This window comes from Chionomys nivalis, chromosome 4, assembly GCF_950005125.1.
Source record: "Chionomys nivalis chromosome 4, mChiNiv1.1, whole genome shotgun sequence".
Lineage (NCBI taxonomy): Eukaryota > Metazoa > Chordata > Mammalia > Rodentia > Cricetidae > Chionomys > Chionomys nivalis.
In genome coordinates, this window is record NC_080089.1 from 56,577,379 (window position 1) to 56,715,425 (window position 138,047).

Here is a 138,047-nt window from a genome sequence, read left to right on the forward strand (position 1 = left end):
AAGGTGTGAGCCTCCACCTGGCACAACTTGTTTCTATCAGGTATTTTGTCATGTCAATGAAAAAGTAACTAAGGGAAGCTGTGGTAGCTCTTTTAATTCCAGCACTCAGGAGGCAGAGGCTGATGGATCACTGTGAGTTCAAGGCCAGGCATGGCCACATTGAAACCTTGTGTCTTGGTCAGTGTTCTGTTGCTGAGAAGAGACACCAGGACCACAACTGTTATAAGAAAAAACATTTAATTTGGGCTTGCTAAGGGTTTCAGAGGCTTAGTCCATTATCATTAGGGCAGGAAGCATGGTGGCACTCAAGCTGGCCTGGTACTGAAGAAGTAGCTGAGAGTTCTACACTTGAAGGCAGCAGGAAGAGAGATACACTGAGACTGGCTTGGGCTTTTGAAACCCCCAAACCCATGTCCAGTGTCACACTTCCTCCCACAAGGTCACACTCACTCCAACAAGGCCACACCTCCTAATCCCTCTCAATTAGTACCACTCCACGATGACCAATCATTCTCATTAAACCACCACACCCCATATCAAAAAATAAAATTATAAACCGGGTGGCAGCTGTGCACACCTTTAATCCCAGCAGTCAGGAGGCAGAGGTTGGCGGATCTCTGTGAGTGCAAGGCCTCTTGGCACGGAGAAGTCAAGGAGAATTTGGACAGGCCTAGCATGGACTCGCCCCCCTTCAATCAAGTCACAGTTTTCTTTCTTCTTTCATTTTCTTTTTTTAATATATATTTATTTTTAAAATTATTTATGTTTCATCTGCACTCGTGTTTTGCTTGAATTTATATCTGTGTGAAGATGTCAGATCACCTGAAACTGGAGGTACAGACAGTTGTGAGCTGCCATGTGGGTGCTGAGAATTGAGTCCGGGTCCTCTGGAAGAACAGCCAGGGCTTTTAACCTCTGAGCCATTTCTCCAGTCCCTTTTCATGTATGTATGTACGTATGTATTTATTTATTTATTTCACCCAAAATGTCATTTCAGTTTTTGAAGATTTAGTTTAAGTTTATTTATGTGTCTGTGGGTGAGTGTGGGCACTCAGGAGGGTCAGAAAGAGGATGTCAAATCCCCTTGGAACTGAAGTTACAGGCAGTTGTGAGCCACCTGATGTGAAATAAACTTGAGTCCTCCGACAGAGTTGAAAGCATTCTAACTATTGAGCCATCTTTTTCCTGTTCAGTATTTATTGTTTTGTTGTTGTTGTTGTTCTTGTTTTACTTTCTGAAACAGAGTTTCTCTGTGTAGTTTTGGCTGATAGTGAAACCCTGTCTCAAAAAACTAACGAGCAAATGAATAACAACCAAGGCAATGTTCAGAGAGCTTCAGGGTAGCTTAACCAGTGGGGACTTTAAGAAAGGAACAATGATTATAATGTTCATTGAGTCTTATAAGTTTTTCTACCAAATTAATAGGAACCAAGGAAGGAGTTATAGGAATGTTTATTGAAGGCTGACTGAACAGGAGTTCCAGGGGTCTGGCCTTGAGATTCATGTCTGAAGTGGAGGACAGTTTTTGGATTGAGTCTATACCTGGATAGATAATGTCAGAATGTAATTGAATTAGCAGAAGGTGAATTAGTTTTTTTCAGAGTTAATCAAAAGTTTACTCAAAGTGGGCCTGAACTAATCAGGTGAAGACTATGTGTATATGAGTTTTTGATACAGGGTCTTGCTATGATATATAAAACTCATACCCAGTCTGGATGTGTCACTATGTAGACCAGGCTGGCTCAGAACCTGTAGCGACCCTCCTTCTGCTTCCCAAGTGCTGGTATTACAGGCTCATGCACAACCTGCTCAGAGGGGTTTTGTTTAGTTTCTTTGGTTGTTGCTGGCCTGAACTCACAGAGATCCGCCTGTCTCTGCCTCCTGAGTGCTGGGGTTAAAGGTGTGTGCCACCATTGCCCGGCAGAGGGGTCTTTAACAGAGGGTGAATCTATCGGAGAGCCTCTGCTGCTGGCTTAAGGAATAAACAAGGCACTGTGACAGAGTCTATGGAGGTAGGTTATGGGATGAGGACGCGAGGATGGCCTCTAGCTGCTAAGAATATTTTTGGCTGGTAGCAAGAAACAAACTCTGAATTGTGCCAACAACCTGAATGACCTTGGAAGAGGACTCCAAGTTTCAGATGAGACACAGACACAGCTAACACACTGATCAGCCGTGTGAGACCCTGAGGAAGGAACCTAGTTTTCCTCTGCCTACACTTTTGAGCCAGAAAACTGGAAGGTAATGATGGGATTGTTTCAAACCGCTAGTTTCAATAAGTTTGATCCCAGCCTTATTGAAAGGAGTGAGGCAGGTATTTGACCATAAACATCCGGGTGAGTCCCATGTTCGTGTGTGTGTGTGTGTGTGTGTGTGTGTGTGTGTGTGTGTGTGTATACATGCATATGCATGTACAAGCAAATACCAGAGGTGAGTCCCCAGTGTGTGTGTGTGTGTGTGTGCATGTACATGCATATTCACGTACAAGCAGATCAGATACTAGAGGTTGACATCAGTTATCTTCCTCCATTACTTTCCACCTTATTTCCCAAGAGGAATCTCACTAAACTTGGAGCTTGGTGTTTGGACTAGAGCTGAGTTTTTGTGGGATCTGAAATCCGGTCCTCATGTTTACACAGAAAGCACCTTATCCACTGAACCATCTCCCTAGATCCCCCCCAAAAAATCTAATTTTTAAGTCTGTTTCCTTATCTGTAAAAATGATTGAGCTTTTTTTTTTTTAAAAAAAAAAAAGGGGGGGGGGAGACAGGGGATCATGTGACTCAAGCTGTCCTTGAATCACCCCTCCTCTTCCCACCCCTCTGCCTCAACCTCCAAAGAGATTATTGGCCTGAAAACCACGCCCAGTAAGAAAAAAATATTTTTTAAGATTGAGACACAGGCTACAAAGGAGGTACTGGAACTCTAATTCTTTGCCTGTAGAAAGCTAGGATCATAGCCTGCACCACCGTGCGGAGCAAAGCGGTTATTTTTAATATAGTTTGACGTTATTATCGGCACAATTCCAATTTTTGATAGCTCCTCCGTAGTCGGATTCCAAAACCCACAGGGTCCATTGCGTGCTCTGCCTTTCCTCCCACTCCAGGATGTTCACTACGGGACTCCGGTCACAGGACCAGCAGCATCCGCAAAGCGCTGGCTTAGTTTGTCCTCAACGTGCCGCCGTACCCCACGGTACCCCCCCACCCGCTTCCGTAGGCGCGAGCTCCGCAGTGGGCGGGCCAGGCCCGCCCAGCGTGCGTCGGTGCGTGAGTCCGGCCCCCACGAGCTGCTGAGCCGCCCGCGAGCTCACACCGGCTTCTCTTCAGCCTCAGCCAGTGCGCTGCGGTCGCCGTCATGCTTGCCGCTGCCCTTCGTCGCTGTACCGCAGCCGCGGCCGTCCGAGGCTTTCTGCACCCCGTCTCGGCCCCCAGCCCCGCCGCCGGTAAGGCCCGCGCCCGCCACAACCCGCACCCGCGTGTCCTTGCTGTGACCTGGGCTCCCGCCGCCACTCGAGGGTAGGCTCCCCGGCGGCCTAGCCTTTGCCCTGCGAGCCGGCCGCCGAGCCCGGTGACCGCAGACCGTCCGCTGCAGTCTGGAGTTGTGTGGGACACTCAAGGAAGCGCCCCCCCAGGCCTCCCTCCTGCCACTTCCTGGTGCTGGATCCCCGACCCGTCAGGTGTGGACCTGCCGGGGTCGCTGAGGACAAGGGCTCAGCGCTCCCTTTCAGTCTCTGGGCTGTGACCGTTCCCGGCGCTGACCCCGCAGCCACCTGACCGGGAGTGGCCCCGCCGGCCTACGGCGTCTTGACGAAGGTGACATTGAGCCTCCGGGCGCGCCGCCCGCCCTGCGTTTCCTAGAACTTTTCGATTTCCCAGTGGGACACAATACACTTTTAGTCTTAATCGGGCAATTCTCTACTGGCGCTTTGTGTGTCACCTTCATAACTCGGTGCGGTCACGTTTAAGGACTGTTGAGCCGCGCTCTATATCCGTGTTTAAAATAGATGACCGTATGTGGTGGTTTCTTACGGCTTGCAGCAGAGCCTGAATGTTGATCGGTATTAACCGTAAGAATATTAACGTTTCCAAAGTTGGATACCAAATAACCCAGGAATCCTGGATATACAAACATGGGAAAACTTCATGAATTTCCACTCCGCCCATTTAAAATTAGAAGCCTGAATGCTAGCTATGAAACGCTAAGTTTTGTTGCCTGTTTCCCGCTCTCTGTGAGCTGGAGATTTTGTGTCCATCACTGCCCGTCCACCCCCAGTGCTGGGGCAGGACCCAAGGCCTCCTACATACTAGATAATTGCTCTGCCGCTTAGTGCATTTTCCGCCTCCTCCACTAGCACTGTATATTTTATTTTTGTTTTGTTTGGTTTTGGTATGTCTCACTATGTAGCCCTAGCTGTCCTGGAACTCTATGTAAACCAGTCCAGCCTTGAACTCAAAGAAATAGTCGTATTTTTGTGATAGGGCCTCTATGTAGGCCCAGACTGGCCTAGAACTCACAAAGGCCAGCCAGTAACTTAGTGCATTTTCGGTGGGAGCCACCACACCCAGCTTAAGTAAAGCTTTGCACTTTTAGTTACAGTAGTTGTGCGTGGATCCTGGTCTGTGGTGGTAGCGAATACTACATTATGAAATTTTGTTCTTGTGTGTTAATATAAAAATAATTCAGCCAGGTATGATGTCCCAGCACTCATAGGAAGGCAGCAGCAGGTGGATCTTTTTTGTATTCCAGTCCAATGGTGGCTACATGTGAGAGACCCTGTCTCACACAAAAAAAAAAGTATCTCAAACACTGGGTGGTGGTGGCGCATGCACGCCCTTAATCCCAGCACTTGGGAGGCAGAGGCAGGCGGATCTCTGTGAGTTCGAGGCCAGCCTTACAGAGCCAGTTCCAGGACAGCCAGGACTGTCACAAAGAGAAACCATGTATCAAAAAAAAAAAACAACAACAAAAAAAAGTAATTCAGACACTCCAAAATTATTTTTCCTTGATAATTCGAACCTAAAGAATATTTTTGCTTCATTTAATTTGTCTTTTATATTTGTTATATTAACAACATAACAATCAAGTAAGTATAGGGTTAGGGTTAAAAGACCCATGGAGTGCGGGGCTCACTTGCTCTTGCAGAGGACCCAGGTTCTATTCCCAGAACCCACATCCAGAGGATCTGACGCCCTCTTGCGACTTCCTCAGGCACCCCATGAAGTGCAGGCAAAACATACATTTTAAAAAGCCGAGGAGGGCTGGAGAGATGGCTCAGAGGTTAAGAGCACTGACTGCTCTTCTAAAGGTCCTGAGTTCAATTCCCAGCAACCACATGGGGACCCCCAACCATTTGTAGTGAGATCTGGGGCCCTCTTCTGGTGCTGCAAGCAGAATACTGTACACATAAAAAGCCGAGGAGATGATGGTGTTTACAGAAAAATATGACACCTACTTAGAGAAACTGACTTTGTTAGTGGTGGAACTGTTCCTCTTTCTTAGTTAAGTTTGGGCTATCCTGGTATTAAAATGCTGTCTAATTTTTTTCATATAGAGAAATAGTGTGGAAATTTTCTTTTTTTGCTTTTGTTTTTGAGTTGGGGTCACCCCATAGAGACCTGGCCTGCCTGGAGTTTACTGTGTGGATCTGACTGATATCAAACTTGTAGCAGCCCTTCTACCACCCTTTCCTGGATCCTGGGATTAGAGGCACAGCACCACACTTATCTAGGAAGTTCTCTTTTTTTTAAAGGAAAATATCTGCTTTTTCTTCTTTTTTGGAGGGGAGGGCATTGAACTTCAGGAGTTTGTTATGTTAGGGAAATTTTCTGCTTTTTTAAAGAAGGTTTGGAAAATGTTAAAGGTTTATTGTTGTTTTTTAAGAAAACCATAGACTGGCCAGGCGGTGGTGGTGCACACCTTTAATCCCAGCAGAGGGAGGCAGAGGCAGATGGATCTCTGTGAGTTTGAGGCCAGCCTGGTTTACAAGAGCTAGTTCCAGGATAGGCTACAAAGCTACAGAGAAATCCTGTCTCAAAAAATTAAAACAAAAGAAAACAAAACAAAAAAAAATCCCAAAAACCATAGACTAAAGTTCTCCTCTAGGTTTATCTCTGAGGCTTTCTATTGGTGTATTATTCAGAAGCCAAAGGTTTCATTTTAGATGATTGTACCATATATGTGGTATACCCAAATACTGCCACAAGGGGGCAGTATTGGTTGCAAATTCCTTTTTTAGTTGTGTGACCTTGTACATACTAATTGACCTTAAACTTTAGTTGTCTTTTGGCAGTTGAGATAATGTTTTGGGTGCTGCACAGCTTTAATCCCAGGACTGGGGAGCCAGAGGAAGGTGGACCTCTGAGTTTAAGGCCAGCCTAGTCTACAGAGCCAGTTCCAGGACAGCCATGGCTACTACACAGAGAAATCCTGTCTTCAAACAAACAAACAAAAATATAATGTTTTGGTATCTGTGAGGTTTAAATTAGATAATGCAGCTCTTGACACCTTGTCTGGCACAAAGGCTTGATATGGTCATGCCAAGTATAGTCTACTCGTCCTATATTTGGTTCGTGGTTGACAGAAATGTGCAAAGCATATTTGGTTTGTTGTGATTCTCTTCATTTTAAGGTTGAGATTTGTTATTGGTATGAGATCATACGTTTTATAACTGAAAGTCAAAAAGAAGCTGGGTAGCCGGTGGTGATGGTGCACACTCCCTTAGTTCGAGTACTCAGGAGGCAGAGGCAGGCGAATCTCTGAGTTCCAGGCCAACCTGATCTACAGAGAGTTCCAGAACAACTAGGGCTACACAGAAAAACACTGTCAAAAAAAAAAAAGAAGAACCCGGACATGGTGACTTAGAGCTAGGGAGGCTGAGGCAGAAGGATCATTAAGAGTTAACAGACCAGTCTGGGATAGAGTTGGGACCCCATCTCCGTAAAATAAATTGAAGAAGGGTGTGTGGGGGTCCCTGGTTGGTTGGTGTTGGGATGCATTCTTTTTTTTTTTTTTTTTTTTTTTTAAGATTTTATTTATTATGTATGCAGCGTTCTGTCTGCATGTACACCTGCAGGTCAGAAGAGGGCACCAGATCTCATAGATGGTTGTGAGCCACCATGTGGTTGCTGGGAATTGAACTCAGGACCTCTGGAAGAGCAAGCAATGCTTTTAACCTCTGAGCCATCTCTCCAGCCCCGGGATACATTCTTTATAGCAGTGGTTCTCAGCCTTCCTATTGCTTTGACCTTTAATACAGTTCATGTTCTGGTGACCCCAACAATTAAATTGTTTAGTTTCTACTTCATAACTATAATTTTGCTTCTGTTATGAATTGTAATGTAAATGTCTGATATGCAGAATATCTGATATTTAACCTCCAGGTTGAGAGCCACTGTTCTGTAAGGTTTTAAACTTTCTGATAGGAATAATCTCCCTCCTTAGTCAGTTTGCTCCATGGTCCTCTACCTTTTGAGAGTGGGATTACAGTTAGGACAGCATGTCCACCCAGTGTTTTATGTGGGTTCTGGGATCCAAACATGCTGGGCCATTTTTCCAGCCCTGTTTTTTTCTTTTTCTTTTTTTTTTTTTAATTTAGAGGCAGGGTCTCTTGTAGCTCAGGCTGGCCTTGAATCTAAGGATAACCTTAAACTCCTGATATTCCTTCCCCCACCTCCTAAGTCAGTGTTTTAAGTCAAACTCTAGTCAGCCCTAGAAATTATGATATCCTGGCTCCTACATTCTTACCCTGGATGGGTGGGGGTGTTTTGTTTTTTGTTTTTCCTCTTGATAAAGTGCTGGACTGAAGCAGCACTTCGTATTCTTTGCAGGTGCTTAACCCTTAAGCCCTTGAGGTCTTGAGCTTTGCACTAAATAACCCTGCTGTCAATTTGTTAATGTGCCCTGTGTATCATTTCCTTCTGTCCCTCATTCCTAGAATTACCACTACCAAAAGGGACTGTTCTTGGGGCCTTCTTGTCTGTTTAATTTTTAAGCAGAAGGCCATCTGATTTAACTAAATTTGAACACAAAGGATTAATGAGCCCTTTATTGTATTTTATTTTTCTAATATATAGTGTCGGATTTTTCTAAACTTGTAGAACTGAATGCCAAAAGCAGTGTTAGAAATATTTTTGGGGGCAGCTGGGTGGAAGGAGACTCCTGTAGTCTGGGTAGCAGAAGATGACAGTAAATTTCTGATCAGCTTCTGCCTCTCAGGTGCCTGGTTATAGGTTTGAGTTACTACGCCCCACCTGCTTGATATTGGAGAGTGAACCCCAGGGCTTTCTGCATTTTAGGTAAGCATTTAACCAACTGAGCTACCAGCCTAGAGTAGATTTTTTTTAAACATTCGTATTTTCACACTTCTCTTTTCCTCCTCTGATGGCCTTTAGGTTGTATCAAAGCACTGAATAGTTACCAGAAATTTGTATTACCAGCCAGCATGGTAGTGCATGCCTGTAATTGGAGGTAGAGGCAGGAAAACCAAAAGTTCAGGGTCATTCTTGTCTACATAGCAAGTTTCAAGCCAACTTAGGCCACATAAGACCCTGTCTCAAAATGTACATGTGTGCATGTGCTAACACCACACAGAACCCACTTAGGCAAAGAGTATGTGTTTGGGATGCTGGTGCTGGGGTGGAGGAGGGGGGTGCCTGTATAATTTCTCTAAAAACAAAGTGTTAGCTATGTGTGTGAGAAAGAGCTGGACCTGATCTAATTCCAGCTTTTGAGAGGCTGAAGCAAGAGAATGGAACATTCAGACTAGCCTTCAATATGTAGGGAAATGCTCTCTCAAAAGAAAAATAAAACCTATCTATCAATATATATAAATAAAACATTGCCTTACTTGTGGGAGGAGTGTCTAAGGACAGGTCCTTAGCTAATAGAATAATAAAACCTATCTATCAATATATATAAATAAAACATTGCCTTACTTGTGGGAGGAGTGTCTAAGGACAGGTCCTTAGCTAATAGAATAGGTTCTACCCATTACTGGGTTTAGAACAATTTAAACTTTGTGGGACATAGGATAGTCTGGTTGTGTGTATACCCAGTGTTTGGTTTTGGTTTTATCTTACTGTTTTTGAGACAGGGTCTTTCTTATAACCTTGGTGGGTCTGGAACTCAAGGGGGTCTACCTCGTCCTCCTGAGTAGTGGGATTAAAGTGCCACCATACTTGGCTCAAGTGATTGTTTTATAGGGGTTTATTCTGTTTTCTGAGATTTGATTTTACTCTGTAATCTAGGCTGGCCTCAACTTTCAAAGTGTTAGTATTACAGACGTGAGTCACTATACCCAGCATGGTCCCCGCCCCCTTCATTTGCTGGTTGTCCGTTTTATAGTTAGAAAACAAAGCTAGCACTCATATCCACACCTAGGAGTAAACAAAAGAAATTGGCTACCCTGAGGTGCTTTTCTAGGTTGAAGGTAAACCTAACAGTTGACCCAGAGTTAAAAAACTAGTCAGGCAAGGCCCTGGGATCTAACCACTGGGGAATAGAGGAATCAAACAAAAAAAAAAACTTAACTCTAGGAGGTTGTACATATACTTGGATTTTTCTTGAGTAAATATTTAAGAGGAAAATTACTGGATTATATTGTTTTTTTATAATTTATTTTTTATTTTTATTTATTATGCATATAGTGGTCTGCATGCATGCATGCCAGAAGAGGGAACCAGATCTCATCACAGGTGGATGTGAGCCACCATGTTATTGCTGGGAATTGAACTCAGGACCCCTGGAAGAACAGTGCTCTTAACCTCTGAGCCATCTCTCCAGCCCCTTTAATTTATTTAATTATTTTTTAATGTACATTGGTGCCTTGCCTGCGTGTATGTCTGTGTGAGGGTGTCAGATCTTGGAGTTTGAGACAGTTGTTAGCTTCCATGTGAGTGCTGGGAATTGAACCTGGGTCCTTTGGAAGAACAGTCAGTGCTTTTAACTGCTGAGCCATCTCTCCACCCCTGTAGCTATGCTTTAATTTGATAAGAAATCACTAAGCAGTCTTTGAGAGTGGTTATACCATTTTATTCTTCCGCTTTAAGTAAGGATAACTTTAGTTTTTGAAAAGGTAGCTTAGAACTTCCAGATAATCATGAGATAGAGGGTTATTAGTCTTCCGAAATACTGAATATATGTGTAGTTTTGATTAAATGTTTAGATGTCAGCTACATTTAGGTTTAGAGACCTTTTTCCTTGTCAAAGAAGTTAAAACATATCTATGTTCAGCCCATTTATACGTGTGTTCCAATTTGTTTGGGACCAAGATTGTGCAGAAAATTTGTCCCTGGAAATTGGGTCTTGGGCTGTGTGATCTTCTGGGACTAATAGAAGATATTTTGCTCAAGATGCAAGTCCTTTCATTTGATCTCACAGTCCTAAAATGGCTATTATACATTTTGTTTGTTTCTCTCCTTTTCTATCATTTATATTTTTTATTTTTACTTTTTCAGTTATCATATTAAGGCTGTAATAAGAGCTGAAGAAATGACTCATTGGTTAAGAGCACTTAACTGCTCTATCACAGCACTACCGGAATTCAGTTCCCAGCACTATCAGAAGGCTCACAATGTAACTCCAGCTCCATGACATCCAATAGCTCTGGCTTACCAGGGTGCCTGCATTCATGTGAATATTCCCACACATGGACAGTTTTACTTTTGTTAGTACTTAAATTTTGTTTTTCTTGCTTCTTGAGACTCTGTAGCCCAGGCTATGCCTAGAATTCACTGTAGGGCAGGCTAGCCTTGAAATTAGCCTAGGCCTCATAGCAAAATCTGCCTCAAAAATAAAAAGACAACTTAATGCATTAGACAATATATGTTAAGCATTCTTTATATATTTTGTCCTCTTCTGTTGTTCTCTACTCTTTCTTCTGCCAGCTTCTATATTAAGGCCATGATACAGCATTTACATTTCAAAATAGTCATATTGCAATTGAAGTCATTGCTCTTTTCCTTTGTAGCTGTCCAGTCCATTCGCTGCTATTCTCATGGATCACATGAGACAGATGAGGAGTTTGATGCTCGCTGGGTGACATACTTCAACAAGCCAGACATCGATGCCTGGGAATTGCGTAAAGGTAATTGGAACATAGACATATCTGTCTGTTAGGGTGTGTAAATATGAACTATTTTCACTTTATTGAAAGCAACTAGTTTGAAACAAACTGTGAGCTGGTGATTGTCACACAGCTTGTAGTTAGGAAAGCCTACAACTTCTGTAATGTTTCCTACAAAGTATGAGTTTTAAACCAGACAGCAGGGCTAGAGTATAATAGTCAATGATAGAACCCTTGCCTAGCATCATAGGTTCTGGGTTTGGTCCCTAGCACTGGAAGAAAGAGAGGGAAAGGGGAGAGGGAACACATAAACTACTGACATTTAACCCAGAAAATTTTGTTGTGAGGGCCTGCCTGTTCTCTGCACTGGAGGGTGTTTGATAGCATCTTTGACCTCTACCTGTATTTGACCTGTATTTGTGATAAATACATCACAATTATGAAAACCAAAAACATCTCCAGATATTGCCCAGTGTCGAAATTACCTACATCACAAACCACCCTCACTGAAAATCACTGCTGCAGATACAGGCTAGCTGAGTTACTAGTTCTGTGCCTTCAGCTAATGTACATGAGCAGTCATTTGATCCCCACCCCGTCTGAGGTTTTTGTTAGTTTTAAGTTATGAGTTGCAGATTTTTTTTAAAGCAGAAACAAATTATTATTATTATTATGTATTATACATACATAATTAGTATTATATATGTATCAGTCATTAGTTGTCCGTGTATTAACTATGTAAGTCATCTCAAACTTATATATAACTTATATAACCGTGCAAGCATGGTTGTTACTTGCTTGTATTTTTTTCTTCAAATTTTACAATAATAAAAGCAAGAAACCCAAGTGCTTTTAACCTCTCTGCTGGATGTAATACCTCCATCTTGATGCAGCTGGGGAAGTTCTTACTGAATAACCTATGAAAAAACAGCAGTTCTGCATTCTCATCAAGTCTTCAATTTTCATGACGTGCCGTTTTGCGCAGACACAAAAGTAATCATGCCCTGTCATTTTCTGGTTGAATGTTTTTTGAGTCTTTACACTAATGTTTTTCTATAATGTCTTAATGCCTGATTTGGGTCTCATTATCTCTCTTTAGGTATTCTAGTGATTTTTAGATGATTTAAAAATCCCTATATTGTATTCACAGTTAAGCATGTAAATTGACAACCTCTAGGGTGTTTCCTTTAATCTCAATACTGTTGCATAATTCTGCTAATTCTTTGTAGAAGATTCACAGTGTTCTTACTAGTTTGTTACAGGTAGAATCCCATTTTATAGATAAAAGAACAGTGATCCAAACTAATGAGGTCACATATTCATGATTCAGTAAGAATATAGAGAGCTATGCCATGGAAAGTATATAACTAAATTTTAGTGTTAAGAAGGATATTTCAGGTTAATGTGACTCTTCTTTTTTTAACTTAACAGGGATGAACACACTTGTTGGTTATGATTTGGTTCCTGAGCCCAAAATCATTGATGCTGCTTTGCGTGCATGTAGACGGTTAAATGATTTTGCTAGTGCTGTTCGCATCTTGGAGGTTGTTAAGGTCAGTGAGAGAATGATGCTAAAGTTGTTCCAGGAGTAGTTGGGTCATATCACTTATCAGAATTAGTCTTGCACATAATATCCTCTGAGTACAATTCTCCACGAAAGGACATATTCTGTAAGAAAGTTTAAGGAGCTGGGTGTGGTGGTGATTCCAGCACTCTTGAGTTCCAGGACAGCCAGGGCTACACAAAGAAATCCTGTCATGGGGGAAAGGGGTTTAAGGTTTGTAAGGGGGAAAAGTGACAATACCATTATGCATAATGAGTAAGATAATTAAGGGTTCTATAAGCTGTCAATCATTCAGCACTGGTAGTTAATTCAGTTAGGCCTTTAAATTGCAAGCAAATTTTAAAACTTTCCTTGTGTTAATTTAATTTTTCTGGTGCCTGATGGGCATGTTTAATTACCTTTTCTTCTGCCATCACCACCTTGAACTTCTGATCCTTCTGTTTCTAGTTCTTAAGTGCTAGGATTACAGCAGTAAACACCTGGTTTTGTGGTTTGGGGACCAAACTGGAAGGCTTCAGTAGAATGCTTAGTGGGCATTTTACCAACTGACTATAACCCCAGCCCCGCCAATGTGATTAAAAGCTTCCCTAGTCTCATTTGTTAATAGAGATTGTTCTTACTGTCAACAGGACAAAGCAGGACCTCATAAGGAAATCTATCCCTATGTCATCCAGGAACTTAGACCAACTTTAAATGAACTGGGAATTTCCACTCCAGAGGAACTGGGCCTCGACAAAGTGTAAACTCCCGTCTGTAAGTAGTGTGTCCCTGACCAAGTCAGAAGAGGCAGTTCAGAGAGTGGTGGGTTGATGATAACGCTGCCCTGCTACGTTTATTTGTTTATTCATATGTATGGGGAAGGGAAGCATGCTTGTGCCAGAGCAACTGTGGAATCCAGAGGACAGTTTGCAGGAGTCAGTTTTCCCCCACCACGTGGATCCTGGGGATTCATCTCAAGTTGTCAGGCTCAGCAGCAAATGCCTTTACCTGCTGAGCCATCTCGAACAACCCCCAGATTACTATCCCATAGTTTACATTGATCTGAGTTCTAGGATTACCCGGTTTTAAACACTTTTCTAATCAAAAAGGAAAGCTAAGTACCAGTGGTAAAATTATGAAGAGGCCACAGAACTAGTCCCTGTAAGTTGACTAGGACTGTATCAAAAGCAGACAGTGCCCCAGTGGTGAACTCCTGGGATTGTAGTACCAAAAGTGATTTTAGGTAAAAATACCTTCCTCTCAGCACTTTGTTTGCTAATTCTTTGGATTTTTGTTTTTTTTTTTATCTCTACAGATGGGCTTCCCAAGGACTCACTGCTATTGCTACTTGATTAAAACAGTCGCCTGGAAATGTTTTATTTGAACAAATTTTCCTTTGAGTATCAAACCATGTAATAGTAACTTGGACTTTAATAAAGGGAAATGAGTTTGAACTGAAATTAGGTATTGTGCCATTTTTTGCATTGAGAAGTGGAGGCTGAACTGGGCATGGTGTCTCATACCATTAGTCCCAGCATTCAGGAGGCAGAGGATTTCTGGGTTTGTGGACAGCCATGGAGCCAGAGAAAACCCCATCTCAAAACCAAAGTCACAAGGTAGTCTGGAGGATGTCCTGTGTAACCGCCAGCCCTTCTAAGTGCCTGTGCCTTCCCTGCCTGCTCAAGCAGCTCTGTTAGCTTAGAGAGCTTAGCATCAGTATTTGTGTTTGTTGTGGTTGGTTTGGAATCTTTGTGATAAAAGATTAGAAAATGGTTTAGCCCTTGAAAGAACTAAGAAAACAACTTTGTTTTACTTCAGAAGCCCCAAAATACTGGAAAGTATCTCTGCTTTTTGCTTATAGGTCTGGGTGACAATGGTACAGTCAGTCAGATTACTGTAACAGGGAAGTAGTAAGTTGAAATTTAGATGCCTTGTGTTTAAAGCCATGCTAGGAGTTGTTGGTAAAATTGATTTTAATAAGTTTGGTTTTTGTTGTTTTTTAAGATATACACTAAGTCCATGCATGCGTTCAATCAGTAAGCCTACTTTGGAAGGTATTGATACCACCTTTGATAAAACTTCACCCCTACTGAAAACCTCTTTCTCTCAAGAAGCAGAGTTGTAAAATAAACCAAAGCAGTGAAGACACTTATTTGGTGGACAGCTAGTGGCCCTTCTTCTCAAAATCAATTGCTGGGAGAACCAGCTTTTTCCACAGCTCCAGTCACCTAGCCAGACAGCTATCATTGCTTTGTTTCCTCCAGACGCTCTTCCTGTGGTCCCACCCATTGCTTTCCATTTCATAACTCCTCCCAGGGACTCATGCTAATGGCCTGTCCTTCGAGGATCCTCTGGTGTGGCCAGAGGTAGATTAGAATAACTCCCTAATATAGCAAATTTAAAAGTTATGTGAACATACATACAGGTACTATGAGGTAATAGAAGACGTTTAAGGATGTGACATTTGAGAATTGGGATAGGGTGTTGTTAATCCTAGACCCCAAAGATAGAATTTTACTTAACTGTCTTGTATTTGACCTTTTTACCACTGGAGTGGGAAGAAAGGATTTTTTTTTCCCTTGAAGTTCTGATCCTCCTGCCTCTACTTCCCAAATAATAAAATTACAGGTGTGTACCATCACCCCCATCCAGGCTCTTAATTGGAAGAATTCAGAATTATTTAAATGGTCTATTGCCTCGTTGCCATAGGAGGGAGCCGAGGAGGGAACAAAGTTCACAACTATCAGCCAGGGTGTATATTGTTTCTAAGGTAATGCTGTAACAGCCTTCATGATACAAACATTGAATGTCTACCTTTGTACCAACACCAACAATAGCAACAAACAGGAAAGGGGAAAGCTGAAGAAAGGAAAGAGGCAGGGAAGAAGGCCGAGCAATTGTACAGTAACTAAACGAGGATGCTGGGTCACAGTGACAGCAGTATAAATGAAAAGTACTTTAAGTCATTTTGGCTACAGTTGATTAGATGAAGAGTGAATTCTGGGAAAACATGGAGGGAAGTGATGCCATCAGCAAAAGAGGAGCTTGGTGTGAAGAAGAAAAAGTGCTATGTGGGCACTTTCTGAAGAGTGAAACCAATGGGAAGGATTTAAAGTTCGAAGCTGCAAACTTTCCATGGAGGGTCCTTGGAATATAAATTAGGCTAAAGGTTGATTTGGTGAAATGAGGTGGGTATCTTTATACTATAACAAGTGGTTTCAACCTCCCTAATGCTGCCACCTTTAATCCAGTTCTTCATGTTGTGGTGACCCTGTGGGGACCATAGAATTAGTTTTGTTGCTACCTTTTAACTAATTTTGCTACTGTTACGAAATTACAATGTAAATATCTGTGTTTTCCAATGGTGACCCTCTGTGAAAGAGCTGTTCAACAAACCACGATGGGGTTGCCACCCATAGGTTGAGAATCAGCGCTAAGAAATAGGTATTTTCAGGCCAGCAAGATGATTCGGGGCAAGGTGCTTGCTGTGAAGTACGATGATCTGAGTCAGATCCCCACAGCCCACACAATAGAAGGAGAACAAATTCCAAGTTACGCTCACACCAGTGTGCACACGAGCATACACACACACACACACACAATACTATTAAAAGTAGTTTAGCAGCTGGGCGGTGGTGGCGCACGCCTTTAATCGCAGCACTCAGGAGGCAGAGGCAGGCGGATCTCTTGAGTTCAAGACCAGCTTGGTCTACAAGAGCTAGTTCCAGGACATGCTCCAAAGTAACACAGAGAAATCCTGTCTTGAAAAACAACAACAAAATGTTGTTTAGCATATATGATAGAGTACTTTTCTAGCATACTTGAGTCCCTAGGTTCAACTGTTAGTATCCATCACCACCCCCAAAAAGCATAATATAATAAGTTTGTATTTTTGCAGTCCAGTCCATTGTAGAATATTCCATAATCTGCCTCTCTGACTGTTCTCTCATTAAATTTCAGCTAGGCAATTTGGTAAAAATGGTATGCTATTTCAGATATGATGTCACATGTCTTTAGTCTCACACTTGAAAGGCAGAGAGACATGTGAATCACTGAATTCACATATAGTGAGTTCTAGGCTGGACAGAGCTACAAAAACCTTTTTGCTATGTGATATATCAGTTGTTTCTCTCTTAGGAGGGACATGATGATCCTAGCTTTTCAAAACATTTCTCTGTGTGTTTCTGGCTGTGTACAGAACTTGCTCTGTAGATCATGCTGGCCTCAAACTCAGGTTTCTGCTTGCCTCTGCCTCCTGATTGCTGAAATTGTTTGCCAAGATGGGCTTGGTGTTACACTCCTTTAATCCCAGCACATGGGAGGCAAAGATGTAAATCAACAGTCTTCTGTCAGCTGGTTAGGACAAAGCAGGAGAAATCTGCATGTAGGCCCCAGGTGCTGATGAGCACACTTGGACTTGGTTTTTAGGTGGGCTGAAGCTTAGGAGTCTTGTTCTTTCCAAGGGAATGGATGTTAAGTCACATATAGACGTGGGCAATAAATGGCTTTGTAAAGGCTGAGACAGCCCAAGACAATTTGTAATTAAGTACAAGTCTAGCCTCTCTCAATCATTGAAGTTTAAGACAATCTGTAAATGGTCAGAGCTGGTGCAGCTATGCCTTCTAATAACTTAGTTCTCAGGCTTTTTTTTTTTTTTTTTTTTTTTTGAGACAGGGTCTCACTATGTAGACTAGGTTGGCCTTGAATTGAGAGATGTGGCTGCCTCTGCCTCCTGAATACTAGGATCAAAGGTGTGCACCTACACCCAACTCCAGTTTTTTCATTTTTTTAGATTAATGGCCTGAGTGTATGTGCCTGTTGCCTGTGGAGGTGAGAAGGGTGGGAGCCAGATCTCCTGAAACTGGAGTCACAGGTGGCTGTGCGCCCTCCACCTTTTATTTATGTTGTTGTTATTTATGTTGTTGTTACTGTTTGGGACAGTTTTACTATGGAGCTGAAGCTAGTCTTGAACTCCTGGTCCTCTGGCCTCTACCCCGAGTGCTGGATTTAAAGGCATGTACCACCACATCCAGCTGTGCCGTTGTATAAAAGGAGCAACTAATAGCTTCTTTTCAACATGAAAACTGAACATTAAACCGAGTCATGTGTTTCTGGAAGTAAATGATACCAATAGCTAGACATGGTAGTGCAAACCTGTAATTCCAGTACCTGAGAAACCAAGGATAGAGGATTCTGAGTTCAAGGCCAGTCTTGAATCTGCCTAAAAAGAAAACAAGTCCAACAAATAGTATAAGGGTGGAACTCACCAAAGTAACAGACTCCATTGAGTTTGACTTTTTTTTATCCTCAAAAAAACTTTAGTCCCAAATCCTTTCTTTTTTCCTACCCATCATTTTTTGCACAGTACTGGCCCACCCTGTGAGCTACGCTAGCTGTGGAACAGTCTCATATTTGACCATTTCTGCAAGGATCTGGAGCTTATTTCCAGCCAGACTAAAGCACATCCCTTGGGGGCTAGAAAAGTCAAGTCTTGACACAGCCTTGTACCCTGCCACACACAGACTCAAGAGTGCACTTTCACCCTGCTTTCTAGCGTCTGAGTTATTTTTGTTACTGCAGAATCTTTGTTCTTTTTTAAAGACAAGGACTAACAGATGAGACTTGTCTGGAACTCTGGCCTCCACCTCAAGTCCTGGGCTTGTACGTGTATACCTTTATGTCTAGCTTCACGTCATCTTTGTTGTATTAGAGATCAGTAGCCCTCTCCCCAAATAAACAAACGCCATGTGCATTCCAGGCAAGGACTTTACCACCGGCTCTACTTTCAGCCCTAAGATTGTATTTAAGTGTGGAAACATACCTGTGGCCAAGGTCTCTGGCAAGAAAAGTGTTCAAAAAAATGGTGGGCCTTGGGTAGGATGCCATGGTAGATCCTTGTCCGTTTTATCATTGGTACAGCGACTGCACCTGAATCTACTGCAGTTTCAAGCTACCTACTGTAGCTCCATGGTCACTGCCCTGCCTAGCAGAACTTCTGTGTCCCACCAGAACCATCTCTGCCACTGCAGACCATTTGAACTAAGTCTCTATCCTTCTATTTTGTCAATAAAGACTCAGCTGACCTTCCTGTTTAGCTAGTGACCAAGAATGAAGTACTGTTTTCTGTCGCTGCCCCCCTTGTCCAGCAAGGATGACGCGACCACCGGAGCTCTTCTCACTGCAGTTTTATTCAGGACCTTTTGACAATTGTAAAATCTCTCTCTCCCTCTCCCTCTTTCTCTCCCTCTATCTCTTTTCCTCTGTCCTTCTCTCCTTCCCTCTCTCTCCCCCGGGCAAACCTCTCCCAGCCCTTAAGTAGGCCTGGGCCACCAACCCCAGATTGCCAGGTGGGCATTGCCCATAGGTCCACGCATATGCAAGCAGCTGACAGTCGTTGCGTGATAATAGCATAAGTCAGGCTTTAGTCATAGGATTATCACAGAGAGCACTCGCTTTCGGGATCGCGGAGGGCGGGAGCCAGCACCATCAGGTGCGACTCCACGCAGCTCTCTACATTGCCATCAGGTGTGGCTTCACGCAGCTCGCTACACTTTTCCATCATCCCAAACAAAAGAAGACCACCACACTCAAAATCCCTCCCTACTACTTCCTGTGTATATCTCTACTTGTTTTCCTGACTCCCTGTAACTCTCTATAACTACTTCCTGTCAATAGTTGCTGCCTCCACCACTTGACCCAAGGTTTTATTTAATTAATGAAAACTGGGGGATTCACAATGTGATCAAATACTCCACAATACTGTCTCCTTTTTGTCTAAATAAAAAGGAAAGATTTTAACTATAACTCAGTAAAACTATATACAATAAGGACAACTATCAGATAAAAATAACACTTAAAATGACCAGTCCATTTGTATTTAGCAACTATGGAGAATTGTTATCTATTATCTATTCTATCTTGATTAGTCCAAAGTTTTGTACCTTAATCACTTTCTATCATAACTTGTATTACAAGCTAAAAATATCTTTTTAGACCTTAAAACATAGATAAACAAGCTTTTATGCCTCTCAACCTTTATAAAATTTACATCTCTTTTGTTTCTTTTTTAAAATTGGTAACAAGGAAAACTATAACTATCTAGTTTTCAACCCCTCAGAGACCTGAGAATTATAAAATATTACCTGAGTAAACAGGAAGGGCAGAGCAAGCAACTTCCAAAATTAGAGAAATGACAGATACGGCTGGCTGCCTGGATAGTCACCCAAGGTTCCTCTGCAATTTTGGGGCATCCATCTTTGGCCTACAGGCCTAGAATTTCTGACCGACTTTCCTGTGAAGTGGAATTTTGAAGGATTGGCCTACTTGTCTTGGCAAAGTTTGACAGTCACTTTCTTTTGTGTCCTGCTTGTCCTATTTGGACAGCGTACTGTCAGCAGTTGAAGAAAGGGCAATTTCTTGCCAGTGACTAGCTTTGTCACATTTAAACTCCATATGGAGGTTCTTCAATACCTATCATCTTTGAAGTAGATTAGGTGCTACAAGGAGCAGATGTATCTCACTATCATGAAAAGCCTTATGTTATGAAAACACCTTAAATGCCATATTCTATAGATCTCTGAAGTGTTTGAAGACCATCTGCTTAAAACATATCTCTGTTTGACCTTGAAAACATACCTGACTACAAGTTTGTTACAGGTGACTAACTACTAACCTGTATTTCGTAGTTATCCTAAACAGTTTGTATTAGTAGCTTTCAAGAACTAGGACTTTAGAGGTTAAGAGAACTGACTGCTGTTCTGGAGGTCCTGAGTTCAATTCCCAGCAACCACATGATGGCTCACACCCATCTATAATGAGATCTGGTGCCCAGAATCCTATATACATAATAAATAAATTTAAAAAAAAAGAACTAGGACTTTATTATATTACAGAGCTGGAAAGATGGCTTAGTGGTTAAGAGCACTGGCTGCTCTTCCAGAGGACCTGGGTTCAACTCCCAGCACCCACATGGCAGCTTGCAACTGTCTGTAACCCCCGTTCCAGGGAATCTTACACCCTCACACCAATGCACATAAAACAAAGCTAAATAAAGTACTAAAAAAAATTTAAATATTTATTTATTATGTATACAATATTCTGTCTGTGTGCATGTCTGCAGGCCAGAAGAGGGCACCAGACCTCTTTACAGATGGTTGTGAGCCACCAGGTGGTTGCCGGGAATTGAACTCAGGACCTCTGGAAGAGCAGGCAATGCTCTTAACTGCTGAGCTATCTCTCCAGCCCAACATACAAACGTTTAAAGGTAACATACATATCTGCATTAACACAAGTATGGACTATGTGGTATACATAAATTAGCTAAATATGATTCTCTGCTCTATCTTTGAGCAGGTAAAAGGCATCTGTCAACTCCATAAGTCCATTTGAACTGCATAATCAAACTGTGATGTAATCTCTATCCATACCATGTGAAAGGATGGCATCTAATAATAAGTCGTGAGAACTCTGTAGCCAACAAGATTTATCCTGTCTCATCCACTCTCAGAGCTGTTCCCATGTAGAGGGATCAGCTGTCTTGTAGTTTTTCTTGGTTTCTTCCTTCATGTCTGAAACCAAGATTTTCAGGAGGTCTCTCCCAGTTAAATCCAATATTTATTAATTTTGAAGGAATTCATAGCTTTTCATTTCCTGTGGAAACAAATGGACATAACATCTCTCCCAATACAACACATATCCTGACTTCCATTCTGAAGTTAAGACAGCCTTAGAATAGATAGGTTGGTTTAATTTAGCAGTTTTTTCCCCCCACAATCTAATGTTTCTCAGAAGCTGTTGTTTTGCTCATCAGCATTTTAAAAATTTAAAAGGTTAATAAAGTACTGTGTAATCTATCTCTGAGAAAGAAACCCCTTTCTGTTTAATAAGCATATCTTTTAAAGTATGGTTAGATCTTTCTGTAACTGCTTGTTCTGTAGGATTGTGTGATACACCTGTAATATGCTTTATGTTGTAAAATGCAAAAAAAACCTTTTATTTCCCCTTGGTCATCTGCATTCATTAGTCCAACATCAGTCTTTGCCACATCTTCTGCACACCCCAGAGGGCAGGGACCTTCTTTTTGAATTATCTCTAGGAAAAAAAAAAAACAACAAAACAACGTTGTTTCTAGGAATGCCTTTCCTATAATCCCTTCTGAAATGACCTTGCTTGCCACAGCCAAGACATTTGAGTGTGTCTTTTCTTAAAACCTTTAGTGATTACTTCGATTAAAGTTGTATCATAAGTGTAAGATCCAATATCAGCTGTATTTCTAATCCATTCGTCTATTGCCTTTAGAGGACTGACTACCTTTTTGCATTCAGAGTTGGCATTTTCAAAAGCCAAAGATTCGATTAATATTTGTCTGACTTCTGAATCTGTGCTATTCTCTATACAGCTGAAGTCAATCTTTGCAAAAAATCAGTGAAGGCTTCTTTTGTGCCTTGAATAATTTTAGTTAATGATCAGAACTCAGTTCTGGTTCTTTAATGTTGTTCCAAGCATTTAAGGCTGCAAACTGACATAGCAGCAAGGTGTGGTCATCAAATTCAAATTGCATTTGCAATTCAGCATACTGGCCTTCACTTAGCAATTGATTTTAGGAAATATTAATACCTCTTGCCCTATTTTGTTCTTTTATGGCCCTAGTTTCCTCTTTCCACCATACATATCATTGTAACTGAGGATCAGATTCCAATGTTATTGATGCCAAATCTTTCCAGTCTTGAGGGATAATTCTGTTCTGAGTTGCCCATGAATTTAAAATCAGCCTCACATAGGGTGAATGCATACCATATGAAACATCTTCCTTAAGTCTCCTCAAACCTAGTATTTCTATGGGATTACATTTAACTTTTCCATAATAAGGTTGGTTTTTTAATACCTTTGGGCCATCCCTCTTTAATTTCATCATGTGGCAGCACAGAAGGCTCTTGTCTAAATTCCTCTGTCTGTGTCTGAGGATATTGCTTGTTTTCATTAATAAGTCTTTCTAAGGCTTATATCTTATCAGTCAAATTTTTCTCATTTTCACTAGTAAGTTTTTCTAAGGCTTGTATCTTATCATTCAACTTTTTATATTTGGCACAATTAGCAAGCCTCTTTTCTGTTTGGCACACACACACAAAAACAACACTGTGGCTATTAAGGATAAAATAGGAATTACCAGACTGATAGTAGATAAAGTCGGTATTATGTCAGTTCCAGCTAAATTCTTCAGCTCCTTATTTATTGTTTCCATTTTCAAGTCATCCTTAGTAGTACTATACAGGGTCTTGATTTCCTGTATTGTGATATTGTCCATCATTAATGCGGGAAAGATTGTATTTTTAAATATTGTTTAAGTCCTTAAGGACTTCCCAGGTGTCTCACCAAATCTGATGACTTTTCAGTTTGTCCGCCGCTGGTGTGATTTCTGTCGTATGATTGTACCAAACCTTGCTTTATCGTTGGTACAGCGGCTGCTCCTGAATCTACTACTGTTTCAGCTACTGACAGGGCTCGCTGTTCAGGCCACCTCTGCCACTGCAGCCAAATGTAGTTTTTAACTAAGTCTTTATCCTTCTATTTTACCAATAAAGACTAAGAAGTCAGATGCTGGGGTAAAAATGTGCCAGCTGGCCTTCCTCCTTAGCTGGTGACCAAGCAAAATAGACTCTCTCTCTTGCTAAAATAGACCGTTACTCTCATTACTTCCTGTGTGCTTCTCTATTCGTTTTCCTGACTCCCTCTAACTATAACTACTTCCTATCTACTAGTTGCTGGCTCTGCCTCTTGACCCAAGGTTTTTATTTAAATAACGCAAACTCGGGGTTCACAATGTGATCAAATATCCCTCAACGGACCCTGACCCTTTTCTAGAGAAGGGTGCTGTTGCCCCTTCATTTCAGTCCGACCCCTCCTGTATTACCCCTAAAGGAGAGGCGAAAGAGGCACTCGAGGCACACACCTACCGCCATATATAAATGTCATTTAACTAGACTATAGACTGAATTGAAATCCTCCACATCATCAAGCTTAAATAAACTTCGGGTTTCAGAGTACCTAGAAGGCAGGACCTGGGCTGCCCCGCTCCTGACAGTCGGGGCGGAACCTTGATGCTCGCCCCACTGCAGGCCGCGGGGGAAGGAGCCAAGAGAAGCCCGAGCCGGTGTGCACCATCTTACTAAAGTAGTGCACGCCCCGCGATTCGTTCTTCCCACGCCGGCCTGGCCGCTGGCGGGGCGGGGCGGGCCATGGCGGCCTCAGAGCCGCAGGGACATGCGGTGCGGATGTCCACCCAGGGACCCCGGCCTGGCGCGGCCCCAGACGGCGCGGCAGGAGCTGCAGGACTGCCCTCCGGACGGAGCGGCGGCGCGGCCCTCCGGCTCGGGGAACGCCCGCCGGCCGCTATGGAGAAACGGGGACCATACATGGTGACGCGCGCACCTTCCATTCAGGCTAAGCTTCGTGAGTGCGGCTGGATGCATGAGGGTCTCTGCCGAAGCGGGCTGCTGTGGCCAAGGGTTGGGCCCCAAAGTCCCATGATCTTGTCCCCAGAGGGGAAGGGGTATAAGGTCCAGCCCTCTCCCGCCGCTGAGACCCCGGGAAGCAGCAGAATAGGGAAGACCCGGCTGACCCAGGACCTTTTGACTTCCAGAGAAGCACCGGGACCTGGCCAAAGCCGTTCTACGGAGAAAGGGCATGCTGGGGGCCTTACCGAACCGCCCCGATTCTTCAGGAAAAAGGTTTCAGTGGGCTTCACATCCTCTTTGTCAGAAGCTTCCAAAGAAGGCCTTTAAAAGCCCCCTGCCCCGGAAACAGGGCGCTGAAGTTTAAGGTTGAGTTAGCTAGTCTGCTGACAGGTTCACCTTAAAAATGGGGACTGGAACTGCCTCTACTCTTTAAGACCATTCTAGTATCATGCAATAGGCTTTGAAATAGGGGATTTCCATCAGTGCATAAGTAAGATAATTCATTAAGGGAAGAGATGGTGGCTGAAGTCCCAGGAGCAGAGACGAGAATGACCTGTGCAGTGTTTTGGGTTTTGTGCTTGTTTTGTTTTGTTTTTATAGAATGGGACGCTCTCGGAGCTAATAAGACTATTTGCAGCTGAATGTTGAAACTCAAATGTGAAGGGATTTGCCTGAGCTCCTCTGGTTAAATAAGGTGGAGAAAAGCTGCTTTACCTGCTTCAAAGGAGGGAGATGTATTTTTCTTAGGAGCTATCAGTGGAGTAGAATGGGTTAGCACATAATTTGAGGAGCCAGAGCCACCTGCATAGAGCATTAGGCTGTGATGGCTGTGGCTGGGTAGAGGGAAGTCTGGAATGGTCTTCCCTGTGAAATGCCTGTGCTTTCTTCCCCTCCCCACCTCTCCTCAGGTCAGTGAAGTTTAACAAGGGCTATACTGCTCTTAGCCAGAGTCCAGATGAAAACCTGGTGTCCCTTGACTCTGACAGGTGAGTACTTTCCCTGGAAACAGTCGGGGAGTGATTTGGATAGCACTGCAGATTGCTTGGTGCCCTTGCCTGTTGCCTATCTCCTCCAGTGCCCTTCATGCACATTCCGGGGTGTTCTCTTCTGAGTGCTGTCCCTTCCAGGGATGGCATGGCTGGAAGAGTCACCCTGTCTTATTGTGCCTGCACTTTAGTGAGAATGACTGTTTCTGCTGAAGTCAACTGAGGGAGCAGAGCCATCAGTACTCACTGGAGACTCTGGGCTTGAGCTCTATGGTGTGCGGTCTTTGCTTCACAAGTCCTTCAGCTCCCTTGCATGTCCTCCTTGCCATTTGCAGCTGTGCTCCATAGATGTCCCCTGAACTGATTGTCTTCCTCTTCTCCTAGTGATGGGGAGCTGGAATCCAGATACTCCTCCGGGTATTCCTCTGCAGAGGCAAGTCCAGAGCACCTATCTGTGCAGTGCTAGGCTGCAAGCAGCGTCACAGCGCTGTGCTAGGTTCTAGTCTGTTCTCTAATCTTCCACTATGCCCTCTTCCCTTAGCAGAGATAGCCGGTGTCTTAGGAGGAGAGCTGTTGAAAATTCAGTAGACTCTATAGCCTGAAGGCTAGACGTGATCTCAAGAGTCCATAATCTAGAAACCCTCTTGATAAATTCCAGCTAAGTGTTTACTAGCTTCTGTGTGCTGGGATGCTTCCTGTGATTGGGTACTCATTACATCTGAAAAGCATTGCTTGCTGCCCTCCCCAGCAAACATACAACTCCTTCTTTAGTTAGCTTGTAGGTCTTCCTGTTTCTTGCAGCCTGGACCCACTGGTCATAGGTCTGCCTTCCAATGTCACATAGTAACTCAAGTCACCCTATTACCAGGTCAGCAGTCGACCCTCCCTTACCCATCTTCCACTGAGCCTGCTTTCTTCAGTTCGTCTCTGGGTAGTTCTGAGCACACCTCCTGGGCTGGTCTTTTAGACATCTTTCAAGAATGTTTATCCCAGGGATAAACACAGGGTCAGAAAAGTCTCAGCCGTGCATAACTGGCGCATAGGATAGCATGTGCCGGTACAAGCACAAAGAAGCCGAAGTGGGAACATGACTGTACTAGGTCTTTCTTCCTTATTCTCCAAGGAATCTTGGCTAATTTCTTAATTTTTGCACAGTTTACACAGCGTACCCTCCTTATATGTCTAGACACTAATTATTAAAATTAAGAAAATTTGTCAAGTGGTGATGGCACATGCCTTTAATCCCAGCACTTGGAGAGGCAGAGGCAGGTGGATCTCTGTGAGTTCGAGACCAGCCTGGTCTACAGAGTGAGTTCCAGTATAGCCAGAGCTACACAAAAAACCTTTGTCTCAAAAAAACAAAACAAAACAAAACAAAAACAAACAAACAAACAAACAAAAAAACAAAAGCAAAAAACCACTAAGAAAACTCCGCCAAGAATTCCAAGTCTTAAATTTTCCTAGCCTGATTGACATTTTGCCTGCCAGTACCCTGGTGAAATCAGGCTGACTGTTGGACTTAGCAGCTCTGCCAGTAGAGAAGGTAATAGGAACTGCCAGTGCAGACAGAGTTACTCCCTACCCCTTTCCACTGTACTGCATATACCTTTAATACTCAAGCCCATTTTTCTGTTATCAGCTCCATATTTATTTTTCCTTCCCTTTTATTTATTTATTTATTTATTTATTTTTTGGAGATAGTTTCCTCTCTATGTGACCCAGTTGTCCTAGAACTCACTATGTAGACAGGCAGGCCTTGAACTCACAGATCTGCCTGCCTCTGTCTCCCAAGAGCTGGAACCAAAGGCATGAGCCACCACACAGGACAGCACAGTATTTAATCTTGACAGGGATATTTGGGTTTCCCATGGGAAAAGTCAGTATAGTCGTTTTGGGGTGTTTGTTTTTTGAGACAAGGTTTCTCTGTATAACAACCCTGACTGTCCTGGATCTTGCCCTGTAGACCAGGCTGGCATCAAACTCACTGAGATCCATCTGCCTGCTGCCTCTGCCTCCCTGGCTGGGATTAAAGGCATGTGCCACCACTACTCGGCTCAGTACAGTGATTTTTTTAATGTGAAGCCTGGATAGTTTTCAACCCTCTAGGGAGTTTGCTGCTGGAAAGGCACAGCTGGATATAAGTGATGCTTCCTTTGTAATCCAGGATGTGGAGTTGGCCTGGGGCTAGTGGAGCAGGGACAGGAAGCTCAGGAGTGGTGACAGGGACTGCCTTTGGGCAGCCGCTCTGCATGCTTTGCATCCTGGTTTATAGTTCTCTCCTCTTCCTTTAGCAGGTGAACCAGGATGTGAGCCGGCAGCTGCTGCAGGATGGATATCACCTGGATGAGATTCCAGATGACGAGGACCTGGACCTCATTCCCCCTAAGCCTATTGCCTCTTCCTCATGTTCTTGCTGCTGGTGCTGCCTTGGGGATTCTTCCTGTACCCTCCAGTAGCCATAACCCTCTAGGACAGGCCCTGCTTATCACGAGGCCTACAGAGCCCTAATGGCCTCTCACAGCTCGGTGCACTGGGCACTGCTGCCAGCCTAGAATCACTGGAGTCACCGACCTTCTGGGCAGGCCGCTGACCTACAGGCAAGCCCTCACCTAGTGCTTCCCCTGTCAGAAGTCCCCACCTGGGCCACAGGCGACAGGTGGAAGTCTGCAGCTCTCTGTTGGGCAGTTTCAGGAAGCCGTGTCAGTAAGGGCAGGAGCAGAGGCTTTCTGTGGCTCTTATGCTACTGACAAGGACTGCTGAGAACCATTTGCAGTTCTGACCGGTGTGTCGGGTGTTCTGACAAGGGAAAGAAAGAGCTCCCCTGCCCAGGCTCTGGTGGGTGGTGTGGTGGGAGGCAGAAAACAGCAGTTTATGGCTTGCAGTAGGCATCTGAAAGAATATAACTGAGACCAAGTCAGGAAATTCTGTTTTTCTTGCTCCAGCTCTAAGGTCAGTTAACAGGTTTGACCTTCAAGAAAGCACTAAGTGGGTTGTTACTTCAGGTTACATCTGTCTAGTTACGGCAAGGAATATAGCTTAATGATGATGCAGGATTGTGGCTTTCTGAACCTCTGAACTTGAAACATCCTACTGGTCCTGCTGCCTGGATGTGTTTAGTAACTGGTCAGCCCTTGGTTAAAAGGAAACTGCTCTGCATATGTTTATTTATCTGTAGTTCCTTGACTAGTTTTTCTACCTGTTTTGTTTTTCTACCTGTTTGTTTGGTTTTGTTTTTTTTTTTGTTTTTTTGTTTTTTTGAGTTATTAGTTGAACTGGCTCCTTGTGGCTGGCACCAGAAACATGCAGTTTTGTGATTACCAGCAGAGGGAGTTGCTGGGCAGTAAGTGCCTTCCTGGGTTTAGCTTTTTAAGCTTTTGAGTGAGAATAATGTCCTGGTGTAGCTATGTGGCTTTGGCCTACATGGAAATATTCAGACAGGATGGGGAGGAGACCTAAGCCAGCTCCTGGACCTCACTTGAGATAGATCAATTTGCAGTGCAAGGGGAACTTCCCTCTTTTAATAAGGTTTATTCCTACCGCACATTCCTCTGCAGGCTGGAGCAACAGCTCTAGCAGAGCATTGCCTAGCATGTGCAATGTCTGGGTTCAATTCCCACACTGGGGGGTAAGGGCATGGAGCACAGCAAACCTGTGGGTGAGCATAGCCAACACAGGGGTAATTTCTCTTGTGATACCAAGTCTTTCTGGAACTCAGTTTTCCAGGACCCTCTTCCCTACCTTTTACCTTAACCCAGGTGTATGGTGAGACTTGGAGTGGTCAGGGTTCCCAGTACAAAGGGCACAACAGTCAGAATTAGGGGTTGGGCACACATGTGACTGTCATGTCCAGTGGCTACTAGAGGTTTAGAAGGAATGATGGGCCCTTGTGGCTGTTCTACAAGTGGTAGCAGAAAGGATAAGATCAAAAGAGAAGGCCTTCCCTGTAACTTGGCCACAAGCCTGTCCTTGTGATAGCCTGCTAGTTCCTGGCAGGCTTTTCTTCTCAGGCCACTGAAGAGTGTACCAAGTCTGGGTACTTTTTACTCAGCTGTCCAGCATCCCAGGAGGGAAGATGGTGCGGAAACTAGAGGCCATCTGCTTGGCTCTTGGGACTGGGTTATAGTGACTGCTTGTATGCTGCAGTGGGACTCTGCAACCCAATGCAGGCATCTCACATTCTGAGCACCTTATGTAAAGCCTGCAGGGAGGAAACAGACTGTATCGAGGCCTTCTGTAACTGCAGAAATGAAGCACTTGTGGGAAGGGAATAGATGCATTGCAGTGGAGACAAGACTTGATGGGATGGCTGTTAGGCTACAAGTGGTTGTGGAACTTAGATGTGGAACCCTATTTCTGTTGGGATTTGGTTAAGACGGAGTAGTTTGGGCATTCAGCAACCCCCAAACCACACCCTCTGGGGTAGTTATTGCTGTGATCAACATTGAGATACTTGGCTGGACCAGCCCCTGGAAGGGAAGTGTAGAGCTGGGTGGTCTTACATGGGAAAGCATTACTTTGTGGCAAAAGCTCAGGGATGTCTTGCAGGTGATAATGTTCAGTTGGGAGGGGTAGAAATGATCTGTTGTTAGGGGCTAGACAAAAGTAATACCAATAAAGGCACACTGGTGCCTAGATTCAGAGTGCTGGGTGTCCTGCAGGAGGCAGTCCTGGGAAGGAGTGCATCCATCTGATGTTTACAGACCACTGCTCTACAGACCTCTTGGCTTATACTTCTACAGCCTGTTAAAATAAATGCAATCATGGCAGTTGGGTCTGTACTGTGTTGCATTGGGTTTTTTTGGGGGGTGGGGGAGAACTTGTCTGTGTAGCCCTGGCTATCCTGGAACTCACATGGGAGCTGGGAACCAAACCTGGGTTCTCTGTAAATACTTTTAACTGCTGAGTCATCTCTCTAGCCCCCAATACATAACACTAGCCTGAGCTAAATGAGAACCTCAAAAATACCTAAAAGGGACTAAGGATGGCTCAGTTGGTAAAGAGATTTACTGTGCAAACATGAGAACCTGAGTTTGGATCCCTAACCTCTCTACCACAAGCACCCAAATAAGAAGCCAAAGGTGGTAGTGGCACATACCTGTAATCCCAATTCTGGGGAGGCTGAGCCATGAGGCTCACTGAGGCTTTCTAGCTAGTCAGCCTAGCTGAACTAGTGCATTCCAGTGAGAAACTCTTTGTCTCAAAAAAAAAAAGGGAAAAAGGTGGCTGGCTCTTGAGGAATAACATTGAGCTACATGTGCACATACATAAACATGTGCAAACACCAGAAGCCATAATACAGCTGAGACAGAAGCACAACTTCAAAACCAACCTTTGCAACATGGCAAGACAGTCTCCAAACAGGTTCACTAGAAGCACGGCCACAGCCTGCCTGCAAGCTGTGCAGCTGAGGCGAGGCTGGCTTCCTCTCCTACCCCATCCTATAAAAGGGTTCTGGAATCCAGCCTGCCCACCCCCAGGAAGTTGTATGAAGCAGAATTAAAACCAAAATTGGACAACATCAGAGAACTCTTTCCGCCCACATCAGGGGCAGGAATACCAAAGTCTGACTGCTCTTTAGTCTGTATCCTCAACACAAGTGATCTTTAATTACTTTGACAGAGCTGGAGGGAGTAAGAGCATTAGTCTGCTGGCCTGCCCCTTCCCTCTCTGCAGCTGAGAGAGCAGGCAGTCCTAGGGCAAGAAGCCTGTTCTTAAGACATCGCCTCACCTGTCACTCAGATGGATGCTGACCTAATGCTGGGTCATGCATGTTTTGTTAGCCTAATGCCTTAGCTGGGGCACAGCTGTTGCCTCCTGAATGGACACATCTGGCTCAGAGGTAGTAAGGAGTGTCGAGAGTACCGTGGAATGGCAGGTCTCAGTCTTCACACAGACCCCCCTCATCCTGGAGATGGTCCAACCTGGGCATGCTCTGGAGTCACTAAAGCCACGCTCACTACTCTACCATTCCAGCATGCACCAAAGAGTCACAACAGGGACAGGGGTTGGAGTTGGCCAGGATATGGTGACAGGCAGAGAGGGTAGAAGACTGTCTTCTACAACAGACAGCAGGCCCGGAAGATGAGCAGATCCTTGGGCACGGTAAGCTTCAGCGAGACACTCTCATTGGCCCCAATGAAGAGCACTCCACCACGCTGCAAAGGGATTTCTGCTTGAACTGTAGGTGTGGTAGCTGTCACTGTCCCTTGGACCATGAGAAGGATGCTGGCAGAGTCTACTGCCAAGACCTTGTATTCAGTGACAGAGCCAGGAACCTGGTAGAGAGAAGTGATACAAGAGTTTACACTCTGCCCCTGGGTTCCAGAGCACCACAAGGGCTGCTCTCGTCACCATGGAGACCCATATCTGGTCCCTGGCAGAGAAGTAGATGGCCTCTGTGGCTGTCCATACTAGGTGGCTTGACAGGAAATCCAGCCCCAAGTATACCCCTGTAGGTTTGACATGCTACACAAAGGATACCCACCTGGCCTGCGTACTCACCTCCATCTTCATGACAGTGAAGTCCGGCACAGGGGGGTCATAGATAGAGAGATAGGGGTCATCTTGACTCCGTGTTGGGGCAAACAGCCTGTCCTTGCTGGGGCTAGGTGTGTAGTTGAGCATTTCACACAGGGTTGGCACATCAATGAATTTGGGCGTCAGACCAGCACGCACAGTATTGTCTGAACATGCCATGCATTCCACACAGTCTGAGGACAGATAAATGTCATGTGCTAAGATGGGTTCTCCAGGGCTGGGCCTCCTAACTTAGGCCATATGCATGCCCTATAAATTAGGTAAAAATGTGTGAAGAGAATTGTAGGAGAATATGATGAAGGTAATAGGCATCAAAATTATGTTAACCCTATGTTAACATGACTTCTCTTAGACTTCTGCAACAGAATCCTGTGAGTGGATAAGCTGTCAACAGTCAGATGGGACACCAGTTAGAACTGGGGGTTTATGCCTATAATCACAGCACTCGCAAGGCTGAATGAAGTAGAAGGGCTGCCACGAGTTTGAGGCCAGCCTGGGCTACAGAGTGAGAGCCTGTCTCAAAACAAGAAGAGCAACAAAGAGGGTGGTCAAAGTGGGTAAAACCACTTCCCATGCAAACATGAGGACCTGAGTTCAAATGCCAAAGCCACATATTAAAACTGGTGTATAGTATGGGACTGAAGAGATGGCTCAGTGGTTAAGGGCACTGGCTGCTCTTCCAGAGGTCCTGAGTACGATTCCCAGCAACCGCATAGTGGCTCACATCATCTATGGTGTGATCTAATGCCCTCTTCTGGAATAAAGGCATGCATTTAGATAGAGCACTTGTATACATAAAATAAAAAAATAAAATCTTTAAAAAACGGCGGTAGAGCTGAGCAGTGGTGGCACACACCCTTAACCCCAGCACTCAGGAGGCAGAGGCAGGAGAATCTATATGAGTTCGAGACCAGCCTGGTCTACAAGAGCTAGTTCCAGGACAGGCTTCAAAGCTACAGACAAACCCTGTTTTGAAAAACAAAATAAAACAAACAAACAAACAAAAAGGTGTGTAGTACAAATACTTGTAATCCCAGCATTCCTATGGGGAGATAGGAGAATCCTCCGAAGTTCACAAGCTAGCTGGATTGCAGTATGTGGCAGAAAAAAAAATTTAAAAAGACCCTCAAACAAAATAGAATGAAGATTAGCTGTAGCCGCCAGGCTGCCCTCTGACCTCCACATGTGCCCTATGGTACATAGGTGCCCGCACTCACACACAAGTGACATCCTCTGTTCCATCACCCATTGTGAGTGTGAAAATTTCCAGGCAGAAAGAGCTGGTGTGCAAACACGAGTGAGAGGACAGAGAACAGCAGCTTTGTCCAGTGTGGCTTGGCTCAAGCTGATCTCCACTTAACATCAGAACTTGTGGCTGCTAGCACATTTTACGCAGTGTCTACCATCCGCTGGCAGCCACCATCCACATTGGCTCAACCACCCTTGGGGTCAGAGGCTGGCCTGTGCTTACAGAAGGCCTCACCAACCATCCTCTCTTTCATCCACACAAAGAAACAAGGTCCATAGGGGATGGCAGTGGAGCATACGACTGAAATGGGGCTCACCTCCCTTCAGGTAGGCATGGGGCACATTGGCCTCCAGAAACATGGCTTCCCCCGGCTTCAAGTTGAGCAGGTTCAGGAAGTAAATGGCGAAACATCCAATATCACCTGGGTACTGCTGGTGCAGCTGCAGCAAGAGCTTCCCACAAATGTCGTCCATGCTGTTTCCGGCAGATACTGAGGGTCACAGAGCATCCCAAGGCCACTAAGACACACGTGGTAGTCACGGCTTCACCCTGATGAGGGAGTCTTAGGAACAGTCCCTGCCCCGGGCCTCTCCTAAACATCCCTCATCTTTGATATTCAGTCATCCTTGGCCTTTCTGCTCACAAAAATGTCATCTCTCGCCTCAACCATCTGCATGCCTAACCTGGCTACAGCTGCTGGGTGGGCATTGTGGTGCACAGTCATCATCCTAGCACCAAAGCAGAAGAATCACCATGAGTGAAGGGTAGTTTGGGCCTTCACTAACACAACCTGGACTGCTGAGTCTGACCCTGTCTCACATGGTACAGGCTAGGGATGCAGCTCAGTTGGTAGGGTGCTTGCTTACCCAGCATGCATGAAGCCCTAGGCTTGGTCCTGGCTCCACAAGAACACAGACATGACACGACATGCGTGCCTGTAATCCCAGCACCACCCCAGAAGTAGGAGCAGGAGTGTCAGAATGTATCTAATGAGTCTGAGGCTGGCTTTGGTTATGAGAAACCTTGTTTCAAAGAGAGGTGGGAGATAAAATTGTATAAGAAATACTTAAAATGCAGATACCACTAGTATCTCCAGTTCAGATTTTGATAAAAACATCTCCAGACAATTGCCCCCTCAAAAAGTCTCCTGGTTAGGGACCACTCACTGCTCTTGAGCTCAAAATTTATTTTAGATCAATGGATAACCCCGAACCTTCATGAAGAGTGCCAAACTCCCTATTGGCCAAGGACTTCCCCTTTGTTAGTGCTGAAAGTCCCATGTCTCAGGAAATCTGCCCATCTTAGGCAAACTGGGATGGCTGTACCGCAGAGAGCACAAGGCACAATGTGCTGTGGGCCAAAATGTACCCTGGAGACTGACCAAGGGAAGATGAGCTCAGCCTGGGCTACAAACATGAGAGAGGTTTTTGGAAAGGCAGATGCAGCGGCAGAGCGAGCTGAGTTTCCTCAGCATGCAAAGGAGAGAGGAGTGTATTCAGGGTGTGCAGGACCCACAATAAAGGAAGCAGGGTTCCCAGGGGGAGGGTGGCTTAGTCTTCACACAGAGACTTGATCAATGGCTGTTCTGATGAACACTGGGGCAAACATGAAGGTCTCTGGCCTAGAGAAGCCAGTTTTAACAGGTGAGCACATGACGCTAAGGGGTCACTGCATACCTGGGTGTCAGAAGAGAGGTCAGGTCAGGGTTCTCCAAGAGCATGTGAGCAGATCAGACCCTCAAAACCACAACACAAAACCAGAGGTTATGCTCATGGAGGCTCTGGCTGTGGCGCAGAGGTAACACAGCAGGGACTCAGGGAAAGACTGACCCAGAAGCAGGTTCTGCAGCGGTCTGGAAAAGGAGCTGGCCTATCAGAAGAGGAGCTAGGACCTCAACAAGTGCCACAGACGCTCCTGACTCTATCAGCCTGGCTGCTTTCTCAGTGTCTGTTGACTCCTCAGGCCAACAGTAACACAACCACACCCACCACGGTCATTTCCTGAATCCTGTTAGCACAAGGAGGGCTTTAAGGAAGAATTAATCATTAAAAGCACAAAGCTTAAGTCCTCTAGAGCAGAGTGAGCTCCTTGGTCCTTTCCTGCTCCCCAGTCCCCCAAATGCTAGTCTGTCCCCCAGAAAGCAGCTGGAGGGCTGGGAAGAATCTGGAAGTGCCTGGGTAGGGCATTGGTAGAATCCACTAGGTCAGGGTACTTTTAGCCACCTGGAGAAACCTGTTAGAAGGTAGCACTCAACCTGGAGCCTCACTCACTCCACAAAGGCTGGGAAAGGAATAGTAGCAGCTGATCTTAGCACCCATCTAAGTTTGGCCCCTTTTAGGTTCCACTTGGGGAATGGAGCTAGGAACCCTGTATCCATGGCCTCATCTATGCCTCTCTCAGGAGTCCGGGGTAGGACACTGCACCCACCCAGGCCTCTGCCACACCCACCTTGCTGGGAGATGCGCTTCACCAACAGGTTAAGCTGCTCCACCACCACCTTCTTCTCACTCTTCATCAGGTGGGAGAAGCAACTCCTCAGAGCAGCGGCCATAGCCCCAGGATCTCCGCTCACGCTCTGCTTCAGCTGTGCTGTGGCCTCCTCTCCAATCAGGGACTGGAACTCAGGCACCTCTGCAGAGTGGCCAGGCCAAGAGGATGTAAGAGAAAAGATAAGACAAAACACTGAGAAGTGAGGGTCTCCCACTGCATCCCTAACCAAAGCCCCAGCGATGCTACAGAAACCCCGCCTTGGAAACGTGTGTCCACCCCCAGCCCTCAGCAACCACACCTGAGCCTGGTCTCACTATTTAGCCCACTGCCCCCCAAAACTGCCTCATGAGGCCAAAATCCATTTAGCTCCTATGATAAGCCTGCGCTCTGTCTCTGTTTCTCCTTTGGTCCAGGTTCATCCCAGAGCCAGTACGCATGTCCTCAGCATTCCTGCCCAGCCTTACTCTTCAGGAAGGTCACAATCTCCTCCACCGGCCGGAAACCACACAAGCCCTGGAAGGAGGTAAGGGCGATGGCCATTTCGGGCTTGTGGTTGTTATCCGGGTAGTGCTGCGGAGCCTGGAGGTGCAGCTTCTGTGCCAGCTCCTGTGGGTGAGAAGTGGAGGAGGACAGTCGGGAACCAGCTTTCACCAGCAGGATTATGGTCTCTGCAGCCCCTGCTACCCACCTGTCCCAGCTGCCAGATGGCAGTGGCTTCTTACCTCTGACAATGAACCCAGCCAAGGCATCATGCAGAAACTACGGGTTCAGTCAACCCAGGATAGAGAAATGGGCCAAACAAATCCAGGGGAGAGCTGGGATAGACTTACGAGACCCAGCCTGTGGCTCAGGAACTCCAAACAACAGGCATGAACTGTGTGACTTGGGTAAATGATTTTTGGAGAGGCAGAGCTAGGAGTGTCTAGAGTGTTAGGTCACCCTCAGCTGCATGCTGAGCTTGAAGACAGCTGGGGCTTCACAAGACCCGTCTTCAAAAACTCCAAAATTAGGGACTGGAGAGATGGCTCAGTAGTTAAGAGCACTTGGTGCTCTGGCAGAGGACTTGGGTTCCTTCCCTAGCACCCACTTGGTGGCTCACAACCATTTGAATCTCCAGTTCCAGGCATCTGATGCCCTCTTACTTCCAAAGGCACCAAGCATGCATGTGGTGTACTTACATACATGGAGGCAAACACTCATACACATGAAATAAAATAATCTTTAAAAATTAAAAAATAAGTCAGGCAGTGGTGGCACACACCTTTAGTCCCAGCACTTGGGAGGCAGAGCCAAGAGGACCTCTGAGTTTAAGGCCTGCCTGGTCTACAGAGAGAGATCCAGGGCTACACAGAAAAACACTGTTTCAAAACACAAACAAACAAAAAAAGTTTTTTGTTTTTTAAAAAAGAGGTTGTGTTGGAGCTATAGCTCAGTGGTTAAGGGTACTGGTTGCTCTTCCAGAAGACCTGGGTTCAATTCCCAGTACCCACATGGTAGTTCATGAATATCTATAACTTCAATCTCAGAGGACCCAATGTCCTCTTCTGGTCTCCCTGCACACTATATTCATGTAGTAAAAAGGCCTACATGCAGGCAAAACACTCATACACATAAAATAAAAATAAATAAGTATTAAGAGTTTAGACAGACTACTCAAACTAGGTTGGGTCTTGTTTTAAGAAAATTACACAGCAGGGTGTAGCTAAAGCAACAGCTGGGGTGCCTGCCCGTCCTGGAATTCTGGTATTGAACTCTCCAAGACAGCCAGGTAGGGAAATGGCAAATATGAACAGACCTAGGCTGGGGGAGGGCAAGCCAAGGATGAACTTGGAGGAGCTCTCTTGGCATAGGCCAGTCAGCTGTCCACTTAGACATAGCTTCTGTATGTGTCACCAGCATCTGCCCGAGCAGCCAAACTGGATTAGTAAGGCTTGGATTTAGCCCTGAGCTAGAGCGTAGTACAAGCAGGGTGAACACAGCAGTAAAATCTACGGGTAGGCCCACCAAAACCCTCCTCCCCCGACCTCTGCACCCTCTGCTCCTCTACCTTGTTAGGGTGTGCCTGGATAGACAGGGCTGTTTCCACGGAGAGCACTTTGAAGAGGAAGGGCAGCTTGCCATTAAAGGTGTCTTTGACCTTTGGGCCTAAGCAGTCCTGGTTGTCAGCAATCCACTGGCCTAATGTCTTCTGGGAAATACGGTTGTCAAGGATCCTGGCATCTCCCCGGGGATGCGTCCCCATCCACAGCTAGAAGGACAGGAAAGTTGAGAAAGAAGGAAGCAGCTGACACCCTGTATGTATGAAGCATGTATCAGTACGGTGGTTTATAGGTACTGGGGATCAAACCCGGGGCCTCACATATGTCCAATGGGGAGAGTGACACTTGAATGTCTCTGAAGGCATGAGTCTCAATGGCAGCTCTGTGGAGGGCTAACATTCGTTTATTTCAGTCTCAAAAGGCAAAACTCCCCTATGCTTTGACCCTTCCCTTCTCAATAAAAGGAATGAATTTAAGGTTAATAAAAAAGAAAAAAATTAGGGAGGTGGAGAAATGGCACAATGGTTAAGAGATCTTGCCGCTCTTCCAAAGCATCCACCCGTCGGTTTCCAGAACCCACATCAAGTAGGGCTCACAACCTCCAGGGGATCCAATGCTCTTGGCCTCCACAGGCACCTGCACTCACATGCACCTACCCAAATGCAGACATACACACCTATACATGATTAAAAATAATAAAAATAACTTTTTATAAAAATAAATTTTAAAGAGAAAAGTTAATAGAAGTTAAACATTTATTTTTGGCTAGGAATGGTGTTGTATGTCTGTAATTCAGACACTCAAGATGTAGAGGCAGGGAGATTGGGAGTTCGAAATCATTCTCAACTCCACAGCAAGTTTGAGGCCAGCTTAGGCACCCTGAGACAATTTCAAAAAAAAAAAAAATCAAAACAAATGAAGACACAGTAAGTGCTGAGAGCTGCTCTGGAAAGAAGGGTAACACTAGGGTGTAAAAAATCCCAGATGCTGGGCATGGTTGTGCACACCTTTATTTAGTCCCAGCATTAGGGAGGCAGAGGCAGACAAGCGGAGGCAGGCGATCTCTGAGTTCAAGGCCAGCTTGGCCCACAGAGTGCTTTCCAGGACAGTCAGGACTACATAGAGAAACCCTGTCTCAGGAAAAAAAAAAAAAAAAAAAATCACAGTCGTCTTATCTTCCTTTGTATGAGACTGAGACTTGATACAGAGACCAGGCAGATCCTTCTGCCTCAGCTCCCCAGTTCTGTGATTACAGTGGTCTCAGCTCTCTGTGACTGACTGGTCCGAGAACCAAGAGATCATCTTTTACGGGCTGCAGAGATTCGTCCCAACTCTCCATATGGCTTGTCTCAGCCCCTTGGGTCTCACTTTGGGTAGAGCGGACTGATGTGCATGCAGCTGGGGTCTTACCTCTGCATAAGGCTTGTCCTCTGAGATCTGGGCCAGTGGGTCACTGCTAGCCAGCAGGCATGCCACTTCGCTGTTGGAGCCCATCTTCCCCCAGGCATACTGCTGCACCACACAGGAAAGTGGGAACACTGGGGACACAGACACAAGATCAGCTTCCGCTCTACTATTCAGACCTGACCCCAGTGCGGGGAAACCAGGAACGAGAGGGGGATTCTAACTGAGGGCAGTCACACAAGAGTCTTTGAGTTGTGGGATGACACCCCTCTCTTCTGCAGTTTTCGATGTTCCCATCTGTAAGACGGGCAGATACGGATCTTGTCTGCCACGGGAAAGAATTGAGTTCAGTTGATGGGAAAGGAAAAGAAACTAACTACTCGTCTCTGCATTCAGTCAGTCCCGGAGTGATCCAAACGCACCCAGGGGGCACTAGTCTCTTCGACCCCCGGTAGCAATCCCCACTCCAGATCCCCTCCTCTGCCCGGCATCCACGGGAATGGTCGCGACCTGCAAGGTCCTGACAGGATTAGTCCCCAGGACGCGACCACCACCAAGGTAATCAGCACCGGGCAACGGCTCACCTCGCTGACTCGCCATCCTAGCCACCGGAGACCCGGCTTCAGGCACGTAAGCCCTTCCCAGCAGCCTCCGCTGCTCTGCGCGCAGAGCTTCACGGGAAATGTAGTTCACAGAGTCCACCACCTCCTTCTGCAGTCAAGATCCCCTGCTGCCCAAAAGTATTGTTCCTAATCCTTGGTCCGAACGTTCCTGTCTTCCAACTCCTTTTATCTGTACGAAAGTACTGAGAACTCGCTAAGTATCACAGACTGTTCCAAGGATACACCAGAGAACAAGATAACGCTACTTTGGTGCTTTTTCAGGGTTTCTAGTCTAGAGAAGGGAAGTAATTAAATAAATTTTAACGGTGTGTCTAAAGGCAATAAATAACCAGACGTAGTAGCACACCCCTTTAATTCCAGTACTTGGGGAACCGAGGCAGGATTGTCTTGAGTTCGGGATCAGCCTGAGGCACATGCTGAGACCCTATCAGAAACAGGTCATTTGGGTAAGCCCCAATAAGAAGGAGAGATTTTAGGAAAAGTGAAGAGTGTTCCTAGCAGAAGAAAGAACTAGCAAGATCCGCTAATACTGGAACTTGTGCCTACATTTTACACAATAGCAAAAAAGGTCAACATGCAGGACAAAGGGACACACATACACACACACAGAGAGAGAGAGAGAGAGAGAGAGAGAGAGAGAGAGAGAGAGAGAGAGAGAGAGAGAGAGAGGAGAGAGAGAGAGAGGAAAGGAGTCAGCAAAATGGAAAGGCGATGAGTAGGGGTTCATATGTTATCATGAGCACTTCAGGTTTTCCTGTGAGCACCCAGTAGTTAGGAGGTTATTGGCGTGATGAAACTATGAATATGATGGGGTGAAGATGTCTCTCACACCCCCTTCACTCCTCCAGACTTCCATTTTTTTACTCTGAGAAAATGAGGATAGTAAGAGAGATTTGCCAGCTTTATCAGAGGAGATTGTAAAGTCGTCAGTGCCCTGTGTTCCGCTGACCCTCCCATCCTAGGTGTCTCCTGAACCCAGACCTCCTTCAGTCTGAGGTGCTCATAAGCTTTGGCAGGAGGGGAAGGCACCAGGAACCCTGCACAGGAGATGCTGGGGATGGACTTCTGCTGTGAAGTCATCTTGTCATATCCTCTGTAGAAAGTCTCTGGCATCCAAATCTCCTTAGCAGCCTAGCAGGAGGGCAGCCAGCTGGAGACCCAGAATCACAGCTGTCAAAGCTCCTGGGAACATGCGAGAGGGGTTACAGACCTGGGAGGGCTCTCGAACAGTCCCAAGCATTGCAAACACGGCACTGGCAGGCAGGTCGGTCCTGCCAACTCCCCTTCCCACTCCTTTGCTAAATCATCAGATGACATTCTTAAAGCCTCCAAGGTCCTTATCCCTAACTCATTCCTGAGACTGACCACCGAGTCCCAACTATCAAAACATCGAGGTCCAGCAACCAAAATTCATTATTTGGCTACACTGACTATAATGTCCAATCAGGACTTACCAACTTACCCTAGCACAGACTTCTTTTTCTCCTTAAAAACCATTCCTGCAGCCGGGCGGTGGTGGCGCACGCCTTTAATCCCAGCACTTGGGAGGCAGAGGCAGGTGGATCTCTGTGAGTTCGAGACCAGCCTGGTATACAGAGCTAGTTCCAGGACAGGCTCCAAAACCACAGAGAAACCCTGTCTCGAAAAACCAAAAAAAAAAAAAAAAAAAAAAAACCATTCCTGCAGAGACACCTTCAGCTCTTGGCCTGATCCAGAGGGAGCCCCCTGGTTGTCTGCTCCAGGATAAATAAATCTCTTTGTGCTGAGAGTTTGGTGTCTGAGTGTGTTCTGTGCCAGCTCTGAGACCCCTCAGACCTGACTCTCCCTTATACACATGGGCAGTTTCTACCACATAAGTCCAAGGAAAGGAGAGCCGTTTCTCAAACTTTCTTTCCTGGGTGTGGCTATCAACTCCTCCTGGAGTCCTCTTGTTTATATAAATCAAACCATATTTCAAAGGAAGCTTTCTCACAAACTAATTAGTAAAATGGAAAGCATAAACATCATGTGTTTGGCAGCTCAAATGCCTCCTACTTGGAGTATGGTCTCCTTCCTCACCCCTGTCCCCCAAGCCATACTAACTTCTGGGCTAAGAATCAGAACAGGAGTGGGGCATGGTCAGCAATTAGGAGGCAAAGGCAGACAGATGTCTATGAGTTCCAAGCTAGCTTGGGCTACATGGTGAGACTGTCTCAAAAGAGCCAGAGATAGAGAGTTAGACACAAGGATAAAGAGACAGTTCCACAATAATAACACTGCTCTTGCAGAGAACGCAGGCTCTGTTCTCAGCACCCACATGGCAGCTCATAACAGACTGTCACTCCAGTTCCAGGGGTTCTGACACCTTCTGGCTTCTGCAGGACCAGGCACACACGGTGCACAGACACACATGCAGGCAAAACAGTAAGTAGCACATAGAATTAAAAAAAGAATTAGATGCAGGAGTTCAGGAAGCACTTCCATTGTCACCACCAAAGAAACCAGAATCACTTCCACTGAGCATCATTTGCAGAAGAAAGAAAAAAAATGTGATTGTTGAGACAGAATGCCCCTGTCCCTGCTATCCACCCACACACAAGAAAATGATCTGTAAGGGAAACCGGAGTGCCTGGGGAATCTAGAGTCTCCCACCACTCCTCTTGCTGGTCTGACTCTTGAAGGACAGCGTATACTGTGCTATTCAAGGATATTCTCTCTCTCTCTCTCTCTCTCTCTCTCTCTCTCTCTCTCTCTCTCTCTCTCTCTCCCCTCTCCCCCCTCTCCCCCCTCCCTCCCTTCCTGCTACCATGTCTAAATTGGCTTCCCATCTCTTTGTAGAGTTTTTGTTGTTTATTTTGAGACGGGGTCTCCGTATGTAGCTCTGGCTGGCCTAGAGTTCAGAGACCCACCTGCATCTGCCTCCTGGGTGCTGGGATTAAAGATGTGCGCCACCACACTCGGCTTCCTGCCAGTACCTGCTGAGAGTTCAAACTGAGACAGCAGCTGCTCTCATTCTTGTTAAGCTACATACTGTTTAAACCCTTTCCAAGAATTCTCCTTTTATGATTGAGATATTGTAACCAATAAATCTTTTAGCTTCACTTGCTTTAAACTTTTGTTTTGTTTTGTTTTTGGTTTTTTTCGAGACAGGTTTTTCTGTGTAGCTTTTGGGAGCCTGTCCTGCAACTAGCTTTGTAGACCAGGCTGGCCTCGAACTCAGAGATCTGCCTGCCTCTGTCTCCTGAGTACTGGGACTAAAGGTGTGCGCCACCACCGCCTAGCTAGTGCTGGTGTCCACAGGGGACCAAAGGTATTAGCTCTTCGTAGAGCTGGAATTGCAGGCCATTATAGGCTGTCCAACATGAGCTCTTGTCAAGAACAGTGCTTGCTTTCGATTAATGAACCATCTCTTCAGCATCTTCACTTGTTTTTAATTGACTTTAACAATCACTAATTTGAAAGTCTTGTTGGCACAGAATAATCTTGACTCAGGAGTCTGATGCACGAGGATTGAAAGTTTAAGGCCAACCTGAGATACATAAATTGAGTTCTAGACCAACCTCGGCTACAATGAAACCTTATCTTGAAAGAAAGAGGAGTGGGGACTGGGGCAATAGCTCAGTGGCAGAACACTTACCTAGCAAGTTTAATGTCTTAGACAATGTCCTAGTATATCAAGAAATTTAATAAAATAGCTAATTGGAGCTGTGTTTAATGGTACATACCTGTAACAGTAGAAATCTGGAAGTAGAGATGTATGCGGGTAGCCACTAGAGAAGACGGCTCAGACATGGCTATAAGCCAGCAGAAAGTCTTTGTAGCTGGTCAGCTGGTGTCTGACTACACTGGGTGTTTGGGATCTCAGTGTAGCCCCAAGTCTCTCAAGGTGAAATTTTAAGCACAAAATCCATGTTCTGGGTTGACACACTTCAGTTAACAAGAACAGTTAGCTAGAAACAGAACCACAGAAGCCAAAAAGCAAGATTAGCACATTTAGAGACTTTCTCAGAATGATGACTTTGATAGATTAAGCCTTTGTCTTACTTTGGGCAGGTGGTGCCACCTATGTGCTGAGTTTTATAGTACTTCTGTCATGGAGTTAGTTGTACTAAGATCTGGGATCCTGATACAGAGGCAAGAAGATCAGGTATTCAAGATCATCTTTAGCCTACATACTACTGGAGGCTGATTGGGCCTCTATGATGACTCATAAAGAAAGAAAGAAAGAAAGAAAGAAAGAAAGAAAGAAAGAAAGAAAGAAAGAAAGAAAGAAAGAAAGAAAGAAAGAAGGAAGAAAGAACCCTAACTACTCATGAATTCAAGGCTAGCCTAGGCAATTTAGTGAGACTCTTGTTTCAAAATAATTTTCTTTTTATCTCTCCCCGCTGCCAGCCCCTTCCTTCCTTTTCTTTCTTTTTCTTTCAACAGAGTCTGATTCTGTAGCTCAGGAAGACCTGAAACTCAGGCTGGCCTTGAACTAACAGTAATTTTTCTGCCTGAGTTTATGAAGTGCTGGAATTACAGGTGTGAGCCACCATACCCTATGAAATCAAAGTTTTTAAAAATTAGTTAGCTAGCAATATAACTCAATGACAGAGCACTTGTCCAACATGTCCAAGACCCTGGGTCCCATTCCCACTACTGGAAAAAATATATAATTAGTTTGGAAGGCTTGCAGCTGAGCAATGTATTACTAGTCTCCCACCAACTTTGATGTAAACTTCACCATCACCTTTGACTAAAATCCCCTAATGGGTTAAGAATGTTCTTTGGCAAACATTGCTTTCGGTTCTCTTTTCCCATCTTAAACTGCAAGGTTAGGTAGTCCCAAAAAAAGGAATTAAAAAAAGACAAACAAAAACTTCTAAGAGTTCAGTAAGCCAGTTGGGTGATGGTGGTATGGGGGGGGGGGCAGAGGCAGCCAGATATCTGTGAGTTCAAGGCCAGCCTGGTCTACTGAGTGAGTTCCAGGATAGACAGAGATACACAGAGCAACCCTGTCTCTAAAAACAACAACAACAGCAACAATAAAAATAACAAAAAGAGTTCAGTAAATCCTCTTTCACTTCTAGAACACAGGGTCTCTGATGGGCTTAACATAACATTAAACCACTGGCCAATGATTTGCTGATCTTCTTTGATTACAAGTAGAGCCGTTTGGGACGTTACCTGCCTGTAATTTCAGTACTTAGGAGGTAGGGGCGGGAGCATCAGGCTTCCTCAGCATGATAACCAGCTTGAGGCCAGCCTGGGCTATGCGAGACCCTGTCTCAAAATTTTTTAATCAAATTAAAAGTGGAATAATGTTTGACTTACAAGGAGATGGTACGTTTGTCTAAGAATCATAAGGACTGGTATACCGGTGGGAGAGGGCTTGTTCACCATATGCAAAGCCAAGGTTTTCATGTTTTATCGTATTTTTTAATCTATTGCTTGTAAGAACATGTGTGTGCGGAAGCCCATGTTAATTCATACAGGTGTGGAGGGCAGAGGTTGATGTTGAAAATAAGCTGTCGTCCTCTATCATTCTCCACTTTAGTTTTCAAGGTCTCTCACTGAACCTGTAGCTTCCTAGTGGCCTAGGTTAGGGACAATGAGCTCCCAGGATCTTCTGGTTCTGCTTTCCCAGCGTGAGGACTAGAGACCCGCCTTCATAGCCGGCCTTTTACACAGCTGCTGGGGCTCTGAACTCATGTTTGTGTAGATAGCACTTTACCAACCGGGCCTCTCCCCCGCCCTTATCTTATAACTTGTCTTTCTATCTTTGGAACAGGTTCTTCTGTAGCCCAAACTGGCCTTGAACTCCATATAGAGGTGAGAATGATCTTGAACTTCTGATCTTCTTTCCTGTGTATGAATGTTTTGCTCGTGTATGTGTCCATGAACAACATGTGTGCTGAAGGAAGCCAGAAGAGGGCATTGACTCGTTCCGTAGTACTAGAGTTACAGATTTGTGAGCTGCCATGTGGGTTCTGGGAATGAAATCCAGATCTTCTAAATCAGCAGTCAGTGCTCTTAGCAACTAAGTCATCTTTTTTTCTCTCTAGACAGGGTTTCTCTGTAGTTTTGGAGCCTGTCCTGGAACTTGTGCCACCACCTCCTGGATAAATTTTTTTTAATTTATTTATATTTTCTGTATGAGTACTCTGCATGCCAGAAGAGGTCATTAGACTCTATTACAGATGGTTGTGAGCCACCATGTGGTTTCTGGGAATTGAACTTAGGTCCTCTGGAAGAGCAGTCAGTGCTCTTAACTACTGAGCCATCTCTCCAACCCCCCTAAGTCATCTCTCTTGCCCCAGGAATATTGGCTTTTAATTGCCAACTCAATAGACCTGAGTCCAGTAGCAATATTGAAAAACATATCTCCCTTTCTTAGCTCATAGCTCCTTGGAATCTGTTGGTGATAAATTTTTCTAAAGCTGGAGGTAGGGCCAGGATGTGGTAGTGCACACCTTTAATCCCAGCACTTGGGAGGCAGAGGCAGGTGGATCTCAGTGAGTTCGAGGCCAGCCTGGTCTACAGAGTAAGTTCCAGGACAGCCAGGACTATTACAAACTTGAAAAACCAACCAACCAACCAACCAACCAACCAACCAACCAACCAACCAACAAACAAACCAAAAGCTGAAAGAAGTGTCAGAGGTCTATAATCCCAGCACTTGGGAGGTAGGGGCAGGAGAATCAGAAGTCTAAGCCTAAACTACATGATATGCTGTCCAAAAACAAGCAAACAACAACAACAAATAGGGCCAGAGACATTGCTCAGTAGGTAAAGGTGTTTGCTGGACAATCCGAGTTCAATCCCTATGATCTACATGGTAGAAGAAGAGACTCCCACAAGTTATTCTCTGCTGTCCCAAATACACCACCCCCGCTCCCTCCCAGACACACACACACACACACACACACACACACATACACACACACACACGCAAACTGGTATCTCCCAGGGACGGACTGGTACAGGGACAGAATGGTGGGCAGTCTCCACATTGGTTATTATCAAGTTTCATTCCTTCTTTACCAGCTCAGCATGCTACTCAGCCTTGGTGCTGTGGAAGAGGAAGTGAGACAATTTCACACTGTGCAGTGTGGTTTCCTCTCAGGACACAGAAAACCAAGATTCCTGCCCTTGGAGGGGTATCTATAGGGGCTGAGGGACAGAGGACAGCACCGATGGGTCCCTTTCTCATTGTCTCAACTTTCAGATAATTTCTTGTGGCACTGAGTCCAGCTTGGGTGGATAACTAGGACGTCCTCGGGGGAGGAGGGAGAAAGGTAAAGGAAACTGATCAGTGGAAACAGTGTTTGCTGAATGCTTATCATGTGCTTGGCACTAGTACCAGGATGTGTAAATACCAGATACACGAGAGCAAAGTGGGCCTCTGTAGAGCCTACTGTCTACTGGGGGAGACAGACAACAGGTGTGCAATTAAAATCTCTACACTAGGAAGGAAATTGCAATAATATGAGCATCGGGTAATCTAATCTAGTGAAGAAAAGTCACTTGTGAGGAAAATGTCTGAAACTGGATTTGAAGAGTACACTCAGTGGAGCATGGGATAAGAGCATGCTAGTTAGAAGGGACAGCATGTGTGAAGCCGGAGACAGGAGAGAATAGGGAAGTTCCAGGAATCGAAAAGTCACTAAAGAGGAATGAAGGGGTGTGGGTAAAAGAGGGGGTGAGAAGAGATTGGGAAGACAAATTTCAAAAGATCTTGAGGGCAAACTAAATGTTTGGAGTCCACACATTAGAATGGTTCTGAGGATAAGGGTGCTTGCACCAAGCCTAATGCCCCGAGTTCAATCCTTGAAAACACATAAAGGTGGAGGAGAACCAACGCCACAGTTATCTTCTGACACAAGTACTCACACCCAGCCTCACCTCATGTAGGCATAACAAGCACTACTACTTTGCTTTTGTTTTTAAAATTTTTTTATTTTATGTGCATTGGTGTTTTGCCTATATGTGTGTCTGTGTGAGGGGGCTCGGTCCCCTGGAACTGGAATTATAGACAGTTGTGAGCCACCATCTGGGTCCTCTGGAAGAGCAGCCAGGGCTCTTAACCTCTGAGCCATCTCTTTTTTATTTTTATTTTTTTAATTTTTCGAGACAGGGTCTCTCCGTAGCTTTTGGTTCTTGTCCTTGAACTAGCTCTTGTAGACCAGGCTGGTCTCGAACTCACAGAGATCTGCCTGCCCCTGCCTCCCGAGTGCTGGGATTAAAGGGGTGCGCCACCACCGCCAGGCCTCTGAGGCATATCTTTAGCCCACTTTTGTTTGGGTTTTTTTTCCCCCTTAAGACAGGGTTTCTCTGTGTAACAGCTCTGGCTGTCCTGAAACTCACTCTGCCGGCCAGGCTGGCCTTGAACTCAGAGATCTGCCTGCCTTTGTCTCCTGAGTGCTGGGACTAAAGGCACATGCCACCACTCCGGATCTATTACTACTTTTTAAAAAGAAAAGCCTTACGTAAGATCTCTGGTAATTCTGAGGGAACTTGTCTAATTACCATTGATAAGCTTCTCCAGGATGCAGGAAGACGATATGTGCATTGTAAATAATTTGCTTGAGAGTCTTAGGAGAATCCTTGGGAAAGGATATACGTATGTTTATGTTACCAGCCTTTACAGTAAATGTTAATCATGCTAGAATTTTTACTTATTAGCTAATAAGGGAGGCATCAATCAGACTCTGAGGTGAGAGCTTCCTTTCCCTTTTCAAATCCCCATAATTTCCCTGCATTTCGATACCAATATTACCTTAGGATCACAAGTTCAAGGCCATCCTGAGCTACACAGTAAATCCCTGCTTCAAACATACAAACAACAATAAACGACGACAAAACAGCAAACCAACCAACAACCCTGGAAACCAACAAAAGGAAAAGCATATCTGTTTTGACAACACAAAGAATAGACCAATTAGTAACACTGTTTCATTCCAGAGTAAAAACGGTAAGAGCTGCATTCCACAGCACCCCGAAAGACATGGATAAATAAGTTGAGTGGATTAGCAACCTCCTCCAGGACATTCCTGAAACCACAGAATTGGACAAGGAGGGTGGGGCCTAAAAAGATGTGCAGGTGCTGATGCAAGGGCTCCCCAACTTTATCCTGGAGCACAGTTCTTCAAATAATTCCTCTGATTGACATGCCACCCTTGTCATTTTGCTCCAGGACTTGCCCTAACTTCCCAATTTTGCTTTCTCGGAATTCACAGAGTTTCCTGCCGGTCCCTCATTTGGAAGCTCAGAATAAACACAAATTGGAAAAAAGGTATCAGAAGACATCCTGCACAGGAGGAGGAAGTGAACTGAAGGACTAGGAATGTAGCTCTGGGCTACAATGCTTGACTATCATTCGTGAGGCACTGGGTTCTACCTCCAGCACCTTGGCAGAAAAAAAAAAATAAGTAGATGGAAACAGAACGCTTATCCATCGCTTTCCAGTGGGCTGGGCAGGGGGCGGAGCGGACCTCTGTGACGACACAGGACCACGCCCCCGCAGAAAGTCCAAGCCTGCGCCAGAACGGCTGCCTCGCTCCCGGAAGTGGAGGGTCTACACTGAGTGCTGCTGGGTCTGAGTGCTCTAAGGCAGTAGCGCTCGCGGAGATCGCCCGCCGGCCCCCGATCACCATGTCGGCCTTCGACACTAACCCCTTCGCGGACCCAGTGGATGTAAACCCCTTCCAGGTAGAACCCCCAACTTGCTTTAGGGCCAAAGGCCGCGGCCTGGGCCTCTTTCGCCAGAGCCGGGAGACGTGGCGTAGGAGGGACAGATGGCCTGCCCAATGGGAGAGTGGAATATGAAGCCGGGCCTATCATAGTTTGTATGGGGGCGGGAGTTTGCAACAGGTGGAACTGCGGCAAGGGGGCGGGGCGCTGCAGCAAGGAAAGAAGTGGGCTCTTACTGCACCCCGGGATGTAGCCGCTCTGACTGGACACTGCTGGAGAAAGGGCAGCAGGCACGGTCTTATCCTTAGGGAGGTGTCGTAGAGACAGGAAGGGAAGCAGAGTGTGACTGTGATATTTCTACAGTCTTGGGAATCCACCTGTCTTGAGTCATCGTAGGAGAAAGGGTCACTGAAACATAATGAGGAAGTAGAAGTTTAGTGGGGTGGAGACAACCCAACGCCCCAGGAGCAGCAGCACTAGAGAAGCAAGTATCTAAAGTACAGGAGAGTCCCCGGTGTTTACAAGGAAAGAAAGCCGAGGGAGGGTAGAGAGCCCAAGCCAGAAAGTGGTCTCAGTCAAAAATTCTACATGTTGACCAAGGACTTTGTTTGGAGTGAGTTTGGGCCACTAAGAGAGGGTTGCAGGGTGGGGTGGGGAGTGGTGGTGGGGGTGGTGGTGAAGGACCTTGGAGCACAAGGTACACTAGTTTGGCAAATCTGCAAGGGTGGTTGCTGGCTTGACCTTTGGAACATTCAAGAATACAACAGTTTTCGGACTTAAAGCCAAACCTTTGAGTGGAGAACACAGGGATGCCACCTTGTCTTTGCTGAAGGAAGGGAACTCTCGTCAGCAGCACCGGGGCCCTTTGTGCTTCTTCTTTCATGTCTGCCCGAAAGCAGTTTGCGGGAAGGGCGCTTGTGCTGACTGGTGATTGCTGAGCCAGCTGTTTCTCCTGTGTCAGTATGTCAGCAGGCTCACAGCCTCGTCCTGCTGCTATTTTATTTTGGTCATCTGCAACTTCAAAGTTTCCTGCAGGTGCTGGAGAAGTCGTTTAAGCTTTCCCACCGTGGATTCTTCCAAAGGTGGAAAAGAAAAGGCAGAGGTGCCCTAATAGATGGTCATGCAGTCAGGAGAATAGAATTTATTGTTGTTTTGAAGTTTTGCAGTGATGGGGATCGAACCACGACTTTGTGCATACTAGGCAAATCCTCTACCACTGAGCATAATGGGTAGCACTGAGCTTCATCCCTGGCCCTTTATGTATCACAGACGGGCTCTGAACTTGCTATGTGTACACGCTGGTCCTGAACTTGGAGTCCTTCCTCTGCCTCCCAAGTAGAGCCATAACTAGCTTGTGCCACCACACCCAGCCAGGCTGAGAGTGGAAATTTTTTGCTTCTTTCTCAAGGTGACCTAGCTGATAGGAACCCACAGGCAGATTTTGGTAGTTCATTCCTTGTTACACTGGGGAATTTAGAGTATTCCTCTTTTAGCTTAATGTTTCTTGACAGCGCTAGTTAGCAGGACCTTGTCTCTTATGTAAGGCAAGCAGTAGCCTCTATTAATGAGTGGGTAAAGGATGTTTGCAGTTTTCCTGCTAATGTCTTGTGCGAACTCTGTTGATTTCATGATGAATGGCTCTGTAATACTGGAGTCTGGGTTATATATAGCAAGGATCTACTCGCCTTTTGGGGTATGTGGTATGCAATGATGTTTCTTTGTTCAGTTTTCTTCTGTGAGAATAATAAATTTTCTGCTGCTATCAGGGGCAGTCAGCTGTCCGACACTGCAGCAGGATCTTCAGGGCCAGCACTGGGCAGGATTCTTCGACATCTCTGGGGTGGAAATGATTGGGCAAAATGTGATAGTAATTTTAGAAGTGACAGAAAGTAACTTCTACATTGCATTCAAATAAGAGTTTTTCCACGCAGCCTCAGGATATGGTGGGGCAGGAAGCAGCTGTTGGCCAGCAAATCAGCAACATCTGGAGGGGAATCCTGTGGGAAGAAGAGAGCCTGGCTAACTGTGATAGGCTCCCCCTCATACTGGAATGACTTTCCACTCTTGGCACGAAGCTGTGTGAGGAGAAGCAAGCAGCCTTGCATCTGATGCCTGGAGCTGCTTCTGCTCAGAGCTTAGGATGGTGTACGCCACTTCCCTATTGCCAGGGCTAGGGCACTGGGAGGGTGTAGTCCTTGGATGACTAGGTGTGAACCCAGTTTCATTTGCTCAGGGTGTTGGCTCATAGCTCAGGAACATGCAGGTGGAGAGGTGACAGACTCAGATTGTCACACCTAGTCAGTCTGGAGAACAGACTTTTTTTGTCATACATATAATGGTGGACTGCAAAAATATACTTACTATTTGGAGTCTGTGGCTGACAGGGGACCGTAAATGTTCTTAGACGTCGATTCTAAGATCTCAGCTTTACAGAAGCCAAGACTCTAGTGAGGCTGGGACGTGCTAGAGCCAACAGTGTGCCAGAATTAGCATCCCAGGAGAATCTAGACCTGGGTCTCACTGCCCGTGGGGCACGGTTTTAAAGACTTTCGAATCTCATACATTTCTGTCTTGGGGTTACTTCAGGTCAGCTAAGGAAAGGCTGTGGTATTGTCACGCTTGTCACCTTTTTACTTTTCTTTCTTTTCTTTTTTCAGACAGGGTCTCACTATGTAGCCCTGGCTGGCCTGGCTATTGCAGTAATCTTGCCTCTGTCTCCCAAGTGTTGGGATGAACAGGTATGGACCACCTTGCCAGAGAGTAGCCTTGTTTTTCCTGAAACGAGAGTGCTGGTAATGGTCATCAATTGGCACTTTTAAAAATGTTTCACATTGCCTGGCAGTGGTGGCTCACGCCTTTATTCCCACCCAGCACTCGGGAGGCAGAGGCAGGTGGATCTTTGTGAGCTTGAGCCCAGCCTGGTCTACAGAGCGAGTTCCAGAACAGCTAGGGCTACACAGAGAAACCCTGTCTCAAAATCCCCCACCCCCGAAAGTTTTACATTTGTTGTACATATTCATGCTGTGTCGCAGGATAGAGGTCAGAGGGCAGCTTTCAGGAGTGAGTCCTTTGCTTCCACATGAGTCACAGGACTCCGACTCAGGTAGTTAGGCTTAGTGACGATCATCCTACTGAGCTGTCTCGTCATCCTTTGTGTGAAGGGATGGAGGAGGACAGATTTTATTGATGTTTGGTTTTGTTGTTGCTGAGGATTAAACTTGGTCTTGAGCATGTGCTCCACCTTGGGGCAGCCCCTTATAGATTGTGTGTGTGTGTTAGATTGTGTCCTCCTATGTAGCCCAGGCTGACTTGCAACTCAATGGTTCTTCCTGCTTCTACCTCCTAAGTGCTGGGATTAAAGGTTTTTGACTCCATACTTGACCCCTTCATATAAAGTTTTGTTTTGAGACAGGGTTTCTCTGTGCAGCCCTGGCTGTCCTGGAACTTACTCTGTAGACCAGGCTGGCCTCGAACTCACAGACATCCACCCGCCTCTGCCTCCCAAGTGCTGGGATTAAAGGTGTACGCCACCACTGCCCAGCTTGAAGTTGATTTTCTTTCTTTCTTTCTTTCTTTCTTTCTTTCTTTCTTTCTTTCTTTCTTTCTTTCTTTCTCTCTCTCTCTCTCTTCCTTCCTTCCTTCCTTCCTTCCTTCCTTCCTTCCTTTCTTTCTTTCTTTTTAAAAATAACTTCAGCTTTATCTTTATTTTATATGCATTGGTGTTTTGCTTTCATGTATGTCTGTGTGAGGGTCAGATCTTCTGGAACTGGAGTTACAGACAGTTGTGAGCTGCCTGCCATGTGGTTGCTGGGAATTGAACCTGGGTCCTCTTGAACAGCCAGTACTCCCAAACACTGAGCCCCTGAAGTTGATTTTCTTACCCAAGTTTTGTTGCCTTTTTTTTTTTCTGTGTATGTTCATATGTATGCAGGTGTGTAGAAGTCAGAGGCCATTTTTATTTTTTATTGCCATTCCTCAGGTACCCTTCACTTTTTTTCTTTCTTTAATTTTTTTTTTTTTTTTTGGCCAGGCCATGGTGGTGCATTATCTTTAATTCCAGCACTGAGGAGGCAGAGGCAGGTGGATCTCTGTGAGTTGAAGGCCAGCCTTGTCTACACAGCGAGTTCCAGGATAGCCATGGAAGTTACACAGAGCAAAACCTTCTTTTTATTTTTGAGACGGTCTCTTACTGGTTTAGAACTTGACTGACTGATTTGGTTCTGCTCAGGACTGGGATTACAAATATGTAAATAGTGATGTGTGTGTGTACATGTGAGCCATGTACATGCTGGTGCCCAAGGGAGGAGGGCACAGAAGTAGGCATTAGATCCCCTGGAGCTAGAGTTAAGTAGTTGTGAGCCGTCTGATGTGGGTGCTAGGGACTGGAAGAACAGCAAGCACTCCTTACCACTCCAGCCCCTACTTCTGACTTTTTGTCTTTTAAAAATATGAGTTCTGGCTGAGAGTGTTACCATGCCTTTAATACTAGAATTGTGGAGGCAGAGGCAAGCAGTCTTTGGGAGTTTGAGGCCAGCCTGATCTACAGAGTGAGTGTCAGACCAGCCAGAGATACTCAGTGAGACCCTCTCTCAAAAAAAAGTTTTAAAACGGGAGTTCTGGGGCTGGGGAGATGGCTCAGTGGTTAAGAGTACTGACTGTTCTTCCAGAGGACCCTGGGTTCAATACCCAGCTCACAGTTGTGTGTAACTTCAGTTCCAGAGGGCCCAACATCCTCATGCAGGCAAAACACTGATGCATATTTGAAAAGAAAAGTGGGTCTTCCCACTTGATGGGTACCCAGCTCAGGTTTTCACACTTGTAAAGACATCCATTTACTGATAACTATTTCCCCAACCCTTTATCCAGGTTCTTTATGAAGCCCCTACTTCCTCCACCTCGAAGTGTAATCACAGGCTTCCATGAATCCTTTCCTTGCATATAGGTATAACTGAAATCATTAGAAAACTGCCCTGCCAAAAGGAGTTCTGAGTGGAAAGTGAAATCCCCGGAGTGTGGCAGAGGCTTACCAAACTCCTAGGAGGAAGCAGGAAGCTGCAAGGCAAGCCTAGCGATTTCACAACCTCCGTCGGCGCACCCTGGTTCCTCTGTTAATTCTGGATTGTTGGGTCCCTGCACTGGAACAATTCTAGGCTGTCTGTTCACAGATGTTTCTCACGAGTCTTGTCAAGTGATGCAGAGGTGGAAAACTTTAAAAAGAGGCATCATTGTAATGTCTTTCTCCCCACCCCAGCAATCCACTTGAAATCTGACCACCCAAGCAAATGCCAGGGCTGCTTTCCTCCGAGCATTCTGTCAGATTACAGCCGAGAAGGCTGGCCTGGGAGGGTGTGTGGAAGGGGTGGTGTGCGGAACAGAGGCAGTCTTTCAGGGCTTGGAGCTGCCAGTTCACACATTGCCTCCTTGCAGTTTAAAGATAATCTCAGTGCCGTGGTTGCTTTTCAGGGATGCAGGATATTTCTCTCCTGTGGGAAATGATGGCAGAAATGTGATTTGTGTGAACAGTTACAGGACACTAAGTCCATAGACATTAAGGCCTGTGCCACTTCCCAGAGAGGGTCCTTCAGCCTTTGGGAATTCTCAGAGTCACAACTAGACCTGATATAATTTTTCCTCTTTCTTTCTTTCTTGCTTGCTTGCTTGCTTGCTTGCTTGCTTGCTTGCTTGCTTGCTTGCTTCTTTTCCTTCCTTCCTTCCTTCTCTTGCTTTCTCTCTCTTTTCTTTTTTGAGTTAGGGGTCATATATCCCAGACTGGCCTCAGACTTGCTGTGGAACTGAGGCTGTCCTTGAATCTTCCTGCCTCCGTTTTTAGATGCTGGGATTCCAGGTGTGCACCACTACTTAGTGTAGAACAGGAGCATTGTCTTGAGAGATTTAAAAATGGGACTGGAGCAGCGGCTCAGTGGTTAAGACCACTGGCTGTTCTTCCTTGGTTTGATTCCCAGCACCCATGTGACAACTCACATCTGTTTGCAACTTGAGTTCCAGCAAATCCAGCACCCTCTTCTGACCGCCAAAGGGATCATGCATGCACATGGTGCACAGACTACATACAGGCAAAATACCTGTACATATGAAATAAAAATAAATATTTAAAAAATTGTAAGGAAAAATTGAAAATGGCAAGTGTCTCACAGCTTAAGGCCAATTCCAGGTGGTTCCCAGGTGGAGGCATTCCCACCTTTATGCTTAGCACCTGGAGCCAGTGGGGTGTTAGAACTGGGCTAGAGACTCGGATGAACTTGGCCCCTACACTTGTTAAATTTTCTCTGGAGTCACTCTGCATAGGATTATCATTCCTTCAGAGGATGGTAATATTTAACCAGGACAGATTCACTCAGAGAAGGGTGCTGTCCACATTGCAAGGCGTGCCCAGGGCCATCAGATGACCCCTTGAGTTGCTCACACCTTTACATGCACCAGAAGCCCTGCTGTTCCACCTGCTGGTGCCAGAGAGCAAGGTGAATGAGCGCGCAGTCTGTGGTTGGCAAAGCTGAGAGCTAATGCCTATGGACAAGGACAGTATTCTATGGGCAGGATGAGGACAGGGGAGTAAGTTGTGAGGGATCTTGGGAGGAAGAGCAGAGCCGTGTGCCAGAAAGGGGCTGGGGTGGAAGGCAGAAAGTCTGGCGAATGAGAAGATGCAGGATTTTGGATGAAGGGACAGCAAGAGCCAAAATTCAGTTCTTAAGACGTCACCTCTGTGTTCCTGTATTCTGTCACCCAGGGACTACTTCAGTCTCAGATCTTATTCTCTCTCTCTGACAATTGTATTGGAGTTTAAAAGAAATAACAGGGCAAGTGAGCTGTAAACAATGGCAGCCACCAGCAAGAGGGACGTGGCGAAGAGGAAGACAGCCATGCCTTTTTAGTTAAACTGGTATGCTTATCAAGGCAGGTCGGCAAGCAGCCATGTGGTGAGAGCCCAAAGTGGGCTTAATGCATTAAGGCAGGAAGACTGCTTCTCCTGGGCAGCTGTCTGGAGCTGGCCCTGTGCTGTAAGACAACGTGCTTACGTTCTGGTCAGTATTTGAAAGAAAGAGAGAGAAAAGAAGAAGGAAGTTAGGATTTTCTGCGTGAGGACTCAGAAAAGTGGGCAGATTAGACAGCTTCATGGCCATGGCTCCAAAGCAATTAATTGTTCTTTGTATTCCTAGCTGGCCTAGATCTGAGTGTAGACCAGGTCGTCTTAGAACGTACAGAAATTCACCTGCCTCCCAAGAGCTAATGCATGTGCCACCATGCCTGGCTTGTTTTTGTTTTCCCATAAGACAATGTCTCACTCGGGAGGCAGAGGCAGGCGGATCTCTGTGAGTTCGAGGCCAGCCTGGTCTACAAGAGCTCGTTCCAGGACAGGCACCAAAGCTACAGAGAAACCCTGTCTCGAAAAATCCAAAAAAAAAAAAAAAAAAAAGACAATGTCTCAATTTGACCATGCTGGCCTGGACCTCAACTTGGAGACAAAGACGAACCTGAACTTTGATCCTTCTGCCTCCACCTCCTGAGTACTGAGACTGCAGGCAATATGATCATGCCCAGTACCCGTCCACCACACCCCGTACCTGATCTCTCTCTGAGCCCCTGGGGCTGTCTGCTGCTTCTGTGACACACACTTGCCTGGCTTGACTCTCTCCAGGATCTCGCTGATAACTTTGGCTTATCTCAGGCTATTTTTATTTCCTGTCTTCTCCATTTAGTATTTCTGAGTACTGTCTTGGACCTGATTCCCACTCTCTGCCTCCGCTTCAGTAGCCTCAGAATAGCATCCTCACCCAAAGATCCTTGCTGTGTAGCTCAGTCCTCAGCTGACTCTCAGGCTCCGACACGTTTCCAGCTTCCATCCACACCTTTCTAGACATGCCAGCCAGATCTCTCCATAGACACTTCCAGTGTGGTCCAGAATCTGCACAGGTCCTCTCCTTTCCCACACAGCCTGAAAAAAGCAGTCTCCTGGCAGCCTTTCCATTTTAACCAGCTTTGAGTTCCTGAGCCTGTGATATTTCCTCCAGGTCTGTAGAGTTCCAGACTCCTCCATCCAGAACTGCTGCCCCCTAATTTAACCCATTCATGCCAGCAGTCATGACCTGACATTGCCCTTCCTGAACATTGCATGTCCCTCATGATGACCGGAATGCTCAGACTCCTGTGACTGTGTCCCCCTCCACTGAGGTTAAGTCCTAACTGCTCCAGTCTGGTCTTCCCCTTGTCAGGCTGGTTTCCTGATACTCCTGGCTGTTCTCTTTACACTCTCACCTCTAAGGCTCCATGACCTTCTTCCAGGCTGGGTGTGGTAGTACAAGCTCATAATTCAACACTTGGGTGGTAGAGGCAAGAGAATCAGGATACCAGCGTCACCCGCAAATTAGAAACAAAGAAGGAAAGAAAGAAAAGAACACATTAATGAGTAAACAATGCAAAACTGAAAACTGAGACAAATGTGGTGGCCCATACCTTTAACCCCACCCCAGTAATCAAAAGGCAGAGGCCGGCAAATCCTGTGATCTGGAGGCCAGCAGGGCTATACAGTGAGACCCTGTCTCTAAAAAAGAAAACTGGCTAAGCAGAATACCTGAGTACAGCCTTCTCACTTGCAGAACACAAGCACGCTCTTTTTAAAGCGTAGGTGATCCGATACCAGTTAAGGAGCGCCTCCCGTCTTGACGCTCCTAGCTCCCGCGTGACACCACTGCCTTTACTCTCACCTGGGCTCCGTGTGATCAGGTTTGATGCTCTGCACTGTTTCTTCCAGGGCCAAAAACAAGGCTTTCTCTTGGTGGCCCCGCCACAGCATTTCATGAATTGGTTTGTGTAGGGAATGGACAGGAAGTGGGAGGAGAAGGCAAGTAGCACAAGTTAAGAAGACTGTGCCCATAGGAGGGGTATCAGGGCCAAGAAGTTCCTGTGTCCTTCTCGAGACCACTCTGGACATCACTACCAGTGGCAGGGAACACGACCCAGGGTTGCCTTGCCCTTCAGATAGGTTCTCAAATGCTTGCTCCCCCCACACCTTCTTTGAGACAGGATCTTGTTACCATCATATAGCCGAAGCTGGCCTCAGATTCAAGGCAAATCTCCCTGCTTCAATCTCCCAAGCGCTGGGATTACAGGCATTTGACATCATGTGTATTTGTTTACTTTTTGAGACTGGGTCTCACTGTGTGATAAACCAGGCTGTCCTCAAATTCATAGAGCTCCATCTGGGATTAATGGTGTTGACTTTGAATTTCTGATCATCCTGCTTCCACTAGAGTTTATGCTGTGCTGAGATTACAGATGTATGCCATCCTGCCCCGAGTATGCTGTGCTGAGATTACAGACATATGCCATCCTGCCCCGAGTATGCTGTGCTGAGATTACAGATGTATGCCATCCTGCCCCGTGTATGCTGTGCTGAGATTACAGACGTATGCCATCCTGCCCCGTGTGTGCTGTGCTGAAGATCAGACCAAGGCCTTCATACTTGCTAAGCAAGCATTCTACCAAAATGAGCTACATCCCAGTTTTTTTTTTTTCAACATGTCCCTCCTCTAGCCCTTGTATTTTGAGGTCAAAGTGTCATTATCACATTGTGTGAAGTTTGGGAGACAGAAACGAGGCCACCCATACTTCCCACAGTCTTGTTGCATTATGTTTTGTGTGTTTTCCTGCCGGCCTAACGAAACTAACTTGACCAAACTAATTTGGCACTTACAGAATGGAACCTTTTTGTATGACTTCAGGATATTTCGTTTTGTTGTTTTGTTTTGAGACGGGGTCTTGCTGTGTGGCCTAGACTGGCTTCACACCCACGATGTCGATAGCCTCAGCTTGTAGTATTCCTCCTGCTAGCCTCATGATGCTGGGATTACAGGTATGCACTGCCCTGCCAGACCCGAGGGTTTAATGTGCTACTTTGGAGTCTGGAATAGTCTCACACCAGGAGCTTGAGTGCGGCATATAACGGGAAAGCAGGGAAGTCAGTGAGGCTCAGAGCTAATCCGGAAATAAGAAACACACAAAGAGATTTCCCTCCAAACCAGGAAAAGGGGCCTTGTAAGCCCCAGCCCAGCCACGCTTCTCCCAGGGTCCGCCGCTGGCCTTGATCTTCTGGACCTTTGCTTGCCTCCCTCCTTTCTTTTGGGAACCCCACCACTTTAGTTTCATTTCTGTTGTGATAAAAGACTCTGGCAAGGAGCAACTTAGGGGAGAATGGGGTTTATTTCGACTTAGAATTCCATTACAGTCCAACGTTATGGGGAAGTTAACACAGGAACTTCAAACAGGCTTCACGCCTGCGGTTAAGAGCAAAGAGCATATAAGGCATAGATGCTCACTGCTTATGCTCAGTGATTTCTCTACTCCTACATAGTTCAGGGGTTCGCTGGCTGCCCAGGGAATGGAGCCACCTACAGTGGTTTGGGGCTTCCCATATCGATTAACTTAAGATAACCTTCCTGCAGACAAACCCACAAACCAACCCAATGTGGAGAGTCTCTAATTGAGAGACTCCCCAGATGATTATAAGGTTGAAGCAAGTTCACAGTTAAAGCTAACCATCCCACCCACCTTCCTCCCAACCCTTCCCTGTCAGTCACTCTGTACCTCACCCCAGCATATTCTTGGCATGTGTCTACTTGTCTCAGTTACTAGTCCACCAGACTGTGAACTCTTAAGAGGGGAGGGGCTGTGTCCTGCTGGTCTGTGTTGCTCACACTGTAGTTGTCCACTGAATGTGAAGAACTAACTTTAGCTTCGTTCCCTCTTATCAGTTAGTAAAAGTGCTGTTCCAGTCTGAGCAGCTGGGGCTTGAGGTTACATCTTCCCTGTAGGTGTGCTTGGACCTCGCCATTCTTCTAAATAACTGCTTACCCCTTTAAGAGCCAACTGGTGCTCGGTGAGTGGGAAAAGTTGACGCTGGTAACGTCATTTCTGTGACTTGGAGTGAAAGCTCATGGTCCTCCTCGGGCTCATCAGTGTGACCCTTACATGAGAAGGCTCTACCTGTGACTTACTGAAGATGTGCCCCAACATCCAGCTCTTTGAAGTTCTGGAAGGAAGCCCTTGCTCATGCCTTTAGGGAACAGGGGTCGTTTACTTTAGCCACATAGTAATTGATAATCTTCTGTTTGTCCTGCAGCATTGTTGTCTCAGGCTTACTGTCCTGTCGCTAGAGTCAGACATAATGTACATGGTGTTTGCCTGTGTGTGGGCCTGTGTACCATGTGTGTGAGGCCTGAGGAGGTCAAAGAGGGCATCAAATTCCCTGGAACTGGAGTTACAGGTGGCTGTGAGCCACCATGTCAGTGCTGGGAATTGAATGTGGGTTCTGTGGAAGAGCATCAAGAGCTCCTAACCTCCCAGCCATCTCCAGCCTCCTGCCCCAGGGATCTTGAGCTACCAGCCCCGTACTGAGCTTTCCCGTCTATGTCTCTCATATGGCTGTGGTGGAGGTTATATGAGGAAATCTGTGGTTGTCTTTTTCAGTAGAGCCATAAACACAAAAGCTGACCAGAGTATCTGTATCAAGTCTTTACAGAATGAAATATAATGAATATTTCCTTCCTTCCTTCCTTCCTTCCTTCCTTCCTTCCTTCCTTCCTTCCTTCTTTTTTTTTTTTTTTTTTGTTTGTTTGTTTGTTTGTTTTTCGAGACAGGGTTTCTTTGTGTATCTTTGGCTGTCCTGGAACTCACTCTGTAGACCAGGCTGGCCTTGAACTCACAGAGATCTATCTGCCTGCCTCTACCTCCCCCTAGTGCTAGGGTTAAAGGTGTGCACCCCTCTACCGCCTGGCTCCTCTTTCTTCCTTTTACCTGCATATCTGCATGTGTGGAGGTCAGAGGACAACTTGCAGAGAGTTCATTCTCTCCACCACGTAGGTTTCGAGGATCAAACTCAAAGTAACAATCGCCTTTACCCACTGAGCCATCTGTCAGCCCATCAATACTTTATAGAAACAAAGGAGAGAAGCTGAGTCACTGCCCATCTAGGTGTGGTTGCACATACCTGTAATCCCAGCTCTGGAGAGGCCATAGCAGAAGGTTCGAGTTCGCTGCCAGTCTGGTAAACAATACTGAGTTTCAGGACAGCCTGAGCTGCAACAGAGACTCTTGTGTCGGGGTGGGGTTAAGGGATCTGTAGACAGTGAATTCTGTAGGCAATATGGAGTAAGTTTCTCAAAAATAAATAGCAAATAACTTCGTAGTGATGTGACACATTGATCGGTTCTGGGTGAATAGAATTCACAGTAATGTTACGTGATGAGCCTGGCACATAGTAGACATTTAGGAAATGTCACCTTCCCTTAGTCCTCACCCCCTCCCTGTCCTCGTCTAACCTCAGCCTCTCTCAGGGAGATCCCAGGTTTCCTTAGGGGAGAAGTCCTCATATGTCACAGTATTAGTCTCATCTGGTCCCAGGCAAGAGGCCTCTGTTGTGCTGCAGGTTCCCTGGCATGAGGCAGTGCCTGGGAACAAAGACACACTACAGTGTGGCTCACAGGCCCCTCAGCAAACCCCAGGGAGCCTGAAGGATGGGCCAGACCCAGATGCCCCCAGCTGCAGACCACTCCCAGCTCACTAGTTAGGGTGAGCCTGGTTAGGGCCTCAGGGCCATACCTTGAGGACATTAGAGAAAAGGGGGGGGGGAACTCTGTGGACAGGGTAGTTACATCCTTCTCATCATCACCCTAAAGAATCTGCTACCTGACTGTCCTGTGATAGAAATGGAACCTTGCCTTGAGCTTCAAGCTGCCTATTAAACATGAACACTTTAGCCAGGTGTGTGTGCTCCAGCTATTGAAATTGCTACCTGAGCTGCCCCTTGGTTCCTGTGTCCTGTGGTGACAGACTGTACTAGCCAGTTCCTTGGCTGGGGGTCTGATTTCAGTGACTTGGGCTTGCTTGCACTAGTACGGATCTGCTGGCTTTGTAAGCAGGGTAGACCCTGAGCCAGAGCCTCCCACAGGCCGACTGATCCTGAGAGAAGATAGCTAGTAGGAATAACTTCAGGACCAGTCCCCATGGCCCTCGGTGACCACTAGAGCCTCACTTTGTCACACTGAGTTGCAGGAGTCACCAAAGCAGAGGTGTGAGTCCAACAGACAGGACACAGTCTGGTGGAGGAGGTTGAAAAGAGGTACAGGGTCCCTAAGATGAGCTGTGATTCCAGTGATTCCAGCTGGTGCTCCACTCAGGGTGTGGCACTGGGGTGCTCAGACACAGCTTTATCCTAGGTGCTGCTGGTCCCCGTGGGAAGATAGATCTCCTGTATAGAAAAGCCAGAGGCCATTCTTGGTGCTGACACTTAGCTCCGTTAAGTTTCAGAATAGGAAGCTCCTGTCACTTCACCATGACCAGTGTCTTCCACACCTGTGAGCTGAGGGGCGTGCTCTCAGTGTCTGTGACACCGTCACGGTATTTAAGAATTGGGTCTATAGAACGAGGTGTGATGCTACACACCTGTAATCCGAGCATTTTGGAGGTGGGCTCATGAGGATCAGAAGAGCAAGGCCATCCTGGTCTTTACTTGTTGGGTAAAGTTTTACTCTTCTGACTTTTTGGATTTTTTTTTTTTTTACTTTTGGGGGAGCCCACCACCCAGCTCCCAAATAAATCACACACAGAGGCTTATTCTTACTTATAAATGCCCGGCCTTAGCTTGCCTGGTTTATTGCCAGATTTTCTTAACGTAAATTATCCCAGGGCTTTTATCTTTCTCTATTCCTGTTTACCTTTTCTTTCTTACTCAGTGTCTGGCTGTTTAGTTGCAGGGCTGGAGGGGGGGGGCTGACCCCTGAAGTCCTCCTTCCCAGATCTCTTTTTTCCCCCAAATTTCTCCTCATATTTTTCTCTCTGCCTGCCAGCCCTGCCTATTCTTCTCTCCTGCCTCGCCATTGGCTGTTCAGCTCTTTATTAGATCATCGGGTGTTTTAGATAGACACAGTAAAACAGCTTCACAGAGTTAAACAAATGAAACATAAACAAAAGTAACACACCTTAAAATAATATTCCCCAACATTTACAATTTGAGGCTGACCTGAGTATATGAAACTCTTGTCTTCTAAAACAAAACAAGTGCAGGTCTGAGAACGAACTGTAGGGACTCCAGCCAATGGCACTCTCTCCTGTGTTCCTCCCAGAGTTCCTGCAGGCTGTGGAGCAAGACCTGAACCCCATACTCATGACCTGGATTGATGAATACAAATTGTCTTGCCACCTAAAGGGCCACCTAAGCAAAAAGGAGGGTGGAAGCAAGACAGCGGAAACACAGGCAGACTGTATTCTGCTGCTGACTTCCATTTCTGGTTTTTTTTTGAGTATTGTGCTGATCTCCTGATCTCCCATTCTATAGCCCTGCTGGTGTGTAGGTAAGCCCAGGCTGGCCTAGAACTCTCTGGATCCTAATTCTCCTGCCTCGGCTCGCAGAGTGCTGAGATCGCAGGCACACCGCCGTACCGGGCTATAAGGGGTTTTGTTTTCTTTCTTTCTTTCTTTCTTTCTTTCTTTCTTTCTTTCTTTCTTTCTTTCTTTCTTTCTTTCTTTCTTTTTTAAGAATGAGAAAGAAAAGGAAACACTTTCCAGGCCTTTTCATCTGAGACCTTCTCCCTCCTCAAGTGTGCTGATTAACAGTCAGTGCTGGCAGCCAGCAGCATGTTTCCGTCCCAGAACCTTCAGCTCATCTCTAAAAAGCAAGAGGAATAAAATGTTCTCTGTAGACTAAGAAATAACAGGATAGAGTATTTAGTTCGGTGGTTGAGTTCTCTTGCCTCACAAGCACAAAGCCCTGGGTTCCATCTCCAGCGCCAGAAAAAAGAACAACAAAAAAATAAATAAAAGGGCTGGATAGATGGCTCAACAGTTGAGAGCACTGGCTGCTCTTCCAGAGAACCCGGGTTCAGTTCCCAGTACCCACAGGGCAGCTCACAACTGTCTGTAACTCCATTTCTAGGGGATCCAACAACCTTGCACCAGTATACATAAAATAAAATTAAATAAATTTAAATGAATAAGTAAATAAAACAGTACAGGAAGGTCTCTACTGCCACCAACCACCTTACCCCCTCCCCACCAAAGTGAAGAAAGTACCAGGGTTAAATATTGTGACCCCCTCTGGATCTGGGCACTGAGAACACCTACGTGGGGCCGACTGTTTCCAGAAAGGTAAAGCATTCAGATGAAGAGACTTGTTTGCAGAGCAGACCAGAACCATGGATACTTGGGACTTGGGATTGCCTGCTAGCCTCTGGTCAGGAATGTTTCCTCCTATCACTAACTAATGCCTCTTTCTCTCCTTCCCAGGATCCCTCTGTGACCCAGCTGACCAATGCCCCCCAGGGTGGCCTGGCTGAATTTAATCCCTTCTCGGAGGTTGGTGACTATGTCCTTTCTCTGAGTTGTGCAGTCTTCTGGGAGGTAGTGGCATGTGAGCTAGTGGGAGGTGCCAAGGTATCTGGGGCAAGGAACATGGCAGAAAAAGAACAGGTCTGGAGAAGTTAACATCCTCAGAGGGACAGTCCAAATGTGGACTTGGGGTAAGGTAAGCATGGAGATGTCACTGGGAGTCACTGAAGTTCTGTCAGTTCTGTGACAGGGCTATGCTGGAAAGCCTTGTATCTGACTAACAAGGCCAAGAGTGTGGGTTAGGGGGTATGGGTTAGAGGTCATTGTTCCCTAAGCCTAAGCCTTGTTGGCCAGACACCTGCAGGAGAGAGCCCAGATCAAGGCCCTCACTGTGGTTTGCCACTAGTAGAATCCACTCATTTCCCTCCTTTGCCCCACACAGACAAATGCAGCAACAACGGTTCCTGTCTCACAGCATCCTGGGCCCTCGCAGCCAGCAGTTCTCCAGCCCTCAGTGGAGCCTGCACAGCCAACACCCCAGGTACAGGTTGAGAGTTCTTTGGCTTCTCCTGTGCAAGTGGGAATCACCCAGGTCCATAGTTGACCCCGTAGGGTTGGGGGCAGCAAAGGACCTTTGTCCCTGAGGTGGCTTGTGAGTTTCTTCGGAACCAACCTATGGCGTCACTCTTCCCCTCCCACCTCTGAAGTAAGCACTGCCCACTGGGCTGGTATCCTTGGTGTCTTCAGAGAGCATTTGCCCTGCTGTGTCACTTCAGGTCCTTCTTAGGTCCCAGAATCTCTTTATTTTTTTGTTTGTGATACTGGGAATCGAATCGGGGTCCTTACAATCGCTCTGTCACCAAACTACAACCCTGGCCCCTCTCTTTTTCAACCTCATTTATTCCTGCCTTCCATCCTGTTTGCCTTTGTCTTGTCACTGGGTCTGCTGAACCTTGTCTGCTTGTGCCTGACGCTGGCCTCAGTCACCTCCCCACCCTCAACCCCACCCCGGGCTTCTCACTGCCCTGGTGAGCATGGCCCACAGTGGAGTTGTGTATTGCAGCTCCTGCTTAGGCAGGCCAGCAAGTTTCTGCCTGCCCGATTCCTGGCAGCGGGTGAGCCCTCAGAGAGGCAGATGCTACTAGGAGGAGATAGTATTTCCAGGGACAGCTACATGCGAAAGCTTCCGAAGGTAGGCCTAGCGTAGATGAGCGAGAGGGTGGGCTGGGCACCTGGAGCCTTCAGGCTGGCTTCTAGAACCCTGCGGAGTGAGACAATCCCTACTTTCAGGGTCACTTTATGTTCAGCGGGGTGATGCAGTGGGGGTACAGAGACCCTGCCTCTGTTCCAGTGATGGCACAGGGAGATGAGCCTAGAACCCTCACTGTGACACTGTACAGTCAGTGCTAATCCCAGTGTGCAGAGGCAGCCTTCACTCTCTGGAGAACTGTTTTGGTGTAATGTGTACAATATGCCTGATTGTCATCCTGTGAGATGGCCAATGGACTGCCTGCTCCGGAGGACCACTGTCTCATTCTCCAGGAGGTCAATGGGGCCAAACAGTGGTGGCGCAGCAGGAGCAGGACCCTGGGCCCAGTTCTACTCAGCCTCACCTGAGCGTCCTTGAGCTGCCTCATTAGAACGCTCTGCTCTGCCTGCAGAGGTGATAAAGCTTGGCCCCTGCCTGCCAGGAAAGTCAGGCAGAGAAGGGCCATAGTCATGGCCTGCCTCCAAGGCATGGCCAGACACTGTTCAGGTGGGCCTAGGAGGCAGCTCCTTGGCAGAGTAGGAAGGAAGTTTGCCTTGGTGTAAATTCCTGGGGCTCTGGTGTCCGTGGCCTGCCTCACATCCTCCCTCTGCTTTCTGCTGGCAGCTTAGCATTGTTTCGACTTTGCGCACTCGCTTTGGGTTCTTCCCTATAGCTTCAGGTTTCTGGGTTTCTGGCTTCAGGTTGGGATCTTGTGAAGTCTTTCCCCTTTGGTGTTACCCAAAGGGCAATATAATTCAATTTAGCCTGGACTCCAGTATGGGGGAACTAGACAAGCCATGGGGGAAGGGGAGGAAGTGGAGAGTCTTGGCTGGAGCAAGGAGTCAAAGGTGGTATAAGGGTAGTGGGTGGTGGATGACCTAGGCACTTGCATGGTATTCCTTAGTACCCGAGACACTTTACTGGACGGGGCTGCCTCTGAGACCACCTGCTAGCTCTTCCTGCCTGGGTGAAGTGCCTCTGCTGGCCTACCTGGGCTGACACTGTTCCTTCCTCATTTCCGGATGTTCCCTGCGTGTCCTCTCTAGGCTGTTGCAGCTGCAGCCCAGGCAGGCCTGCTTCGGCAGCAGGAAGAATTAGACAGGAAAGCTGCTGAGCTGGAACGCAAGGAGCGAGAGTTGCAGAATACCGCGGCGAACTTACATGGTAAAGAAGACTGTTGGGGTCTAGCCTGCTCTACCTGGCAGTGTACTGAGCTATCTTCATGGGAGATCTTGCAAAGCTTTTGATTTTGGAAGCAGATTGGTTTGGGGAGCTTAGCATAGTGGCAATATCTGTAGCCCTAGCATGTGGGAGGCGGAGACAAGAGGGTCACTACAAGTTCCAGGCAAGACAAGGCTCTAATATAGCAAGACTGCACCCAAAAAAAGGAAGGAAGGAAGGAAGGAAGGAAGGAAGGAAGGAAGGAAGGAAGGAAGGAAAGGAAGGAAGGAAGGAAGGAAGGGAAGGAGGGAAAGGAAAGGAAGGAAAGAAAGGTGGGTGCTGGGTCTAGGGTAGAAAGCAATAAGGCAGAAATTAGGATACCAGCAGAATAGGCCTGACAGATATGGGCTATTTTTGCATTCCTTCCCAGCTCTGAAATTCTTTGATTCCCTGGGCCCAGAGTTCCATGTTGTTGTTAAAATTACTTCCCAGAAGGAGACATAAACAAGATCCCAATGACAAAGTTCTCTCTGTGGAACCAATAGATTTATTGGGCTTCCTCCCAGAGCATAGGTGAGGGGTTACTTCCAGCGGTGTGGGTGCTCCTCCAACAGGCCACACCTGGAAAGCCTTACCCAGCAGGGATGAAGACTTCCCTGCAGCGGTGTAGCCCCTCCCCCAAGACCAAGTGCGGTTAAAGCAGAATTGCAAACGACCTGTGGTAGGGAATGTCTGGATACTTAGATGAGGGTCTCCTGACTGGTCCCCCTCCATGAGAGGAGGTAAATGTTGCACAAGCCCAGCTGAGATAATGCTTTTGCTACAGGATGCAGCTGAACTCCCAAGATGGTGGTGGCTTGACTTGGAGGACAGTCACCCTGTACATGCTTACGATGACAGCCCTGGTCGTCCTGCTTATGCGCTGGTCACTAATAAAAGTAGTTTAAAAGGCATGTGGTAGCTTGCCCTTTTAATCCCAGCATTCAAGAGGTAAAAGCAGGCAAATGCTTGTAGCATTAGGAAGGTTGAGAATCGCTGACTTAGGATATTTAGCTTTCTCTGATGTAGTCGGGCTTCATTGTCTTGGGTATCTCTCTCCCTCTTTGATCTCACGTCATGGTCCATGAAGCCCCCTGAGACTCCTGAAATCTGCTTGTAGGGGCATTTCTGCAAGCTCTGCTTTGCCTATAAGCTGGGCCAGTGTGTGCTCTCCTCCATGCCACTGATGAGGGTGAATCCTTTTTACACAGTGAGAGACAACAACTGGCCGCCCCTGCCGTCGTGGTGCCCCGTCAAGCCTTGCTTCTATCAGGACTTCTCCACGGAGATCCCTGCTGACTACCAGCGGATATGCAAAATGCTTTACTATCTCTGGATGTGTGAGTTCCGGGGTGCACTGACATTGTCTTGAGATGCTTGTGTTTACTTTGGGCCTTGCTCCCTGGGGTCAAGACCTCTCACAGATTTTGTCCTTCCCAGTGTTTGGGCTGGCATGGGGAAGTTCTTTATGTCCTGTCTGGGAACCTGCTCAAGAGGGCCAGCTAGACTTCTTTGAAAGGGAGAAGGGACTATCCAGAGACTTCTGTGTTTCTGTAGAGTTCACCGCATTGAAAGGCTCAACTTGGGTGAAGGCCTCTCCTCCCACAGGCCTCTGGGTTCCAGCAGTGAGGAAAAATTCTGTACCTTCATTGTGGGCCTTTGAGAAAGAGTTGTTTCATTCCCCGAGGATGAACCCTGGGTCTGAACCTTACCACATCTATCCCTGAAACCTAGGTCTCACTGTCACCTCCTAAGAAAGCTTGGTCCCTGGCGTGAGGTCCCAGAGAACCAGGATCTAAAAGCCAATCTTGCCTAAGTATAGACCAAAGTCCCTTCCTGTATTTGCAGCCTCCCTCACAGCAGGCCTTTCCTAGGGAGTGGCTTGCTCTGTGGGCAGCCAGGCCTCTGGCCACCTTGGGTCAAACCTCTTTTCTCTCCTTGCCCCTTTCCAGTGCATTCAGTGACTCTGTTTTTAAACCTCCTCGCATGCCTGGCCTGGTTCACAAGTAACGCTGCTAACGGAACAGCCTTTGGCCTCTCCATCCTTTGGTTTGTGATCTTCACCCCCTGTGCCTTCCTTTGTTGGTACCGACCAATCTACAAGGCGTTCAGGTGAGTGGAGCTAGTACAAGGAATGAGGGTATGGCTGGCATCCCAGGAGCAGCCGAGAGATCCAAGCTCTGGGTCCCATCACAGTCCTAGCTCAGAACAGAGTAGTGGGGAAATTGCTTTCCTTTTCTGAGTCAGAGCAGACAAATTAAAAGCCATTTACCTCAGCCTACCCTGTGAGTGAGGTTAGCTAGAGGCCTGTTCATGAATGAACACAGGCAAATGAGAGGGACTGGGAACCTCCCTGCTGTGGTATTGTTCCTGGGCCGACTGACTGGCAGGCAGGGATTTAGTTGCTGTCAAGTGGGAGCACCTTCCTGAGACTTGAGGTGCTGCCCTTTGGATGTCAGATGCTGTGACTCACCATTATGATCTGTTGCCAATATGTGAGCATAAATATATGTATAAATATATCTATCTCTAAGACACTCTAGGGATTTGGAATTAAACTTCCATGCTTGATGCTTTTAGGGCTGGGAATCCTCCAAGTCTTGGGATGAAGAGCCAGAAGTATCAGCAAGGCAGATCCTGAATTTGCATAGTATTCTGATTCTCAAGGATGCAGTGGTCAAAGCCAGGGATATGGCTCAGTTGATGAGTGCTTGCCTAGGATGTGCAAAGCTTGGGTTCTATTACAGCCCCACATAAAACTAGGTTTAGTGGCATACGCCTGTACTCCCAGCATTTGGGAGGTGTAGAAAAGAGGGTCAAGAAGTTCAAGGTTACATAGGAAATTAAGAGACCAGCCTGGGCTTCAGGAGACCCTTGTCTATACCTAAAACAAAACAGCACAATGGTGGAGGTACTTAATTCTTGAGGAATCTTTGCCAGCGTGCTTCTGAAGTCTACAGGGTGTGTGTGTGTGTGTGTGTGTGTGTGTGTGTGTGTGTGTGTGTTGGGGGCAGTTTAGTGCATTGAACCCACAGGCCTTAAAGACTGTATGAGTGTTTTGCCTGTGTGAATGTCTGTGCACCATATGCATGCAGTGTCCTCAGAAGCCAGAAGAGGGTGTTGGATCCCTTGAGACTGGAATTAAGAGACAGTTGTGAGGCACCATGTGGATCCCAGGAATCGTAGGTCTTCTGGAAGAGCAACTGTGCTCTAAACTGTTGAACCATCCCTCGAGCCCTAGGTTTATCTGTTTGTGGTTTTGGTATGTGTGTGTACATTCACATATACATACGTGCCACAGTGCACATAAGTATGTCATAGGACAACTTGTGAGAGTTCTCTCCTTTCATCCTTTGGGCTCCAGGATTGAACACAGAGCATCAGGCTTGGCGGCAAATCCCTTTCCCCACGGATTCGTCTCACTGGCCCTCTTGTGATTTACTTCTTCTCTCTCCACAGGTCTGACAACTCTTTCAGTTTCTTCGTGTTCTTCTTTGTATTTTTTTGTCAAATAGGGATCTACTTCATCCAAATGATTGGCTTGCCTAACTTGGGGACCAGGTAAGATCTGGGGTATCATAGAGGACTCAACTTCCTTGCCATTTTCTGGCTCTTGGAGAACCTGTTTTGACCATGGTGGAGAAAGGGTGGAGGGTATCCTACGATCCGCTGTGTGACGAAACATCTCCTGGGAAGACGCAGCACGCATCTACTTGCCCCAGATAGGGAATCCATGACAACAAAGTACCGATACCACCAAAGCCTAGCTTGGTGAACCAATAAGTTTTATTAGGGTTATTTACAAGGATATGGGTGAGGTGTACTGACTGGAGCAGAAACAACTCAGGCAGCTGCATTACCAAAGCCCACATTCCATGAAGCTGGGAATCTAGAGCACACTGCACAGCCTGCAGGCTGCTCCACAGGCTGGAGAATGTCCTTTCAAGTGACTGGCTACATCACTCCCAGGTATCTGCTGTGGTCTCAGATTCTTCTTTGCAGCTCAACTTCCTTCAGCAAAGGATGGCTCTCAGCTTTTATTGCTTACTCTAGCAGGGAGGGCCCTAGTGAATCTGGTCGGTTTCAGGAACTTCCTAAAGTTATTTTGAATTGTTTACCTTCCTGCTTGAGCTTCCTATAGGATAGAATGTTTCAATTTCTGAGGAAATTCCATACACCACCTTCTTTCCTGGTCATCTTTTTTTGTGACTCTAGGGATCAGACCCAGAACCTTGTGCATGCTACTCAATCCTCTGTCTCTGAGCCACACGCCAGCTTCCCATTATCCTACAATAGCTACCAGTCTTTCCTTGTTCTCTACATTCTAGGTGTGTAGATGAGTCTCACTCCAGCCTGGGATTTATTATATATAATATAATAAATATTATATTAGTGGCCTCAAATTCATGGTGATCCTCTTGCTTGCCTCCAGAGAGCTGAGATTTCAGGTACGAGCTACCATGCCAGTTAAGCTTAAGTCTTTAGGTCTGTGTCCGGCACTGTATGGCAACTTCTTGCTTTTCTCCTGCAGCACCCTTCCAGAGACTGATGCAGCCCATGTTACACCTTACCTCTCTTAAACTCACTATGTTATCCCAAAATAACCGTGAACTTCTTGTCGTTCTGCCTCTAGGCTGTACCTGTTTTTTTGTGTGTGTGTTTTTTGTCATTTTTTTCTGGTTTTGTTTTTTATGTAGCACTTGAAATGGAATCCAGAGCCTCATGCATGCTAGGCAGGCCCTCTACCAGTGGAGCAACATCTTCTGCTCCCATCTTACTTCTTTTCTCAGGGCCTTGTGACTGCAGGAGATAGGGCCTGCCTCCTTGGAGAGGCATCTTGACATTCTGGAACATATAGCCGGTTTGAGTTTCCTGGCTAACTGCGACTTAGCTCAGAATTAATTTCCAAAAGAAAAGCTGATGGCTGACATTTTCCTTTCTACCTAGTGCACAGGGAACATTCAAAAATGTCAAGCTGACATGGGGCTGAGAGCTTGAGCCTGGAAGGGTGGCACTATTTTGATCCCCTCCCTGCAGCAGTTAGGATGTCCAGAGTGTGAGGCGAGTGCTAGTCACACTAGCATCTGAGCCTGAGGACACTGCCCTCCTGCGACACTGCTTCCTTCTCAGTCTACTGTTCTAGTCTGGACCCTTTTGATGGACGGTCCAGTTTCATTACTTATTACTTTAAGCTGGATGTTGTTAGGAAAGCTGGATTGGCCAAGTGTGGGTGGCCCATATCTGTAATCTAGCACTTGGGAGATAAGGCAGAAAGATGGAAAGTTTAAGGTTAGCCTAGGCTATGTAGTGAGTTCTGGGACAGCCTGGAATACATATAAAAACCCTGTCTCAAACAACAAATGAGCTGGTGGCATATACATTTAATCTTAGCACTCAGGAAGGCTGAGGCAGATGGATGTCTTAGTTTGAGGCCACCATGATCTACTTAACTAGATCTAGGCCAGCCAGGGTTATAGTGAGATGGGTATCACAAACAAACAAAACAAACAAATAAATAAATCAGTGGTGATGGGGTTGGGCATGCTATGATTAATAACTGCTGTTTGTACTCTGGACTGGGACTCTTGAGATTTGACATCTGGTCCTGGCTCTGCCCTCACTGACTTGCACTCAGTGAGCTCTGCTGGATCCTGCCTATTCTTGCCTTCCCATAGACCTTCTATGAGCATTTTCTTTTTCTTTGTGTATGTGTGCATGCATGTATGCATGAATGTTCATGTAGCGAGGTCATTCTTCAAGCACCATTCACCTTGTTTCTTGTTTACTTTTTTACTTTGTGTGCCTGTGTGTGTGTGTATATATGTGTGTGTGCCTGTGCCTATGTGTGTGTGCCTGTGTGTGTGTCTATATATGTGTGTATGTATGTGTGTGTGCCTGTGTGTGTATGTGTGTGTGCGTGCCTGTGTGTGCATGTGTTTGCGTGCCTGTGTGTGCGTGTGTGTGTGCCTGTGCCTGTGTGTGTATATGTGTGTGTGCCTGTGTGTGTGTATGTATGTGTGTGCTTGTGTGTGTGTGTGCCTATGTGTGTGCGCCTGGGTGTGTGCATGTGCCTGTGTGTGTGCGCCTGTGCCTGTGTGTGTGTGCATGCGCCTGTGTGTGTGTATGTGTGTGTGTGTGCCTGTGTGTGTGTCTCGAGTGCATGTATCCAGATGGGGATCAGAGGACAACTCTATCTACCACTTGAGTTCCAGTAATTGAACTCAGGTCATCACACTTGGCAGCAAACACCTTTACTTGCTGAACCATTTTACCACCTCTCCACTATATTTTTTGATACAGGATTGCTTGTTAGCCTGGAGTTTGCTGAAAAGGCTCGTTAAACCAGCAAACTCCAGGGATCCGCCTGTCCCTGCCTTCCCAGTGCTGGCTGGGATGATAAGCATAGGCTTTTTTGTATGGGATCTGAGGTTCTAAACTCAGTCTTAATGCTTATGCTGTAAGCACTTTACCAACTGAGTTCTCCTGTACAAGGCTGCTGATCTTGCTGCCTCTGCCTCCCAATTGCTAAGATTACAGGTATAAACCACAGCACTCAGCTTTAATATATTACATACCTTTGCCCACTGACCCATCTCACTGTCCCCTTTGGTTTTAGGACCCTTATTAAAAAAAAAAAAAAAAATTAGACTGGGGCTGGAGAGATGGCTCAGTGGTTAGTAGCACTAACTGCTCTTCCAGAGGACCTGGTTAATTCCTAGCAGCCATGTGGCAGCTAACAACTGTCTGTAACTCCAGTTTTAGAGGATCTGACATCCTCACACAGACACAACAATGCACAGAAAAAAATAAGTAACTTTAAAAATCTCTGTATTCCCAGAGAACCTAGACAATAATGAGGGCCCTAAGGGAGACATACATAGATCTAATCTACATAGGAAGTAGAAAAAGACAAGATCTCCTGAGTAAATTGGGAGCATGGGGACCTTGGGAGAGGGTTGAAGGGGAGGGGAGAGGCAGGGAAGGGAGCAGAGAAAAATGTAGAGCTTAATAAAACTCAATAAAATTTAAAAAAAATAGGTGTATCTGGACTCTGAAGCCTATGGCATTGCTCTGTCTTCATGCTGTTCCCACTCTGTTTTTATTACGGTGGCTTTGTTGTAAGTTCTGAAGTCAGGCAGCATGAGAATAAGCCCTTTATAGCTAAGGACCCTGAGGCTGTGGGAATGACATAACCTCCAGAAGCAGAGTCCTGATGGGGGAAGCTGAAGACCTCACTGGGGCAGAAGATTTCCATGTGCCTCCACCTCTGAGACTTCAGGAGAGGTCATGTTGGAGCCGTGTGGGCTCACACTATCAGCGCTCACATCCCAGTCACAGAGGAAGGTCACTGAACCACAAGGCTCCCTGTGCTGCAGGGAGATGCCCAGGTGGTGACCAAGGCACAGCCGTTTGGGAGAAGTGCTCCTCTTGGGGACTTCCAAGTCTCAGTTTTACCTCACCCTTGGTTTCTCCTTCCATAGTGGTTGGCTCGCAGCCCTGTCTACCCTGCAAGGTGGGCACTTACCTGTGTCCATCATCATGATGGTAGTGGCTGGCTTCTTTACCCTCTGTGCTGGGCTCTCACTTTTCCTCCTGCAGCGGGTAAGTAGGGTATGAGCCAACAGTAAACACAAGTAAAAGGTATCTCTCCTGGGTGGACATCTAAATATTCCTCGTCCCTAAAGTCCTAAGGAACCCAACACCTTTGTCCAAGACTCGGGTGGGCAGGCAGGCAGGGTTAAACACTTGGGGGCCCCTTTGGGAGAATACCCTGACGCTAGGATTGCTCCGGGCTCTTCTCACCCCAGCCTTGTTCCCTAGGTGCATGCCTTCTACCGCCGAACAGGAGCAAGCTTCCAGCAGGCTCAGGAAGAGTTTTCCCAGGGCATCTTCAGCAACAGAACCTTCCGCAGCGCTGCCTCATCTGCTGCCCGAGGAACCTTCCAGGGGAATTAGTCTTCCCGACTCTCCTTCCCTCACCCCAGCCTCTCTGTCACCTGCCTTCTGAGCTGCACTTTCCGTGGGTGCCTTACACAGTGGTTCTGCCCAGCACAGACCTGGCAGGGATTTTGTCTTGTCCCTGCTCCTTCCTCAGTAGTCAGCTTTCCCTTCCCCATAAGGGAAGGGGAGGAAGGGACAGGGACAAGGGAAAAGAAAAAATAACAAAGCTGTCTTCTCTTTTCTGACGGTGGATTTTGTCTGGAAGCAGTGGGACTGCTTCCCCTGGAAACAAATTCACTCATGTGTATGCGTGTTCATGCCCCCACACGGGATCATTGGCAGCCCTGGGCTCACTGCACTAGGAATTTCCCAGACACCCTGGACTCTTCCCTCTGCAGGCTTGACCTATATTGGGGCCTCCACAGTCTCACCTTTCGTGCTTAGGCTTCATAAGCCTGCCCAGGGCTCCACTTTAGGTGAGCTGTGTTCTGGGCAGGGGCACAGGTGCTCCTCAGATTGTCTCCAGGTGGTCTCTGGGTGTTCCTCACAATAGTCGTGACCCTCTCTCTGTGCCTGCTCTGTTCCATGGTGTAATAGCACCTTGTGCCCTCTGGGGGCCCTCACTAGCCCTTCTCAGACTTCTGAGTGGAGTTGCTTGGGACTTGGGAGGGGCTGAAGAGAGTCATTCAAGTTGTCCTACCCAGCCTCTGGCAGTCTTCTGAGAGGGTAGGTGTCATCTGACCTGTTTGTTTTGGCTTCTGACCTCCTGAGGAACTCTGCCCCTCTGCCTTAGCCTTATTCCTGCCCCATCTTCAGCAATACTCACCTCTTAAAACTCTTAGGGCTGCTGGAGGAAGTTAGCCCAGAACTATGTCCTGCAGGCAGGACTGCTGAGCCATCCTTCTGAGGGATCTCCACTTGTCCTGGGGACTCCACGGCTGTGTCACTACAGTGACACTTATATCACTGTTGAAACCTGACCTTGTGTTGTGTCAGTGATGCAGTTCACCAAGATGGCCAGCCTCCTGCCTCTGGGAACTGGGGCCCTCCTGAGGCTACCCTCATACTGTCAGCCATTTATCTCTAGAGCCATTGAATGGTAATGACAGCCACCAGGGTTTTGTAAACTTTCTGGTATTTTCCTCCATGTACAAATGTATATGTCATGTCTCAATTTTTGTGCTTAAATAAAAATAAGGTTTTCAGACAGCACTGTTTCTGATATCTCTGGTGAACTTGGGAGGGCTGTGGTTTACTGAAAGTTTGGGCTGAGGACCCACGAAGATAGGTGAGGTGACAATTTGAGATCCTTGGCAGCTGGACTGTGAGAGACTGTCAAGCCACTCAACTCTGAGGAGGAACGCCCTCCAACACTGGAAGGCATGAGGGAGGACCCTGGCAATGGCAACTTGACTTCTTCCAAAGACATTTAAAAAAATTATTTTTAGCCAGGCATGGTGGCACACATTTTAGTCCCAGCCACTGGGAAGGCAGATGCAGGCAGATCTCTTGCATTCAAGGCCAACCTAGTCCACACAGTGAGTTACAGGACAGCCAGAGTTACACAAAGAAACGCTGTCTCAAAAATCAGTTTTTAATATTCTATCGTGTGTGTGTTGTGTGCATGCCAGAGCGCTTGTGGTGATCAGAGAACTTGCTGGGGTCCTCCTTCACCCACGGCGGCCTAGGGATCTCGTCCCACTGCTTCTGGTCGTGGAGGGCAGAAGGCCAGGGTCTTCCTCCCGCCCCCAACGCGGGTGGTCTCTAGGATGCTGTGTGCTGAAAGAGGCTTTTCCACGTGATAGTGTCCTCAATCCTCGACCCACTTCCGCTACGCCCACTAAGCCCCAGTGTCTGAAAACCGGCCTGGCAGTCCTAGGCAGAAGATGTCACCCAGCCCGCGGCAGGCTGGGCGGAGCTTCGGAGGGGAGGCGTCGAGCTGCGCTTCCGGCGGGCGGCGCTGGGGCCTCGCGGAGTCCCGCCCCGCCGCCCCTCGAGCGCCCCCGACTTCGCTTCTGGCCGGAACCTGCGCCCCGAACCAGGAAGCACCTGGCGGCGGGCGCGGGATGGCTGGGCCCGGCTGGGGTCTTCCTCGGCTGGACGGTTTCATCCTTACCGAGCGCCTGGGTAGTGGCACGTACGCCACGGTGTACAAGGCCTACGCCAAGGTGGGTGTGGGCGGGCCGTGCCCGAGGTGTCCCGGCGCCTGGCACCCGGCTCCTGTGCCCGCCAGCCCCGAGCAAGTGCGGCTGGGTGACCGGCCGGCCGGAGCAGGAGAGAGGCGGCCGCCTGACACCTGGCGAGTGGAAGAGGCTGGAGCTGGCCGCCCCTCTTAGGTTTAAAAACAAACACACGCCGGTTTGCTCTGGAAGGGCGGGCGAAGACCTAAGGGAACCTCGGTGTCAGTGGCTGAGGAACCGGCTCCAGCACGGAAGTCGCCTTAGGGGCTAGGAGGAGTCTGACACCAGACTCCCTGGAGGCAGGACCTGTTAGAAGGCAGAGTGGCCAGCTCTAACAACCTTGACTTTTTTTTTTGTTGGCCGCTCTAGAATGTACTGCTGTTGGTTAGAAACAGGGATTTGGAGAACACTTGCTGGGTTGGGAAGCCAGGATTCCAGAATCTGGGTGCCTCATTGATTTGGGAAGGGGAAGCTGGGAAACTTGGAGGCCTGTGGAGAGTGGATAGACCCAAGTAGGGGCAAGGTTGCAGAGGGACCCAGAGCCCTCTCTAGCCCATGGGGAAGTTTCCCCCCAAGATAGAGACCCCAAATTTCCTGTCCTACAGAAGGATACTCGGGAGGTGGTAGCCATAAAATGCGTGGCCAAGAAAAGTCTCAACAAGGCATCTGTGGAAAACCTCCTGACTGAGATTGAGATCCTCAAGGGCATCCGGCACCCCCATATTGTGCAGCTGAAAGACTTCCAGGTGCGAGCCTGGGGCGGGGCTCCCTCCTAAGGAGACTGGAGGAGGGACACTGCCTACAGCTGCCTCTTTACTTCCAACCACAGTGGGACAATGACAATATCTACCTCATCATGGAGTTCTGCGCAGGGGGTGACCTCTCTCGCTTCATCCACACCCGCAGGATCCTGCCTGAGAAGGTGGCTCGTGTTTTCATGCAACAGCTGGGTAAAAGCCAACGCCCGCCCTGTGTTCTCTTCCCCCCCACCCCAGTGCTTCGCAGTCTCCCGTGCCTGTGTCCCTACCGTATGTGTGGAACATGATGTAAGAACCTTGTAGACTCTTCCAGGGCCCAGTAGGTGGAACCCGAGTGCTTTAGTGAAGAAGAATGCAAAAGGACTTGGGCTTTTCAGGAGGCTCCTAGAAGGGGGGAGGGCGGTGTCTTATGAAGGGTACAAAGAGCAGGCCTTTGGGGAAGTGTTTAGTGGCGACAGGAGTTCCAGGTGGTGGCGGGGCATGCCTTTAAAAAGTGACAGGAGTCTGGTGCTTCCTTGTATCCTGCAGTCCAGCCAGGACAAAACCACAGTAATGCCTCAGGAAGAGGGTAAATGGAAGCCTGGGGCAGGGAGAGGCTGGTGGGAACTAGACTCTGACTAGTTTTCATGGGGCCCGCTCCCCAGCTAGTGCCCTGAAGTTCCTGCATGAACGAAACATCTCTCATCTGGATCTGAAGCCCCAGAACATTCTGCTGAGCTCTTTGGAGAAGCCCCATCTAAAACTGGCAGGTCTGAGTTGGGAACGGCAGGGTGATGGTGTAGATTGGGTGAACGGTGAGCTCCTGGTTGGGCTCCCTCAGCACCCTCGTCCCCTGGGGTCCCTGTCTTCAGTCATTGGTGGCAGGCCAGGTTTGAGCCTGTCACCAAAAGGTAGCGCCTGTTCTCATGCTGCACACACTTAAGTCCCGCAGTGCTGTGGGTGGAGTTAGGGATCACTCTGGGTCAGAGATGGAACTCAATCTGGCAATAATGCCAGTGTGTGACCAGCATCCAGGATCAGTCTGTGAGTAGGGACCCAACTTAATCTGTCATTAGGATTAGGGCTCAGTCTGGACACCTGAGGAGAATATGGCCCTGGAAGGGTGGTCGTGGCCTCTGATATGATTTGAAAAAGAATGGACTTGAGTTTGGAGGCCAGAGAACATGCTTAGTCCTGGGAGGAGGGGCAGGAGGACTTTCAGTGCACATGGTGTTTTGAGATGGGCTTCTTAGGAAGATGGTGCTTAAAAGGCTATGTGCCACGAGGAGGGTTTCCACCCCAGAGTGACATAGGTTGAGTGCTGTGGATCATAGCCCAGGGGAGGAGACAGGAGCAGTCCCGGTGAGTCTAGGGTGGGGAGGAGCTCTGACTAGAGTCACAGTATCAGCTGGGATTTGAGCCCTGTGCCTGGCTTCTTGCCTGCAGACTTTGGCTTTGCACAGCACATGTCCCCACGAGACGAGAAGCATGTGCTGCGTGGCTCCCCACTCTACATGGCTCCTGAGATGGTGTGTCAACGGCAGTATGATGCTCGTGTGGACCTCTGGTCTGTGGGGGTCATCCTGTATGGTGAGACCTTTGTTCCCTTGCTCTCCACCCTGCTTACTCTGTATTTGGACAAGGCTTCTCTGGGCCCCTCCTGGGTTCTGATGAAAACTGGAGGCCCCAGGGCTCTACTCTGAGGGATTTTGGTTCCCTTCCCAGGGATGAGCGAGGCAAAACTTAACCCTGTTTCATTTCAGCCTCCCCTCTGCCTTTTTCCACAGAAGCCCTCTTTGGACAGCCTCCTTTTGCCTCCAGATCGTTCTCAGAGCTAGAAGAAAAGATTCGCAGCAATCGGGTTATTGAGGTGCGTCTTGCAGGGTCTTGGCATCCGCTGGGGATTGAGGGATTCAAGGCCCTAGGTTTTTATTCCTCTGGTGCAGACTGCAGTCTAGGCTCCAGGCCTTTCATGGTGGTGGGACATGCTCTACAGTGGAAGCCTCGGATCTGGTCCATTCCTGAGGATCCAGGTCAGCCGCAGCAGGCAACCAATGGGGCAAAGGCCATGATGGAGCCAGATCCAGTCTTCCCATAGAACTGGGCTGGTGACAAATTCTCATTTGATAGGAACCTGGTAAAGGATGTGTGGCTCTCTCCCTGCTCGTCACCACCTGCGTGTTCTTCTCAAGTCTCAGATAACCCACCTCCAAATATGTACCCCTTATGGGAGTTCCTAAGGAGCCTCGGGCTTTGGACTCAGTGACATGTGTCCCTGCCATATTCCTCTGCAGCTCCCCCTTCGGCCCCAACTCTCCCTAGACTGCCGTGACCTGCTGCAGCGACTTCTAGAACGGGATCCCAGCCGTCGAATCTCCTTCAAGGACTTCTTTGCACACCCCTGGGTGGACCTGGAGCACATGCCCAGTGGGGAGAGCCTGGCGCGAGCAGTAAGCAGACCAATGGGGATGAGGTGGGCTGGGTCTCATTTACCTACTGTGGTGGTGAACTGTCCCATAGAAGCTGAGCTGGTGGCCACAAGGCAGGTGGGATTCTGACTGGTGCTGGTAGGTGTGGCATTGGGAAGTTAGGTCTGACCGCTGATCCTCCCCTCCCCCAGACAGCCCTTGTGGTGGAGGCTGTGAAGAAGGACCAGGAGGGGGACGCTGCCACAGCGCTGTCACTCTACTGCAAGGCTCTGGACTTCTTTGTACCTGCCCTGCACTGTGAGGCCCAGACTGTTCCTATGACCTGGGTGCAGAAGGGGCAGGAGTGGGGTCAAGCTCCGCATTCAGGACCTTAGGGGAAACAATGCAGCCAATAAACCTGGAGTTGATATCTGAGGATTGCAGAGGGCTGACTGTGGGCGGGGATTCCCAGATAGAGTCCTCATATGAGCCCTTCACCTTCCACAGACGAAGTGGATGCCCAGCGGAAGGAGGCCATTAAGGCCAAGGTAGGGTGATCTCCCCAGGAGGAAATGGATGGACGTGGAAGCAGAGGACCCAGAGATCACAAGTCTCTGACAGATGGCGCTCAGATTTGGAACCTCCTCTGTCACAGGATAGGGCTGGGGGAAGGATTAGGTCAGGCTAGCGTGTTTGATGTCTGACCTGGTTAGTGTGAGGCAGTCACTGAGAACCAGAGACAGCCCTCAGCCCCTTATTCTCCTACAGGTGAGGCAGTATGTGTCGCGGGCAGAGGAGCTCAAAGCCATCGTCTCCTCCTCCAGCCAGGCCCTGCTAAGGCAGGGCACATCTGTCCAAGGCCTGCTGCGAGGTAGGGCTTCAGTTCCTGGACTGTGCACGAGTCCTGGCAACCCCACTCCATCTTAACAGGGAGACTGAGGTAGGCTTTCTGTGGAGAAAACAACAGGCTGCTCCCTTCACTGTGAGCCTTTCCTCTCACATCAGAGATGGCCCGTGACAAGCCTCGCCTCCTTGCTGCCCTGGAAGTGGCCTCAGCTGCCATGGCCAAGGTTTGTTTCCTTGGGAGGGGCGCAGGTGGGATGGAAGGAAACCAAGGCACAACATGGAATAATGTGATTGATGTCCTCTGTCTATAGGAGGAAGCTGGCAAGGAGCAGGATGCCCTTGACCTGTACCAGCACAGCCTCGGGGAGCTGCTACTGCTGTTGGCAGGTAAGGTTGCAGCCCGCTTCTGCCCCTGCCTCTGGCTGCCCTGTCCTCACCATCTTCGCTCTCTTTACAGCAGAAGCCCAGGGCCGAAGGCGGGAACTTCTTCACACTGAGGTACTCAATGGGTGTGGGAGTAGTGTCTTCCTCTCCTTTTACCCATCTGTGTCTGTGTGACCTTGTTAGACTACATATGGAATTCCCCTGTTCTCGGGTGTTTGAAGACCAGAGTGCAGGCCTCAGAATAGTGAAGTCAGTGACCCAGGACTTTGGTACCTGGGTAAACCAAAAGTCTGTTGGGCTCCTGAAGCAGGGCAGGTTTCCTGAAGGAGGGAGCAAAGTAGAGGATCAGAGACAAGGCCGAGGACTCCAGAGAGCATCAAGGGTGAAGAAGCACTTGATTTGAAGCCTGCTCACTTCCGGGCGTGCCTTCTCTTGGCAGGTTCAGAGCCTCATGGCTCGAGCTGAATACCTGAAAGAGCAGATCAAGGTGGGCATGGATGAGCCACACTGGGCAGTGGGCTGTGGGTTCTTCCTCTTTGTGGTTGTGTGTGCACTGTGGCTTCTGAGTCTAGCTGTCTGCCTTACCCCTGCCATGCTTTACGTCCCACAGATAAGGGAATCTCACTGGGATGCAGCGACTCTGGACAAAGAGGGACTGTCGGAGTCTGTCCGTAGCTGTGAGTCGTGCCCTAGGGTCTGGCAGCCCATAACAGGGTCCTGCCTCCCTTCCCACAGACCCAAGCCTGACATTTTCCTTTCCCCTCCCTCAGCTTGCACACTACAATGACACCAGAAGGACTAGTGGATGGGACACAAGCCTGAGAGAAGCCGTTTACCAGCCCAGTTCACACCCATGCACCTGAGGCCTTCCTGGATGAACACCTTCAAGATGCCCTCATCCTAGTTCCCAGTGTTCATCTGAGTGCTCTCCACCCCTGGGGATCTGGTAGCCAGGTGTACTGAACTCTGGGAGGATTACCTTAATATGACATTGTTATTAGGTGACTGTTGGCCTCAGGATATCATCACACTGTATTCTGCTCTGCAAAGAGGACATCATGCCTCTTGAGGGCACCTCTCTTCTTTCCCTGCTACCAGGCAGCTGCCGTACCTGGGCCAACCCTTCCTGGGAACCTTTTTTCTAGCCCTGCTTCCTTCTTTCACTGGAACGGGACCCTCCAGTACCCCTCAGGGACTACCTACCCGACAGAATTCAATCAGCCCTGCAGAACTCTCCAGTCTTTCCGGGAGCACACGCCTGCCGTTCTTTTCAGTACTTTAAGACAATCCTTTATGCATGAAAGTCATGTTCTTTGTAGAGGTGGGGTACATGTGAGAATTCCAGGCCTATCCCTGCCTTGGCATAGAGGAGGGGGTCCTTAAGGGGAACATGCCACACTGGCCATCTAGTGGGCCCTGTGCTAGAGCTGGGGGTTGACTGGGCCAGGGTCTTCTCTTTTGTCCTGTTAAGCCATGGATACCTCCACAGTTTATAGCTTATGTGAGCTGGAGATGAATTTACATACCTGGAATTATTAGAGGGTTTCTTTTTATTGCCCCCCCAAATCATCTTGTTTCAAATTTTTGTGTTGAAGGCTGATTTTGAATAAGGAACAGGGGAGCTGTTCTGCATCAAATAACCCCAAATCACAAGCAATGAGAGTTTCTTTTTTTATTTGTGTGGGAGGAACAGGGGTTATTTCTAAAGTCAGAATGTTGGTGATTTCTAATCATTCTGCCCTTAACTGCCTCCGTAGGGCAAAGTGGAGCATCTTCCTTGCCAGAGGCTGGGTGTATGTAAAGAATGCAGTTCATTGTTTCTCTATTAAATTATTTTTTGTACTTATACACCTCTTCTTGCCTTGAAAAAATAGGTGAAGCCCGGCAGTGGTGGCGCACGCCTTTAATCCTAACACTCGGGAGGCAGAGACAGACAGATCACTGTGAGTTTGAGGCCAGCCTGGTCTACAAGAGCTAATTCTAGGACAGGCTCCAAAACTACAGAGAAACCCTGTCTCAAAAAAAGCAAAAAAAAAAAAAAAAAAAAAAAGAGAGAGAGAGAAGAGAAAGAATAGGTGAAGTGTGACCCTGCTCATCACCTAGGGAAACAGCAGGTGCACATCTGTCTTCCTCTCTGGGGACCCAAGAGCCCCACAATTCCTGCCCACTACCTAGTGTGTGTTGGAGAGGGGTGGGGGGAGTGGGTGGACAGTCCTGGAGCCCAGCCAGGCCCTTGCTCTGCACACCTCAGCTTCTTTGTAGCAGGTGGCAAGCCCTCTAGAAGCCTCCTCTTTCTCCACCATCTCACAGTGCACTCTCCATGTCCCAGGCTTCTCACTCTTCTCACACTGGGCCAGTGACTGAGCAGCAAGCTGGGTTTTAGGAAAAAGGCAACTTTAGAGTTTCTTCATCTCATTCCTAGTCCCTCAAAGATCCCTAGACTGGGTAATTTCCAACAGTCTCAGGCCTACTACCATTGGTCAATGGGTCTGATACAGGAGAGGTCAAGTCAGAAAGAATGAAATTTCTGTAGCCTTTGTCCTAGCCATTGTGGGACAGTGTGGAACAGTGTCCTATGGGGCAGTGGGAGCTGCTGAAGTCATGGTTCTGGTCCTTGGCCCGATGCTTGGCCTGCACAGTCTGTTGGTGATGAGGCAGTGCGTATAGGCCTGTTACATAGCATGAGTACAATAAAGTATTATTTTCAAATGTAGGGAAAAAACAAACTTCAAATTTTCTCTGGAAATGGAGCAGATAAAGTTTCAGTAAGAAAAATTAGGGAGAGGAAGGCGGGGATGAATGGAGAAGACTGGCTGGAAGGGAGGCAGGATAACAAAGGGTGAGGGAAGCTCACAAAAGGGCGAGGCAGAGGGGCATCATGGCTTTAGACTTGTTTATTGTCATAGCAGCGCTGGGCAGCTGCCTGAGAGCAGGGTGTTTGAGGAGAGGACCTACATGGGACACCCAGTAGAGGAGGGGCATGGGAGGCTCTGGGAAGGGCTTCTCCCAAGTGTAGAACTGATGTCCTCCAGGAAGGTCCTGTTGCCAAGCTACCTGTGAAGCAGGTGCCTAGGAGCTGGAGCAAGTGGGGAGGGGGCTCCGGAGAGCCTTTCTAGTGGCACAGGCCGAAAGGAAGCTCAAGATCTGCTTTCCAAATAAATATTTTCCATCTGAGAGGTGGAGAACTGCTGCCACTTTATACCTTCCAGGCTTTCAGAAATGTCCATCCTTTAGCTCTGTCCCTTGTCCTCCCATCTCACCTAATACCAGAGTGACGCAAGGATGGCACCTGGGCCTGGACCTCACATTTTCCCAAGGGCCAGCCCCTGGAGGAGCAGCTAAGCCTCTGGAATAGACCAAAGGTTGCAGGTGTCTGGGCTCTTCCGGCAACCACACACCTCCCCCTTTTATAGGAAAGGATATACAGCCTTAGTTCCTGCTCGTGATCTGGAAGGACTCGAGGCCAAGTTGCTGTCCCAGGCTTCTCTGAGAGGGACACGACTGAGCCAGGAGGGGTGCGGGACATCAGTGGCCACTTTCCTCATAGTAATTCACACTACCAAGCTATCACTTGAAATGCCAAACACAGACACAGAAACAAAACTGTGTCCTAGCTCACATGTCCTGCTGAGTGAGGGCGGCACTGCTACGCACCCCTGGACCCAGGCCAGTGACCTCCCCACCCCTCCCACAAGCTTTGGGAATAGCAATGCCTGGCAGTCACAGGGTTAGAGGCAGGACTGTAGGTTCTACAGCCGTGTAGCAACCTCAGCTCTGGGATAGAGGACAGAAGCTCCCACCTCCCAGTGCTGAGCTGAGCGTCAGTTGGGTCAATAGGCACCGTCAGGAGCTCAGCTGGACAAGTGACTATGCCCCAGATGTCCCCAGTGCCTGCCTAGGGCTTTCAGTGTCTGAGGAGGGACCATCTGGCGGTTGGGAGAAAGGGAGATCCTGCACATTCCAAAGCCTGGCCACCCTCCCCACCCCAGCCCTGGGAAACAGCTGGCCTTAGAAAGCCACTTGTTATTTCTGCACTCCTCTTCCCGTTGGGAACTGGGCCTGAGCTGCCTGGATGCATGGGAGGCAGGAGACGTGGACTGTAGGGTCCAGAGGTGTCACTAATTTCTCTAGAATCTTGTGTGTTGTGGAGGCAGAGACCTTGATGTGTATGTGGTGGGCTAGGAGGTGTCCTGGGATATTTTTCCTGCAGAATCCCCCCCCCCCCCATTTGGGGGAGTTCTTCTCATTTTCCTTATGAAATCTACAGTAGGCTGGGCGGTGGTGGCGCATGCCTTTAATCCCAGCACTCAGGAGGCAGAGGCAGGAGAATCTCTGTGAGTTTGAGGCCAGCCTGGTCTATAAGAGCTAGTTCCAGGACACTAGGACTGTTACACAGGGAAACCCTGTTGTAGGAGCTGCGGGCTGCTTCCCAGTCACCCAGCTCCCACACGGCTAGCTTTACCCAAAATAACAACACGGAAACTGTATTCTTTTAAACACTGCTTGGCCCATTAGTTTTAGCCTCTTACTGGCTAACTCTCACATCTTGCGTTAACCCATTTCTAATAATGTGTGTAGCACCACGAGGTGGCTTACCAGGGAAGATCTTAACCTGCATCTGTGTCTGGTGGGAGAATTATGGCGACTGCCTGACTCAGCTTTCTTTCTCCCAGAATTCTGTTCTGTCTACTCCACCCACCTAAGGGCTGGCCTATCAAAGGCCAAGCAGTTTATTAACCAATGAAAGCAACAGATAGATGACACTCCCACATCAAAACCCTGTCTGGGGGTGGGGGAAGGGAGAGGTGGTTAGGCTCTGTTGCGAGGGAAATGTTGGAGGCAAATGGCATCCTTTGTGGTCTTCACTTCCTATCAGATGGGTGGGCCAGTCCTGGAGCATGTAACTATATAAAATAAGAGTGGATCCAGGCGGTGGTGGTGCACACTTGGGAGGCAGAGGCAGGCAGATCTCTGTGAGTTCAAGGTCAGTCTGGGCTACAGAGTTCTAGACAGGCTCCAAAGCTACACAGAGAAACCCTGTCTCAAAGAAAAAAAAGAGTGGAAAGATAATGGAAGAACTGGAGCTTGCGCAGTTACATCCAGGGCCTGTGCTGAAGACGGTTCCAGCTTGGCTGGGTTAGCCTCTCCTGTGGAGGGCATGGAGTCAAGAATGACCATGGTATTGGAGGACGCAGATGACCACGTGGAAGGACAGAAAACTTCAGTAGTACAGCTGACAGAGATGGGGTGGGGCTCAGCCTGCCCACCTTACCCGTCTTTGCCTGAGCTTCAGGCTGGTTCCTTTGCCCTAGAACCTCCTCTGCTCCATTCTGGGGACACACAGACAGGTCAGGGTCTCATGGAGTTTCTGGGACATGAGCAGGGAGTCAGTGAGAAGCAGAGTCCCCTCCCACTTCCTGACCTCAGGCACCAAACAGCCCTGCTTTGATAGGGTTCAGTGAGTGTCCCCAAGCACCCCTACCACCTGACCTGCCATGCTGGCCTCCTTCTCAGCCAGCAAAGCACTGAGGGGGAAGGGGCTGTCCAATCCCATTAGGCAGAAGGCCCCTGAGGGTGAAGGGCTGACGTGAACCCTGCTGTTGATGCTGTTGAGGCAGCCCATGCTCTCCCCACCCCCAGCTTGGGGCTCCTCTGGGAATGTCAGAAGAGGGTTTTGTCCAGTGACTGCTAAGCCCTTCCCCCGGGGTGGACCAGGAGCATCTGAGAGACTCAGGTGCCTCCCTAGGCTGTTTACCTCTCTTATTATCAGGGTGTAGATCCCTTCTGTCCTCACCCCCTTGATTTTTCCTCCCTTTCAGCTCTTCCACCTCAGCATTACCTACTCTTCCTTGTTCTTATTTTACAGGAACTTTGCCCTTGAAAACCAACTGCTTAATTCCTGCCTGTAATAGCGATGGCTTCCCCACAGGCTAGCCCTTTAGTGCAGAGGCCAGGAGGTCCCAGGTGCCTGTAGCACTTTCCTTCTGCCTGGCAAGCCCTTGGGATAACCCACTGGGGCAGCTATTTGGAACTTCAGAACACCAATCCCCTACCCTGCCTGCCAGCCACCAGAGAGTGTGATGACATTTGGAGTCTTCATGGAAGAAAAACATTTTTCTCTTAATTCTTCACTAAAGTCATACATGGTGTTGCTGCTAATGTAATCCTAACACTTGGGAGGCTAGATCAGAAGAGCAAAGTTCCAGACTGGTCTGGGCTAGATAGTGATCACCTCTCAGATACAAAGGGGCTAGAGAGATGGCTCAGTGGTTAAGAGCACTGGTTGCCCTTCCAGACACACATTCAATTCCCAGCACCTACCCCATGGCAACTCAAAGCCATCTGTAGCTTCTCCAGCTCCAGGAGTATCTGATGCCCTCTTCTGGCCTCCTTGGTCACCAGGCACACCCGTGGTACACATACATACATGCAAACACTCATACATAAACACAATAAAGTTAAAATTTAAAAACTACCAAACACAGAAAGTGAGGCGATGCGGCCCAGTTGGTAAAAGTGCTTGCTTAACATGCACAAAGTCCTTGGTTAGATTCCAAGCACAGCCTAAACTGGGTGTGTTGACCTGTTCCTATAATCAAGGCACTCAGGAAGTGGTGGCAAGATGATTAGAGGTCCAAGATCATCAGTGCCTATGTAGAAGTTTGAGGCCAGCCTGAGCTACATGAGACTGTCTCAAATAGAGCAAAATAACATTAATACAAACCAATGACCAACAGAGAGAGAGAGAGAGAGAGAGAGAGAGAGAGAGAGAGAGAGAGAGAGAGAGAGAGAGAGAGAGAAACAATAATTCACTGCCTATAACTCTTTGAGGGCACCAGCTTCCAGCCTCAGGCACCTCCCCGCCAGCTGCCAGGGCCTAATGCTGCCTTTACCAGCAGCTTTCAGTGTTGGTGGTGCCTCCATCTGTTATTTTAAAGAGTGTGACTACAGCTGGGTGTGGTGGTACATGCCTTTAATCCCAACATTTACGAGGTAGAGACAGGCAGATCTCTGAGTTTGAGGCCAGCCTGGTCTACAGAGTGAGTTCCAGGACAGCCAAAGATACACAGAGAAACCCTGTCTCAAAAAAAAAAAAGTGTTACTAGGATTGATAGAGGGCATTCTTAAGGAAGTGGGTGTAGCTCAGTTGCAGAACACTTGCCTTAGAATGCAGTGTATGAGGCCCTGGGTCCCCAGCACTACCAAGAATAAAAGGAAAAGAAAAAAGAAAACAAATGGATACTCTTTGAAACACATATTATTCTTGGGGGAGAGAACTCTTCATTTACTAGGAGCAACACAGGCTCAGAGAAATAAAGAACCTACTTGGGGACACACAGCAGAGCCATGCTGGAGCATGGTGACCCTCTCTTTGGGTTTCATTCTCCATCTCTTAGGTAAGGGGACACAACAGATGTCCCACCTTCCCATGCACCTCTCCATCCAGCTGACTGCCACGCCCTCCTCTAACTCCTGGTGCTTAGACTTACCTTGTCAGGCCCACAGTGTGTCTGCTCCCTCAGTGAAGCCCCCACCCCCACATGTGGCCCTGAGAGGGCCCTCTTGTAGAGGCTGACACTAAAGAGTCCCACAGAAGCCTCCTTTTCTCATTCCTCTCCAAGAGCCCTCTGAAGGTGGGGTGAAGAGATAGAGGATGCCCCTCCAAGGGCAGGCGTGAGGCCTGCGAACTCCAAGTCAGCAGGACGTGAGAAGAGTCACGCCATTTGGAATTTTTATTTTCCACTCAACGAGAAGAGGAAATTCCAACTATGGAATCTAGAGAATTCTACAGGAACAGAACAAATTCTGGCTGGGCCCTGGGCCCAGAGTCGGTCTGGAGCTGTTGGCGCTACTGTTCAGTGCCAGCTCCATCCTTGGCACCCCGCCCCTCACACAGCATTGCTCTGCTCCCAGAGCCCACAGTGGCAGCTGTGTGATGCTGTGGCTGCAGCTGCTGCCCTGCCCAAGAAGGGATGTGAGCTCTGTTCTGAGCGGTCAGGGAGCCAAGCAGGAGAGAATTTTAGAGATCACTCGGTCCATCCCCACTTTACAGATGGTGAGGCGAAACCTGAAGGGAGCAGCTTCTAGGGTGACAGAGGTGGGGATAGAAACAGGCTTCCTGTGTGCCCGGGTCCCGCTGAGCATCCAAGTGCTGGTGTGTATCTATGTGTGCCAGGATGCATCTGTGGCAAATGAGCCAGGGCTTCTGTATCCTTCTGTGAGTGCTCTTGTGTGAAAGAACAGGGGACTGTACCCAGAGAGGGTTGGGCTAATCCTATCAACTTGGCAACCTTTCCAGGCCGAAGAGGGAGAGAAGGAAGAATGAGAACTTTGCTGGCAATAAAGAGGGTGAGTCAGAGCCCAGGCTGGACATAGACGAGAAGGCTCTGGGGCTAGGCTGGGACGGGGCTGGGGTGGGGGAGCCCAAGATGGAGTGGAGGTATCTGGAAGCTGAGACACTCCCCTAGCCCTCACATGGGACCAGAACTCTGGCCATCCCAGAGGTAGCCCCGGGGGAAGTGGTCACATGATTTGGCACTTCTCAGCTGATTGCTTGAGATCCCCTAGTGTAGTCTGGGCCTTGTCCTTGAGTGAGCTGAGGTCTAAGCCAGGGAGGCTGGCCAGCTGTCCCAGCACAGAGGCCTTATCTTCTTCTTCCTCCGTGTCCTCCTCGATCATCTTGGCTAGCTCCCGAGGCAGTTCCACGTCTCCTCCTGCCAGCTGGATCTGGCTTTCATCTGTCTCATTCTGCAGGGAAGAGAGATGAGACAAGGGTGGAGGTCTAGGAGGACCTAGCAGGCTTGGTTCTGGGGCCCTGGATTCGTGGAGGCCATATTCCAGTGAGGTCAGTGTCTGTCCCCACACCTGAGTCAAGCCTTCTGTGGGTAGACACGGAGACTTTGCACTTCCTAACCTTGCAGCTTTTACATGGCCATAGTCACCTGGGATACTGAAGGACTAGCAGAGAGACTAATCAAAAGGAAAATGTCACTCTGTTATGGTAGGCTGAGTCACGTGTTGACCGTGGCTAACTCCACTGAATGGCACAACGAAACCAGTAATGGGTACCAGTTACCAATACCTAGTCTATGGTTGACAGGGACCTAGGTGCTTTTAAATTTTTTTCAGATTTAGTATTTTGAAGTGTATGTGCAGGTGTGGGGGTGCCCACGGAGGCCTGAAGAGGGTATCAAAGCCCTGGAGCTGGAGCTGCAGGCAGTTGTGAACTTCTGATGTGCATGCTGAGAACTAAACTGCAATCTTCTGCAGGAGCAACAGGTGGTCATAGCCACTGAGTCATCAAGTCATCAAGAATTCTTTTACTTTTTGTGACTAAAAAATATCTAGAAAAATGCCAGTCATGGTGGCGCATACCTTTAATCCCAGCAGGCAGAGGCAAGCAGACCGAGTTTGAGGCCAGCCTAGTCTACAGAGCTACAAAGCTACACAAAGAAACCCTGTCTCAAAAACAAAACAAATGAACAAACAAAAAGACCAAAATAAAACTAGAAAAAGCCAGGAATGGGGATCAATGCTTTTACTCCCAACACTCAGGAGGCAGAGGCCAGTGGATCTCTGTGAGTTCAATGCTAGTCCGATCTAGCACCTCAAGTTCCAGGCCAGCCAGCAATACATAATGAGACTTGTCTCAAAACAAGCAAACAAACAAGTAAAAACTAGGGAAAAAATGAGAAGTGGTCACAGCTGTGATCTCAGCACTGAGTGCAAGTAGAAGGGTCAGGAGTTCAAGGTCATCCTCAGCAGGATGGAACCTGTCAGGTCTACTTCAGAAATTAGAATTTTTAAAAAAGGAGACAGATTTTAAACAATTTGCCTAAGATCTTACAACGAGGAAGGGAAGTGGTAAGCTAGATTCAGACCTGTGTCACTCATTCCAATATCTGTACTCCTTTGGCACCTGCTGAGAGCCACCACACTCCCCTAGGCCCTGGGGGAGGGTCTTCTCCTATATCCCACACTGCTGTACCCAAGTCTTGCTTTTTTTGCTAGACTCCAAATTCCCTCACAGCAGAATAATGTCTCTTTCATGTTTAGCGTAAGCGTTTGAACAATGACTCCATTGCTACCCGGATTTTCAATAATACGGATGTTCAATAATGCAAATTTTCTGAACCAGGTTTGCCTTTGAGAGACTTGTGGGAAATCAATGGCAGCCAAGGGCTCAGTAAACACTTGCTGGATGAGTAAATGTGATACAACATATTTGATCTCTGAAATCAAGGCCAAGGCTATGGCATCCTACTCCTTGGAGTCTAGCACAGCTCTGGACACACAAAAGTGATATTCTTGGAAGTGGCTTGTCCCATGTAGGAGTGGCACATTTGTATACTAATCTAGTGTTTGCAGCATCTTGGGAAGAATGGGGCAGGGGCTTCTGAGACAAAGACAGGCTAAGGGGGTACCTTATTCTTTGTAGGTAGACCCCCATATCCAGGAAAGTAGCCTGAGGGCTGGAATAGGCAGAGGCCCAATAGCCACGGGCTTGAGTTCTCACCCACTGGCTGTGTGACCTTACGAGTCCCTTAGTCTCCCTGAGCTGTTTCCTTTTTCACACTCGCAGTGACAACTATCTAGCAGCTTTGTTGAGGGTCCGCTGAAGACAGGAAGGTAAATACCTAGTGCACAGGAGGCAGAGCCGTGTTCTCTCGTCCTGCCAGCTCTCCACATGCATTCAACAGCCCCACAACGGCTCACCCCTTATAAGGTCTTCTTTCTTACTCTGTGTCTTCATGAGCCAGGCTTGACCCAGGTGGGAGAGGAGGGAGTGAAGGAAACAAGGATGGCTCCTTAAACACAAACCTGGAAGCTTCCAAAGGCCCAGGGTCTGTCCAAAGGCTGAGAGCTTTGAAAGTAGGTGAATGAATGAATGAGTTGAATGAGTTAATGAGTGGATAAGAAAAGGAAAATGTAATCAAGGACCTTGTGGGTCTGCAGGGCTGAGGGGCCCTGAGGGAAGTCCAGCTCCTAGTGCTCAGGGTCCCAGTAGCACCTCATAATTTAGGCCCTGGATACCTTGGGCAGACGGTATTTGTCTCTGAAGTGGCTCCGCAGTGTGGCCCGTTCCGCCTTCCTCTGTGTGAACTGTGCATCTCGCTCCATTCTGCATGGGAAAAGGACACCAGCTGTGAGGTCCCCTCAGAGGTTGAGAGAAGGTGTGGGCAGTCAGCAAAGGAAGGGCTAAGATGGCCTGGAAGACCTGGGAGGAGGCTGCATGGGTTCTCCAGTCCCCAGCTGACCTGTGCCGTCATCTCAGACTGACTGTCTTAACTTTTGTTACCAGCTTGTTACCGTGTCCTTCCTTGGTATTCTCCACTCCTGCCAATGAACAGAGAGTTGACTGGGTGGGAGCCTGACTCTCTCTGTCTCGGAAGATCCTAATATACGTCCTTTGCAATGGCTGCCTGGGGTCTGCCGTTCCTTCTCAGCAAGCTGTGTGGAGTGGGCAGTGAAGGTGTGTGTGGGCACTCTGGATACGGCCCATGGCTCCACCACGGCCACTTGTAGTATGTCCTTCAGTAAATCACTGAGCTTCCTCTTCTGTAAACTGGGGATGAAACTTTGCAATTCACAAGACAACCAAGATCAAACAAAATGACAATAGCCAACATTTCATGAAGACCTGCCTTGTGCCGGGTGCCGCACTAAAGGGTTAACATGTGTGACGTCATCAGCTCTCACGGATACATAAAGCACAGATTGTGATTACCACTCCCATCTTCCAGAAGGGAAAATGAGCCTCAGAAATGTTAAGCGACTTTCCTAAAGTTACTCGGCTAGTAAGCAAAATGAGTTTCCGGACCAAGCAACCTCACGCCAAAGCTCAGACCCTAGCTCACCATCTCTGCTTTGACCCAGAACTACTGCACACAGTAGGCTCAGTATCTATGAATAGCCCCATCCTGGATCTGTCCCCACGACTCTGTGCCCTGCTGATAAAAAGCACTTTTCTTACAGTCTCAGGCTCAGAGGAGCCCCAGTTGGAAACAGGCAGTTAAGACCAGATCGGATTAAGGGATTACCTATTTCATCAGAGATGCACGTGCACTCTCCCCTTAAGGCACTCATCACCCTCCCCCCAACTGCCCCCGGACCAGAGGATGAAGATGGAACGGGGTCCGGGTTTGAAACGGGATGGTTGTGAAAGTAGCTGAGTGCACCTCCCGCCCGCTCACCATGTTTAGGTGATGTAAAGGGGAGCTCTGACCCAGGGGTGGGCAGAGCAGCGTTAGTATATTTGTGTGTGGGTCACAGGAGCCAAGAAGGAATTCCACTTACTTCTCCTCCACCAGTTGCTTCTGATACTCCTCGTACTCTTCTCGGCTCATGCCCTGTGCTTCGGCTGCAGACTTGTCTCCATCCCCTTTGTCCTCGCCGCCCCCCAGGCTTCCGGTGAGGTTCTTCAGCTGGCCACCCACCATGGACTTCACCATGAACGCCATGGTCTCTGGCCCCTGCACCAGGTGCCTGGTTCGCCGGAGCCTACTTCAGCACTAAGTCCCAGGGACAGCTCCGGCTGCGCGCTTTGCTCGCTGCTGCCTCTACCTTCCCAAACCCCTCCTCACGGGAGTGGGGGCGGGGGGGGGGGGGCATGCACGGGGCTGAGAAGCCTGGACCACGTGCCGCTCCTCACTCCCGCCTATCCCATGTGCCTTCTTTAGCGCCAGCCAAGCTCGGCTACTGCTGACAGCTGATTAGGGCTTGTTTGTGGTGGGGGGTCGCTGCCCTGGGAGAAGGGGCTGTACCGATGTGTGCCTTGATCCCTGCATCCCTGAGAACAAGGACTTCAGCTTGGAGCACCCGGTAGCCTCAACCAACACCCCTAGCCTTGGGTCCTATTCCATCCTCCAATCTGCTGACCCTAGCAGCTACAAGGCTGGCAAGTGGGGAAACCGCAAGAGCTGATCAGGAATTCTAGTTACATGGTTCGGTGAGTCTGCACTCAGTTCCTCTGTCACGTGTCTGCCCTGCTGTCCCTGGAGCCTCAGGGAGTGGGGAAGGGGAGTGTTGTTTGGGGGTACTGAAAAGATGAGCCAGAAGGAAACCAGGAGACTCTCCTTGTCCTTGGTGAGTTCAGGGACAGAATTGCACACAGCTGTCTCCCTTTGTATCAGCAGCCCAGAGGAAAAGGCTGTGGGGGTATCTGACCCTTGGCCTTCTTGCCCTCTTGAACCCTATTCCTGCTACCCAGAGAAGATGGAAAGCTACCAGAGATTATGTGAGTCTGGAAGGTAAATGAGAGGATCAGCACAGCGTGAGGAACATCACCTTTAATATGATGAACTTGCCAAAAGCCAAGATGTGGGCACTCAGGAAGGATACCGGCCAAATCCTCCATCCTCCATTTGTCTCCTCATAAGACATGGCTTTGAGTTGGATCAAGCATGCATACTGGAGGGGACAGGCTGTCTCCTCAGAGCCCCCAGGGTCCTAGGGATGGGCAACACAGGCTCTAGAGGAAGGCTTCCTGTGGACAGGTACTCCTGGAGCCTCTTGTCCAGCTCCTGCCTGCTGCCAGAGAGAAAAGGTTACTTGAGTCTCCGTTCTGAAACCAAGACTCACACCTGCCTCTCAATACACAGTGTACCACGGCCTCCCATATTCTATGACCTTCTATGGCTCCCTTGACATGCCACAGACATTCACATTTTACCCTGGCATTTGAAGTCTTTCTGGGGTGGCTTAGTGCCAAAGCTGCACTCCTGTGCACACATTTTCTTCTTTCTTTTTTAGAGAAGATCTCACTATGTAGCCCAGGCTCATCCAGACTTCGTCATCCTCTGCCCCAGCCTTCCAAGTGCTGAGATTAAAGGCATTCATTTCTAATCCAGAACACCTAGGTTCTTTGCCCAGTTTTGTAAATTGACCCTGCACTTTACTTCAACAGTATTTAATTGCTGCCTTTTTTCTTTCCCCTAAGGATGTTTTTTTTCATGCCTCCATGCTTTTTCTGATGCTATTCCCTCTGCATCAATGTCTTTACCTATTTTGCCAAGCTGGAAAACTCTTAGTCACTTTGATGACCCAAATCAAATATCCTTTACAGGTCAATTCCCTGATCCCCATAAACCCCCACCCCCACCCCCAAGATGATTCTGTTGCTTTTTCCCAGCACTCCAAGCTTCCCAGCCATCACAGCACTGCTGGCTGTCAGGTAATTTTCAGATGCTCACGCTAGAGTGAGCTCTGTGGGGCAGGATCAGATGGAACTGGGGCTTGAGCGGGTGTCTGTGCTTGATAAGTGGGGTGTTGCTGCTCCCAGCCTTCTGGTGAACTGGGTAGCTCCCGTCTGAGCTTTGGGGTCCCCTACATCAAGTTCACTGGTTGTAGACCAGAACCAAGATATGAATGTGTTATGGGAAGTCCTGCCTGTGGGAACTCACCTGAAGTTCATGTAGCAGAAGAAGCCTACGGTCTGGATGAGAAGGAAGAACAGGAAGATGCTGGTCCCAAGACATGCAGAAGTTCCTGAGAGCCAGCCAGATGGGCGGGGAGCCTTGGCTGTCCTTCTCTGAAAGGGGAAAGTATGAGGCCCCTGCCTCAGCTTCTAACCCAGGAGAGGGGAGGGGGACTGAATCCATGCCTTGCATGGTCCCTATTTATCTCCCTCAAGCTTGGGCTATCTGGGGCTGTCATCTAGAGAACAAGGAAAAAAGACAAGTGTCCAAAACTGCTCCCTTCTCCACTCATGCATGGTTCCATCTGTGGGAATGGCTTAGAAGAGACAGGCTCTGGAATCATCAACAGACCAAAGGTCTAAGAGATAAGAAAAGGAGAGGCAGATGGGGACACGAGGGCAAGGGAAAGAACAAGGAAGGACAGAGGCTCAGGGGAAGTCAGTACCACTGTTGAACCTGAGTGGTCCCTAGCAAGGTCTACCCCACTTCCCCTCTGGTCATCTAGGGCATTTAGATAGTTCTGAGTTTGTGGGCCTTCCTCTTGAGGAAAAGGGTGCAAAGACAGCCGGGTGGTGGTGGTGCACTCCTATAATCTCAGCATGTGGGAGGCAGAGACAAGTAGATCTCTGTGAGTTTGAGACCAGCCTGGTCTACAGAGCAAGTTCCAGGACTACACAGAGAAATCCTGTCTTGAAAAACAAGAGAGAGAGAGAGAGAGAGAGAGAGAGAGAGAGAGAGAGAATATGAAATTTGTGTTCTTGTGTTCTTTCATGTCCATGTGCAGGCACATATAGATACATAGATGTGCCTGTTGGGGTACTGGACAAATCCTCCAAAGCTGTAGAAGTGTTAGGAAAATGGTGGCAGAGACCAGACCCCAAGGATGAGCGCCTTGTACGATCCACTACTTCTTACCACCAGATTCCGGAGGTCCTTCTGCAGGAGGCTGAGGATCTGGTCCAGCTCAAAAAAGTGATGCTTAGTACCCACAGGCAGATAGAAGACCTGGGCTCCTGAAGCCATTCGGGCAGCTGCTTTCCTGGTGGTGTGGTGGGGGCATGGAAATCAAGAAAGATGATCCATTATCCGTTTTGGTTATACCCAAATTACCTAATCTCTTCCCATAATCCCCCAAGCCAGCACATGGTAAAGAATAGATATCATTGATAGAGTCTTATCCTTGGGGCCATTTTTTTTTTACTCTAAAAAAACACTCCTTAGAACCTGAGACAATTTTAGCATATACAAAGAATTCTCCAAAAGTGTCTGTCTATGGACCAGGCTCCCTGGGCTCTGCTTTTCATCTCTAGTCCAGGGGAATTAGCTCTTCTCAGGCTCTTGCCCTCTGTCACCCCCAGGCATCTAGAAGGAGGGTATACAGCCACAGGATCCATAATGTTCAAGGGATCTTCCCACCTCCGGAGCTCTAAGGGGAGCTCTGTATGCAAGGGTGAGCCAGAGTGAGATTCTGGGAGACTGGAGGCAAAATAACCTCACACCATTTCCTCTAAAGGGCCTCATCTTGGCTGGGCTTCCTCCAAGAACCTCCATCAAAATGTATGCCCTCGGGGACTGAGGAGATAGTTCAGTGGGTAGGAGTGCTTGCTTTGCAAGTACAAGGACCTGAGTCCACATTCCCAGCACACAGGTAAAAAAGCCATATATGGCTACATCCCCAGCATGGGGCCGGGCGGGGTGGGTGGGCAGGAATCTGACAGAGGCAGGATGACAGAGGAGCCTTGTTTCCCCTCTCAGTCTCCATCCTCACTCTACCCCTTACCCCGCTTACCTCATCTCCTGCAGGGCCTGGAGCAGAGTCTGCTGTCCATAGAGCAGGGTGCTGACCTTGGCAGTGTTCTACAGGAGAGCCAGCTCTTATCTAGTGTCCAGAGTAGAGTGCCCCTCTCCTCAGGGTCCATCTTCCCCAGGGATATTTTACTCCTCTTCAAGAAGCCTTACTAAATAGCCATGGTTCTCTCCCTTTTGGGACACACTGAATCTCCCATAGATGTTATCCATCTGGGCTTCTGGGACCCTTGTTCTATACCAAAGGTGTGATGTTTCTCCCAAAAGGGAGCTCTAGGCTTTCCACAATTTCTTCTCCCTTTTTAAAAGGATCTCTCTGTGTCTTTCTCCTAGGCTGTGATCCAAAATGAGGGTCAGCACTGGTTAGAATCCAGTAATGGGCCCAAGTATGGCAAAGTGACCTGGAGACATAGCTGACCCTTTGGAGGGTGAGCAGAATCATGCCAGTGGGGTCTAGGGCATGAAGGCAGGACCAGAAATACTTGGAGTGTGGGCCTTTCCCCTCTGTGTCACTCCAACAGCCTAGCCTAGATTTCTCTGGACTGAGGAAAAAAATATTAAAGCCCTGGGCTGGGAGAGCCCAGCAAACCCTGTGTGAGCAGCCGGCTCCCTCTGCCCACTAGCTTGCACTTTGGCTGGGTTTACCTTTCACTCCCCAAGTCAGAGCATGTCCAGGGAATGACACAGGGGTGGGGGGGATAGGGAGAGAGGAGCCAGAGTGGTAGCAGAGATGAAATGAGGATTCTGGTGCAGCAGAGCATTTAAGCAAGTCTTATGCAAATACACGTGGGGCTATACACCAATCAGTGTCTAGTCTATTTCTGCCATTTGTCTGTAGACTGGATTCCAAATACCTGGCATCTCTTCTCTGCAGCCCAGGCCTGTGGCTCCAGGACAATTGCTATGTGCTAATGTCCTCTTACATACCGCTCTGTTGCATCCTGTGACCTGCTCTCCTCTCTCTCCAAGTTTTGACAAGGCTAGCTCTAGACTGCCACTATTCTTACAAGCTGTGGGTGGAAACTAGGGTGCTCCAGGGTCACTCACCCAGCCTCCCTCAGGCCTGATTTGGACTGTAGACCCCAGATGCTGTTTCCACTTCCTCTCAGCCTGGTCCAACTGCCTGGAGAGAGCCTGGAGGGCCTGCAGGATCTGGCTTTGTCTGCCCAGTATATCCTCCAGATCAAAGAATCTTTCCCCTGGGGATAGGGGCAAAGCCAAACTGGAAAGGTCGCTGGGGTGGGACAGCAGATCCTGCTTTGGAGTGGCACATGAGAAGGTGTAGATTCTGCTTCAAGACCCTCCCCTGGAAAATGGGTCTGGGGGTCGGCAAGCAGGGTAAGCAATAGGAAAGTGCTTGCCAGGAAAACCTGACAATGTAAGTCTGATTCCCAGATCCCCAGAACCCATGTAGAGGTGGAAGGAGAAAATAGATTCCACAAAGTTGTCCTCTGACTGTCACACACATGCTTTGGTACACACACACACACACACACACACACACGCTGGAAAAGAAAATGTGTCTTGGGGGCGGGTCTCATAGGGATAGTCAGAATGCCCAGGTTCTGCCTAAATACAGCTTCCTTGGGCCTCCACTTCTCCACTGGTTAATGGACTTCGGGTTCTGTGTCCTGTGGTCTCCAATGTGCTACAGCCCCACCTGCCTGCTCCTGGGTCCTTACCTTCTTCCTGGACTTCAGAGTCCAGTGGTCGAATGCTGTCCTTGCTGGTGCCCAGGGCCAGCCTTGCCTGCAGCCCTTCCAATTTCCTAGCCAGGCGGAACTGCTCCTTCACCATGAATGTCTGGGGGGCCACCTAGAAGAGAAAGACAAAAGGTCAAACCCAAATGTGTGGAAGTCCTGTGGGGGACAGCCTTCCCTCAGGGCCCCTGGGAGCCCAGCAGCCATATGAACCCCATATCTAACACAGCTTCACTTCTTTCTCTGCTCACTGTGAGCTCAGGCCTTTGGACATTTTAAGCCTTTAGGTATGGTGCTCATTTAGGCTCATCTCTTTCAGGCATCCTTTTCTCCCCTCTTTGCTGGCCCAGCCCCCTCTTTAGGGTTCCTTCTCTTCCCTCTCCCAACCCCCACCCTGGGCTTCTTTTGGTTTTATTTTGATGTTTTTGAGACAAGATCCTAACTGTGCAGCCCTAACCTAGTACTCACAGAAATCCACCCCCCTTTCTGCCTCCTGAGTGTTGGAATTAAAGGTGAATGCTACCTAAGAGTCCTAAAGGACAAACCCTGGCCCCTATACTACCCAGCCCAAGGCCTGACTTCATCAGGGCTCAGAGATGAGAACTAGAACATCAGGTCTAAGGATGTCCTGTTGTGAGTGGAGGCGTCTGAGAGAGCTGCGTCTCTGAGCTACCTCTTCCAGGCAGAAAGGACTGGCATTACCTCTGGACCTGGTTCCCTCAAACTGAAGGTCAGGAAGGACAGGACATCATGGTCATCTGGAAGAGGGGCAGATGAAAGGGAGATAAGGAACTTTTCACCCAGCAACCTATCCATCCAGACTCTAGTATTTACTGGGAAAATGAGAGGCTTGCATGACTCTGGACAACTCTGACCTTTGTCTTACGGGGAAGGTATGAAGGTCAAATAGACAAGCATGTGGCATGTGTGGGTTGAACTACACAGCCAGAGAGAGGCAGCCCAACAGACATGCGGCAGCCCACAGGACACCTAAGGCTACTGCTACTGCAATAGCTGCCATAGCAAGCTCACAACCATGTCCCTCTTCTCTCCTTAGAAACCTTCTATGGCTCCTCGGTACCCAGGTCTCAAGACTTAAGTCCTGGCATTCACAGGCTCCAGTACTCTGGTTCAGCCTGCTTTTCAGTTGCAGGACTCTCCATGGCTCTCCACTGCAAGACACCCTGCTGTTGCGGTTCCCTACTATAGCTTGTGCTGTCCCCCCTCTCACCATCCGCAGTATCCAGGAACATGACTTTATGGATATAGATACGAGAATATAAAATTCCTCATGTGTTATATCATTTGAGAGGTTCTTTCTTTCTTTCTTTCTTTCTTTCTTTCTTTCTTTCTTTCTTTCTTTTTTCGTGTGTGTGTGTGTGTGTGTGTGTGTCAGGGTCTCATGAGGCCCAGGTTGACCTCTGAATCTGCTATGTAGCAGAGGGTAACTTTGAACTCCTGACTCCCTCACCTCTCCCTCCCTAGTGATGTGATTCACAGGCGTGCACCACCACACCTGGGATCCCGAATGCCGCTGGAGTACTCACCAACAGAGCTACAGTCTCGGTCTCCCCTCTGAGACTCTCAAGAGCTCTTCAAGGCCAATGTGACCTCCTGATGGAGAAGTCAGAGAGGGGTGTGACCAGACCACTTGATGAGGAAGTAGTTGACACCATACAAAGGTGTTTTAGAAGCTGCAATAAGGTTTTGTCATCATCAAACACAGCCCTCAGTTCTTACCATCTGGTAGGGTCCTCACCTGCTAAGGTGCTGGTGGCTGCCGAGACCCCAAAGAAGCCTCCAGGGCCCAAGAGCAGGGACTCCACATTGACACAGAGCTCTTCAGGGTTGTTGGGAGTAAGGCCTCCACTCAAGGACACCTGAGGGGGATCGACAGAGTGAGCTCCTGCCTCTGCCTGGTCCCAGGATAAGGCACTGACCCCTACTCAGCCTCACTGGCTTCAGATCTGAGGTAAGATAGAAACTACACACCTTGGGACCAGAATGACATGAAAATGATATGGGTGCCTTGTATATTTCACGTGAGCCTTGTATGTCCTGGGTGTCTTAAGATTCTTTGTATGAAACTCAAGTCCACATGGATCAAAAGCCTCAACATAAATGCAGAGAAGGTGTGGAACAAGCTTGAACTCATTGGCACAGATTCCTGAACAGACCACCAATAAATAGCACAGGCTCTAAGATAGACAGTTAGTAAACGGAACCTCATGAAACCGAAAAGCTTCGTGAGGACAAGGGCACCATTGACAGAACAAAAGAGCAGCCTACAGAGTGGGAAAAGCTCTTCGCCAACCCCACATCTGACAGAGTATATACAGAACTCAGGAAACTAGACATAAAAAAAAATCATCCAATCGAAAAATGGGGGTACAGATTTAAACAGATAGTTCTCAAGGGAAAGGAATCTCAAATGGCTGAGAAATACTTAAGAAATGTTCAACACATTTAAGCCATCAGGGAAATGCGAGTCAAAACAACTGTGAGATTTCATCTTACACCTGTCAGAATGGCTAAGATCAAAAACATGAGCCATGGCTCATGCTGTCAAGGATGTGGAACAAGGGGAAGACGCCTCCGTTGCTGGTGGGATAGCAAACTTGTTGAGCCACTTTGGAAATCAATACGGCAGTTTCTCGGAAAATTGGAAATCAATCTACCTCAAGACCCAGCTATACTACTCCTGGGCATATACCCAAAGGATGCTCCATCACACCACAAGGACATTTGCTCCACTATGTTTATAGCAGCTTATTTATAATAATCAGAAACTGGAAACAACCTAGATGCCCCTCAGCCAGAGAATGGATAAAGAAAATGTGGTACATTAATACAATGGAGTACTACTCAGCTGTAAAAAGCAATGACATCATAAAATTTTCAGGAAAATGGATAGAACTAGAAAAAAATCACCCTGAGTGAGGTAACCCAGACCCAAAAAGCCAAACATGGTATGTACTCACTCATAAATGGATATGATCTGTAAAGTAGAGGATAACTATGCTTCAGTCCACAGACCCAGAGAAGCTAGGTAACAAGGTGAGCTCAAGGGGTGAGTGTAAAAATCTCCCTGGGAAGGGAAAATAGAATAGACATCGAGGGTGGAGGGAGGCAGGGGTGGAAAGGAACAGGAGGGATCAGGTTGAGGGGAGCATGGAGGGAAAGAGTACTTGGAGAGATAACTGGAATTGGGGGGCATGTTGGGGATGAGCTAGAGACCTAGCTCCCAGGAATCGATGAAGGTGACCCTAGTGAAGACTCCTAGCTATGGGGGACACAGAGCCTGAACCAGGCAAGACCTCCAGTGGAGGAACGGGGACACCAGTCCGGCCACAAAACCTTTGACCTACAATTTGTCCGCCTGCAAGATGTGCTGGGGTAAAGGTGGCACAGAAACTGTGGGAGTGGTCAACTAATGACTGGTCCAGCTCGAGAGCCATGCCATGAGAGGGAGCCACCCCTGATACTGTCTGGAGGGCTAGGACCAAGAGGCTGGACAGCCCAGAGACCTAGGATAGAACCAAACAAGGCTGAAGGGAAAAACAGCCAATGAAATGATTCCTAATATTATACTGCTATACTCATAGGCTGGTGCCTAGCCCAATTGCCATCAGAGAGGCTTCATCCAGCAACTGATGGAAACAGATACAGAGACCCACAGCGAACATTAGATGGACCTTGGAGAATCCTGTTGAAGAGGGGAAGGAAGGATTGTAGGAGCCAGGGGCTCAAGGACACCACAAGAAAACCCACAAAATCAACTAACCTGGACTCAGAGGGGCTCACAGAGACTGAACTGACAATCAGAGAGCTTGTGTGGGACTGGCCGAGGTGTGTGTATGCACAGTCGTGTAGCTTGGTCTTCTTGTGGGACTCTTAACAGTGGGAGCAGGGGCTGTCTCTGACTCTTTTTTTTTTATTGATTTTTTTTTTTTGAGTTCTACATTTTCTCTGCTCTCCTTCTGCTTCTCCCCTCCCCTTCAACTTTCTCCCAAGGTCCCCATGCTCCCAATTTACTCGGGAAATCTTGTCTTTTTCTTCTTCTCTGTCTCTGACTTTTTTTTTTTTTTGCCAGTTTTGGCACTCTTTTCTTCATACTGGGTTGCCTCATCCAGTCTTTAATATGAGGTGTAGTGCTTAGTCTTACTGCAGCTTGGTATGCCATGTTTGGTTGGTAGATATCCATAGGAGGCCTGCCCTTTTCTGACTAGAAACAGAGGAAGAGGGGACTGGAAAGATGGCTCAGAGGTTAAGAGTACTGGCTGCTCTTCTAGAGGAAACTGGAAAATTTGAAATTTACGCCCTGGCAGTGTTGAAGCACGCATGGGCAGCCCGTATATGGTGGTTCTGTTGAACTTGTCCATGTTGGGTGTCATGGTCTAAGTTGATGAGGATGACTGACCAGGTCTCTTCCTCAAGAGGGCACCAGATCTCATTACAGATGGTTGTGAACCACCATGTAGTTGCTGGGAAGTGAACTCAGGACCTTTGGAAAAGCAGGCAGTGCTCTTAACCACTGAGTCATTTCTCCAGCCCAGACTCTTCTAGAAGTCCTGAATTCAATTTCCAGCAGCCGTATGGTGGGTCACAACCATCTACAATAAGATCTGATGCCCTCTTCTGGCCTGCAGGCACACATGTAGGCAGACCAGATCACCATAATAAATAAATTTTGTTTGTTTGTTTTTCAAGACAGGGTTTCTCTGTGTATCTCTGGCTGTCCTAGAACTCACAGAGATTTGCCTGCTTCTGCCTCCCTGACTGCTAGGATTAAAGGTGTGTGGCACCATTGCCTGGCTCAAATAAATAAATCTTCTTTTTTTTTTTTTTTTTTTTTGGTTTTTTTGAGACAGGGTTTCTCTGTGGTTTTGGAGCCTGTCCTGGAACTAGCTCTTGTAGACCAGGCTGGTCTCGAACTCACAGAGATCCGCCTGCCTCTGCCTCCCAAGTGCTGGGATTAAAGGCGTGCGCCACCACCGCCCAGCCAAATAAATAAATCTTAAAAAAAAAAAAAAAAGAAACGAAGAAGAATGGATGGGGGAGGGGGAGGAGGGGAGAGGAAGGAGGGAAAACTGCGATCCAATGTAGAAAAAGAAAAAAGACAAAGAAAAGAAACAAAATGCCCCCACCCCCCAAAAAATGTATTATCATTTTAAAAAATCCTTTGTATGAGTGGAAGAACACATGTGAGTGTTGGTCTGAGTGTACCAGAGCCATGTATGTAAGCATAGGTGTGAGTACTGGTCTGAGTGTACCAGAGCCATGTATGTAAGCATAGGTGTGAAGACACGTGTGTGTGACATGGGTCACAGGCATGAAGCTGTTGAAACGTTAGGCACCCCCAAACCACATCCCTACCTCTCACTGGAGGCTCCCACAGAAACAGCAGGGGTGACTCACTTGCAGCCTCTGCCTCCAGTAGGTGATCCGAGCTCGGAAGGGATATGGCCAGTTCCTGAAGTTCCGCTGACAGGAGCCCAGCTCGCGGACAGTTCCATCCCTACAGACACTTGGAATGCAGCCAGCCCCTACAGAACCCACGGACAGGCCTGGCCAACGGGGGACATCCTGGGAGCAACTCTGTTCAAGCCTGAATTAACTGTCACTGTCCCCATTAGGTGACCTGGCCTGGAACAAGTTCCTGTTGTCTAGCTTGAGGCTCCCTTGCTATAGTTTGCTTCCTTGGCCAGAGAAGAAGGAAGAAGAAAGAAAACGTTGTGTGGCAATGTTGGCTGGAACCCGAGAGTTCTCAGGAGCCAAGGGCATCTGCAAAGGGACAGAGGCCCAGGCTAACCGTGGGATTTCCAATTTCTATCCCCCAGCTCACCTCTCAAGCCCACTGCCCCTCTCCCATTCTACTTTCCTTAAGCTTCAAGGCCTGTCCCTTTCCTTTCTTTGTGGGGGTGGGGGGTCCGAGACAAGATTTCTCTGTAGCTTTGGAGCCTGTCCTAGAACTAGCTCTTGTAGACCATGCCGACCTCAAACTCACAGAGATCCCCTTGCCTCTGCCTCCTGAGTGCTGGGATTAAAGGCGTGTGCCACCACTGCCCTGTGGCTCAGACTGTTCAGAGGCAGACAGGAGACCTGTCCTAAAGGCCAAGGAAAATATGGCTAGTTTACCTTTCCCTCAGAAAGGCTCAGCAGGCCCAGGGAATTAGGAGCAGAGAGTTGGGCCGGAGTTTCTCTGGTTCATGGGGACTGACGCTATCACATTCAGCCGAGTGTTGGGTAGCAGAGAGCAGGGAGAAGCCAGATTCAAGGTAGCAACTGCCTGCTGTATAACCTTGGGCAAGTTCACTCCCCTTCCCAGAGCCCAGTTCTGTTGTCTTTAAAATGAGGATAATAATTGCAACTACCTCATAACAGTGTTATGAGTATTCACAAGACAATGTCAAATGTCTGGGCACTGCGCCTGGTATACAGTAAGCCCAAATCCATAAATGTCAGCAATTATCCTAATTGTGATGGGCTAAGGGATGTTTGCTGAGACACACTGACAAACCAGTCCAGCCACTTAGGGCAGCCAGCGGGGGGAAGGACGGGAGGCCACCTCAGCTGGGAGTTAAGACAACAGTGCAGCTAGTGCCTAGATCTTCCCTGGCAACTTCTGTGAAACCATTCAGGGCAATCAGCCTTTCTGGGCCTACATGTCCTCACCTACCAAGCCATTCTTAATAAGGACGTCTGGAGTGAGAACCTCATGGTAGTTTGGGCCTTGATGGCTTTACCTGGGGCTGGTAAGCTGACAACTGGAGAAAGATGGAGCCATCAGCCAGAAGAGCAAGCACACTGTGGCCCTGGCTCCTGATGTGCAGCTCAGACAAGTGGGAAAGGGTCCCAGGAGGCAGCAGGGCTCATAATGAGAGGTCAGCTAAGGTGGCAGGTCTAGGAGGGGTGGGCTCTTTAGGCGAGGAAGTACAGGTGATTGCTAAGTCCAGGGAAGGGGGAGGTCAGTTCTCTCAGACCCTTACCCAAACTGCTCCTGGAGGCCATGCCCATCACTGGCCAGCACTCGAATGGCAGGGCTGTTCTGCATGGGAGGTGACAATCAGCCTGAGCCTCAGGCATAGTCAGGAGATTGAGGGTCAGAGTTAAAACAGGCGGGAGAATGGGCAGGAGATGACAACCCACCTGGATATTGTTGGTGGAGGAATCAAAGAAGATTTTGATGCCATCCCATGAGACCAACCCCTCTGGGACAGAGCTGACTTGACCCTTGTCCCAGATGTACCACAAGGCCTGCAAGTTCCAGGCCCACAGGTCAGAAACTCTGAAGGACACTGGTACCTGGGATTTAGCACCCGCCTCCCCAACAGATATGAGTAAGGACCACTCACCATACCCAGAGCTCCCCGGAGCCCCGGTCCAGTCACCCTTATCTGCATCTCCACTTCCCAGTCAGGGAAGGAGACAGAGATCTTGCTCCACACAGCACCACTACGGTTCTTCATAGACGGAGCCAGCCGCACTTCCTCTAGGCCTGGGATGGCATCTGTGGAGCAGGGCAGTTGGGGACCACAAGACCCTCTTCTCCCACCTGTCTCATTGGTGAAAGCTGAGCCCTGGGTATCGAAAGACCTTGTCATTTGATACGGGGCTGGCTGGTGAGGTGCAAGAGTCCATTGGGGAAATTGGACCGGCATCCAGCTGGTAAGTCAGCAAGAGCCAGTCCTTTCCTGTGCTCCACTTCAGCCTCACTGAAAGTCTGTGCTGTCTATTTTTTTTTTTTTTTTTTTTTTTTTTTGGTTTTTCGAGACAGGGTTTCTCTGTGGTTTTGGAGCCTGTCCTGGAACTAGCTCTTGTAGACCAGGCTGGTCTCGAACTCACAGACATCCGCCTGCCTCTGCCTCCCAAGTGCTGGGATTAAAGGCGTGCGCCACCACCGCCCGGCTGTGCTGTCTATTTTTATACGATTTCATTTTATGGGGCTGGGGATGGAGCCCAGTTGGTAGAGTTCTTGCCTAGTAAACACAAAGCTCTGAGTTCCATCCCCAGTGTCCCCCGAAAATTGAGTGTGGTAGCACACACCTGTAATCCCAGCACATAAGAGGGAGGTGGAGGCAAGAGGATCAATAATTCAAGGTCATCCTTGGCTATGTAATGAGTCTGAGGCCAGCTTTGCCTACATTATTGTTGTGGAATATTAGTTGAAGATGTGTTACATTCGTTTATGCTGCGAAACATTTGTTTAATGATGCAATGACGTGTTGCATTCTTTTATGGTGTATTTGTTTAACTCTGTGAAGCTGTGTTACTTTGCCTGTCTAAAACACCTGATTGGTCTAATAAAGAGCTGAATAGCCAATAGCTAGGCAGGAGAGAGAAATAGACAAGGCTGTCAGGCAAGGAGAATAAATAGGAGAAGAAAGAAGAGGGAGGAACAAGAAAAGGAGAAGGGGAGGAGAATGCAAGGGGCCAGACACCTCGCCACACAACCAGCCACGGAGTAAGAAGGAAAGAGAGGTATATAAAATGGAGAAAGGTAAAACCCCAGAGGCAAAAGGTAGGCGGGATAATTTAAGAAGAGTTGGCTAGAAACAGGCCAAGCAAGGGTCAGGCATTCATAAGTAAGAGTAAGTCTCTGCGTATTTATTTGGGAGCTGGGTGGTGGGCAAAGAGTTAAAAAAAAAAAAAACTACATATCAGACTCTGTCTGGGGCTCGGGGGATGGCTCAGTGGGTGATGCGCTTGCTTGCTGTGTAAGAATGAGGATCTGAGTTTTGATGCCCAACAACCATGAAAAAGCTGGGCTTAAGTTGGGTGATGGTGGCACACACCTTTGATCCCAGCACTCAGGAAGCAGAAGCAGGAGGATCTCTGTGAGTTTGAGGCTAGCCTGGTCTACAGAGTGAGTTTTAGGACTGCTAGGGCTACACAGAGAAACCCTGTCTCAAAAAACTAGCAACAACAAAGATGAAGACCAAGTGAGAAATATATCCTAATGTCAACTCTGGCCTTCGAGTGTGCAGGTATGGATTAATGCATGTGTGTGTGCACACTCGAACACACACATCATCATCACCATCACCATCATCACCATAGATTCTGTCTCCAAAAAAGAAGATACCATTTTACAGAAGTTTAAACACATCTCTTTCCGCTAAGGCTCCAGTCCTGAGACAACAGCTATGGGAGGGTAAGGAGTACTAGTTGGGAAGATCCTAGGGGTGGCTAGATTAGGGGAGGGGACCAAGGGTGGCCCAAGAAGAGGAAGGCTGATGGCAGAGGGACTGAGACAGGCTCTGCCAGCAGGGTGGTGAGGAAAGAGCATGAGGATCATCCTGGCACTGATGGGCAGGTCAGAAGGAGCTCCCTGGGATGGGGGGAAGAGAGTGCAGCTGAGGCAGACATGGCTGAAACTAGAGGGAGGGAGTCAGAGGCTCCACTCTAGCCGGCTCTCCACCCTCTGGTCTGCCAACCTGGAACCTGGTCCAAGGCCTAGACCCTGGCAAGACTTTCCGGGGTTTGCTAATCCAGCCTGTTTGCTCTGCAAAGGTCAAAGGCGGGTGGGGAAGCACAGAAGTTTCAGAGTCTCTGGAAGCCACCACTTCTTGAAGTGAGCTGTTGTTTGTTTTTATAAAATAGCCCAGGCTGGCCTAGAACTCTCTGGATAGAGATGACTCCAAATTCCTGATCCTCCTGCCTCCATCTCCACAGAGTGCTGGGATAACAGGTTGCCGTTCTACCTGGTTTTGTGTGGGACTCAGATTCCAACCCAGGGCCTTGAACATGCAAACAATCACTCTGAGCTGAGCTGGCCCAACACTGAGCAGCACTGCTTGCCCAGTGCTTTTTTTCCCCTCATACTTTAAATCATTAATGTGTCCAGGTGGTGGTAGTGCACGCCTTTAATTCCAGTCCTTGGGAGGCAGAGGCAGGTGGATCTCAATGAGTTTGAGGCCAACTTGGTCTACAGAGCAAGTTCGAGGGCAGCCAAGACTGCTACACAGAAGAAACCCTGTCTCAAAAAGAAAAATGTGTGTGTGTGTGTGTGTGTGTGTGTGTGTGTGTAAACACACATGCAGGCACATACATAAAGGTCAGAGGACAACTTTCAATAGTCTTCCAATAGCTGTTGTCTCCTTCCACTGTGGGGTTCTGGAAATCAAATGCAGGCTGTCAGGGTTTTACTAGCTAAGCCATCTCAACTCTTTTTATAACAAAGACAGGGTCTTGCCAAGCAGTCCTGGCTAGCCTCAAGTTCTTGATTCTCCTGCCTCAGCCTCCTGAATGCTGAGATTACAGGCCTATACCACCACACCCAGCCCTAGGAGATTTGCAGGAGGTAAGGCTTATCTGACTAAGCTTACATACTCATCTTTATGTGGAGTGTCTGGGACTTCACCCCAGACTGAGAACCTGACCTGACTCAGTTCTGGGTATCCAGGCTGGCATAGGGGAGCGTTGGGTGGGGCTCTCATGAAGGAGAGATGAATGAATCAACTATAATCACATCGCCTGGTGATCTTGGAGGATGTCCCTCTACTCCCCACATGTTCTGTGACACCTTAGACGTGGCAAGGCTCTGAGCAGAGAGCACTGGCTCTGCCACTGTCCCTAAGGCAGCACCTGACTGTGAAGGAGCCCATTCTCTGTTTACCCCCTGGGCTTCAGAGGAGGAGGAGGATCGAAGTTTCTGCCATCTTGGAGCTTCTTAGGATTCAGGCCATTGTTCAGAACTTGTATCTCAGATAGAAATACATAGCCAGCCTTCCTTTTCTTTTTGCTTTGTGAGCTAGGAGGATTTGAACAAAATTCATGGTTGGGCAAAACTCACAGTATATTTTGGAAATGAGTCATGTTCTTGGGCTCAGTTCAATGACCTACTCTGACCCTTAATTTAAGATCCTGCATATTGTATAGTTTTCAGGACATCATCACTGACCCTTTATGAACAAGATCAGACAAATTGTAGGTCTGGGTTTGGAAGACCCTGAGCACAGACCTGTGAGTTAAGATCCTCTCCTGTCTGCTTCCACCTCCACTCCACAGGAAAGGGCCCGGTGTTCACTGTAACAAAATAGTTGGACACACAGGGCCTCCCTTCCAGCAGGCCTCTAGCTCCTCAGGATGAGGATGGCAGAGTATAGTGATGTTTTATTTACGTTTTAATAAATAAAGCTTGCCTGAAAATCAGAGGGCAAAGCTAAGCCCACTAGAAGCTAGGCAATGGTGGCACACACCTTTAATCCCAGGATTTGGGAGACAGAGGTAGATGGATCTCTGTGAGTTCAAGGCCACCCTGAGCTACATAAGATTTGTGCAGAAACAGATCCAGGTGGTGGGGCCTACCACCTTTAATCTTAGTAGCAGGGAGTCATGTGCCTTTAATCCCAGCACTAGAGGGGATATAAGACGGGAGGAGACAGAGGCTCAGAGCTCAGTCTGCGATCGCCCAGCCTTGGCAGAGGTAAGACTTCTCTAGTGGCTTGGCTGTTTTGCTTTTCTGATCTTCAGGAAAGCTTTACTTAATGAAAACACAAATAAAATATCACTATAGCAGAAAGGAGACTTATCCCTGTTCAAGGCGCCTTGTTATTGTGCGTCAGGCATATTAGGTGTGTGCATGAGTGTGCGTGTGCACACCTGTGTGTTCACAGTCAGAAGGCAGAGGGAGAGGGGGCTGCAAGTAGGGGTCCTGGGGCAGAGGAGCGGCACAGGAGAAACTAAAGCTGGGAGGTGACGTGGGGTTGTGTTGCTCTCTGGCCACCAACCAGGTCCCTCTCCCCGAGTCTTGCATCTCTTCACCGTCCTCTTTAGCTGCCATCCTCTGTTGTCCTGCAAGCCCAATAGCTTCTGCCAGTGCCTCCATGTCACACACACACACACACACACACACACACACACACACACTCCCATGAACAAAGAAAGGATGTCTTGAAAGACAAAACAGCTGGGTATGGCAGAGCAGGAGACAGGTCGGAGAGGGGTCTTGGGCCAGGCACTGTCACCCCCGTGTTACCCCTTTCGCTATACAGCACCTTTCACCCCCACTGTCCATCTGGCTAGAGGCCCTCTGGCACTCTGACGGACCCTGGGCATGGCCAGTCCCCTTTTGTTCCTCACCTCCGTGGTGGCTCCAGAAGGGTATTCCAGTCCCCGGAACTGCCAGCCTTGGTCCCTTGAAGCTGAGCTTGTACTCAAACCTGCGTTGAGGAGGGTGGCTTCTTTCAGCACTGTACAAAGCCAGCAGTGGGAAAAGAAGGCAGAGGGAAGGTGATGGACCTCCGGTCCCCAGCATTGCAAAGGAGCTGATTTCTGGGCACCAGGATTATCCTGGCTATGAGATAATGATGGGATCCAGGATGCAGTCAGGCAGGGAGAAACCTGGGACCTTCCAGGATCTTGCTTTTTGACTCTGTGCACCTCACCCCCCAAAACACACATCCTGTTTCTCTTGTAGGTCTGATCTTAGGCCCCACCCTCCCTCACCTCCACCCTGCAGCCTTGACTGTCCCCTGGGCTCCTTGCCAATCTGAGCTTCGCCCCTGTTCTTTGGCTTACGCTGCCTTCCCATTTTCCCTCAGCTCCAGTAGCTGGTGACAGGATGGGGTGCTAAGGGATGCTCAGTGCCAGGCCCTGCTCTTGCTTGTTGGGGGGTAGTCCTTTGCATCCTCTCCTTCAACAGCACATGCATATTCTACTCTCTGGCCTCCCACCCGGCCCCTTCCCCTCCTCTTCATCTGTGGCCCTCTGTGATCCTGTGCACCAGGTAGCTCCTTCTGCCAGTGCCTCTGGGCTCCCCACAAATAAATTCCATAAATAAGGAAAGTGTGTCTTAAAGATAAAGCAGCTGGCCCATATGCCTATAATCTTGGCACTTAGAAGGCTGAAGCAGGAGGACCGCTGTGAGTTTGATAAGACTAGTAAATAGCAGGCCAGTCGGGGCAACACAGTAAAACCCTGTCTTAAAAACAGAAATGAGGCTGCATGTGGTGACGCCTGTAATTTTAACACTCAGAGGGCAGAAGCAGGGGGGTCTTTATTAGTTCAAGACTAGCCTGGTTTGTACTGTGAGTTTCAGGCCAGACATGACATGATGACATAGCAAGGCTCTGCCTTTGTAAAAAAAAAAAAAAAAAAAAAAAAAAATGCAAAGTGTAACTGGGTGTGGTGGCTCATGCTAGTGATACCAGTACCTACAAAGTAGGATTACTTTGAGTTCAAGGCCAGCCTGGGCTCTGTAGTGAGGTCCTGTCTCACAAAAGATGGATGAGGGGTGGGATTAGATGGAGGGGAGAGCAAGTATAAATACAATGTATGGAACTTGTTTGGAGTGTAATTTTAATCTAACTGGAAAAATATAAAATAGTTGGGGAAATTGGAATAATGGGTATTTGATGAGATTTAAAGAATTGGGGTTAAATTTTTGGTGTAATATATTGGGGTTGTGGTTTTTTAGTATTTAGGAAATTTTTTTAGGTATAATATGGTACTGAGGTTATGGTTTTTCAGTATTTAGGAGAAATATACTAAAGCTTTCTGGACAAATTCATGTTTGAGATTTGCTCTCAAATATCTCAAAGTCTGGGACAAGCAGGTGGTATAGACAGCGCAGGTCAGACCTGGGGCAGTAACTGTTGAAAATGGATTGTAGAATTTTTTCCCTTTTCAAGAAAGGGATTCTCTATGTAATAGCCCTGACTGTCCTGGAACTCACTCTGTAGAACAGGCTGATCTGGGCTGATCTTCAGCACACAGAGATCTGCCTGTCTCTGCTTCCCAAGTGCTGGGACTAAAGGTGTGCACAACCACCCCCCACCCAGATGGTAGGAATTTGAGGGTTCATTGTATTTTTTTTTTTTTAAGACAGGGTCTCATGTCACCTAAGTCAGCCTGGAACTTGCTGTGTAGATGAGATGACTTTTAGTGTCTCCCTTCTGCTCATGGTCCCCAAGGCTAAGGTTAGAACATTTGTAGTCATAGTTGGGGTTTTTTTTTTTGTTGCTTTTTTTTTTTTTTTACTTATTTAGATTTTTGAGGCAGGGTTTGTGTGTGTGTGTGTGTGTGTGTGTGTGTGTGTGTGTGTGTGTAGCCCTGGCTATCTTGGAACTCACGCCATGGATCAGGCTAGTTTTGAATTCAGAGATCCATCTGTCTCTGCTTCCTGAGTACTGGAACTAAAGGTGTGCTCCACCATGTCCAGCTTACAATTGTTCTTTGTTTGTTTGTTCATTTGCTGTGAGACAAGATCTCACTTTATAGCCCTGGCTGCCTAGAATGTGGTATCTAGACCAGGCTGGTCTCAAACTCACAGCGACCCACCTATCTCTTCCTTCTGTCTCTTTCGCCTGATTCTTCATCAGTTTTATGTGGTTTAGGCGATCAAACCTAGGACTTATTTCCAGGCAAGCAATCTACCAACTGAGCTATATCCTCAGGCTCGCCTTCTACTTCCTATTCTTCCTTTCTTTTCTTTCATGCTGGAGATCCAACCCAGGGAGCCCTACCACTGAGCTACACTCCAGCCTACTCTTTACATAATAAAAAAAAATCTTGAAAGGTAAGAAACACTAATTTTCAAACTTTCTATCCAGATAGAGGTTGGCTTTCCACGCAGTCTTTCAAGCATTCTGATAGCTGCAGTGTTTGGGTTGTGTTCAGCTGAGTAGGCCCAGGCTGTGAATGCACACATTTAGGACATGGTAAAGGAAGTCACTGTACCATGCTCAACCATTTCCACCTTCCCAGCTAATCTCAGGAAAAAATGGATCCTCCTACACCCCTGCTTCCTGGCTCTCACCTCTATCCAAGCAAGGTATTGTGTAGCCATTTCCTTGTGAGTTTTAACAAACCATCTTGATGGAAGTTCACTGAAATCTAGTAAATTCTGAAGACTAAGAGAATTTTGAGGGAAGGACGGCTCCTTAAGACTCCAGAGGTTCTAAAAGGAGGCTCATTAAGACCCAGGAAACACACAGTTCAGAACTCTCAGGAAGTCCCTGAAATTGATCAGATGTGTAAGGGTCTCCAGGTTATCTAAGGATGAACTACTGAGGAGGTTCAGACTTGTGGAGCTGCCTAGCAGATGCTATGATCTGTGCAGTTTCTTGCAAGCTGTGCAGCAAGTTCCAGAGACACCCATTTTTATCCATGTATCAACGCATCTGCTTTTGAGTTCTTCTTCCTCCTCTTGTAAATGACCGCTCACCCATACTCCTGCAAGTAACCCCGGTGAACTCACTGGTTCACCAAATTGGACCATCGCAGTATCCTTACTTTTGTCTGTTTCCTACTGGAACCAATTAGATATTTGTTAAAATCACACAGGGCCTCTGGCTTAGAGAATACTTCACATCGCTGCCTCCATGCAGCACTCCCTGCGATCTTGCTCACCCTTTGCCTTCACTGGAATCTCCCTTTGCTGTGCTCACCTCTGTTCCCCTAGTCCTCTGCTCCCTGCACAGCATCTTGGTCAGCTGTTGTCCCTTCCCAGCCTCTTAAGCTGGGGTCCTCAGGTCCCTTCCCTCCTCTGCACCTGATCTGCTAGGATTGCTCATCTCTGCTCTTAGTTTCCACCACAAGGGATTCCCAAATCCCTTCTTCCAGCCCAGCCTCCCCAGGGGCTACAGGCATGGATAGCTCTGCAAGGGACAGTTCTATTGGATGCCCCCCATTCCAGACATCCTGTTTAGTGGGATCTCTGCTCCAGCACACCCTCCCCAGGCTCCTCACCCCAGGGGTCAGAGGATGTCCTTGTACCTATACACCCTTCTGCCCCCTCCACCTCTGCCATCACTAACTTAAATGAGCTCTTGTCACTTTTAGCCCATAACTTTGTGTCTCAATCTTTCTGGACCTTGGCTTTCTTAATTACAATGTGCTGTATACTACAGATAAATACTGTATATAACCATATGACATAGTATATAAGAGGTGTCTGGAGGGTTACGTGACAACGTGTGTATAGACCAGGGCCTGACACACACAGAGTGTTGTGCAGCTCAGCAAAACAGCAGCTGGGTTCACCTTCATCTCTGCTCTTCCTGCTTGCCCAGCTCAAGTATCACCCATCACGTTCTGTTCTCTTGACAGCAGCTTCCCCACAACTTCTGGTTCCCTTTCTGAACTCAGTCCAGGCTAGAAACACCTCTTTAGATTTCAGATCTTCCCCTTATTCCTCTGTCCTGCGCAGGCCAATGGTAGCCCCTAGTCTGTACAGTTGCTTAAAGTTGGGCTCCACTTTGGTTTGTGAAGTCACCTGAGGTCTGGGCCCTGCTTTCTCAGCTTTCATTGCTCCCAAACCCCACTCCTCAGCTCTGAATGCATCATTCTTAGGAATATCACCACCTCTGTTCCTCATGTGCCCTTCTTTTGATAAGGAACACCCTCACCACCACCCAATACTCACCCTTTACTGAGTGCCTGAAAAGTGGCCTGCACCTCCTGATGCCTCTGCCTTATTTAGCTGGCTACTGGCAGTAGGTGACAACCCAAAGGACTTCTGGGCAGGAAGCTGACTCCTGAGAGGGTTCCCCCATCTGTCCACAATGTTAGGGGTACCCTCTAGGTTAGGAATTATGTCATGCTCATCTACAACAACCCAACAGTCACACAGACAGCTGGAGGATAGGAGAAACACAGCATAAACAGAAGGCAAAAGCTGGGGCTGGGGCTCAGCTGGCAGAGTGCTGGCCTAGCAAACACCAAGTCCTGTGTTTCACTCCTAGGACTGCATACAGTGGGCCTGGAGTCACAGGCTGGAGTTTCCAGCACCTGGGAAATGGGGGTAGGAGATTCGGTAATTTAAGTTCATTCTAGCAAAAAACAAAAAAGAAAAAAGGAAAAACTGTGATGGGTTAGCTCAATCCTATTGTTAGAACATGTGCCTAGCATTTGTGAGGTCCTGGGTCTCTGGCACTTTATACAGATATCAAAAACAAAACAAAACACACACACACACACACCCCAAAAACCCTTTAAAAATAAAACAAAAACAGAAAGGGGAAAGGAAAGGAAATATAGAGAAGGGAGCTAGAGGCAGGGGACAGGATAAGGGAGAGAAGCTGAAGGACCCTCAGGTTTCAGGTGGCCTAGACCTGCGCCTGCTCTGACTCTGCTCCTCTACAAGTCTCTGCGATGGTGGTCTGAAATTAGCCAGCGCATTTATGACTTAGATGTCAATGTCACACATCAGCTCCCACCCACTCTGCTGTCAGTTTTGTCTTCTTCCTAAGACAGCGTCTCACCCTGTAACCCTGACTGGTCTAGAACTCTCTATGTAGTCCAGGTGGCTTTGAACTCCTAATCCTCCTGCCCTCTCACCCTAAAAGCGCTGGAGTTATAGCACTGTGTGTATCTGGTTTCAATTTGATCATTAAACATTCACCAGGGCCCCAGTGTGTGTCTCCTCCGCGGTTTCAGAGACCAGCTCCAAGGAACGCTCTGACCCCCAACGCCTTCTCAGCAGTTTGGTTTCCCCTCAGAACTTAGACATGACCCAATGTTCTTTCCTCAGACAATTGACTCCCTCTGCTCCCAGTCCCAGATACATTTTCCTGCTACGGTCCTGACCAGACACAGATGTCACTCTGGCCAGTCTCCTTGGACTTGGACACTAACGCCTCAGTATCTCTCTATGCCTTCTGGGAGGCAGGACCCCAGTGGCTTCCCCTATTGAAGGCCTCTTCCTGGGCCTCAGTGACACCACCTCCCTGCTCCCTCCTAATCTCAAACTTGTCCTCCTCTATGCCTTGCACAGGCAATTTTTATTTATTTATTTATTTATTTTGAAGACAGGGTCTCAAAGTAGCCAGGCTGGCCTCTAACGCATTATCTACCTGGCTCAGTCTCAGGCTTGTGAACGTCCTCTTCCTGACCTGCTGAGAGCCCCTCAGGTTCTGTTCTATGCCCTTTCCTACCACTGGACCTCATCCTTCAGGTTCAGTCCATCCACTGGCAACTCGCCACTTCCTTTTCCAGCCTGCGTCTTACCAATTCCCTACCTCTTGGCAGTTTAAAAGCACACAACTCAGACTGCCCTAATCAGAAACTGGGATGTTCTCTTCTGGTCCTCTTGATTGGCAGGTGCCTAGCTACCGCTTTGCTCACACCCAGCCGGCAGGGAAGTCAGAAGCCTGTCTGGCTTCTCCCTCTCCTTCACTCTGGAGCATGGCGACTTACTGACCCCCTTACACCTCTCACCACCACCCTACTCACACTTCCCTCCTAGGACCAAGGGTGATCACTTTGAAAATGGCATTACTTGAAATGTCTCTGAAGCCCCAAACCTGTCACTGAATTCCAACTCGTGGCTTGATAGGAAACACGTAGGCCACACCTTCCACCCGCAGGCCCCTTGCTTATCTCCTAGTGCTGTCCATCGGTGTCCGGTTGTCCAAGGTTTGTCTTCACTCATCTGAGTTCCCAGACCTGTGGTTTCCTCTCCCTGGGGCACCATCTGTGTTTGCACCCACTCTGAGCCCAGCATGGACGATACTCTTATGTTGGGTGTTCCTTCACAACAGAAGAGCCTATCATTGTCTGTCCTCTCAACCATGAGTTCCACGGGGTCCACGCTGCAGGAATCAACCAGCCTAGTCTACACTCCGCAGATACTTGGACATTTACAGTTGAATGACTGAGCTGCCTGCTTTCTCACAAAAACCAGCCTGCAGTATGTGCAGAGGGGGCCTTGGTGGGCAAAGTTGTTTGGGAGGGACAGGAAACAGTGGGTCTGGGAGGTAGACATAAGACATGCTTCAAACTAAAACTCCTGGGGCTCGGGTCCTATAGCTGGGGGAGGGCCAGGACCAAGAGACAAAGGGAACCTCCCTATTTATCTCAAATGAATCAAGTCTCTCCTACCCATCTGAGTTCTACCACCCTTGGACCACCTGAGGTGAGAAAAGCCCAGGGCCCACCCTCATTTCCCATTTGTCTATCCCAGTTGGGGTAAAAGGAAAGTGCCTCAATCCATGCAATGCCCAGGAAGGTCAGAGCTTGGCACACAGTAGGGGAGGAAAAGCAAGGCCGTCACGTTAGATGAAATGTGAGAATCACCAGTGGCTCCCTTTCCATCACCCCTGAGGTCAGTATCTTCTGAGGCATGTTTATCTGGGCTCTTGTCCCAGGGCCACATCCCATGGGGCAGGCCTGGACTTCCATTCCAATTCTTTGTGCTTCAGACCATGACAACATGACAGGAGAGGCAGCCAGAATACCCAGGCAGCATCCCACGGGCTGGTCCCAGGGCCCAAGGCAGCCCCGGTGCTGGGCTCACGTGGCAGCTGGTAGGAATGGACAGGCGGTGAGCACTCCCCCATGGGCAGACACAGGACACTGGCTCGTGCAGCTGACACAAAGAGGCGCTACATCTTCTGGCCATGCTTCCCTCTCAGCCCCACTCACAGAGACAGGGGAATGGACAAGATGGCATGGGAAGACGACTGGGCAGACAGGCAGGCTCGGCGGAGAAAGCGCCGAGGCTGGGTGGCGGTGTCCTCATGGGAGTGGTTTATTACGATTCCATCTCACAAGGCGGTGGGTGAGCGGCCACAGCACATGAAATCCAAGCCCCTGACAGACGCCTGCCTCGGGCACATGCAAACAGTGCAACATGGTCAAGCGCAAACATAGGCGACCGAGGCAACACTGGACAGGGAACACGGGGTGGGGAACAGGCTGGGGTGATCGGTCCCTAGAGAGAGGCTGATTCCTCCCCCACCCCCGGGGCAGGACAGGAAAAATAAGATTCGTACTTCTTGTAAAATGCCCATTTGCTGGGTACTTTCTTTCTCCTTATGTTGAAAAATAATAAAAAATAAACACACGGAAAAAAATCTCAAAAAAAGGCAAGGAATAAAACTCTAAGAAGGCGAGTGATGGAAGGCCAAGAGATGGGCTGACCACCGTGGGCACTGCCTCCCGCTCCTGTCCTCCTCCTTTCTCAGCCCCTTCCGTGGGCGCCCCAAGCCCTATAGGTCCATGAGAGAAGATGCCAAGCCTAGGTGGGGTCCCTGGGGGGCCAGAAGGGACAGGCAGGTCAGAGGCAAGAGGCCTACCAGCCCGCTGGGGCTCAGTTCAAGTTCAGGCCCAGTGAGCAGCAGGCACCAGATCTGTGATCTTCTAGGCCCTGTCCCTGCAGGCTCACAGCCTAGGTGGAGGCAGAGGTCACAGATGTAGCTCATGGGTTCTGATGTGCTCCAGCTGCTCTCGAAGCTGCAGGAAGGTGGGCCGCGTGGCAGCATCCAGGTGCCAGCAGTTCTTCATAACGTCGTAGACTGCAGGCGGGCAGCCATCCGGGGCGTCCATCTTATAGCCCTTTTCCACCCGAGGGACGACGTCCTTCAGGGGCTGTGAGCAGGTGGCATGTGAGTTCAGTACCTTACCACAGAAAGGACCCCTACCCAGAATTCCTCCTGCTTCAGGTCCAGGTCAGGGAGCGACCTGGAAGTTCCTCAGGACAGAGCTGAGGTACTAGGCTACCCAGGGAGGCGGTTCCCATAGGATGCTACTATTGCCACCCCGCCAACAGCTTCTGCAATACAATGGCTTCCAGACCCATACTCACAATTCTTGGGTAAGGCACTCGCCCAAAGGAATAGATTTCCCAGAGAAGGATTCCGAAACTCCACACATCGGACTTGGTGGAAAATTTCTGGCACGTGATAAGACAATCAGCATTGACCCTAGGAAGCTCGGGAGAGGGGGTGAACCAGGACCCTCGCTCACCTTCTCTCTCAAGGCTTCAGGAGCTGTCCACTTAACTGGCAGTTTGCCTGTATCCTGAGTGCTGGAAGCTTCCTTGGTGAGGCCAAAGTCACTGACTTTGGCCACGTTGTCCTCAGACACCAGCACGTTCCGGGCAGCCAAGTCCCGGTGCACAAAATTGTTGCCCTCCAGGTACTCCATAGCCTCACAGACGTCTCTGAGGACAGGATAGCCACACATCCCTCAGACTGGGGCTCCCACAGCATGGCAGGGGTCTCAGGATTCTTAGCCCCACCCCAGGCTGCATCACTCACAGTGAGAATTTGAGGAGACAGTCTCCGCCTAGCACCGAACGACCACGTGATCGAAGATAGTCAACCAAACTCCCCTGGGGGCAAGACAGAAAGGGATGTGAGGGTGGGGGACACCGTGGCTTGGAGAAGTGGCATGACTTGTTTAAAGTCAGTCAATAAGTGACTGGTCAAGACTGGCAACTTCAAAGCTCCGTGGGGCCACGGTAGAGGGGCTGGGAGGGGGGACAGCGTGAGGCTGAGGAGCACCTACCTTGGCCATGTACTCTGTGACAATGTAGAGCCCGCCCTTCTCCTCCACAATCACACCCAGTAGCTGGACTAGGTTGCTGTGCCGAAGTTGCCTGGACAAGGCAGGACAGGGTGGTCAGAGTTTGGCCAGCCTCCTCCCCTCCACCTAGGCCCCAGGCAGCCTGCCCGCCCTATGCCTGTCTCTACTCACGTCATGACAGAGGCTTCAGCCAGGAAGGCCTGGGCAGTGGCATCGTTCTTGATGCACTTAACTGCAACTCTGTTGCCCCGATAATCACCCAGCATCACATCTGGGGGGAGAAGGGAGGGGCGCTGTTTCCTGAACTCCTGAAGCTTCTCAACCCCCCCCCAGGTTCCCTTAACTCACCCCCAAACTCCCCCTTCCCGATCGTCTGTAGCAGCTTCAGTTCCTTCATGTTCAGTGCCCAGCCACCTGTGGGCAGGGCGGAAAGGCAGCAGTCAGTGAGGTGAACACTAGTTGAGGTCATTTGAGATGACAGATGCAAGGCAAATTGTTTCAGATGTGGGATGTCTGAGGTCTCCAAGCCGCCAGGGTAGGACAGAAGGTGGAGAGTGGGGGTATGGGGGGGCAGGGAGTGGGCGTGTGGGAGGTGTAGTGGGCACTCACTGCGGTAGAATTCATCTTGGGCCGCCACTGTGCCCTCCATGACCTTTGGTTTGATGAGTCGCGTGCAGAGTCCATCGGCATCTGTGGTGTAGTGCTGCAGAGGGAGGGCAGGCCCTCAGAACCAGACCCACTGGGCCTCACTTTTCATTGACTCATGCACGGCTCAGGCCTGACCACCAGAGGGCAGCAGAGGCCAGCTCACAGAGCCCCGAGCTGCTTTGTGTGGAGAGGGTTCATTTCAAAAAGGGTGGGAATGCCTGTCACCCCACCCAGCCTGGGCCACTAGACTCCCAATTGTCACTACTGCTTTGGGCCTCACCAGCATCTTAAGGTAAACATCAAAGCCTGGCCTGCTCCCTACACCAGCCTTGAGCCGGGTGTACTCAGGGCTGATGCAAGCTAGAGATGGGATGAGGGAGCTTGGAGGGAACCGACAGTTTTCTGATGCCAAGTATGGCCTGGGCAGAGCTGGCAGAGCTGGCATTGGAAGCTGCAAGAACCTGTGGGTGTACAGAGCCCTCAAGGACCCTGATGGCCAAGAGCCCACAAGGAACCTTCAGCCATGAGGTTCCAGTGGCAGAGGAAGTTAGCTCTGGATCAGATGGGCTCAAAGCCTAGGGTCCCTCCAACGTATAGATGAGACCTTCACTGAGCCGGAACTTTGTGTCCTTACCTGTAAGCTGGGGCCCTTGTTGGGGCACTATGGGCACCAAACACTATGGCCCTAGCCACAGCAGGTACTCCACTGAGGTGCGAGGAGCCAAGACTCCCAGAAGCTGTCAACGTGTCCAGGTTACTCTGCCAGGTGAGTCGGGCCAGGTTTGTGCTAAATGTCCTTAGGTGGACTCAGGTGTGTCTGAGTGTGGGGAGGAAGGGGAGTTTCCCCAGGCACACACACTCCACGCTCACCTCCACCAGCTGCATGAGGTTCTCGAAGTACACCTCCTCATCAATGCTCAGCTTGCTCGCATGGTACATGATGCGGTAGTGTTCCACCTTGCCTTCACAGCTCACACACAGTGTGTAGTCCCCGGGGTAGTTGGTGCTTTCCCGCACCAGGAACAAGCCTGTCTCTGGTGGGTAGAGAAGCCGCTCGGCCTGCTCCCGTGTGATTTTGCCATGGAACCAGCTGGAGGATGGCAAGGCTGGGGGTCACAATGGCACTGACCCAGGTGCCTCCCATCAGCCTCCCATGCGCAACTTCCTACAACTCCCAGTCAGGCACTTGAGGGCATCATTTCTCCCCCGCCCCTTTTTTCTTCTGCTGGGTCCCCATTTCCTCTCTGTTAGGTGCAACCTCTGGTTCCATTCCTACAATACCCCTTACTCAGGGCTCTTTTCCTCTCTTCTCCCCAAACCAGGAGATTCCAGCCCTCCTCCTGGTACTCACGGCATAAGGCTGAGTTTGGTGCCCGCCTTCACGCCCTCACGCTTCTGGACATAGTTGGCTGGGATGATGCCCTCACGGCCCACTTTGTTTTTGGCTTTGTACCAGTTTGGGTCCTGGAGAGAGGGACCAGACACACTCTCAGGTCTGCCTCCCTCTGAAGGGGAGCCAAACCCAGAAGGAATCCCTGAAGGTGAAAGAATGGAATAGGCATCTAGGGTCCCCAAGTACCTTGGTGACGGCCACGATGGTGAGCACGTCTCCTTTGCAGAAGGGAAGGTCTTGCTCAGCAGTGCCATGGAAGTTGTACTTGGCAATACATTCTGTACCGGATGGCCAGGAGGCCTACAGGGTAAGGGATAGGTGTATGGGTGCAGCCTGGGGCCCCTCTCTGCCCACCTGCCCCAGTGCCCTTGGGACCAGAGCATCTTAGCTGACTTCCATGAACCTGGGGAAGTACCCTTTTCCAGAGAATACCAAGTTCCTTCCAGCTCAAATTCCTCTGTAGCCCAGTTTGGGGCCCCGTGCCCAACAGAGCACAGGGAATTAAAGTTACTTCAAGGTTTCAACTAGGATGGAGGGTTGGGCATGGGGAATAGGCTGGTCTAAGCACCTCCTCTTTTCCAGACTGGAGATGGTGGAGCGTGGGATTTTATCTGTGTCCACCACAACCCCATGGTACCTGTATTGCCGACATCTTCTTAGATCTGGCGTCCCCGTGCTACAGGAAGGCCAATCTGTTACTTGGTACCATTAGAGCTGTGGAAGAAAAAGCCAAGCTGAGGAAGGCTGAGAAGAGATGATCCCTACCCACTTGGTAATCATCAACCCCTTCAAAGCAGTGCAAGCGGCGGTGCGAAGCTTCCGAGAACGGAGACATGGATCCAGGGCTGTTCTATCTAGCCTCGGGTAGACGCACACAGGCTCAAGAGTCCCAGAGAAGTGGCCATCAATTCTATGTCTCTGGGGCCTTCTAGGTCCCACAGAATGACCAATAGGACCAATGAAGCCTGGAGGGTTGTCAGGGAAACTGAAACTGGGCAGGTTTCTAGTGGTCCAAGAAAGTCACTTGTGCTCTGTACAAACTCACAGGCTACAGAACTTGCCCCAGAAGCCTCTGCACAGGTAAATGTCTGTGCCTACTTCGAAGTGCACACCCAAAAGAAAACAGCCCATGTCCACCAGGAGAGGGGCAGACGCGCTCCTGTGGTGGACGTGCTCCGTAGTAAATCTCAGACAGGAAACTGCCCGGTGATGAACACAAGGTAGATGAAATGGGAGAGGCCACAGAAGGGAATTCTGTAGGGCAGTGGCATGACCCACCCACCTCAGCCACCCATCAGCCTTGGATCCTCAGCCAAAGAATCAAGTACAGAGATGCACAAGGTTTGTGATTCCCTTTGTATTAAGTTCAAAGTCTGGCCAAAACAACCCAGGCCTGTTAGGATGAATGTCTGCAGAGAAAAGAACTGGACAGGTATGAGGGGACTTCAAGGTGTTGGCTATGGGGACTGTCTGAGCCCCCTTGCAGGAGAAGGCTTGCTTCACAGCAGCTTGCGGGCTATGGATGTCTATGCACTTTTGTAACGGCAACTCCTTAGGTCACTCCTCAAGAGCAGCAAGCATGTCTGCACATACAGGTCACCACTACTACTGGTCCAAATGTGGCCCCAGACCTCAGAGAACCTCAGAAGGATGCAGAGAGAATGGGGCTACGGTTCCCGTTCTGGTGAGGAAACACCCAGTGGACGTTCTGTGGTCACATGGTTACATGACAGACTCACTTGGGATGGGAGAGGTGAGGTCTAGTAATTGCAATTATGGCTATGTCCTCCACCACTAGACGAGGACTTTCAGTGTAAGTGCTGGCACATGTGCATGCATGCCTGTACGTGCACCCAATGCAGGAAGGATGGGAACTGAGCCCTGAAGACTGGAAGACTTCAAAAGATAGAAGGTGGGAGTAGAGACTGATCTTAGTGGTCAATGGTTGCTTAGAATGCTCAAGACCCTGGGTTTAAACCCTGGCACAACGTGTGTGTGTGTTTCAGATTCATGAGCAATCAAGCAAATAAAAAATGATATAAAAAGGTATTTGTTAGAAAGCCAGATGGTAGAGGGTGAGGCATAGAGATGGCTAGCCTGAGCTACATGATTAAAACCTTCTTTTATGAGGATGGGCCAGAAAAAGTAACACAGAAAAGCTTAATCTATTAGTCAATCCTGGCCAAGGTGTCAGAGCAGAAGGTAGGCACAGCCTGGAGAACTGGCCTAGGGAGCTGGAGAGATGGCTCAGTGGTCAAGATCACTGGCTGCTCTTCAGAGGATCTGGTTAATTCCCAGAGCCCACATGGCTTAAGCTCTAACTTCAGTCCCAGGGGATCTGAGACCCTCACACAGACACATGCACACAAAACACCAATGCAAATAAAAATTAAAAAAATAAAAATAAAAAGAACTGGCCTGGGTGGAAGCTGGTGAAGCAAAGTGAAACCAATCGGCCCTCTGGGCCCTGTGACCCTGAACTTGCTGAGCCCACCCCAAGCACCCTTGTCTGTCTGTTCTATGAGAAGGGTTCCAGAGACCCTAGCATGAGCCTGCAAGGCAGCACTGCGCAGAGCTATGATTGGACGCTGAGGGTGCTGAGCCTGGGGGACTTCTTCAGGGAGCATATGCTCCCAGAGTCCAGCAGAAGCAAGGATGAAGGGTGCAGGCACTGACCAGCACTCTCAAGCTAGACAGACCTGTGCTTTGAATCTGGCTTTATTGACATGCCAACCTGGAGAGAATGAACCAACCCTTTGGGCCTCATATGCCCTCATCCTGAAAGGTGACACAGTGAACCCCTGCCTTTAGGCTAGGGAAGGAATGGAATGCGACCCCAGAGTTGGGGTGTCTGGCTTGCTTCCTGTCCTCTCCAGAACAAACAGCCCTTCTTGCACCCAGAGGCGAGGCCAGCCCATCAAACTTGTTGTCTAGACTGGGCCCAGGAAGTGTGATAGGAACCACCCCCTCACACACCATATTTCCATGACTGAGCCAGCATTGAGCACAAGAACCACCAGCTCCTGGGCCCTGAGGACCACACGCTACGGAGAGCTGTGAGCCCTCCTTCCCCTGTTAAAGGAGTGGAAACCAAGGCCCAAGAGGTTGCCCAAGACACACAGCCTGAGCATGAGCTGGGGTCCCACTGCTGTTGGTAGAGCCCCCAACCGTAGGGCCCTTCTATGGAGATCTTATTAGCTCACCACACCTCCTCCACTCTCCCCAAATTCAAAACTCACTGCTGCCACCACAGGAGGGAGCGGAGGCTGGGCACTGTTAGTCACCCTTCCAGCTGTCAGTTTGCAAACACTCCTTCCTGGCCTGCAGCTGCTGCACCACCTCCCTGCTGCCTTGATGATAATAATAAAAATAATCACAGGCCCCGTTTTCTGAGCACTTACTCAGTGTCAGGCCTTATCCTTGGCACTTCACAGCTCGTCCAATCCTAATGACGCTGAGAAACAGAGGGGCTATTATTACCCACCCCATTTCATAGATGAGGCCCCCAAGTGTGGCTCAGATTCAGACTCCTGAGCCCCTCGGCCAGGACTCCCTGCTCTCCTGGTAGCCCCTGCCTCCCGCATCCCATGTTCTATCCCCAGGAATGCTGTCTATCTGGGACTACCCTAGCCTGGGGCACACAGGGTGAAGAGCAGCCATGAGGGACAAGGATGTGGGAAGAGGATGGGACAAGGCAGCGGTAGTCAGGGGATGCCGCCTAGAGGGGCAGGTTGCTCAGCCACCACCAGAGCAGAGCCTTTTGGGACGGTTTCGTCACATACACACCAGCTAGGTAAGAAGCCAGCAGGGCCTACGGATGCAATCACAGCCGGCAGTGCCATCCTCTTGGCACCTGGGTCACTGCATGCCTTCCCACACATCCTCCATCCTGTCAGTCATGGTGAGGTCACCAGGCCAGGAGGCTGAGCAGCTGCAGTGTCCTGGCTGGAGCTTGCCTTGTGGCCTCTCCAGGCAGAGCGGCTTCAAGAGGCTGCTTCCTATAAGCCACGTTCCGACTAGCCAAGGAGTAGGCACAGAAGACAGTCCTTTGTGGGATCATTTGACCTTAGGGCCAAGTCACCCTAGGAAGGTAGTTCAGGAACACTGTCCTGGGAGTAAGGGACACTGAGTCCTGGCCCTGGCCCTATAACTGACTTGCTGTGTGACCTTTGGGAAGTCACTGGAATGTCCCACATTTTCTAGCTGCTAAGCCCCTTGTCTGTCCCCTTTTCTCACTTCTATTCCCAGACACCTACACTCTGCCCACTTACTTGCCCTCTCCCATCATCCCAGGAATTTTTGTGCAGCCTTGAGGTACAGAGGGGGCTGCTACTGTTGTACAAACAAAAGAGCAAAATACAATAGGAGTTCTTTGTGGTGATAAGAAATGGACAGAGATTATACATTTGAAGCCAGACTGGGCTACAAAGTGAGACCTTGTCTTAAAACAACAAAACAATCTCTAATCCCAGCAGTCAGGAGGCAGAGGCAGGCAGGTCTCTGAGTTTGAGGCCAGCCTGGTCTACAAAGCAAGCTCCAGGACAGTCAGAAACACACAGAGAAACCAAACCAAACCAAACCAAACAAACAGACAGACAGAAGGACCTGAAGAAATAGCTCAGTGAGCAAAATGCTTGCCGTGAAGACCCGTGTTTGGTCCCAAGCACCCACAGCAGTCTGAGTGTTGGTGGCATGAGTTTGCAATCCCTGTGATGCCAGGAATTTGTTGGCTCTCCCACCTAACCTACCGAGCGAGTCCCAGGGTGCAGTGAGAGACCCATCTCAAGAACACGGTGAGCAGTTCCTGAGGAATGACCTGACGCTGACCTCTGGCTTTCACATGCACATACTCTTATGTGCATACAAACACACACACACACACAAAAGAAAACAAACTAAAGAACCAAACTCTCCGGAGTAAGAGACATGATGCTGGCAACTAACAAGTAGCAAAACGTGCATGCACCCATCTCCAGAAAGATGGCGGTAACCGGGACGCACGGGACGCACGGGACGCCCGATGCCCCGGATCTCCCAGCGATGACATAAAAAAACCAAGGGAGGCAGAGGCAGGCGGATCTCTGTGAGTTCAAGGCCAGCCTGGTCTACAGAGCTACTTCCAGGACAGGCTCCAAAGCCACAGAGAAACCCTATCTCGAAAAACAAAAACAAAAACGAAAAAACCAAGGGAGGGTAAGGATACTTGCAGCTAAGACTGACAACCTGAGTTTCATGCCTAAAGGGAGAGAAACAACTCCACAAAGTTGTTCTTTGACCCCCATAGGACACACTGAGACTGTGGCACGTTTGATATGTATGTGCGTGTGTGCGCGCGCGCACACACACACCCCAAAACAAAAAAGCAAAAGGAGCAATATAAATGTGGCAAAATGTTAAAGAAAGGGTAAATACGAGCAAAGGACCTTCAAATATCCAATATATTTCCGCATTTTGGTGATTTTGAAACAAAGCCAAAAAAAAAAAAAAAAAAAGGCAAATGCAGACACAGATGACCTACAGTGTACTACAAATTGTAGGTGGGGCTTTTGTTTTGTGGCTGTTATTGTTGATTTTGGATTTTTTTGTTTCTGTTTTTTGAAACCAGGTCTTCTATGTAGTCCTGTCTATCCTAGAATCTGCTATGTAGACCAGGCTGGTCTTCAACTTACAGAGATCCTCCTGCCTCTGGCTGCTGAGTGCTGGAATTAAAGGCATGTGCCACCATGCCAAGGTGTTTTTGAATTTTTGATACAGATTCTTTCTTGCTATGTGGTCCAGATAGATTTTAAACCCCGAGGTCCTCTTGCCTCAGTCTCCAGGACAGGATTACAGGCATGCACCAACACACTCAGGTGTAAATTGTGTTGTTTTAAATTTTTTATTACGTGGATGTGTTTATCTTATATCCATGTGGGTGCATGTGAAAATCAGAGGGTGACTTGTGGAAATTAGTTCTCCCCTTTCCACCATGTGGGTCCTGGGCGGTCAAGCTTGGCGGAGGCGTCTTTACCAGCAGAACCATTTCCCTGGTTCTCAAGGCGTGTTTTACAGAAAACAAACACACATTCCTAAGCTTAGGGATGCCTAGATAGTTTCTGAGAGACATGGAGAAAACTGGAGAGATGGCACAGCAGTTAAGAGCAACTGCAGCTCTTGCAGAGGACCTGGGCTCGGTTTTCAGCACCCACACAACAGCTCATAAATGTCTGTAATTCCAGTTCCAGGGGATCTGACACCTTCTGAACTCCATGGGCATCAGTCATGCTCGTGATACACACACACACATGCAAGGAAAACACTCACACACATAAAATAAATACATCTAGAGAGAGACAGACAGACAGACAACAGAGGTGGCCTCTGGGATGGAACTGAATTAAAGGAAAACTTGTTCCTCTAACTCACTATGTAGCCAAGGATAGCTTTAAATTTCTGAACCTGTCTACCCAGGGCTTCAGAAAGGCCAGGCAAACACTATCAACTGAGCGATAATGGCAGTCCCTAGTTTTGTTTTAAAGCTATAAACATCTATATTACTTTGCCCCTAAAAATAAAATCGAAAATACAGCACTTTTGAAAGCCACTTCCACCAGGAGGCCTTCTTTGGTCCTCCAGCTGTGCAAGCTGGTCCTGCCTCCAGGGTCTCTCATGTCACAGTGCTCCAGCGAAGGACCTCACTAGTAGTGGCCTATAGTTGAGGGTAGAAGGGGAGCTTTGTGTTGGTAGAAGAGAGGAGCTGGGCTCTGACTCATGTCTGCATCCCCAGCATGGGTTGGGCTGAGAGCTGCTAAGTAATGAGTACTCAATGAATGAACGAAAGAAAGGGAAAAGCCTGGCCAGCTACGGCACGCTAGGTTCTGCAACCAACAGGTCTATATTTAACCCCAGAGGGTCACAGCTGTCTCCCACCCCCACAAGGCTGGAGGACAGGGGCTTGAGATTGTGGTAGGGCCAACGCTTCTCTGACTTCCTGCCCTAAACCCTGCTCCCAGAAGCCCTTGTGCTGGGGTCCCAGGAACAGGCTGGGCATTGTGCCCAAGCACTGAGGTCAGTGGCTGCAGCCTCAGGCAGGCCTTTCTTGGGAGCCCAGGCTGTCCGGGAGCGGGTAAGAAGTGGGGGGGAAGTGGGGGAAAGTAGGAGCCCAGACACTCCCAGGCTGCCCTTTCCTTGCCCTAAAGCAGCTGCAGACCCCCAGAACCAGGCACGTGTAGAGGGTTAGGGTAGGTCAAAAGATTCCAGCCCTACCCCCTCATCAAAACTCCACTGCTTAATGGGGCGTGGGAGCCTTCAGAAACTGTTTACACGCAGCTAAAAATACCCACTGAAAAGGGAAGTGTACCAGAGACCTGGGGGGACTGGCGCTACGGGCCACAGAGACTCTGGTTCTGCTACAGGACCCAGCTGAACTGTCTGCAGACACACACAGATACACGAGCCTATGCTGAGGTACTGAGGATTCCAACAAAATACACTCCAAGCTCCTATCTTCCTCAATCGGCCAGGTGTGCCCATGCTTCAAAAAACAGAGGGTTGAGGGTATAACTTAGTGGCCAAGCATGTGCACAGCCATGTGCCCACCCCCAATCCCTTGGGTTCTACCCCCAGTGCCTTAAAAAGACTGAAGAGAGCCAGAGCTGCCTAGCAGTTAGCAGGAAGGAGGTGAGTAGAGCTGGAACGATCGGGAAAGGAGTACCTAGAGCAGGCCAGGGTTAAGACTCATGGAATTGCTGAGGGAGTCAATCAAGGCTGCCAAAGGAAGTTTCCCATAGGTCACAGGGCAGCCGGGGCAAAGGTGGAGTTGCAGTCTTGGGCACGCCCCCTGCAGTGGGCTGAGCACCTGAGGAGGGCAGCCAGCCAGCAGCTGAGCTGGTTTGGCAGCCACAGTCAGCCCCACCCCTGGCTCTGCAGAGGGCTCTCTGGCAGACAGCACTGTTACCCAGTTACACACTAGGTAGAGGGGCTGGAGGGCTCCCACTATCCCAGCAGTTCAGCCAGGCCCTCAGCACCCCCACTGCACAGAAGCCCCGGAGGTCTGAGAGCACACACCTTTGGGGCGCAGAGCTCTGGGCAAGAGGGGTGGGAAAGCTGCCTGGCTTGGGCTCTGGGGCCTACTGCCCTGCCCCCACCCACAGGCTCCCTCAGCCTCCAGCACCTCTGACCTAAGAGGAGGGCCGAGTTTAATGGCTGAAAAATGTTAAAGAACCAAATTATAGCACGCACTGGGGCTCAGCGAGACCGGAAATCCTGTCTGGCAGTTTAGGAGCAGTAGGGGTGAGTTAAGGGGAGGTTAACGGGGAGCCTCCTCCCCAGGGTACACTGTGGCTAGAGGCTGCCACTGCTGGCCCAGAAAGGTTTCTAATTACCACTCAGAAGCCTAATTACTTATAGGCACTGGGCCTCTGGGCCTCCAGGTCTCCCCAGGGTCCTACCCGAGGCCTCTGCCCCCCACCCCTTAGAACAGACTCTAGGTCTTTGCATCTTCTTTTGCCTGTATTTACATACAGCCTCTTCGCTAACCTCCAACAACCCTTTAAAGTCATGCAGCGGCTTTGTTCCACACCACCAACTTTTCCTAGCCATGTTACAGGAGGGGAGACTGAGGCCAGGCGACTAAGATAAAGATCTACAAAGCTGGGTGGCAGATTTCTCACCTCCAGTGCTTTTGGCAGAGACAGGTAAATCTGAAGCCAGCTCGGTCTACAAAGTGAGACCCTGCCTCAGAAAAACAAACAAAAGCAACCAAGGGACCACCAGAGCAAGCACGGGCAGAACACCCAGCCCAGAGGCTAAGCTACTGAGACAGCACCAGGGACAGATCTAGGAGAAGGGGCTATCAACCCCCCACCCAGCAGACTGATGGAAAACAAAAGCATGTGGCTGATAGCCTGCTGCTCCAACATGGTTTGCATCAGCTACTTAATCCTCCTCTCCCCTCTACCTGTCACAAGCCCTGGTAGATCCCTGCTAGACAGGGGAAGAAACAAGCCTGCCAATGGTCACCACCTAGGCGGCCACCAGCTTCCAAGTGCTAGAATAGGGACTTAAACTTAGTTACATTGGAACCTGGCTTAGCAGCCCTCCTCCCAACTTTTCCTTGACAGATCATATGACATCCTGAAAAGGACAGAACAGAAATGCTAGGGACAACTACTGACATCATGTCCCTCTTGCTCCAGCAAGCAGAGGCACACCTGCACTCACTCCTGGCTGTCTGCACACCCCGCCTTTGCACAGACAGATCAGGACATCATACAGTCTCACAGCAACCCAGAGTAGACAGCAGTCCTTGAGAGGGCAGAACCACTGAACAAGGACTGCTGGCTCTGTCTCCTCAAATGCTTTCACAAGCCCTATTCTCCTTCCAGGAAGGCCTCCAAGCTGCTCCAGCCCATGCAGATCCCAGCAGCCTTGCAGGTCAGGGAACCACAGGCTTATCCTGCCAGGCTTCCCTGAGCCCAGCCTCTTCTCTGGCCAGTAATGGAGCTCACCCTCCCGTCCTTTTTCCCTGTAGTGTACACATTAAAGGCTGCAACGCCTGAGGCTGGGTGAGGACCAGGTGCCAGGCTGGGCTGGGTTGAAAAGCAGCAGCCAGGATGTACGGGTCGGATGACACCCAGGTTTCACCCGCCCACAAGTCTTCCAACCGTGCAGAGCCCAGGGCAGCCAGGGGAGCGCCCAGCAGCTCTCTTCTGCTCACAGCAGGCCACGGAAGAGAGGCGGAGGGAAGCTGCGGTTGGAGGGTGTGCACTAGTGTGCTAGAAGAAGCTGCCCTTCTCACAGAACCAGGAAGAGAAAGCAAGCAAAAACAGGGTGGGCGGGGCTGTCCTGGGGCCTACACTCAGGGGACTACACTGCTAGTTCAGGGCAAGTCACTTCAGTCAGTGAGCCTCAGTTTCCTCAGGGGGAAAATGGGATTCTCTTCTCTCATCCTGAACACCATCCGTTCAGTTTACAACCAGTGGGTGCGGCAGGCTGCATCGCGCCCAATAAGAGAGCATCCCCCAATTCCTGGAGCACTCCTGACTCTGGGGATTAGGGCTCAACCACCCAACGGCAGTCTCTCCCTCTCACATCTTCCCTCAGCCATGCAGGGAGCACACAGGCTCTTCCTTCTCCAGCTCTTTATTTTTAGGCCTGAATTTGACTTTAATCATTACTTAGCGGATTCTATTTCCAGCCCTTGGATGAAGGGACCCAGAAGGGAGGAGGGAAGCAGTGCTCCCTGCTGGGTTTAGGGAGCAGCCTGCTCCTCCACCCATCCTGTCCCTAACCAAGGGTGGGAGAAACTGAGAAACACCCACCAAGGGCTCACCCCAGTCAGGCCAGCATCTTGGGCAAGTTCCAACCCTGTGACCTCATCCTACTGAAGTTATGGACAGGAGGGCAGTAGTTACGCCCATTTTCATGCCACCAGTATCATAGAGAGAGAGGGAGAGGGAAGTCTGGCAGCCAGGGTCCCAAGCTACAAGCCTGAGAACTTCTGTATTTAAAGGGCCACACTATAGTCATTTAGGGCTAGCTACAGTTTCTTGGGCCCAGGGTGTACAAGCAGAGAGTGGTTTCTTCCCACTGCCCACAGTGTGGTCTGGAGGGCAATTCCAGTTACTCCAGTCACAATAAGGAATAGCAACGCATGTCAGAGATACACCTTCAGTTTAGACCTGGGGAACACTTGGAAAGGAGGACACCAGCACATAAGCCTAGTTTCTAACTCTCAGGTACAAGACTCTAGATTCTAACCTTCCCTGGCCACCGAAGAAAACTGGGAACCCTCATTTTCCACTGGAACATGCAGCCTAGGACAGTCATGCAGAATCTGGAAGGCAAGGGGACTCTTCAGGCTGGGTTTGGCGTGTGCACACCTGTAATCTCAATGCTCTGAGGACTGTAGCACAGGGATCTCAAGTTCAAGGCTACTTAAAGCACCACCACTGTGTGCCTGGAAGCAGTAGTAGTAGGCAGCTACTCTCAACTCCAAGTCTACGAAGGGGAATGGGTGCGGTCAGGCCTTGGACAGCAACTGGCAGTCTGTGGTTCCAAGGCCAGCCCTGGCCCTGAGGCAGTCTATCACGTGGTGATTGGAGGGGGAGGGGGGCACAGCATAGACACAACAGCCAATAACACAGGCACAGAGGCTTTCAGAGGGGTGGGACACTTTACTGATGATAGTTGAGGGGACAGCCATTCTGGGGCCCATGGCTCAGGGATCTTTCTTCCACGCTAAGGCAGCCACACTAACCACCGTCCCAGGCATTTTCTAGTTTCTTGGTAGGTTAGTTAGTTCAGTGTCCTCTGAGGTAGAAGGGTCTCTGTACCTGTCAGCTCTGCTCAGGGGGCAACGGGATGGCTGGGCTTGGAATCCTCATGCTTGGCTGCTAAGCTGTCTGCGCTCTACGAGCTGCTTGCGGGGTGTGTAGTAACAGCCCACAACAGTGACAGATGGAAGCACCGTACACTCGGGGAGAGGGTTCGGGTGACGATGTTGTAGCAGAGCTCCTGAAAATACCCTGAAGCTTTTTAGAGGCAGTTACCATGACAGGTAGCTCAGGAAATGTCCAGGGACACAGTAGTAAATGGGAAAAGAGTTGTGGCAGATGCTTGAATGGCGACAGCAACAAAGGAAGAAAATCAGGAACACGGGGCTAACACGCTAGCAGTCCCTGCCTGGCAATTAGTGCATAATCTTACATTGCCTTCTAAAATTTCTGGGACTTGTTTTCTTTCTTTCTTTCACAGTCTGGAACCTAAGCTGGCCTTGACCTTGGGTTCCTCCTGCCTCAGCCTCCCCAGTACTGGGATTACAGGTGCATGCCACCACGTATGGCCCTCAGTACTTGCGAAATATTAAAATTAATGTAGGTCTAGTTTTTAAGTGAGTTGAGACTGGCTTTCCTAGGTCCTATCAGCCCTTCAGCTCTGGTTCAGGTACTTAGGACATTTTAGCTACGGAGAAGCTATTCCCATCGGGGACACTCTCAGGCATGAGAGGATCTCTCTACCCTCTTTCCCAGACTTAACATCTCTGTTCTTTGAGGGCTATGTGTCAAAACTTTAGAATCCTTCAAAGATGAACCCCAGAAATGGATGTGGGTGGTCCTACCAACTTGGAGGGGATCCAGGAGGACTACCGGGGAGGTTGGGTCACACTATGGCTTCCATGCCCACTCACTTATACTGGCATGGAGGAAGCTGGAATCTGCCCCTTCACCAACACCTGCTGTGGGACACTCCGGGTGGAGTGGCCTCTGTGGGGCAGTGCTCCTGCAGTGGGGACAGCATCTGCTTTCCTGGCCTTTCCTTGTTCCCATCCCAACACACAGAGAGTGGCTGCTTCTGATGGGGGGGGGGCTTTAGTTCACCAAAGGAAACTAGCAGCTGTGAACATGTGCTAGCCTAAGCTAAGCTGCTTTCTAAAAGGCCTCTGGACCCTGGCCACACCCTTACAGCTAAGTAAGAAGCACCCAGCCATGTCAGGCCCAGCCACAGCCCCTGAGGCTGGACAGGAAGTTCGGGTTGGGCATGAGACTATGTGAATATAGCCTCACAGGCGGGGAGTATTTCACCTCCCCCCGCCAGTGCATCTTAGGGCACCAGGCAAAACCTTAAACAAGGGCAAGGGCCTGAGCAGGACAAAACTGCCTGTGGTTCCAAGGGGGCCTAGGCATAGTTCAGCATCCTGAAGGGATCTGAAAGATCCTGCTGCACCATCAACCTAACTCTTGCTGCCTCTGGCCTGATCCTGTTGTGGCCACACCAAGACACCACGACGCCCAGGGGACAGGGAGGCAAAAGAGACAAGTCCCATAGCGTCTGCACTCCTCCATACTTTCATGCCAAGGCTGACTCCCACTTTGCCCATGCTGACCCCATTCTGACTGAGCCAGCGGGGGAAATGTGGGGAAGGCGGGGTCAGGACCAGGCTCTGTACACTCCACTCTACCATGTCCCCACACCAGTAGGAAGGACCCAGTCCCAGGCACCAAGGAGAAGTCTCACAAGCAATACCCATGATGTCTTAGCTCACAAGGAGGTAGCATTAGGGCCGGAAGCCCTTTCCCTCTTCTCTCTAGCCCTCTGCAGGGGAACACGTGCTCACCCCACAAGGTCCCTCCTCGGTCAGGCTAGGGACTGCTTGTGTCCCTGGTAGGTTCAGAACGAGCCTGGTTGCCCTCCACCCACAGCAATCCATCCCTGCAGAATAGGGATGAAGATAGCTAGCCTTCCTCCACCAGAGGCTTGGAATATGACCTGCCCCTTGGGCCTCGGTTCCCTAGTGTACAAAAAGAAAAAAAATGCGCCTACTTAAGCTCCAAAGCTGCAGTGACTCGACACACCCCTTCCAAACAACTGGCCTGGGTCCTGAGGAGCTGGGAAATGGGCTGACCGGGGTGCTAAAGGTGGGGCATAGTACTAATGTCCAGTGTCACCTCCACTCAGACTGGAAGCTCTGCCCAGTTTCACCCAAGGGTCAGAGGTCCCTTGCTTTAAGCCTGGTCCTCTGGCAGGCCAAGGGTGACAGACTCAGCACAAGGACCCAGACTTCTAGCAGGGCTCAAGGGAGGTGGCATGGCCCTGGGCCACTTGGAGCCAGCAAGACCTCAGAACCAAGCAAGTCAGAGTATGTTCAGGGCAGCGCTGAACAGGAAGGGCCAAACTCCCTATAGTCCAGCCCATTTTCCCAACCCATACCGATTCTCTTCCTCAGGGTCCAGCCACTTCCCACTCTGTTCCACACGGGGTTGAGGGGTAGGACTCGGCTAACCTAAGTCTCTTGTGGTGCAGGGCAGTACCTCCCTCGTGGCTCCCTCCCAGTAATGTTCTGACAGTGATTCCCGGGAGAATTCGAACCCGGTTAGGAGGTGGGGGGGCGATGGGTGTGGACGCGGCAGTGATGGCCATAGAGGCGGGACAAGCGACCTCCTCCCTTCCAGGGGACACTCGGACAACCACCTCCTCGGGGGCTGCCCAGCACTCACCTCTCTCGGGGCACTGCGGTCCAGGCCACCTCACCGCGGGCGGCATCAGCGGCCTGCAGGACAGTCCATGAGGCCAAGGGGGAGGGGAGGGGCGCAGGGGTCCCCAGGGGGTGCGGTACAAAGAGGTGTATGGATGCGAAAATAAGGGGAGGAAGGACGGCCAGACAGGCGGGGGGACAGCCGCGCAGCCCGGGTCGGGGAGGGAAGAAAGGCGGGGGAAGGGGGCGGGAGGGAGTCCGGGGGGAGGAAACAATGTAGCCGGCGCGGCCCCGGCACAGTTCCGCTTCCGAACGTGGCCACCGAGGTTCGATTTGGGGACGTCGCGCCGGCCGCCGGGGGCCGCCCCGGGCGTTCGATCGCGGCCCGCGGGGGTTGCCCGCGCCCCACACCCCGGAGGCTGGGCGGTCGGAGGCTGGCGGGGCGGGAGGGACGGCTGGCCCGGGGACCGCCCCGACGGCGGCGCGGCCCGGGTTGGCCCTGCTCGGACCCCACCCCGGTGGGACCTTCCGGGACCGGGTGCGGGGTGGCGCGGGAGCGCAAGGAAGGCGGCAGGCTCGGCGGCGGCGGCCAACCTCAGCTCGCCCGGGCTCCGATGGGAGGAAGCTCGCAGGCCTGGCGAGAGGAAGCGCGGCCCGGATCCTCCGCCCGCTGCGGCGCGCCTGCGCGAGGGGGCCTGCCCGGCGCGTAGCGGGGCGTGGGTCGGCGCCCTCTGCTGGATCTTGGAGGGAATGCAGGGGGGTGTGTCCGCGCTCACGCCCTGCCCCCACTAGCTGGCCTTGGCGAAGGCTTCCGAAGGTCCTTCCAGAGAGCCACCAGCTCACTAGAGCCAACCTCCCAACCTTCTCTAGGCGAATCTCCTCTGCTAGGGTGGAGGCTAGGGCTAGACTCCTCCGTGGCAGAAGCATGCATGTATTTATCCCTTCACAAACATATCCTAGGGGCTGAAATTACCAGGGCCCCTGCTCTGGAGTCCACTTCTAAAGACCTCTATTTCTGTCAAGTTCTCAGTCGGGATTAGGGCAAATAGATTCTCGCAAAGAACACACAAATAAAACGAAAATGTAGTGTACAAGGTCCACAGGAAACAGGAAAGAAGGGTGCACGGGTTGACTTTGTAGAGCTGGGGGAGCAGCATGCACAAAGGCAGGGAGCAGTGAGAGCTCCCGGTGGCTTTTCCGGCAGGCTGTGGGTTACACCGTGGGTGGGGAAGAGCGGTGGGAGATGGGTTCCTGCAAGCTACAGGGCGAAAGACCCAAAGAGCTTCTCATAGGACTTTCTTGAACTTTATTTTTGGCTTGGAATCAGTAAGGAAGTTGTCAATGGCTGTGCTACATTGGATAAGTTACCTAACCTCTGTCTGCCCTGTTGCATTGTTGTTTGAAAAGATGAGCAAAAATAATACCACCAACTTTGTAAGGTTTTGTGGAGAGGAAATGAGTTAATAGCTTTAAAGTGCTTGGTGCTCAGCGGCACGTGGTGAGTCCTCAATTAAACCCGGACTGTTATTATACACCATTGTTAATGAGGATTC

The 138,047-nt window shown here is 48.8% G+C and overlaps 8 protein-coding genes and 1 long non-coding RNA gene across 13 annotated transcripts; 4 read left to right on the plus strand and 5 right to left on the minus strand.

The window, feature by feature from the left end:
- Positions 1-3,252: 3,252 nt before the first annotated feature.
- Positions 3,253-14,068, plus strand: LOC130872670 (cytochrome c oxidase subunit 5A, mitochondrial). The gene is made up of 5 exons (XM_057766847.1): positions 3,253-3,445; positions 10,970-11,086; positions 12,497-12,618; positions 13,259-13,382; positions 13,924-14,068. The coding sequence occupies exons 1-4, from the start codon at positions 3,358-3,360 to the stop codon at positions 13,370-13,372; spliced, it is 441 nt and encodes a 146-aa protein (XP_057622830.1). The 5' UTR covers positions 3,253-3,357; the 3' UTR covers positions 13,373-13,382; positions 13,924-14,068.
- Positions 14,069-21,611: 7,543 nt separating this feature from the next.
- On the minus strand, positions 21,612-23,710 carry LOC130872671 (uncharacterized). The gene is made up of 3 exons (XR_009056986.1): positions 23,652-23,710; positions 22,774-22,890; positions 21,612-21,698 (listed from the first exon to the last, which is right to left on the minus strand). It is a non-coding gene; the product is annotated as an uncharacterized LOC130872671 (long non-coding RNA).
- Positions 23,711-23,768: 58 nt separating this feature from the next.
- Fam219b (family with sequence similarity 219 member B) lies at positions 23,769-29,813 on the plus strand. Of its 3 annotated transcripts, none has more exons than XM_057766843.1 (5): positions 23,769-24,056; positions 24,247-24,334; positions 24,970-25,047; positions 25,432-25,480; positions 27,339-29,813. In XM_057766843.1, exons 1-5 carry the CDS (start codon positions 23,843-23,845, stop codon positions 27,501-27,503), a joined length of 594 nt encoding a protein of 197 aa, XP_057622826.1. In that variant the 5' UTR covers positions 23,769-23,842; the 3' UTR covers positions 27,504-29,813. The 3 variants fall into 3 exon arrangements, with proteins under 3 accessions (XP_057622826.1, XP_057622827.1, XP_057622828.1); XM_057766844.1 differs by having other exon boundaries at positions 27,342-29,813; XM_057766845.1 differs by lacking the exon at positions 25,432-25,480 and having other exon boundaries at positions 27,339-27,384.
- A 445-nt stretch (positions 29,814-30,258) lies between these two features.
- On the minus strand, positions 30,259-39,418 carry Mpi (mannose phosphate isomerase). Its single transcript, XM_057766838.1, has 8 exons — positions 39,351-39,418; positions 38,773-38,900; positions 37,371-37,571; positions 35,788-35,929; positions 35,282-35,464; positions 33,150-33,323; positions 31,549-31,757; positions 30,259-31,322 (listed from the first exon to the last, which is right to left on the minus strand). Exons 1-8 carry the CDS (start codon positions 39,364-39,366, stop codon positions 31,104-31,106), a joined length of 1,272 nt encoding a protein of 423 aa, XP_057622821.1. The 5' UTR covers positions 39,367-39,418; the 3' UTR covers positions 30,259-31,103.
- Positions 39,419-48,898: 9,480 nt separating this feature from the next.
- On the plus strand, positions 48,899-75,969 carry Scamp2 (secretory carrier membrane protein 2). Its single transcript, XM_057766839.1, has 9 exons — positions 48,899-49,061; positions 64,338-64,406; positions 64,822-64,920; positions 66,675-66,792; positions 68,040-68,168; positions 68,781-68,940; positions 70,288-70,389; positions 74,310-74,430; positions 74,650-75,969. Exons 1-9 carry the CDS (start codon positions 49,005-49,007, stop codon positions 74,782-74,784), a joined length of 990 nt encoding a protein of 329 aa, XP_057622822.1. The 5' UTR covers positions 48,899-49,004; the 3' UTR covers positions 74,785-75,969.
- A 775-nt stretch (positions 75,970-76,744) lies between these two features.
- Ulk3 (unc-51 like kinase 3) lies at positions 76,745-83,170 on the plus strand. 3 transcript variants are annotated; one of them, XR_009056985.1, is made up of 16 exons: positions 76,745-76,937; positions 77,555-77,695; positions 77,779-77,899; positions 78,352-78,456; positions 79,133-79,276; positions 79,474-79,556; positions 79,981-80,136; positions 80,307-80,412; positions 80,602-80,642; positions 80,863-80,965; positions 81,100-81,164; positions 81,252-81,332; positions 81,398-81,438; positions 81,764-81,811; positions 81,935-82,001; positions 82,095-83,170. XR_009056985.1 is itself a non-coding variant. In XM_057766834.1 (16 exons), the coding sequence occupies exons 1-16, from the start codon at positions 76,836-76,838 to the stop codon at positions 82,109-82,111; spliced, it is 1,416 nt and encodes a 471-aa protein (XP_057622817.1). In that variant the 5' UTR covers positions 76,745-76,835; the 3' UTR covers positions 82,112-83,170. The 3 variants fall into 3 exon arrangements, 2 of the variants coding, with proteins under 2 accessions (XP_057622817.1, XP_057622818.1); XM_057766834.1 differs by having other exon boundaries at positions 81,252-81,327; XM_057766835.1 differs by having other exon boundaries at positions 81,252-81,327; positions 81,401-81,438.
- Positions 83,171-89,147: 5,977 nt separating this feature from the next.
- Cplx3 (complexin 3) lies at positions 89,148-93,861 on the minus strand. Its single transcript, XM_057766846.1, has 3 exons — positions 93,622-93,861; positions 92,359-92,446; positions 89,148-90,072 (listed from the first exon to the last, which is right to left on the minus strand). The coding sequence occupies exons 1-3, from the start codon at positions 93,783-93,785 to the stop codon at positions 89,848-89,850; spliced, it is 477 nt and encodes a 158-aa protein (XP_057622829.1). The 5' UTR covers positions 93,786-93,861; the 3' UTR covers positions 89,148-89,847.
- An 860-nt stretch (positions 93,862-94,721) lies between these two features.
- On the minus strand, positions 94,722-111,506 carry Lman1l (lectin, mannose binding 1 like). Its single transcript, XM_057766837.1, has 13 exons — positions 111,332-111,506; positions 106,603-106,757; positions 106,397-106,504; positions 106,237-106,295; positions 104,666-104,765; positions 101,007-101,127; positions 99,950-100,005; positions 99,230-99,362; positions 98,595-98,746; positions 97,531-97,598; positions 96,657-96,780; positions 95,727-95,854; positions 94,722-94,851 (listed from the first exon to the last, which is right to left on the minus strand). Exons 1-13 carry the CDS (start codon positions 111,504-111,506, stop codon positions 94,722-94,724), a joined length of 1,509 nt encoding a protein of 502 aa, XP_057622820.1.
- A 7,198-nt stretch (positions 111,507-118,704) lies between these two features.
- On the minus strand, positions 118,705-137,165 carry Csk (C-terminal Src kinase). Its single transcript, XM_057766836.1, has 13 exons — positions 136,517-137,165; positions 123,178-123,254; positions 122,727-122,840; positions 122,499-122,611; positions 122,018-122,237; positions 121,109-121,202; positions 120,848-120,913; positions 120,671-120,770; positions 120,482-120,572; positions 120,232-120,305; positions 119,939-120,134; positions 119,778-119,864; positions 118,705-119,560 (listed from the first exon to the last, which is right to left on the minus strand). The coding sequence occupies exons 2-13, from the start codon at positions 123,190-123,192 to the stop codon at positions 119,378-119,380; spliced, it is 1,353 nt and encodes a 450-aa protein (XP_057622819.1). The 5' UTR covers positions 123,193-123,254; positions 136,517-137,165; the 3' UTR covers positions 118,705-119,377.
- Between the last annotated feature and the right edge of the window lie 882 nt (positions 137,166-138,047).

Coding starts and splice junctions, on each gene's coding strand:
- LOC130872670 (XM_057766847.1), top strand. CDS start 3,358: ATGCTTGCCGCTGCCCTTCGTCGCTGTACCGCAGCCGCGGCCGTCCGA. Junction 3,446..10,969: donor GGCCCCCAGCCCCGCCGCCG/GTAAGGCCCGCG, acceptor TTTCCTTTGTAG/CTGTCCAGTCCATTCGCTGC. Junction 12,619..13,258: donor GCATCTTGGAGGTTGTTAAG/GTCAGTGAGAGA, acceptor TACTGTCAACAG/GACAAAGCAGGACCTCATAA.
- Fam219b (XM_057766843.1), top strand. CDS start 23,843: ATGGCGGCCTCAGAGCCGCAGGGACATGCGGTGCGGATGTCCACCCAG. Junction 24,057..24,246: donor TTCCATTCAGGCTAAGCTTC/GTGAGTGCGGCT, acceptor TTTGACTTCCAG/AGAAGCACCGGGACCTGGCC. Junction 25,048..25,431: donor GTGTCCCTTGACTCTGACAG/GTGAGTACTTTC, acceptor CTCTTCTCCTAG/TGATGGGGAGCTGGAATCCA.
- Mpi (XM_057766838.1), bottom strand. Junction 35,465..35,787: donor GATTGTGACCTTCCTGAAGA/GTAAGGCTGGGC, acceptor GCCACTCTGCAG/AGGTGCCTGAGTTCCAGTCC. Junction 31,323..31,548: donor TCACTGTCATGAAGATGGAG/GTGAGTACGCAG, acceptor TCTCTCTACCAG/GTTCCTGGCTCTGTCACTGA.
- Scamp2 (XM_057766839.1), top strand. CDS start 49,005: ATGTCGGCCTTCGACACTAACCCCTTCGCGGACCCAGTGGATGTAAAC. Junction 68,169..68,780: donor GCTTTACTATCTCTGGATGT/GTGAGTTCCGGG, acceptor GCCCCTTTCCAG/TGCATTCAGTGACTCTGTTT. Junction 74,431..74,649: donor CACTTTTCCTCCTGCAGCGG/GTAAGTAGGGTA, acceptor CTTGTTCCCTAG/GTGCATGCCTTCTACCGCCG.
- Ulk3 (XM_057766834.1), top strand. CDS start 76,836: ATGGCTGGGCCCGGCTGGGGTCTTCCTCGGCTGGACGGTTTCATCCTT. Junction 76,938..77,554: donor TGTACAAGGCCTACGCCAAG/GTGGGTGTGGGC, acceptor CCTGTCCTACAG/AAGGATACTCGGGAGGTGGT. Junction 77,900..78,351: donor TGTTTTCATGCAACAGCTGG/GTAAAAGCCAAC, acceptor CCCGCTCCCCAG/CTAGTGCCCTGAAGTTCCTG.
- Cplx3 (XM_057766846.1), bottom strand. CDS start 93,785: ATGGCGTTCATGGTGAAGTCCATGGTGGGTGGCCAGCTGAAGAACCTC. Junction 92,447..93,621: donor AAGCAACTGGTGGAGGAGAA/GTAAGTGGAATT, acceptor TTTCCCATGCAG/AATGGAGCGAGATGCACAGT. Junction 90,073..92,358: donor ACAAATACCGTCTGCCCAAG/GTATCCAGGGCC, acceptor TCTTCCCTGCAG/AATGAGACAGATGAAAGCCA.
- Lman1l (XM_057766837.1), bottom strand. CDS start 111,506: ATGCTGGGGACCGGAGGTCCATCACCTTCCCTCTGCCTTCTTTTCCCA. Junction 101,128..104,665: donor ACTGGAGGCAGAGGCTGCAA/GTGAGTCACCCC, acceptor GATCCCCCTCAG/GTGTCCTTGAGTGGAGGCCT. Junction 97,599..98,594: donor TCAGGCCTGAGGGAGGCTGG/GTGAGTGACCCT, acceptor GCTCTCCTGTAG/AACACTGCCAAGGTCAGCAC.
- Csk (XM_057766836.1), bottom strand. Junction 120,573..120,670: donor GCTGAAGCCTCTGTCATGAC/GTGAGTAGAGAC, acceptor TGCCTTGTCCAG/GCAACTTCGGCACAGCAACC. Junction 120,135..120,231: donor TGTCTCCTCAAATTCTCACT/GTGAGTGATGCA, acceptor TCCTGTCCTCAG/AGACGTCTGTGAGGCTATGG.